The sequence below is a fragment of the Acomys minous genome, assembly GCF_964271855.1.
Source record: "Acomys minous genome assembly, chromosome: 1".
Classification (NCBI taxonomy): Eukaryota; Metazoa; Chordata; class Mammalia; order Rodentia; family Muridae; genus Acomys; species Acomys minous.
Window position 1 is genome coordinate 55312590 of NC_140483.1, and position 141421 is coordinate 55454010.

The 141421-nt window shown below is 46.6% G+C and overlaps 6 protein-coding genes across 10 annotated transcripts; 1 reads left to right on the top strand and 5 right to left on the bottom strand.

The window, feature by feature from the left end:
* Window positions 1–2580: 2580 nt before the first annotated feature.
* Window positions 2581–14560, bottom strand: RABIF (RAB interacting factor). Its single transcript, XM_084796393.1, has 2 exons — window positions 14335–14560; window positions 2581–5870 (listed from the first exon to the last, which is right to left on the bottom strand). Exons 1-2 carry the CDS (start codon window positions 14458–14460, stop codon window positions 5625–5627), a joined length of 372 nt encoding a protein of 123 aa, XP_084652519.1. The 5' UTR covers window positions 14461–14560; the 3' UTR covers window positions 2581–5624.
* Window positions 14561–17789: 3229 nt separating this feature from the next.
* On the bottom strand, window positions 17790–50263 carry KLHL12 (kelch like family member 12). 3 transcript variants are annotated; one of them, XM_084796268.1, is made up of 12 exons: window positions 50123–50263; window positions 46663–46863; window positions 41257–41410; window positions 37757–37974; window positions 32362–32511; window positions 29042–29156; window positions 24471–24577; window positions 23122–23317; window positions 21663–21821; window positions 21262–21360; window positions 19684–19870; window positions 17790–19406 (listed from the first exon to the last, which is right to left on the bottom strand). In XM_084796268.1, the coding sequence occupies exons 2-12, from the start codon at window positions 46855–46857 to the stop codon at window positions 19280–19282; spliced, it is 1707 nt and encodes a 568-aa protein (XP_084652394.1). In that variant the 5' UTR covers window positions 46858–46863; window positions 50123–50263; the 3' UTR covers window positions 17790–19279. The 3 variants fall into 3 exon arrangements, with proteins under 3 accessions (XP_084652394.1, XP_084652395.1, XP_084652396.1); XM_084796269.1 differs by lacking the exons at window positions 37757–37974; window positions 41257–41410; XM_084796270.1 differs by lacking the exons at window positions 41257–41410; window positions 50123–50263 and having other exon boundaries at window positions 46663–46801.
* A 23413-nt stretch (window positions 50264–73676) lies between these two features.
* Window positions 73677–93684, bottom strand: ADIPOR1 (adiponectin receptor 1). 3 transcript variants are annotated; one of them, XM_084796344.1, is made up of 8 exons: window positions 93521–93684; window positions 85885–86119; window positions 83124–83240; window positions 82110–82281; window positions 80864–81050; window positions 78887–79074; window positions 74797–74990; window positions 73677–74495 (listed from the first exon to the last, which is right to left on the bottom strand). In XM_084796344.1, exons 2-8 carry the CDS (start codon window positions 86023–86025, stop codon window positions 74367–74369), a joined length of 1128 nt encoding a protein of 375 aa, XP_084652470.1. In that variant the 5' UTR covers window positions 86026–86119; window positions 93521–93684; the 3' UTR covers window positions 73677–74366. The 3 variants fall into 3 exon arrangements, with proteins under 3 accessions (XP_084652470.1, XP_084652472.1, XP_084652471.1); XM_084796346.1 differs by lacking the exon at window positions 93521–93684 and adding an exon at window positions 93204–93375; XM_084796345.1 differs by lacking the exon at window positions 93521–93684 and adding an exon at window positions 93134–93375.
* Window positions 93685–98145: 4461 nt separating this feature from the next.
* On the bottom strand, window positions 98146–104626 carry CYB5R1 (cytochrome b5 reductase 1). The gene is made up of 9 exons (XM_084793504.1): window positions 104483–104626; window positions 104069–104218; window positions 103852–103924; window positions 103200–103306; window positions 102376–102505; window positions 101626–101709; window positions 100172–100257; window positions 99239–99338; window positions 98146–98909 (listed from the first exon to the last, which is right to left on the bottom strand). Exons 1-9 carry the CDS (start codon window positions 104495–104497, stop codon window positions 98737–98739), a joined length of 918 nt encoding a protein of 305 aa, XP_084649630.1. The 5' UTR covers window positions 104498–104626; the 3' UTR covers window positions 98146–98736.
* An 11769-nt stretch (window positions 104627–116395) lies between these two features.
* Window positions 116396–122482, bottom strand: LOC311599922 (alpha-1,3-mannosyl-glycoprotein 4-beta-N-acetylglucosaminyltransferase-like protein MGAT4E). Its single transcript, XM_084786045.1, has 4 exons — window positions 122192–122482; window positions 120507–120628; window positions 119587–119743; window positions 116396–118407 (listed from the first exon to the last, which is right to left on the bottom strand). Exons 2-4 carry the CDS (start codon window positions 120612–120614, stop codon window positions 117281–117283), a joined length of 1392 nt encoding a protein of 463 aa, XP_084642171.1. The 5' UTR covers window positions 120615–120628; window positions 122192–122482; the 3' UTR covers window positions 116396–117280.
* A 45-nt stretch (window positions 122483–122527) lies between these two features.
* LOC311596683 (uncharacterized protein) lies at window positions 122528–132029 on the top strand. Its single transcript, XM_084780383.1, has 2 exons — window positions 122528–123354; window positions 128453–132029. The coding sequence occupies exons 1-2, from the start codon at window positions 123187–123189 to the stop codon at window positions 131354–131356; spliced, it is 3072 nt and encodes a 1023-aa protein (XP_084636509.1). The 5' UTR covers window positions 122528–123186; the 3' UTR covers window positions 131357–132029.
* Window positions 132030–141421: the final 9392 nt, after the last annotated feature.

The following is a 141421-nucleotide window of genomic DNA, read 5'->3' on the forward strand; positions in this document are numbered from 1 at the left end:
ATTTAGGGGCATATGAATTTAGTTATGTTGCCTAAACTGCCTCCAATCTTAACTTTTATATCTCTCATGTTTTTGTTATTATTATTATTATTAATTATTATTATTATTATTATAAGACAAAGCCTTGCTATGTAGCTCTGGCTGGCCTATAAATCACCATATAGACAAGGCTGGACTCTAATTCACAGTGGTCTGCCTGTTTCTCCCTCCAGAGTGCTGTGGTTCAAGTCATGTGCCACCATACCCAGAGTTTCTCACCTCTTTAATAAATAAATATAATGCCAGGCATGGTGGCGCATGCCTGTAATCCCAGCACTCAGGGAGGTAGATGCAGGTGGGTTGCCATGAATTCGAGGCCAACCTGGTCTACAAAGTGAGTCCAGGATAGCCAAGGCTACACAGAGAAACCATGTCTCAAAAAAAACCCAAATAAGTAAATAAATAAAAATAAAAATTAAGGGCTGGAGAGATGGCTCAGTGGTTAAGAGCACTGACTGCTCTTCCAGAGGTCCTGAGTTCAATTCCCAGCAACCACATGGCCCAACCCAACAACCATCTATTATGTGATCTGATGCCCTCTCCTGGCCTGCAGAGATACAAGCAGGCAGAGCACTGTATACATAATAAATAAATACATCTTAAAACAAAAATAAATAAATAAATAAAAAATTAAAAAAATCTAATTGTATTATGTGTATGTGTGAAGTAGGGGGGAGGGCATGTGGAGTCAGGGGACAACTTTCAGGAACTGGCTCCCCTCTAGGTTCTCAGACTCAAGTGGTCAGACTTTTGGGGCAAGTACTTTTCTCCTTAGCCCCCCCCTCCTGCCCCTCCTCCCCCACAGCCATGCTGTCTCTGCTGTCATGACGGCTTTGTGCCTCCATCTGCATCCATTGATCTCAGCTCTTGTGCTGTTGCAAACATCTATTCCACACAACTCTTCAGGAATCTCAAATATTCCCAAATGTTTCCAACTCACCGGGGAACTGGAAAGCCAGGTCTAATGTAAGACATAACCTATGCAGGGTGTCCTTTAGCTATGTGCATTCTCCCTCCTCCTCCACCACTCGGCAATTAAAATGACACTATGAATCGAAGTGACGACCCACAGTTAGTTTGATCAAGGGAGGGATGTAGAAACAAGAATATCTTGTCCAGCGAGTAGCTGAGTGTCAAGTTAGGGTCACCAGGATGGCTCAGGGTAAAGGCATTTGCCACCAAGCCTGCTGACTCAAGTTTGATTCCCTAGACCCACGTGAAGGTGGTAAAGAACTCTTACAAATTGTCCTCAGTAGATCTATTCCCTGGGGGGGGAAAAAAAGAAAAAGAGTCAAGGTAAACAGTGAGCAGCAGGGCCATGCTTTACTGCCCGTGCTGAGCCGGGGCCAAATGCGCACAAGCTTCCCAAGAGTGAATTACAAGTGCAGGCACCTCAGCAGTTGAAGATGGTGCCTTCCATGAGGCCACTTCCATTCCCTATAGTCTTACTGGATAAGGAAGACCTGCTTTTACAGTCTTCCAGAGCACCTTTTTCATAGGATAAGCTTCCTAGGATAACTTTTTTGGTGTGTGTGTAGCCTTGGCTGTCCTGGACTCACTTTGCAGATCTACCAGTCTCAGCCTCCCAGAGTGCTGGGATTACAGGTGTGTGCCATCATGCCCAATTTTTCTTTTTCCTCTTTTTTTTTTTTTTAACCCTCCCAAAGACAGGGTCTTACCACTACATAGACCTGGTTAGCCGGGCGCTTGCTATGTGGACCAGGCTGGCCTCTTTCTCCTAAGTGCTAGTATTAAAGGCCATGTGCCACCATGCCCAACTGATTCTGTGTTTGTTTTTAATTTATGTGAACTGAGTTTGTTTTTCAAGACAAAGTTTCTCTGCTATGTATGCTTGGCTGTTCTGGACTCACTTTGTAGACCAGCTTGTCTTTGTGCTCACAGTGATCCGCCTGCCTCTGCTTCCCTGAGTGCTAGGGTTAAAGGGTGAGTGAGTTTTGTGTCTGCGTGTATGTTTGTGTATCACATTTGTGCCTGGTTACGGAAGATCCCTGGCACTGGTTTACAGACAGTTGTGAGCTGCCACATAGCTGCTGTGAACTGAACCTGGGTCCTCTGCAACAGCAGCAAGTGCTCCCCACCACGGAGCCGTCTCTCCCACCCATTTCTGTGTTTGAAATGAAAATTTTGTACAAGTAAGTAGGTTTTGGCAAAGTCAGTTGCTCTCCACAGTAGGAACTGAAGGGATTTTCCTGTTTGTTTGCTGGGATTACAGCCAGACTGGCACACTACACAGACACCCTCCCAAGGACCCAGCAATCCTACAATTGCAGGATGCTATATTCACAGCAGCAACCATCGGCGACCTCTATCCACCTAAGGCAAGGAGAAGTGGAACTGCAAGTAGTACTTGATGACCTGTAACAGGAGAGGAACAGAGAGGGACAGTTGTTTTATAGATGATCTTAAGTGATGAGTCAGCTGCTCGACAAGACCTCAGGCTTAACAACCTCCATTCAGGACTCAGCTCCCCTCTGTTTTTCCAAATTATGTTCTCTGCCCAAAGACAGACAGGACTCTGACTACACTGTTTAAATGACTTTATTTCTTTCACATCAAACTGAAAGGCAGGGGTTTTTTTGGTCACTGGGTCAACAGTGTTTGGCAGTTCTCAAGAAAGGAAATAAGTTGAGTTTGAAATGAGTTTGAAACCAGCTTGGTCTACACAGCAAGTTCCGGGTCAGTCAAGCCTGTACAGGGAAACCCCGTTTCAAACCAAGAACACACCCCATCCTCCCCCCAAAAGGCCAGCAGGAACAGAAGATTTTTTTTTACCAGAAATAAGTGCAAATAAAACAATAAGATACTTTTAAAAATAAAAAGTGGCAAATGATTTTACTGATAAAAAATTACCCAGTGTTCTTAGTGTGGGGGCAGAAAATGAGCGTTCTTTCACACTGCGGAGGGAGGGTACACTGGCAAGGCTGCTTTGAAGAAGAACGTGTCTGTACAGCAAAGCCTTGACATGCCCACCCTGCAATTCCGCTTCTGTAATGCAAGCCCAGGAAGTAAGGATGGAAATACACAGTCAGTTCCCTTGCACGTCGTGGTGTTGTTATGAGCAACCGTGGGGAACATGACAGTGGACCACTGAAATTACTGGCCGGCGGCACAATGGACCGTTATCAACCGAGTGCTCGGCAGGGTGGCTCCCCGCAAGGAACATGTTCCCTATTGTGTAGAACAGAAAATAACAAGTTATAGAGGAGTACAGTATGAGCTCTTATTTGTTTAGAAAACTACACTTGCGTATATACACAGGAAGACACTGAGGATACACACATCCACACTGGCAAGCTCTGGCCAAAGGAAGTGTGAGTTAACTAGAGAAAACTTTATACTGATTCTTAGGAGTACAGTGAGTGTGTGTTGTTTCTGTGACTTAAAAAGGGGGGCGGGAGCTAAAAACCGACTTTAGTTTAGGTTTTTTACTTGTGGAGTGGCTGTGTGTCCTTAGAGGCATCTGGTTGTTTTGTCCCTTCTGACCTGAGCGAGGCAGCCTCAGCTGGTTTTTTTTTTTTTTTTTTTTTTTTTTTTGCAAATGCCATACTCGGGTGTTTGCCTGTTTGTCTAGAAACCATGGTCTCTCTTTTGTCAGTGGAGCCCTTCAGCCTCCTGAGTGAGGAAGGAAGTGAGCAGGGTGCAGGTAAAACTGGGTCCAAGGCCTGTACTTTAAGAGGGAACCGTTAGGCCGGGCAGTGGTGCATCTCTGAGTTCGAGGCCAGCCTGGTCTACAGAGCTAGTTTCAGGACAGCCAGGACTACACAGAGAAACCCAGTTAAAAAGCTCCAGTTAGAGGCTGGGTGTGGTGGCGCATGCCTTTAATCTCAGCACTCGGGAGGCAGGGAGAGGCGCACCACTGTGAGTTCAAGGCCAGCCTAGTCTACAAAGGGAGTCCTGGACAACCAAGGCTACAAAGAGAGACCCTGTCTCGAAAAACCAAAGACAAAAAGCTTCAGTTAGGGAAGAATAGGCAGACAGCAGATGCCAAGGAAGGAACTTTTGCTTTTTTAATTTGTAAAATTTTTATTCACCTATTTTCATGTGTGCATGTTTGCCTGTCTGTATGTGAAGCACACATGTGCGGGCGACCGCAGAGAGCAGGAGTGACAAGCAGCTGTGGACCACCTATGTGGGTGCCAGGAACCGAACCCAGGTCCTCTGGAAGAGCAGCACACGCTTCTCTGCTGAGCCATCTTTCCAGTTCCTATTTGTTGTTTTGTTTGTTTGAGACAAAAGGTCCCGCAGTGCAGGCTGGCCTTGAATGCCACAATTACTCTGGGCTGACCTTGAGCTCTCGGTCTGCCTCCACTTCTGAGCCCTGGTATTAGGAGGAGGGATAACGTCTCTCCTTAGGCCACATGTCAGCCCTAGGCCTCCAGAGGAAGGGATGATGGCACAGTGTTTGAACCTGTTTATACAGAGTCCCTTTAAGCCACTGAACCACTCCAGAAGAGAAATGGTAAAGTAACTTGAGTTCATGTTGAAGATTTAAGTTGGCTAATAAGAAAAGGCAACATCTATTGCATAACAATAGAAATCTCTGTAGAAAGCGTTTGCACTCTGGGCCAGTATAGACAGTCCAAGTGAACCAAAATCCCAAGGACGTGCAACCTATATTTAGTGAACGGTGACAGCGCCCATTAAAGACGTCTTGCCTAATAACGCCTGGTGTGATTGGGCTCAGGCCTGTTCCTTGCATATCCTACACCCTCCACGCTCATCCCAAGAGAGCCTGGTAACAGCTAGGTCTAAGTTTCCTTAGCAGTGACAATGCAGCAGCAAGGAGCTAAAAGAGAGAGAAACCTAAATCATTCGTCTTCAGTATAAAATGCCACTATCAACCCAGAACAAAGGCCCTCAAACACAGTATTAAAACGTGTCTCAAGTATTGCATTTCTTATTAGTGGTTTACATACTGACACTTGTAAATGTTTTACTTTTAAAAAGAATAAATTACTGTAGACAAGTAAGTCACATACAACGAAGTTACTCTCAATTACTTGTATGCTTTATGCTTTTTGAGATGAAATAGCCCAGGCTGGCTTAGAATTCACTACGTAGCTGAGGTTGGCCTTGAACCCCACAGCTTTGTGCCTCCACCTCCCCAGAGCTGGGGTTACAGCTGTGCACCCTATTACACCCGACTTCTTGAAAGAGCACTTGTGGAGTTTCAACTACTAACAAGTGAGCATCTGTTTTCCTGTCATGGCTGAAAAGATGAGCGCTGCTCTTCCTAAGCAGGAAGAGGAGCCCTGGGTGAAGATGCAGAGGTGCAGCGCGAGGGACCACACTGTACTTATAGAGTACTGGCATGTTCTTCCAGGTCCCAACACAGGGGGAGGGGTTAGGACTGGCTGTGATGCAGAGAGGACCAAGTGGGAGGCATGCACTGAGCCTGGAGGAAGCAGGACCGGCCCTCTGCAAGGCCAAGGGCGGACGTCGGTGCTCACCACTCATATCAGTACCAAGAAGACTGCCAGCCCAGCTGACACCCCACGTCCAGGGTCGGTTCTTGTGGGAGGCAGCTTTAGAGCTGGGGTGGAGCCAAGTCCCCATCCCCTCAGTTACTCATGGGAAACTCGTTCCAAGGCCACATAGAAGCTGGTCTTGTCATCTAGGCAATGCCAGCCAATGGGTCCAATCTCACAGTCTGCACAGACCAGAAACTTGATGTTGCCCACGTCCTTGGTGAAGCCCACGTTCTCAAAGACGAACATGTCATTAACGAGCCAGTGTTCCTGGAGGAGGTCACCGTCAGGATCGCTGCTGTCGGCCAGGGCTGGCTTCTTTCTCATGGAGGGGAGGAAAAGCTGCAGTGGGAGAGAACACACGGGGAATAAAAGCCGAGCCGGCTCCAGTCACATCTTCCCTGCCCGGCAGCTTTCCCGAATGGGAGAAAAGAAAGAAGTCGGCAGCCATCACATCAGGCCACACGCTAGGATGCTGGTCACTCTTTCCGTGCCTGCCTAATTATTACTATCACTGTCCTTATTATTATTTAGAGACATGGTCTTCCATGCCCTGACTGGTCTTTAATTCACAGATAGCTCCCTGCCTCTGCCTCCAGAGTGCTGGGATTAACGCCGTGAGCCACCATGCCCGGCACCCTGGTTCTTTTTAAAAATTCTTACTTTCCACAGTGTTTATTGATCCAGTTACATTTGTCAACAGTTTCTGCTTTCAGAGCTGTCCTTTTGTCTGGCTGGTCCTGCCCTTCCCGTGATGCTTTTCCAACTGTAGGCCACATCATAAATGAGGGCCTCTTCCCTGGTTATGGATCTCTAAACCACGCCCCCAATGCCAAGGGGAGGGCTCCCCCGGTGCCCCTCCCCGCCCCCCCATCCTGCCCCTGTAGGCACACACACACAAACTGTTATTGGCCAGAACTTCACATTCATCTTTTTTAACTCTCAATATTGTCCCCAATGTACACAGAATATTCAGGCTTGTTTGAATCTGGCCTTTGCTGTGTGAGGCCAGCTTCAGCGTATTCTTCTTTTATGAGCACCACACTCAGCAGCAAGGTCTGCTGGGAAGGGGACTGGAGGGTTTGCTCTGAGGGCCTCCACTGTCCACGGCGGCCATGACCTAGCTTCCCCCTCGCTTCACCTCACTGGCTGACTTGCTTCTCACCAAGCAGTGGGACGGTTCTGGCTGCACACTTGGCATGGCTGCCCCTTGCTGGTTGCTAGTCAATGCAAACATAACCTCAGGAAATCTCTGACCCACAATCTCAAAGACCTCTGCGGGGCTCTCCAACAGTGGTCAGTCATGTGTGCTTGTCACCTGTTATCTTTCCCCATGCAAATAGCGCACCGCCAGCACTGTAGGCCAGCCAGTGACACGCATTCCTCCTCAAACCCCCTCCCACTGGCCGAGATTCGCAAGTCTCCCATTTCGCAAGCTCACAGTCTACTTCACTGAGATTTTCTGGGTCTGGCTATTCTGAGCTGTAGCAGCAGGGAAAGAAGGGGCCCCCTTCTCCCCAGGCTCGGTTTCTTCTTCCTATTCCTCCTTTTGTTGTATTTATTCATTTTATGTGTACGAGTGTTTTGACTGTATGCGTGTATATGCACCATGTGTGTGCTTAGTGCCTGGAGATTTGTTACAGGTGATTATGATGTGGGTGTTGGGAGTCAAGGTCAAGGTTCACAGTCTCAGTGTGGCAAAGAGACTCATATCAAAGGTGAGGAAAGCAGAGCGGGGTGATATAACCCAAGCACAAGTCCCAAATGAGCATCCCCATACCACCCAGCAGTCTGCACAGCTCCTGAATCCATCAAACGGCTAACCCTCTCATCAGAGCCCTCACTGGGTCGGGCGCACACCTTTAATCCCAGCACTCGGAAGGCAGAGGCAGGTGGATCTCTGTGAGTTTGAGGCCAGCCTGGTCTACAAAGCGAGTCCAGAACAGCCAAGGCTACACAGAGAAACCCTGCCTTGAAAAACAAAAAACAAACCACCCCCCCAAAAACAGAGCCCTCACTGGATGATGCTCCCACAACCGGGCGAGAGAGTCTTACCACTCAACCGCTTTAAAAGGTTGGTAGTTTTGTTATGTATGTGTACACCTGTGTGTATCTGTGTCAACCAATGCCACTTGTGCGCATGCCTGTGGGGGTCAGAAGGCCTCTGATCCCTTGGAGCTTTGGCTGGAGGGGGTTTGAGCTGCCCAGTGTGGGTGCTAAAACCAAACCCAGATCCTCTGCCAGTGCAGTAAGTGCTCCTAACTCTATGGGCAGAGCCTTTTCACCTTCCCAAACTAAGACTCTGGTTCCTCTGGTGTGTCTCCCTTTTCACCCGCGCTCCTTAGTCTCCCTTCACTGGCCTGGAGAATAACAAAGAAGCTGCTCCAACATTCCACTAAGTGGAAACACACCGTGTATGTCCTTTTATGGCTGGACTGTACACTAACCGTCCTGCTGACAAACTCATCTTTTTTTGTTGATTTTTTTTTTTTTTTGAGACAGGTTTCTCTGTGTAGCCTTGGCTGTCCTGGACTCACTTTTGTAGACCAGGCTGGCCTGGAACTCAAGTCATCTGCCTGCCTCTGCCTCCTCAGTGCTGGGATTAAAGGTGTGCATCACCATGCCTGGCCTGACAAGCTCACATTTTAAACATTTATTTCTTTTTAATTTATGCGTATTGGTGTTTTGCCTGCATGTCTGTGTGAGGATGTCAGATCCCCTGGAACTGGAGTTACAGGCCGTTGTGAACGTCCATGTGGGTGCTGGGAATTGAACCCAGGTCCTTTGGAAGAGCAGTCAGTATCCTTAACCACTGAGCCATCTCTCCAGCCCCATAATCTCACATTTAGTTTTAAGAAATAACTCAAAGGAGCTTGCTATAGTGGCACAGGCCTTTAGTCTCAGCAGAAGCAGATGGATAACCTGAGTTAGAGGTCAGCAGGGCTACACAGGGAGGCCCTGTCTCAAAAGCCAACAACAACAAAGCCCACAAAGAGCTAGAGAGCTAGCCTGGCAGCAGCCAAGAATTTCTGCTGTTCTTCTGAGGACTCAAGTTTGGCTCTCACGACCCACTTCAGTGACTTCAAACTCTCTGCAACTCCAGCTAAACAGAAGACTGTCTTATAAAATAAAATAAACAGGATGCTACACCAGTCAGCCGTGGGGAAGGAAGAGGTACCCTCTGCTCCCAGCTGTCCCCTCATTGCCTCAGGACTTTACCCCTGCAAGGTTTCTACCATTTGGCAACCCATCCTGGTCCCCTAAGGGAGCTCTGGCCACTCTGCCGCTGCCACAGAAGACGGGGTGGCCCCTGGCTCAGCCCTCCTTTCCATCCCATAGCCTTGCTTCACCATGAGCTTCATCTACATGGAGGATTCATCCCTGTGGCTCTGGAACCTTCCTTCTGGTTAAGGGAAATGTGACAGTTTCTAAAATACTGTTTTAAGTTAGGAAACATCACCTTGCCTGTGTTTACCTTAACCAACAACTTTAGTTAAGATTACAAGGAGGGGCTGGAGAGATGGCTCAGAGGTTAAGAGCACTGGCTGCTCTTCCAAAGTCTTGAGTTCAATTCCCAGCAACCACATGGTGGCTCACAACCATCTGTAATAAGATCTAGTGTCCTCTATACATGCAGATAGAACATTGTATACATAATAAATAAATAAATCTTTAAAAAAAAAAGATTACAAGGAATCTGGACTGGAGACGTGGTTCAGACAGCACCCAGTGTTCTTCCAGAGGACCCAGGTTTGGTTCCCAGACTCCACATGGTAGTGCACAACCTCCTGTAACTGCAGTTCCGGGGGTCTGAAGCCCTCTTCCACCATCCAAGGGCTTCTCCATATATATGGCGCATACACACGCACACGTATATACACACATAGTAAATTAAGAACATTTAAAATATCATGAGAATTCTAAGTTCTTCAATTCCCAAATCCAACTTGAAATGTTCCAATGTTTGAAGCTTTTAGAGCGCTGCCATGACAGGAGTGGAAAATTCCACACTCACCCAAAATACATCAAATTATCTTCAGCTTATGTGCAGTGGTGGATATGAAACAAACAAAATCCATGTTTAGACTTGTCTTTCAAACCTAAAATACTTCATTGTGTAATTGCAAAATTTTCCTCCATCCCACCCCCAAAAATTGCACCTCTGAAATCTGAAACCGTTGACATAAGCTAGAGTCATCTGGAAAGAGGGACTTTCAATTGAGAAAAATGTCTCAAGCAGATTGGCCTGCAGATGAGCCTGTGGAGCATTTTTTCTTGATTAATGATTTATGTGGGAAGGTAGAGCCCAATGTAGGTAGCATCACCCTCAGGCATATGGTCCTAGGCTGTATAAAAAGGCAAACCAAGGGCTGGAGAGATGGCTCAGAGGTTAAGAGCACTGTCTGTTCTTCCAAAGGTCCTGAGTTCAATTCTTGGCAAGCACATCTTGGGTCACAACTATCTATAATGAGATTTGGTGCCCTCTTCAGGGCTGCAAACATACATGCAGGCAAAACATTGTATAAATAATAAATCTAACAGAGCACACCACGGGGAAGAAGGCAGAGCAGCACTCCTCCGTGGCCTCTGCATCAGCTCTCATCTTCCAGTTCTTGCCTCTAGGTTCCTGCATGACTCCCCTGACCCCACCCCCATGAACTTGTAAGCTGTAAGATGAAATAAACTTGTCCCTCCCACACTGCTTTTGGCTGTTTATCACAGCCACAGAAATCAAACTAGGACAGAAGTTCAGTACCAGAGAGTGGGCTACTGCTGTGATAAACAAGTTGTTTTGGGGAGTTCTGTGGATGTGTCTGGAACACTGGAGCCTTGAGTGCTCCGGGCTTAGTGGGCTGTTCTGTGGGAGCTTGGAAGGGAAGGACGCTGAGAGCAAGGCAGCGAGCACCATCGCTCCGTGGTGTCTGCTTCAGCTCTGTTTGAGTTTCTGCCTTGGCTTTCCTCAATAATGGACTGTGATCAGGACGTGTGACCCAAACTGACCTTTCCTGTCCTAGTGCTTCTGCCCTGGCCTTTGTCACATCAGAGAAAATGAGGCAGGATAGAAACTGGTACTGAGAGTAAGGACTAGTTACCCCACACCAACTTCAAAGGTACGAACACTTCAGATAGGAAAGGAACTCTGTGACTAAAGAGAACAAATGGCATGCTTCAAACAGTGGAATAAAGGGGCCAATCAAAGCACTGAACTGGGGCTGGGGATGTGGCTCAAATTTTTGCCAAGCAGGCATAAAGTCTATCCTATGTGCTATCCCCAGGAAAACATATATTGGGACACTGGTACATGCCTGGAATCCAGAAGGACTGTAAATCCCAGGTCATCCTCAGTCACATAGGATGGTCAAGGCTAGCATGGTTATAAAAGACTTTCTTAAAAAACATAAAATATTGATCTAGTATATCAATAATAACCCATTATTTACACTAGATAATAGCTTTGTTGTTGTTGTTGTTTGTTTGTTTGTTTGTTTGAGACAGGATTTCTCTGTGTAGCCTTGGCTGTCCTGGACTCACTCTGTAGACCAGGCTGGCCTCGAATTTAGAGAGACCCGCCTGCCTCTGCCACCCAAGTGCTGGGGTTAAAGGCGTGCGCCACCAACGCCCAGTGATAATAGCTTTTTTATTAAGCCCAAATACTTCCTAAATTCTCACGTACACAGTCTAGGTATAGAAGATACGCACATGGACAGGACACAGGACCTCAGAGTCTAGTGGAGTAAGAAGTAGAAAGTGCCAAAGGGTGGTCATCTGAGGTGGCAGAGGTGCCAGAACCTTGCAACGTAGGGCTCAGGGTTTCTGGACCTTAGAACTTTTGAAATTTTGGGACAAAGAATTCTTTGCTGGGAGGGTTGGCCTGGGCCTCACAGGACACTAAGAAACAGTCCCAGCTCCCACCTACTGTACATCAGGAACACCCCTTCCCAGTTTTTACTATCAAAAATACATGACATATCTCCAGACTTGTCCCTTTAGGGACAACTCAATCCCAGTTGAAAAACAGACTGCCTGGCTGGGCGTGGTGGCACACACCTTTAATCCCAGCACTCGGGAGGCAGAGGCAGGGGGATCGTTGTGAGTTTGAGGCCATTCTGGTCTACAAAGTGAGTCCAGGACAGCCAAGGCTATACAGAGAAACACTGTCTCAAGAAAAAAAAAAAAAAAAAAACAACAGACTGTCTTAGATTATGAGATGGAAGGCAGAATCATGGGATGGAAGGGTGGTTGGGCCTTCCCAGTTTTCCCATGGGGAGACTACACTAGCTACCTTCCAGGCTCCCCTCGGAGCAGACCTCATATCCTGTGTCTCTCCAGGTTCACATGAGGGATCAAAGGACCTGTTTTTTCCCCTGTGACAGGGTTTCTCTGTGTGTAGTCTTGCCTGTCCTCAATTCACTTTGTAGACTAGGATGGCCTCGAACTCACAGAGCTCTTCCTGCCTCTGACTCCCGAGTGCTGGGATTAAAGGTGTATGCCATCACAGCCTGGCTGTTTTTTCATTTTAAATATTTATTTATTTTTACTTTGAGTGTTTTGCCTGCATGCGTATCACATGCATGCCTGGTGTCTGCAGAGGACAGAAAATGAAGTTGGATCCCCTGGAACTAACAAAGCAACAGAGAGTTGTGAGCTACCTGACACGGACTTCAGGAGCCAGTGCTCTTAACCACTGGGCCGTCTCTGCAGCCCTGGAAGGATACCCTTTATTTGTTTGTTGAGATCAAATTTGGTCCTGCAGAGACTCAGACTGCTCAGACATTTTCCTCCTGCCTCCTGGAGGGACATCCTTCAGAGAGATGAATGTCAGCCTTGCCAGACTAGACTGTTTCTCAACAGTGCAGGGTAATGACTAAAGAGCTATGCTGAAGCTTGACGGGCTTGCAGTTGAGAAATGCGTGTTGCAAATGGTTTGTTCTCTGTAAGGGTACTCTGTTGAAAAACGAAATATGACATGTAACATATAATTTAATTTGCTCACAGGTTCCCTCCCATAAAACAACAACTTAAAACATATGAAACAAAACTCAAAAAACTATAAATGAGGCTGGAGAGATGGCTCAGCCGTTAAAGGCTAGGCTCACAACCATAAATATAAGAGTTCGGTCCCCAGCACCCACGGCTCTCTCTCCAGGCACCAAAACAAAAAACAAAAACAAAACAATAAAAAAAAAAAACAACGAAACTATAAATGTTCTCTAAGGAACTTCTTCTTTCTTTTTAAGATTTATTCAATTTAGCGGGGCAGTGGTGGTGCATGCCTTTCATCCCAGCACCTGGGAGGCAGAGGCAGGTGGATTTATTACATTCGCAGACAGGGTCTCATTCATGTATCCCCGTTGGCTTTGAAGTCACTGTGCAGCCCTACCACATACCATTCAGGAACACTTACATTTCTATCAGTTTATAGAGCAGGCAAGCTGCTATAAAAGGTCACAGGAACTGTACCATACAGGAGACACAGTGCTTTCAGTTCCCACCAGAAGTCTCCCCTAGTTATCGGCTTCTCTTTGTCGGAATGAGCAAGCAGAGCTCACAGAGGCCCAATAACTCTCTTATGCTAATAAGTGGTCAGGCTGGGATTCCATTGGATAGCTCAGTCCCACCCCTTGTGCGGCCGCAAACTTTATAAAACAGATGGCGAGCTCTTATTTTCTGTCCTTGGGATTCTTGTTGAAACCGGGCCTTCCACCCACACTGTAGAGCGGCCATCACAACACGAGGAAGACACTAACACTTCTTTCCTTCTTCATGAAAAGGATCCCGCTCTTGGAACAGATACTGCCGTCCATGACACTTCACCCCCACGCACATGACACAACAGTGGCCGGCCATCTTCTTACAGACCATTTATAATGAGGGGCTGAACTATCCTACAGGCAGCTATGCTACACTTAAAAACGCTTAGGAAAAAAAAATTCAATTCTTTGGGGGTGATGATGGTAAGAAGATTATTTTAAAACCTTACTTTTAAAGTGGTGCATGCCTTTCATCACCAGCAGTGGGGAGTCAGAGCCAGATAGGGAAAGTTCAAGGCCAGCCTAGTCTATACAGCAAGTTCCAAGCAAACCAAGGCTGCATGGTGAGACCTTGTCTCAAATAAAAACAAAACCCTAAACACACCACACACACACACACACACACACACACACACACACACACACACACCCCAGTCCTATTTTAAAAGTCTTCATTGCAAGAAAAGAATTGTTAACCTTCGAAATCTATTCGAAATGTGTCATCCTGGGAACTGCGGGGCTTGGGAAACTGGGTACCAGCAGTCACTCTGTGGATTCGCTCCACCAAAATTGATTCTGGAGCTCCTCTGCAGCGCAGCAAATGAGACAGGAGGAAGTAGGGGCTGAAAGATGGGTAGATGAGTGAAGGCTACGGTGGGGCAGGAGCCAAGTGATTCTCAGGTGCCCTGGGGCGACCCCGAGTGGGGGCTGGAGGTACACCTGCAGGCTGCAGCAGGTGGGCCAGAGCTCCAGGAAGCAAAAGTCTGGGGTTCGTCCCTCCGTCGCCTCGCGCAGGGTACCCAAAGCCTGGCGGAGGAGGAGGCGCCCGGGGCAGGCACACCCGCTGAACGAAGGACAAGCGGGAGAGAACGGCCGACCCGGTGCGGCTGCCCGGCCACCAGCCACACCCGCGGGGCGGGGTCTCGCGCCTAGGGGCGGGGCTAAGACGCGCGAGGAAGGGCGCGGTCTCTGGAAACCTGGGAGCACGGACCACCCTCGAGTCGCTCGGTGGCTTAGGACAACGCGAGTCTAAGCAGCTCTATGTACTTCCTTACCTCTCGGCGCGAGAAAAGAGCAGTCCCTGGCTGCAGCACACGGGAGCCGCAACGCTGGCACAGCACCGCCTTCCGGTTCCGGCCTTCGGCTGACACTAGCTCGTTCTGCAGCTCACCGGGTTCCATGGCCGCGCAGCCACAGCATCGGCCGCAAACGGCGCACGCGCGGTCTGGGCTCGCTCACCCGGAACTACGCTGGCGCGGCTCTGGAGGGGCGGGACGCCCGATGCTCCTCGCTCTACCTCTGCGCAGGCGTCTGGACTCTATTGCGCAGGCGCCTTTATCTATTGCCAGACCTAACGGCCCGCGTGACTTGTTACAAATCCTTCTTCTCTATACCTAATACCTACCTGGTCATTAGCTTCCCTTCATATTGGCCTAGGCAAACCACTGTGGCTTGCCTTACCACTTAGTTCTTCCTATGTAGGAAGCAATGTAGCCTGTTGAGTACATTTTTGTGTTGGGAAAAGTTGCGCGAAAATCTTAAGCCTACTGTCTAATAATGGCAGTTTATTAGGCAGTATCTCTTTAGGGGTTTGCCCTGGGGCACAGTGCACGAAGGCAAAGATAAGATTTGCAAAGTCTGCAGATCCCAGGGCATTCCAAAGTCACGCCTCTTAACGTTCTAACTTTTTCTTTTCCTTTTTTTTTTGTTGTTGTTTTTGTTGTTGTTGTTGTTGTTGTTGTTGTTTTTCGAGACATGGTCTCTCTGGGTAGCCTGTCGTGGACTTGCTTTGTATACCAGGCTGGCCTCGAACTCAGAGACCCGCCTGCCTCTGTCTCCCAAGTGCTGGGATTAAAGGCGTGCGCCACCACGCCTGGCTTTAACGTTCTAGCTTTCTTAGCCAAGGACTGAACGACCAATTAAGCTAAATCCCTAACCCCATCTAACATTTGTACTTCCAGATTGTTAGTTCTGGTGCAAACGGGAGTTTGCCAAGACCAGAAAGACATCAGAACGAAAGGGAATTAAACCACCTTATTATTTGCCGGGCGTGGTGGCACACGCCTTTAATCCCAGCACTCGGGAGGCAGAGGCAGGTGGATCGATGTTGAGTTCGAGGCCAGCCTGGTCTACAAAGTGAGTCCAGGATAGCCAAGACTACACAGAGAAACCCTGTTTGGAAAAAACCAAACCAAACCAAAAAAACACCAAACCAGAACAAAAAAATAGTTGTTGCTCTTTATTAGTTGCACATCACGTGATATGTGAGCACATAGCCTGAGAGGGCCACAAACCCAAACCTAATATTACAGGACAACCTTAGGAACAAAGTACTGCCGATGAAGCATGGATTCTAAGGGGCAGTTGTCTAGGGACAACTCTGTCTAGGGTCTTTATCTCTGTGACTTCTTAAAAAATATATTTTTTGAGTCTTTTGCCTGGATTAAGTGCACTGCCTGAGTGCCCGGTGCCCGTAGAGACCAGAAGATGTCTGGAACTGGAGTTACCTGTTGGAAGCCCTGTATGTGAGTGCTGAGAACCGAGCTCAGATCCTCTCAAAGAACAGCCAGTACTTTTGTTTGTTTGTTTGTTTTCGAGACAGGGTCTCTCTGTGTAGCCTTGGCTGTCCTGGACTTGCCTTGTAGACCAGACTGGCCTTGAACTCATAGCGATCCACCTGCCTTTGCCTCCTGAGTGCTGGGATTAAAGGCGTGCGCCACCACGCCAGGCTTCAGGCAGTTCTCTTGCTCCATCTCTCCGGGCTCCTTTGGTGGCATCCTAATTAGGCATTAGGGTTCCGAGAAAAGCAGGATTTCAGACTCAGGTTACACAGTATGATAACTGAACTAGAATGGGACCAAATTTAGGAGTGGTTGGCAAACCAGTGACTGTGCGTGTCACACCTGAAGAGGCCACACTAGGGAGATCAGTACAGTATCACACACTTGTCAGCACCATGGATCCAATACATGTTGAGGAATTTGAACCTTATAGTACAGGAGATGGGAAACCATGGAACTTGAGGACAGAAACAACTTCAAAATTTACCAGTAATGGGGCTGTATATTAAGTACTGTGATGATCACATCTGAATTTCAGAAAGAACCAATGACAAAATAAACTGGGGGGGGGGGGGTAAGTGTAATGGTCAAAGACATCAGCCTATTTACCTCATAAGGGAATGGATTTGAACAATGACAAGATCATGTAGGACTCAGAATGAGTTGCAGGTCTGTATTGTGATGATGATACAAATAAGCCCTCCCAGACTAAGAAATTGATTCATTGTTATGTAAACAGAAAAACAAGAGGGCTAGGGCTAGGAATGCACAGTAAAGTGCTTTACAAACAGAAGACCTGAGTTTCCACAGAACTCATGTGAATATAGCATGCGCTCAAACCCAGGCATAACAGCACGTGCCTGGAATTCTAGAGCTGGGCCGTCAGAGACAGGTGGACTTGGGGGGACTTGATGCTTTACACAAGCCCGGAAAGTGCAGTTAGACCCCGGGAACCCATATAGGTAGGAGAGAATTGACTCAACAGAATTGTCCTAACCACACACACATCCATCCTCATAATAAGTTAAAACAAGAACAAAATCACAAGGTGGATGGTATCTGGGCAACTGTACTCAAGGCTATCCCCCTGCCCCACCACACAAAGTGGGTGCTGGAAAGGCAGCCCAGTAGCTGAGAGCACACACTGTTCCTCCAAAGGCACCCATTTTGGGTAGCTCACAAACTCTTAACTCCAGTCCCAGAGGCTCTGGAAGCCTTCTGCCTGCACAGGCCCTGCAACTGGGTGTACAACTCATACAGACTATATGCTAGTTTTCTGGAGACTGTTCAGTGGTGGCTTCGGCACGTGAATCAGCACTGCTGCTCGGGAGCCACCTAGCAGTCCTTCTCTTCATGACCTCTCCTCAGCACCACCTTTCCCCTGCTTCCTAAGACAAATCTAACCTCACAGGACAATCTAGGAACAAAGCACTGCCGATGGTGCATGGGATAGGAAAGGGGTCTGTCTAGGAGTTATCTTTGCAACTTTTATTTTTTAGTATATTTTATGAGGGTTTTGCCTGCACATAAGTACACTGTGTGTGTGCCTCGTACTCCTTTACTCCTTTTTGTTTGTTTTTCTTTGTTTTTTGAGACAGGGTTTCTCTGTGTAGCCCTGGCTGTCATGTAACTCACTCTGTAGACCAGGCTGGCCTCGAACTCACAGAGATCCACCTGCCGCCTCTGCCTCCTGAGTGCTGGGATTAAAGGCGTGTGCCACCACTGCCCAGCCCTTCGGATCTTCCTTCCTTCTCTTATGTAGATTCAAAGCATGAAAGGGGCCAATACATTGGACAGCTGTGGGCAAACATTTTGCTGATGTTTCACGCTGAGCAGAGAAGCGGCTGTGCTCCTTGGCAAGCATAAGGTAACCAGGGCTGAAGACAAGATCAGGAGCTTCGTGTTTTTTCACGCCCGCTGAAGGCAGGCCAGCCACACATCCTCTTAAAGCCATTTCAGTCAGTCCATTTTTAATGTTTTCTTAAAAAAATACAAAGGAAATCAACTCTGTCGCCAAACACAATTTGGGGGAAGGGGAAAAGCAGGATTCCAGAGCAAAAGAAAAGTGTAGCCCAATTCAGGCTCCCACATTCTCACATTTGCTATACTAATAATGCAGGAATTTCACCCTATGACACAGGTGCTAGGATGGCAGCTCAGAGATGTTGGCAGAGATGCAGAAACTAACAAAAGAGTCTCAATTGTCCTTGATTATTTGTTCCAGAATGAATAAAACGCACTCTAAAGACAGGTAGAGAAAACAGAGCAAGAGAACTGGCTGTACCACACACAGCAGTACTAAGCACTCCTTAGCAGAAGCGAGCCCTTAAAACAACAGGGCAGTAATCAAGTACCTGAACTACTAGGCTGCAGCCACCCCGCCCAGGCCCCAAATAAATAGTGTGGAAGGGTAGTAATGCAGTAGCACTTGATTCATCAGGAAGTTGGCCTTTCACCCATTTAAAGACGAATACTGCCATGGCATAGGAGCCCTGGCAGGAACTAAGACGATTGTAAAATCACAGATATTTCTATTTTACCACAGGTATATTGAACTCTGCCCATTTATACCATCTCTTATTGTAACCTTTTTTCCACTGTTAATCTCTCAGTTTCTTTTGCCAAGATGGTCAACATTGTTCATTAGAGAGACCCTGAGGTCTAATAATACGTCCTTTCCCGTCTTCCAACTTACACCGCAGTGCCCTCTGGGTCCACCCACATTCCATGGAGCTCATGCCACCTACTCAAATTTCTGCACCAACTATGTTTCCCTACGTGAGAAGAGCACACATCTCTCCTCTTGGCCTTTCAAATTTTAACAGTGATCTCTCGGTTTCCTACATAAAGGAACTGTGCTGCCCTGAGCCACCTTTGTATTTAGAAAAGATATTTTTCTTCTGAGGAGGAAAGACTTTGATTTTACCAAGCTCACATAAGCTGACACCCTTCCAATCACCTCAAATGGACACCGCTGGCATCCAGCAGGTCGTACTCACCTTAATTCTCCGCAACACATGAGGCACAACATACATACATACAAACATATATGCATTCTCCCAAGCACATGGTAAGTTAGAAACAGTAAGAAAGTGCTCCTCAGAAAGAGAGGGAGGGAGGGAGGGAGAGAGAGAGAGAGAAATAGAAGGAGGGAGGGAGGGAGGGAGGAGAGAGAGAGAGAGAGAGAGAGAGAGAGAGAGAGAGAGATGATCTGGGTTCTCACATGCACACTCTCCTCCCTTGAGTACCTGTCCCCACCCTTCTGAGCAGCGGTGCCAGTGTGAAGGACGGTGTCAAATAACTACAATCATCACGGCACGGGGTCTGTAATCACCCTGTGCACACAGTGCGAAATAGACATTCTGCAAAGGATCCTTGAATCTCCCACAAACTGTTCCCTCAGAGTAGTCCTTAGCTCCAGCTGGCATTTAGATAGCAGTTACTTTTCTCGGAGAACACACACACCAGCATCACAACGCTGGGTTCCCATGGAGGCCACTACTTCCCAGCTGTCGATGATAGGGTCGTAACACTCAATGCTGCTCAGCAGAGAATTCCCATCGTATCTAAGTGGGAAGAAACAAAAGAAGGAAATGAGGTTTTCATTCCTTTACACACAAGTCCTACCTGTAAAGTACCCCTGGAGCTGGCACTACAGCTCGGCAATGGGGCACGTGTCTGCCATGTACAAAGTTCAATTCCCAGCACCTGGGATGGGAGTGAAAACAGTCCCATCAGCTGCCCCCCAGACAACACACATTATGACTCCATCCAAAATGGTGAGGAAATCAAATGGATTCTTGCCTGGGATACATGCCTCTAGCCCACTTTCAAGACCCTCACCCTGCAATTGCATAGAGTCTCCCCCGAAGCACCGTGGCCCCGACGTAGCATCGTGGAGTGGTCATACTGGTGACGGTTGTCCAGGAGTCAGTGCGGATGTTGTATGCTTCAACAGAAGAAAGGTGGGCTGTGCCATCAAACCCCCCCACCACATAGATATGGTCATTCAGCAGGGCTACTCCAGCACCTGGGGGAAAGAGAGAATTAGCAGACGAGTGGTAGTGAGCCCAGCACCTGAACCCAGTAACGAAACATGGGCACTCGTGGCTGACGTGTGGAGCTGTGCTGCAGATGTGTCAGAACAGGCCTAGAACAGTGGAATGCAGCAAATGGTAGTCCATGTGTTGGTAAACCTTTTGCTTAGGACTTGAAATTATGACAGAAAGACATGGTTCTCTTCTTCACTTTCATTAACCGACAGTCCATCTCCCTTCAGTCGGCTGAACAAAAAGGGGGAAGAAAGGTGTTAGGAACGGTGAGAGGAAGCAAAGGAGCATGGCCGTGCTCTGCTGTGAGCTCTGTCCAGAGGCAGCCAGATAGGCCGTCACAGCCTAGTCCAGATTAAGAGTTCTCAGTTGCTGCTAGGATGCTTGTATCTCTATGGTACATGCAAGGCCCTGTACTCATGCAAGGTGAAGTACCTCAGAATTTAAAAAAAAGATCTTAATCTTAGGTATTAGAGAGTTTTCATAATAGTCATTGCCGTTTATTATCAGGTGTATGGCACACACCTGCAACCCTGGGATGACTTTGGAGGCCGAAGTCAGTGTGAGCTACATATCATACACAGTGAGATCTTAGCTAAAAATAAAAGAAAGAAAGAAGTCTGGTGGTGCAACTGGAAGCCAGAAGCAGGAGGGTTACCTCATAGCTAGTTGTGTACCAACCAGGACTGCACAGTAGGACCCTCAAAGAAAGTCCAGCAGGCTGTGGTGGTGTACACCTGAATCCCAGTACTCGGGAGGCAGAGGCAGGAGAATTTCTGAGTTCTAGGACAGCCTGGTCTACAAAGTGAGTTCCAGGGCAGCCAGGACTACACAGAGAAACCCTGACTTGGAAAAAACCGAAACAAAGTCCAAAGAGTAAATAAAGCAAAGATAAAACTCAACACAACAAAACATTTATTTAGCTTGTACCACATGCACAAAATCATGGTAGACAGTCGAGAATGCAAGAATAGAAAAAAACCACTAAAGAATGAGTAAGAAATTTCTGTCCTCAAATTTATAATCTAGTTCAAAGTTTAAACTACCTTCATCTGCTGGGCGGTGGTGGCGCACGCCTTTAATCCCAGCACTCAGGAGCAGAGGCAGGCGGATCCCTGTGAGCTCAAGGCCATCTTGGTCTACAATGCAAGGGCAGGACAGCCAAGGCTACACAGAGATACCCTGTCTCAAAAAACAGAAACAAAACCATCTTCATCCTGATATTTGGAGAAGACAGAGGTGAAGGAGACCGGAATGTGACTCAGTTTCGCAGTGAGTCTACTATCCTACTGACGCCTCACCCTGCCCCCACACCATCACCGTACATGTCAAGATTGACAGCACTGTCATTACATCTTAGAACTGGTCTTACCAGAACGCTTGGTGGCCATAGGTGTAACATTAGTCCAGTGTCCTGTATGAGGGTCATATTTCTCAACTGAATTTAATATATTCAAGCCATCATATCCTCCTGAAAGACAAAGCAGAGAATATTCCAAAAAGAAAGGTACATTCTCAGGCTCATTTTAGTTGATCTTCTGTAAGTCGCTGAGTCTTTCAGTTTTAGTTTTTCCAGCGGTCTAGGTCAGAGAATATGCCAACACCCTACATTCTGCTTACAAGAAAAACAGAATTCCGCTCATGGATAATAGATTAGGGATAGATCAGAGTTTTGGTTGACGCAAGTACATGCACTAAATTCTGGTAAAGCTGCTGCCGTCCGGAGCCTGCTAAGCACTGACCCCTCTCCAGTCCCACATCCCAGACTCATACCTAGACAGTAGATTATGCCGCTGGCCACTACTAGTCCTGCACCCTCTCGAGCTGTCTGCATATCTCCCAGCATGCTCCACTGATCAATGTTTGGGTCATACCGCTCCATACTTGTATGACGCCTGCTTCCATCAAAGCCTCCAGAGACGTAAATCATATCTGCTCAGAATGAATAAATTATACACTGTTAAATTAAAAACAAGAATTTTTAAAGAACTTTTTTCTCTAAAAATTATACATTGTTAAGATGGGGGAGGGGTGTAAACACAAATTTAGTTATACTTGGGAGGCTCAGACAGGAGGATCAGGAGTTCAAGGCTATTCTTGACTAAAGTCTATGTTCAGGGCTAGCTTGAGCTACATGAAATCTTATGCCAAGCAAAGAAATTTCTTATTTCTTTAAGTTGATTATTATTATTTCTTAAATTTCCCATTGTGTATATTAATTATATATGGTACTGTATGACATTACATAAAGACATTGTTGTAAAAGTACATTTTGTACTCTGAGAATTTTCCCTTTATGTGTTAAGTCTGAGAAGCAAGAAAGACAGTACAACCAAGACATTTAAAGTCTGGCACAGTGGCTTATGCCTGTGAATCCCAGCTCAAAAACAAACAAAAATTAAAAACAAAACAAAACAAACAAAAAGCTGGGTGGTAGCAGCAGTGGCACAGGCCTTTAATCCCAGCACTCAGGAGACAGCGGCAGGTAGGTCTCTTGAGTTGAAAGCCAGCCTGGTCTACAGATCGAGGCTAGCCAGAGCTACAGAAAAACCCTGTCTTGAAAAAACAAAAAACAAAAAACAAACAAAAACCCAAACAACAACAACAACAAAAGTAACACTTACTGCCCAAATGGAGTTCACTTTTTGTTTGTTTGTTTGTTTGTTTTTTCGAGACAGGGTCTCTCTGTGTACCTTGGCTGTCCGGGACTCACTTTGTAGACCAGGCTGGCCTCGAACTCACATCGATCCGCCTGCCTCTGCCTCCGCCTCCCAAGTGCTGGAATTAAAGGTGTGCGCCACCGCGCCCGGCTGAGTTTAGTTTGTTTTTGTTTTTTTTTTTTTTTTTAAAGATTTATTTACTTATTTATTACGTACACAGTGCTCTGCCTGCCTGTATATCTGCAGGTCAGAGGAGGGCATTAGATCTCATTATACATGGTTGTGAGCCACCATATGGTTGCTGGGAATTGAACTCATGAACTCTGGAAGAGCCATCACTGCTCTTAACCACTGAGCCATCTCTCTAGCCCCCCAAATGGAGTTTATAAAAATATAACCAGTGCCCATTATCAATAGGGCGCACTGGATCTTGAATCACCAATTTTGTAGTCAGTGTTGAAATGTCCACAAATAATGAGCAGTTTCTGTTAACAAAGGCATAGTCATGTTCCTGCCAGACAGTAACAATCCAGCTAAAGGAGGATGGAAACAGCATCTGTTCTCAAACCTACCTCCCAGTGTGGTGGCTCCAGCAAGGCCTCGCCGCACATTCATGGGGGCCACAGAGTACCAGACGCCATCCTCATCTGCTGTGTAGTCTAGACACTCCACTGAGCTGAGGCGGGAACGGCCATCGTAGCCACCAATGACATAGATCCGATCGTGTAAGGAAACTGAGGCCACATACCGTCTCTTCCGAGTGATGCTCTGCATTTGGGAGAGAGGGACAATGACATTCAGCTGGGCAGGTCCCAGCCCCACCTTTTCTTCTGCAGCCTTCCTATTTTTATTTATTTATTTATTTTGCTTCTTCTTTGCAACCAGAAACTCCCTTGTGGCTAAGGTTCATCCCAAAGGGGCTAGATGGTGCTTGCCTACAGAGTGAAGTGTTTCTGCCTCACTCCAAGGTTTACAAAAGATTTCCTGGCTTCCTATTGTCTTTCTTTTGAGGCACTGGACTAAGAGACTGACTATCCTTTTCTGACTGTGGCACACATTGTACAGCCTAAATGGGGGTGGCCAGCTAAATCTGATACATGGCTACTGATATATATATCAGTATATATATTTACATGATACTGATATAATGAAACCTTCCCCTCTCAACAGTCAAAGACTAAGCTGGGTGTGTGGTGGTGCATGCCTATAGTTGTCAGCCTGAAGCAGGAATGCCGTAAGTTTAAGGTCAGCCTGGGCTACACTCTGAGAATCAGGCCAGCCAGGGCTATACAGCAAGACCCTATCTCAAAAACCAAGCCAAGCATGGTGTCTCACATGTGTATCCTGGCATTCAGGAGGATGAGGAAGAAAACTTTTAACTTTGAGGCCATCCAGGCCTACAAAGCAAGACTTAGTCTTAAGGGGTGGGGATTAGCAAGACGGTTCCAGGAAGTTAAGGAAGGAAGGAAGCCTGTAAGCCTGAGGCCAGCCAGGGACACATATCGTAAGACACTGTTTCAAAAGACAGACAAACAAACAAACAGGACAGCAAAATGGTTTGGTGGGAAAAAGTGTTTGCTGGTAAGGCTAATGACCCAAGTTTGATCCTTGAAAAATTGTTGTCTGACTTCCACACACATGGTATGGCACAGACAGGCGCGCGCGCGCGCGCGCACACACACACACACACACACACACACACACACACACGTAAGAAATGGGGAAAACCCAAGAAACAATCACTACCACCCAAAGAAAAGAAGCCCAAACATTTACTGTATCCCTGACTATACACACAGCATGGTGGAACAGGCACTGCGCCATGCTGAAGCCTTTCTGCTCCCACAGTTGATCATTTATGAGCTAAGTCAGGAACCAGTGACATTGAAACTCTGCCGAGAGTGGTTCCACCATGACTTACTGGCAAAAAGCTCCACTCCTGAGTCTTGGGATCATATTTCTCGACCACATCAATAGGAGACTGCTGGCTTCCGAAGCCCCCAACCACCAGAAGCACTTCATTGGCTCCTAAGGACAAAGGCAGGAAAAGGCGGTTACTACATCCTGGCTAGGCCACTTCTTACAGGGACACGGAAGTGAGTGGAGAGGTTCAGAGAGGCTGAGGGTGCACCTAGGGCCTCAGTGTTCTAACCCTAACCACTCCTATACCACATTTAAAAATGTTTATTTCGGGGCTGGAGAGATTGTTCAACGGTTAAGAGCACTGACTGCTCTCCCAGAGGTCCTGAGTTCAGTTCCCAGCAACCACATGGTGGCTCACAACCATCTGTAATATGATCTGGTGTCCTCTTCTCGCCAGCAGGAGTTCATGCAGGCCAGGAGTACATTAAAAAAAATTTTTTTTCAGGCTGGGTGTGGTGGTGCATGCATACTCTGGAGGCAGAGGCAGGTAGATCTCTGTGGGTTCGAGGCCAGCCTGGTCTTCAAATCAAGTCCAGGACAGCCAGGGATCTGTAACACGGAAAAACTCCGTCTCAAAACAAGCAAAGGCCGGGCGTGGTGGCGCACGCCTTTAATCCCAGCACTCGGGAGGCAGAGGCGGGCGGATTGCTGTGAGTTCGAGGCCAGCCTGGTCTACAAAGTGAGTCCAGGACAGCCAAGGCTACACAAAGACCCTGTCTCGAAAAACCAAAAACAAACAAACAAACAAACCCCCCCCCCCCAAAAAAACCCCAACAACAACAACCAAAAAGACAAAAAAAATTTTTAAAGATTTTATTATTCTGGGGGGCTGGAGATATGGCTCAGAGGTTAAGAGCACTGCCTGCTCTTCCAGAGGTCCTGAGTTCAGTTCCCAGCAACCACAAGGTGGCTCACAACCATCTATAATGAGACCTGGTGCCCTCTTCTGGCCTGCAGGTGTACAGGCAGAGCAATATGTACATAATAATAAATAAATCTTTTTAAAAAAATTTTATTATTCTGTACACATTGCTCTGCCCGCATATTTACCTGCACTTCAGAAGAGGACATTAGATCATAGATGGTTGTGGGCCAGCTTGTGGTTGCTGGGAACTGAACTCAGGTCCTCTGGAAGAGGAGTCAGTGTTCTTAACCTCGGAGCCACCTCTCTAGCCCCCAAAAACAAAATTTTTATTTCAAGGCTAGGTCTCACTAAGTTGCTCAGGCTAGCCTTGACTCACTCTGTGTATAGCCAGGCAGGCCTTGAACTTGCAAGCTTTGTCTCAGTCTCCTACACAGCTACCTTCCAAGCTTGTGCCACCAGGCCCACCCTGGATGCCTTTGTATCTGCCTGAGAAATAATCTAATATAGAATCGTATAATAGGAAGGTACCTATTTTTTATTTTGTGTGACCATGTATTTGAGAGTGTGTGTGTGTGTGTGTGTGTGTGTGTGTGTGTGTGTGTGTGTAGGCCATGGCTCCCCTCAGTGTGTCTGGTCCTATATTGCTCTCTGCCTTATTTTCTGAGTGGGTGTCTTGCCACCACCCCTGCCTCAGGAAAGTGCTTCTTTCTGAGGCTGTAACTCTTCAGAATCTGAATCTCTGAAATGCACTCATCACTATGAAAAAAGTCCTGGGCCCCCAAGATGGCTCCATGGGTAAGAACGTTTGCTGCTAACCTTGATGACTTGAGTTCAATCCCAGAACCTACATGGGAGAAAGGGAGAACTGACTCCCACAAGTTGTTCACATGTGCACCCTCAACACACAAAATACATGCTAAAAAGAACAAAGAAAGCCCTGCCGGGCCTGGTGGCACACGCCTTTAATCCCAGCACTTGGGAGGCAGAGGCAGGTGAATCGCTGTGAGTTCGAGGCCAGCCTGGCCTACAAAGTGAGTCCAGGACAGCCAAGGCTACACAGAGAAACCCTGTCTTGAAAAAACAAAAAAAGGAAGAAAAAAAAGAAAGAACTTTGGGTTACAGAGCAAGACTCTATTTAAAATTAAAGGGGGAGGGAGGAAGAAAAAAGAAAAGGGGGGAAAAAGAAAAATGAAAAAGTTGGGGCCAATAAGCCTAGCCTGTGAACCTCAAGTCTGATTCCCCAGGACTCCTTTTGGAGAAAAGAGAACTGACTCTTGCAAGCTGACCTCTGACCTCTACAATAGATAATAAGGAAAGGGGGGAAAAACCAACCACCAAAGGCAGCTATGCATACATGACTCAATGTGCCACAACACCCCACTGAACAGCTGTACTATACAGCCCACCCAACCATTCGCTCTTCTACAGATGGAAATGGGTTTGCATTTAAAAAAAAATATTGACAATTTCTGATAAATGCACTCATTCTTACACACTGGATACACTGGTAACTATCCCCTTACCTCCATTCCACTTAGGCTACCCTAAGGTACTTAGGATAAAGGCAGTGTATGGTTTATGTATTTCCCTTGTCTCAGCAATATGAATATATTTAATACTATTTATATGATTAGAAAATGGTTACTATATATTATAATTTTTAAAAAATGGATGTGGTGACTTATGTCTGTAATCCTGGCGCTTAGAAGGCTAAGGCAAGAATACCTGAGTTCAAGGTCAGCCTGGTTTACACAGTGAGTTCCAGGCTAGCCTGGCTAAAGAATAAGAGCCTATCAGCCTTTAATCTCAGCACTGGGGAGGCAGAGGCAGGAGGATCTCTGTGGGTTCGAGGCCAGCCTGGTCTACAAAGCGAGTCCAGGACAGTCAAGGCTACACAGAGAAACCCTGTCTCGAAAAAACCAAAACAAAACAAAAAAACAAAAGCTTGATTATCAATATCCTAATATACATTAATTCTAAAACCAAACATAAGAAAAGGAAAAAATAAGACATTAGGACTGACAAGATGGCTCAGTGGTTAAGCGTGTTCCTAGAGCCCAATGGTGGCTCACAACAGTCTGTGGCTCTAGTTCCAGGTGACCTGATGCCCTCTTCTGGCCTCTGTGGGCACTGCATCCATGCAGTACACACTAGCAGGCAAAGACACAAATATGTAAAATAAAAATAAATCTTTAAAAAATAAAACTAAGGGCTGGAGAGATGGCTCAGCGGTTAAGAGCAGAGGCTGCTCTTCCAGAGGATCCAGGTTCAATTCCCAGCATCTGCATGGCGGCTTACAATTGTCTGTAACTCCTGATCCGGGGGAATCTGACTCCCTCACACATACATGCAGGAAGAACATCAATGTACATTAAAAAAACAAAAAACAAAAAAACAGTTATTAAAAAAGTAAGCGATGCACTACCGCATAGATATAGAATAAGTGATAATCTACAAAATACTTTTGCATAGTGGCAGGAAGGCTCTTTTTGTTTTGTTTTGTTTTTTGATACAGGGTCTCTCTGTGTAGTCTTGGCTGTACTGGCCTCACTTTGTAGACTAGGCTGGCCTTGAACTCACAGAGATCCACCTGCCTCTGCCTCCCGAGTGCTGGGATTAAAGGCATGCGCCACCATGCCAGCTTTTGGTTTGTTTGTTTTGTTTTGTTTTGAGGAAGGCTCTTTTAGCAGAGAAGTGAGGAGAATAGGGAACAAGATAAAAACAGCTGAGCATTTACTCTGCAGCCATGCTTGGTATCTTCCCAACAGCAGATAGAAAAGAAACCAAACCTCATTTCAGGGGTAAACACACAGGATCAAGTAAGTTTGCTTGAGACAGGGTCTACTATATAGTCCTGGATGCTCTGGAACTCACTATCAGAATTAGGCTGACCTTGAACTCAGAGGTCAGAGTGATCAGCCTCCTGAATATTGAGGTTAATGGTGTGTGCTGCCAATACTCAGTTAGGACCAGATAAATTGGTATCATCAGTTAGGCGCTGGTGGGGCTTATATTTGACTTATGTCTGTTTGCTAACATATAGCATTTATGTGACAGTAATTATCCTAGCCTTTACCTAAGTTTCTTCATTTAATTGTTCTGTTTCAGAGCTAGGTGCTATGTTGATTCCCAGTTCACAGATAAAGCTATTGAGGCAGACAGATTAAACTTCCTGTCTAGGGTAAATAGTAAACAAAAATCTGTACCACAACTCTGGTATCAAAGGTCAGGGTTTTGTTTTTTTGTTTGTTTGTTTGTTTTTGTTTTTTGCTTGTTCAGTCTCTCATGCTGGCTTTCAGCTTTCTATGCGTCCAAGAACAAACTTAATCCTTAGCCTGAGTCTACTTCCTGCCACAGTCTATGCTTATGTTGTGCTGGCGACTGAACCAGGTACTGGGAAAGCACTCTACCAACTGAGCTACACCCAGGTCTAAGCCCTTTTTAAATGCTGGAACAGAAATTTAATGATCATAGTATGTGATAGCTTATAAAATCTAACTTAATCGCCAATAGTTATGTGACATAAAGACGTGCTCAGATCAAAGGAAATCAAAGCTTAAAATGGCAAAGACATGTCTAAAGAGATTAAAAGCAGGTGTGAAACACGTCCACTGTATCCATTACAGATGGTATTTCTAATGATATCATACCATCTGAAAAAGTCACTGAAAGACTCCCTCGTTCTGCCAGGAATGCCAGCTTACCTAGACGGGCTCTTGTCCGGGGTCCTTGCATCTGACTCCGAAGTTCAGGCCTCAGGTGAAACTTCTTTGCTTCGTCAACTAGATCTCTGCACTGTAAACTACAGCGGATGAAAGGCTAAAATACAGAAGACAGGAGTGAACCAGCCATTTCTAATATTGTAAGAATATGAGGATGCATACAAAGAACCAATTTACTTATGCAGACACAAGAACAGAATGATTTGTACAATTTTAAAGAAGCTGAGCGTGCTGGCTTCATGTCTGCAATCCCAGCACTTGGCAGGCTGAGACAAACAGATTTCTGAGACTTCAGGACAACATAGGGCTACATGCTGACTTGTAGGCCAGGCTGATCTAGAGTGAGACACTGTCTCAAAAAGGCAAGACACATACTCCCTCTCTCTTCTGGAAAAATGTCTTCTCTGAAATAATTTCCCAAAGCTTTCTTGCCTTCCCTCCCACCTTCTCACTCTCCTCTCCTTCTTCCCCCGCTTTCATCCTTTCTTTCTGACAGGGTCTCCTGTAGCCCAGGTTGGTCTGAAACTTATAACATAGCACAGGATAACCTGATGCTTTATCTCCTTTATCTCCCGAGTGCTGAGTTACAGGCATGCATTCATCACTAGCCCAGCACCGTAGCCATATCCCATGGTGCTCTAGGTCGGTGGAGATGGCAAATTGTGGTAAATTTTTTGCCATGTAAGCATGATGACCATCACAAGAACCCACATGAGCCAGGTATGGTGGCGCACACTTTAATCCCAGCACTTGGGAGGCAGAGGCAGGCGGATCACTATGAGTTTGAGGCCAGCCTGGTCTATAGACTGAGTTCCAAGACAGCCAGAACTACACGGAGAAACCCTGTCTCCAACAACCAAACCAAACCAAATAAAACAAAAGCCAGACATGAGGGCTGGAGAGATGGCTCAGAGGTTAAGAGCATTGGCTGTTCTTCCAGAGTCCTGAGTTCAATTCACAGCAACTACATGGTAGCTCACAACCGTCTATAATGAGATCTGGTGCCCTCTTCTGGCCTGCAGTCATTCATGCAGTATAGAATACTATATAAATAAATAAATAAATCTTAAAAAAAGAAAAGCGTCAGACATTGTGCCCTATAGTTGGAATGCCCATACTAGTGGAGAGACAGATAGGTCCCTAGGCTTGTTGCCAGCCCAATCAGAAACTCTGATAAGAGTCCATATCTCAAAAACCAAGGTAGATGCTCTGAGGAACAGCACACAAGATTGACCTCTGGCCTATATATGCATGTATATGTGCACATATACACACATAGGAAATAGATCTCTGTATTAGCATCTGCCCCCACATTCCCCGTACCCTCCCTTACTTTGCTCTTTAGTACAGAAAAATGGTGCATACAGGAAGGTCTCCACACTGGCTGTTAGCTGGAAGGTCAGGCTCCTCTCAAGGCTGTGGCTCTACCCGCTCACTCCCTTCAGGTTCCAATAACCAATTCTCAGCCCAGGCTCTCGGACTGAGACAGAGCTGGTAACAGCTCGGCTCTTCTAGATCTACACCCTCCACTGTCGTACTGCTTCATGTAAGTAAGCCTCCCTTAGAAGTGTACCACTTGGAGCACACCATCCGCTTCCTGTTGGGATCGCTGACTCTATAAGATCTAGTTGATTAGCTTAGATGCCTTGGAGAATCTGTAACAGTAGTGAACACTGCTGTGCACGCCCTGACTCTCAACGCTCCTGCACATGCATACGGGCAACACTGTATGGGGTGCGGAAGGCAGGTGCTGCTTCACTGAGAAAAGGGCGGAGGTCGGCTCCCGAAGGGCCACACAGGAATGCTTGATTTAGGGTGTTAGCCTCCTGATTCTGGCTTCAGAATCTATGCACCAAACCACACAGTAAAGGCGTTCTCAGAAGCTGTGAAGGTTTTCACTATTAGTTGAGCTGGGCGTGGTGGTGCGTGTCTATGGACGCAGTGGGACCCATGGCTTCCTGCTTTCTCTGCCATGCCTTCCTCAGGATGAACTGCCACTTTAAACTGTGAGCCAATATAAGGCCTTGCTTCCCTCAGGTACTTGTGTCAGGAGCATGAAAACTAACAGAAGTTTTAAGAAAGAAGAGGAACATGAGTTTGATTTTATTTTGGTTTCTCGAGACAGGGCTTCTCTGTGTAGCCTTGACTGTCCTGGACTCGCTTTGTAGACCAGGCTGGCCTCAAACTCACAGAGATTCACCTGCCTCTGCCTCCTGAGTGCTGGGAATAAAGGCGTGTGCCACCATGCCCAGCCGGGAAGGTGAATTTGAGATGTGCCATTAACTAGCCAGAATTTCCTTTTTTTTTTTTTTGTGGGGGTGGAGCTCCCTAAACCTACTTTTTGTTTATTTGTTTGAGACAGAGTCTCATATGACCTAGGCTTGTCTTGAACCCTTGATCCTCCTGCTCCCAGGAACCTTCTCTGCCCCTGTCTACCAAGAGTTGTGATTACAGGCCTTCACCACAACAGGCCATGTGAATTTTATAAAGTGAGCAACTAAAAAACTGTTTTTATGGTAACTTTCAAAATGGTGAGATGCTGGTCAAGAGATAACTCAGTTACTGGGCTTCACTATATAAATCAGAGCTTGCCAAAGCAGAATTGTGTAATTTGAGAGAACCTCAACTGAGGAGCTGCCTAGTTGACCGGGTAAGGGTGAGGGCATCTCTGATTAGTGACTGATGTGGGAGGCACCCCTCCTGGACAGGTGCTGGTCCTGGGTTGTTCAGGAAGCAAGCAGTAAGCAGTGTTCCTTCACTGTCTCCGCTTCAGCACCTGCCTCCCGGCTCCTGCTCTGAACTTCTTCCTGCCACGGTTCCCTTAATGATGGACTGCCACGCAAAAGCCAAATAAACCCTGCGTGTCCGTCCCTGCCACAAGTTGCTTTGTGGTCATATTTATCACAGCAACAGAAAGAAAACTAGGACAGCAGCAGTCCGGATCACACATAATGAACATGTGAATTAGGAAACTATCATCAAAAGAGCTAAGTTAGAGCAGTATTTTTATAAACAGCAGAAAGCTCAGCTGCATCAAACCAAGTAAATCAGACTTACTAGGAGTAAAAACACCAGGACTTGCTGCACAAAGCAACTTTTGTCTCTTTTTATCAGAGCAGTTTATAACAATTTATGTTTAACGGAGAAAGAAACACAGTTTATAATAAAACATTCAGAGGCATAGAAAACAAACAGACAACACAGTACAAAATTATATTATGGGTTTTCATACGTGACAGAGGCCTGACTTGCGAGGCTGTGGAGTTGGTGGAGTCCCGGGATGCTGACTGTCTTTGACTTACCTCAGCGTCTATCACGTCTGTGATGTACCGGGGGGTCAGCAGGGGCATCCGGACATACTGCAGGAGCTCAGGCAAGGACTCTTCACGCTCCCTCTTGGCATGCTTCACCCAGTTGATGACAGCCTCAAAGACTGGCTCTTCAGAATCTACCTGTAAACGGATAATTGCACATCACGGATTTTTGTTTTCCCATAAACTAAAAAAAAACAAAAAACAAAAAAAACCAAACCCAAGCTTACTGTCTCCTTTCTGCTCCCTGTCCTCCATTACTGTTATTTCCCATCTTCCAGAAATGTGGAGGTTCTGGGGAAACAATCTTGTCAGATATAAGAAGAGAATTATGTGCAACTTAAAAAGAACTAATAAGCCACGGGTCACATGTTGGCCTTCCTGTCAGAATTGTATCTACTCTTGAATTTTTGTCTGGTCATTTCTGCAACTGTTAGTTAACATGGGAGAGGAAATCTGTTATCCTAATTAAAATTAAAATAATTTTTATCATTGTTGCCTCTGAAGCAGGAACTTTACTTTATCATCATAAATAATGCTGTAGCTTTCAAAGTACGGCCAGCCAGTATCTCACCCCCGTCCCCCCCAGGGTTTCTCTGTGTAGCCCTGGCTATCCTGGGCTCGCTTTGTAGACCAAGTGGGCCTCAAACTCTGCCTCTGCCTCCTCAGTCCTGGGATTAAAGGCCCATGCCTGGCTGGTCAGTCAGCATTTAAACAACGACTCCATATTAGATTCTATGCTGTTTGTGACATAAAGATTCAGGCATTTGGGAAACTTAGACTATACAAGACAAACAGATAAAGTAAGACACATCCTCTACAGTCTATATTATGCCACCAGAAAAGCGGCAGGCAGGAAACCTATGACTTTCCAAAGACAACACCTAGGAGTAGGCCCTATGTTCCCCTAGAAGCCTCTGCACATAGTTAATCTGAGGCTTCTTTCAAAGCATTGACTGTGACTAGATGAAAACAAAAAAATACACCTTTCCCCGAGAATTGTGGTACTTTGGAGAGCGGAAAGATTTTGGCATGTTCTTTCATTTGGTACTAAGTGCCAAATTCTGACTTCACTGGAGCTGATCACACAATAGTGAACAAGTCAAGTGCAGTCCCCGTCTTATCCTTCCAAGTGCTAGGATTGTGAGTGAGTCTCACCAATTATTAATTAGTATACTCTTACTGTGATTACAATTGTACAGGAAAGCAGCAGAGCTATGAGACAAAAATAACAGGAAATTTCTCCATTTAGACTGATAAGTCAGGAAATGTCTCCCTGAAGTATCCATCTGAAATCTGATAGACGAGTAGCAAATAGCCAGGAAGAATGAAAAAAAGAGTACTCAAAGGACCAGAAGTGATAGCACACATGGTAATTCTAGAATAGGGAAGGCTGAGGCAGGAGGACTCCCTACAAAGTGAGTTCAGGGCTAGCCAAGGACACAGAATATGATCTTATCTCAAAGTCCCTAAGACAGAAAAACAAAAAACAAAAACAAAAACAAAAAACAAGAGTGCAGCAAAGCTCTAGACAGAAGCTCCAGTGCTCTGCACAGTCACTGGAGTGGCACTTAAGAACAAGAAACAGAGCTCAGCCCCTCGCTATACTAGCCACACCAGACAGCAAAGCATCTAGTGGCTATCAGACTAGACAAGGGGACTTACTTCTGTCTTCTAAGAATTGTTTATGGGAAGCATTGACGTAGGGCAAAGAGAAGTGGCGCTTGGGGACATCTTAGCTCACTAGTCTGGGGGTGACAGGGTTGGAGGTAAGCACCAGCTGCTGAAGGCATTAGTAAGAGCAGCTGGACATCCTTGGAAGGCTTCAGGCAGGACAGTGATAGACACATGTTTGTAGACTGCTGTGGTGATCATGGGTGGAACACTGAGGAGGGCAAAGAGCTGCAAGATCAGTTCAGTGTTCTCTGGTACAACAGGCTACACTCCAGCTGCGGCAGTCCTGGAGAAATATGAGGTCAAGGCAATCCATCTTACTGACAGATGGTGGGGAGGACGCAGGATATTCATTATTGAGAACATTTTTCTAAGCTGGGCATGGTGGCGCACGCCTTTAATCCCAGCACTCTAGAGGCAAGCAGATCTCTGAGTTCAAGGCCAGCCTGGACTACAGAAAGGAACATTTTTTTAGCCTGGCAGTGGTGGTGCACTTGGGAGGCAGAGGCAGGTGGATCTCTGTGAGTTGGAGGCCAGCCTGGTCTACAAAGCATGTCCAAGACAGCCAGGCCTATACAGAGAAACCTTGTCTTGAAAAACCAAACAAAAAAACAAAAAGTAAATTATTTTCTTTTGGGGCTAGAGAGATGGTTCAGCGGTTAAGAGCACTGGCTGCTCTTCTAGAGGTCCTACGTTCAATTCCCAGCACCCACATAGTGGCTTACAATCACCTGTAATGCGATCTGGTATCCTCTTCTGGGATGCAGGCATATATGCAGGCAGAACACTGTATACATAATAAATAAGTCTTTAAAAAATTATTTTCTTTTTTTAAAAACAAGTAAATTAAAATTGCAGAGCAACTGCTAAATGTGCAGGAAGGTTAATGATTGATAATAGGAAAAAATAAATATTATTCTCAAAGATTTCTTTATGTGTTAGACAAGGCACTGCCACTGAATGCTTGAGCCAGTCCTGTGCACTATGAACTAGTATTATCTATGCTTTATAGAAGAGGAAAACAAAGGCTAGCCATTACCTAACACATCATGGATGCCGTATCTTTTATGAGGTTTAATCATGTGATGCACTGCTTCCCACTGGTTAAGAACTGTTGGCTTTGTGCATGGTGTTTGAGACAGTGTCTCACAGAACACAGACTGTCCTTAAACTAAAGCAACTTGAACCCTTGATCCTGATACCCACCTTTCCACTTCAGTTACAGAATTACAGACTAGCACCTTTTATTTAATAAGAGGAAGTGTTATTTAGCAACTAGAAGTTGAAACATTTGGTTCCAGTTTGGGACTGGTTTATAGAACAAGAAAAAAACCACAGGAAAGAATGCTCAAATTGTTTTCCATTTGGCCTCTGAATATGGCTAGCTATTTGCTCTCTCTGCTGCATCTCATTTTGTCCAGATCTACAGTGGGGCCCAAATGAGCGACAGTTGTGATAATTTCCTAGTGAGGATAACTAGACGTGAACGGGTGGCCGCCTGGTGGTGAGTTCATAACTTAGTGGTTGGGGGAAAAGGTCTTGGGAATACATGGCCTAATCTGAGTTTTGTTGTTGCTGCTGCTGTTTGGACAAAAGGTCTCATGTACCTCAGGCTAGCCCACTAGTCAATATGTAGCAGAGGAAGGTTTTAAACTGATCCTTCCATCTCCACTCCCAAGTGCTGGAAATACAGGCATAAGCTACTACACCCACCTTTGAAGTTTTTTCCCTGTTGTCGTCTTCTTGAGGCAAGGTTTTTTCTATAGTTCAGGGTGCCGCTGAGCTTCACAGCTCTGCCTCTAGAATGCTAGGGTTCTAGATGTATGGCACCACATCTAGCTGATTGCCTAGATTTGAGCCCTGACTCCTATCACTTACTTAACTATAGTGGTGTGATGGTTAACCTCTGAGCCAGTTCCTGATAACTGCAGACAGATGTAAGGACCAAATTAGGTGGACGCTCCAGGAATGACGACATAAGGACAGACGATCTAGAGCTGGGTCCAGCATGGCTCAGTGGTAGAGTACTTGCCTACCATACTCAAATCTACCAATTACAAACTCTAACACAGAAGCATGAAAGAAAAGAGCTGTGGTGGGGGGAGGGAAAGAGAGTGGATGCTCCAAGGGACAGTGCTTTTCACTGTGAGTACTCAGGGAACCTTTGAAAAGTAACCACAGTGAATGCTAAGTCCTATTTTATTATGACTGGTAGCACTTACTATCTTCACTGTATTGTCTAATACAGAGACAAATCAAGAAGAGCCATGATGGGCGTGGTGGCGCAATCTTTAATCCCAGTACTCGAGAGGTAGAGGCAGGTGGATTGCTGAGTTTGAGGCCAGCCTGGTCTACAAAGCAAGTCTAGGACAGCCAAGGCTACACACAGAGAAACTGTCTCGAAAAACCAAAAAGTAAAATAAAATAAAAATTTAAAAGGAGTAATATTTTTCTAACTACTGGTTCCTAAATATAAAGAGTGTACTTTGTGACCATGCCTCCCACATCCGTACAAGAATATAAGGTCCTGTACCATGACAGTGAGAACAGGGCAGTCAGCAGCATCTCTGATACAGCCTCGCTAGACTGCTATGGAAGTCAAGCTGGGGAATAATTTCCCTCTAGGTCCAAACAATTTACCAATTGTTCTCATAAGCTTCGCCTTACAACAGTTGCTTTAAAAAGGTATAGAGCAATCATTGGCTAAAATTCAATAAAAGTAAGTGTAACACCTTTCATTTTATATCATAAACATCTGTTTTCTACCCTATCAGAACAGAGACCATTTGTTTTACACAAAGTGTGTCACAGAAGCTGGGCGTGGTGGTTCGTGCCTGTAACTCCAGCACTCAGGAAGGCAGAGGCAGGCAGATGGATGTGGACTGGCTTTGCAGACCAGGCTGACCTCAAACCTAGAGAGCAGAGCCTCCCAAGTGCTGGGATTAAAGGCCTGCACCACCCACCTGACTGCCATAGAATTTCTTTAAATAGCAAACTTTACTACACTGTTAAAAGTAGTAAATCAGGGGCTGGAGAGATGGCTCAGTGGTTAAGAGCACTGCCTGCTCTTCCAAAGGACCCGGGTTCAATTCCCAGCACCCACATGGCAGCTCACAACTGTCTGTAACTCCAGTTCCAAGGGATCTGACACCTTCACACTAATGCACATAAAATAAAACTAAATAAATTATTTAAAAAAAAAAAAAGTAGTAAATCAATCCTGAAACTTTCTAATGCCCTTCTTATCTAAGCTGAGGAACAGATGCCTAGTAATGTATTTCAGTGGAGAAATAAAACAGCAAACATATGACCCAGGCCTTGGCTCTAGAGAATCCTTCGCCAAGCTAAAGAATAGTCCACTGGAGATTAAAGCTATGGGCTTCAAAGACCTCATTAGACCTCTGTTGGACTCCTCACCCCATTGCTACCTACTAACCTACCAACACCACCACGCAGCCAGTGGCTAACAGCATTGCATGGAAATTTACCTTACTTCCAGGTTCTGCTCATTTAATTGCTCACCACTGGAATGCATATATTTGATGTATGGGTAGGGTTTTCCCCATAAATATGCAAATAAATAAAAAATTTTGGCACCAATATGGGTATTTGGTTGTGAAGCCATAATATGGACACAGTCGCTCCATCCTGCTCTGTAATTCTTGGAATGGCCCAGTTTTAAAGCAACGGTAGCTGCACGGCAGATGTGTACCTGGATCTCATCGCACTTGATCAGCTTCTCCACCTCTCCTTGACTCAGAAGAATGAACTCTTCATGCTGTACCACTTCAGGAAAATGCTTCTGGCTAAAGACCTCAGCTGCTTGCATCAGGTCAACGCAATTGTGAGTTTCAGCAAAATCCCTGATACCCAGGCAATTAGACGGGTCCAACTGACTTTCTAAGAACTCACAGCAGGCTTGTTTCACACCTAGGACAAACACAGGCAGTGAGCACACTTCAGGGTACTTGGCCAGTGTGAAGTGTCTTTACATTCTTGGATCTTAGCATCTTCTCTAAACGGTTATCAGAGGAATCCTGGCTCCACACCTTAACACACAAATTAGAACCTTTATGGTCCAGGCACTCAAATATTATCTCTGTCTAAGTACTATGTCACCTTTAAAAGACCTTTACACTTGCTTCTGCCTCATCTTTAAAATGAGTGTAGCAAGTCCAAACTAGCTTCAGGGACACTCATCAGAAGCTACAAACTCTTAGCCACTGGAACCAATCTAAAAGCAGCCACAAATTTACTATGTTCTTATATTCTACAGAGTTAAGATTTACTTATTTTTATTTTGTGTGTAAATATTAGGTCTGTACATATATAAACGCAGTGTGGCGTGCAGCGCCCCCATGGAGGTCAGACTTGTCAGATCCCTTAGAACTGGAGCTGAAGGCAGTTGTGAGTCACCACGTGACTGCTGGGAGTCAGCCCCAGGGTCTCCGCAGGACAAGTGCGCCCAATCACCGAGCCTTCTCTCCAGCCCCTATATCAAACTTACGTTAAAACTCCACTGAAGGAAAACAATCCCGTAATTCTCTAACTAGGAAATTCAAAAGAGAAGTTTGATATGTAGAAAGGCAGCATTTTGCTAGTCTAGCACTCAGCATGCACAAGGTCCTGAGTTCAATCCCTAGCACTGGAAAAAAGAAAAGTCTAGCGCAGGAACTCAATTCTGAAAAAGCCCAGTGGGGGAAAAAAGTTAAAAAAACAAAAAAAAAGCTAGGTGGTAGTGGCGCACGCCTTTAATCCCAGCACTCGGGAGGCAGAGGCAGGCGGATCACTGTGAGTTCGAGGCCAGCCTGGACTACAAAGCAAGTATAAACCCTGTCTCAAAAACCAAAAAAAAAAGAAAAAAGAAAACAAAAACAAAAAAGTCCCAGTGCATGAACTCAGTTCCTTTTTGTTTTGGCTTGGCTTTTTGATGCAGTCTCTTACTATGTAGCCCTGACTGGCCTAGAGCTGACAATATAGACAGACTGGTCTCAACTCACGGATATCTGTCTATATCTCTCTCCCAAGTGCTAGGATTACAGATTCTTATTACAACACTGGGCAGAAGCTTAATTCCTCTTCATCTTCTAACTCTGCACGTAGTGCACTCACTCCCCATGACTTCAGTCTTCTATTATAAGTGGACATGCGGGTCATCCCTTTGATCCCAGCACCCAAGCAGCTAAAAGGACATAAACTCAAGGCCAGCTTGGACTACACAGTGAGACTCTTGCCTAAAACAAACAAATGGTAAGAATGTTTCAGTTATGTGGGTATATGGAAGTGGAGGTTAAAAGAGACAGGCCCCTGGTTATCATGGTAGACAGCTGTAATCCCAGTACTCAGGACGCTGAGGCCAGAGGATAGAATCAGGACCAACCTGGTTACAGTTCAGGGCCCGCCTTGTCTACCAATGTAGACCAAAACAAAGAAAAGGTACACAAGAAAACAGACTAGAAACCAGAAGGAGGACCATTTCTAATGAAGTGAAAAATTATATTTTAACTGTTACACATCAATTTAAATTTATTTTATTTACCTTTTTTTTTGAGACATGGCCTTCCTATGTAGCCCACGCTGTTTCTCCTTTTCACATGCTAGGCAAATTTACTTCGTTTTATTAATTTGATTGTTTTGTTTTCCTGAGACAGGGTTTCTTTGTGAAGCCTTGACTGTCCTGGAACTAGCTCTGTAGACCAGGCTGACCTCCAACTCACAGAGATCTGCTTGCCTCTGCCTCCTGAGTGCTGGGATTAAAAACATGTGCTACCATTGTCTAGCATAAATTTAACTTTCAAAAGATATTTTAAGGCAGCCATGGTGGTGCATGTCTTTAATTCCAGCACTTGGGAGGCAGAAGCAGGTAGATATCATTAAGTTCAAGGCCAGCCTGGCCATCAACTTATAGACAGACAGCCACAGTTACATAGTGAGACCCTGTCTCAAAAACCAAAACCAAAAACAAACTAGGGAACTGGAGAGATGGCTCAGCAGTTAAAAGCATTGTTAGTCTTAAAGAAAGATCTAGGTTCAATTCTCAGCACCCAGAACACAGTTCACAACTGCCTGTAACTCCAGTTCCTGGGGATCTGACACCCTCTTCTGACCTCTGGGGCCATTAGAGGTCATATGTTTGAGCATAACGCTTATATACAATTTTTCAAAAAATGATAAAAATAACCATAAATAAAATTTAAGAAAATATTTTACATGATTCAAAGGCTTAAAGATAGTTACAGGTTTATGAGAAAAGTCCTCTTAGGCTCTCCATGCACACAGCCATCTAGTGACAAGGTAAACAAACAGCATCGCCAGAGGCAACAGGCACTGTGAGTACTGTGTATGTGTAGTAAGGACGTGTCTAGAGCTTCCACTCTTCTTTGGCTTAGCTTACTTATCTTATGTGTATGGGTGCTGTACCTGCATGTGTATCTGTGTACTAGTTTATTGCCTGGTGCCCAAAAGAGGGCACCTGGAAGTGAAGTTATAACATAGTTGTGAGCCATCAAGTGGGTGCCGGACACAACCACTGAGACATCGCTTGGTTTGGTTTTGTGACATAGTCTCATTTTGTAGACTAAAATTAGCTTAAAACTAATACTCAGGCAGGCTGTAAGTTCAAGGGCAGCCTGGTCTAGGACAGTCAAGGCTACACAGAGAAACCGTGTCTCAAAAAAGCCAACCAACCAAGCAAGCAAAAAAAAAAAAAAAAAAAAAAAAAAAAAAAAAACCTAGTACTCAATCCTCGTGTCTCAGCTGCATATGTGATAGGGTTATTGGTGTTAGCCACCACACCTGGCTCTTCCTTTTTTTGTTTTTTTGTTTGTGTGTGTGTGTGTTGGGTTTGTTTTTGCTTTTGTTTTTCAAGACAGGGTTTCTCTGTGTAGCCTTGGCTGCCCTAGACTCACTTTGTAGAGTAGGCTGGCCTGGAACTCACAGAGATCCTCCTGCCTCTGCCTCCTGAGTGCTGGGATTATTGGTGTTAGCCACTATATCTGGCTCTTCCATATTTTTAAAAACAGACAGTTTAAATGTTTTCTTTTTCAAGAGCCAAATACTCTTATTTGGAGATATTCTTTTGTATTCTCTTGAATACATCTGATCTTTCATGCTTCTAGACTGGTCTCTGAACGTCTCTTAATTAATTTTATATCAATGGAAACACTCCAGGGCTAATGTGTCATGAACAAGGCCACCTTTTATTGTCTGTACCTTTGAGCTGAAGTAGACAGGCTGCAGGGAGCAGTTCTTGAACATTCTCCACCGTCACATGTACTGTCTCTGTGTACACAAAGTCCAACAGGATCTCCATGGTAGAAGCAGTTAACCCTTGAATGTCAACATAAGGCTTCCCCTTCTCTGAAAGCTGAGAAGTCATGAGGTAGGAGAGAATGGTACTTGTAATTCCACAAGACAGAACCTAAGTCTTAAGAGTTTAAAGGAATGTTGGTACTAATTAAATATGCATCGTTAAATATACAATCTGGGACTGGAGAGATGGCTCAGTAGTAAGAGCACTGGCTGCTCTTCCAGAGGACCTGAATTCAATTCCCGGCACCCACATGGCAGCTCCCAACCATCCATAACACCAGTTCCAGGGCGTCAATGCCATTTTCTGACCTTCACAGACATCAGGGACACATGTGAAACACAGTCATACATGCAGGCAAAACACTCAAAATAGTTTTATAAAAAATTTAAAATTATAATCTATTTGATTTGAATCGTATATAGCAAGTATGGCAAGTATTTGTAAATCTTCAATTAAAGTAGGCAGTTGGCTATATTCCTGGGTGTGAACAGTGGAATATCAAATTTTCTAGAGAATAATTAACCTGACTCCATATTAAAATTAACAGACGTTTTAGAGAACAGAATACAAAACTTTCATAAGCATACAGCTTGTGCCTTTATGACATACAACTCTTTCTGTCCTCTCCTACCCACCACCCATATACTATATAGCTGTGGCTGACTTGGTTTTCAGTTTGTAGCCCAAACTGTCCCTGAACTTGTAGCCTCCTCCCACCCCAGACTTCTGAGGGCTGGGATTACAGGCATTTGCCACCATGTATGGCTAAAATAGAAATATCCATGAAATTTCATGCTAATAGGACTCTCAGATTTATAGTTATGACCTCCTCCCAAATTACCACATTCCTCTCTCTCATCTGCCCTCAGACTACATCTAGAAAGAACAGACCTCGCAGACCATTTTAAGAGGCTCCTCTGTAAACACTATTTGAGCTTGGGAGGGGCAAGAGGACTGCGGTCATCAAGAGCTCCTGTAGGCTATGCATGACACCCCATATCAAAACAAGATCAAAAGCAAATGCTAAGCAAAACCTCAAGAGCCCTAGGGCAGAGACAGGCAGATCCCATGACTCACCAGTCAAACAGCAAGCTCAGGGTTCAAGTTCAGAGAGGAGAGGAGAGAGAGAAGAGAGTAGAGAGCAGAGAAAGGAGGAGAAGGAGGGGAGAGGAGGAGAAGGAGGGGAAGGAAAGAGAGGGGAGAGGAGGAGAGGGAGGGGAGAGGGGAGGGGAGGAGAGGGAGAAGAGGGAAAAGGCAGAGAGAGAGAGAGAGAGAGAGAGAGAGAGAGAGAGGAGAGGAGAGGAGAGAGAAGAGAGAGGATGGGGGGGGATGAGACCCTGTCTCATAAAGTAAGGTGGGATGGGGTTAAGGAGACATGAGATGTAACCCTGGCCTCACTATATACTCAAGTGAGCTCACATATACAAACTCTTATTACAACACTCTTATCTACTCCCATTATTAACTAAATGACATTGTCATATTTGATTTCTCTATCAGCCCAAAGTAACAAAAAGGCACTCTTTATTTTTATTTTTTTAAGATTTTTTAAATTTATTATTTATACAGTATTCTGCCTGCATGTGTGTCTATACGCCAGAAAAGGGCACCAGATCTCACTGTAGATGGCTGTGGTTGCTGGGAATTGAACTCAGGACCTTTGGAAAAACAGACAGTGCTCTTAACCTCTAAGCCATCTCTCCAGCCCCCCAAAAAGCATTCTTAAAAAACAAGAACAAAAACAAAACCCAAACCCTAGGCAGATGGTAGCATGCACCTTTAATGTTAGTACTCTGGAGGCAGAGGCAGGTGGATCTCTATGAGTTCAAGGCCCGCCTGGTTTACAGAGGGAGTTCTAGGATAGCCAGGGCTATACAGAGAAACCCTGTTTCAAACAAACAAACAAACAAACAAACAAACAAGAAAATCAATCCCTTATGTAAATAAATTAAAAAAGCATTAGTGGCACACACCTTTTTAAAAAATATATAGATTCATTTATTTATTATTTATATAGTATTCTGCCTGCATGAGAGCCAAAAGAGGGTACCAGATCGCATTATAAATGGTTATGAGCCACCATGTTGTTTCTGGGAATTGAATTCAGGACCTTTGGAAGAACAGTCAGTGCTCTTAACCTCTAAGCCATCTCTCCAGCCCCAAGTGGCACACACCTTTAATCCCAGCATTCTAAAGTCAGGTGGATCTCTGAGTTCAAAGCCAGCCTGGTCTACAGGAGTTCAAAGACAGGCTCCGAGAATCCCTTAAAAAAAAAAAAGGGTGGGGCTGGAGAGATGGCTCAGAGGTTAAGAGCACTGGCTGCTCTTCCAGAGGTCCTGAGTTCAATTCCCAGCAACCACATGGTGGCTCACAACCATCTATAATGTGATCTGATGCCCTCTTCTGGACTGCAGGTGTACATGCAGACAAAGTGCTATATACATAATAAATACATTAAAAAAAAAAAAAAAGAAAGAAAGAAAGAGAGAGAGAAAAAAAGAAAGAAGAATCACGTATTAGAGGAAATGAGGCTTTTTTTCCCCCACGAGACTCCAGAAATGTCTCAATGTTGAAAAAACAGTGCAGGCAGACTTTCTCCAGGGCAGTGGCAAACAGGACATAGAATACAATTAGCGGCTGGCAGTCTTAGCCCGTTTGTTTCATGCTCAGTATGAAACACTCCTTCCCAAGCTGAATGCCAATGTTTGGGGCAGAATCATAGAGACCAGTACAGGATAGAGATCTGTGCTGTATGCAAGATGGTTTGTAAATTAGCCCAGATCAGATGGGCGTGGTGGCGTGCACCTTTAATCCCAGTACTTGGGAGGCAGAGCCAGGAGGCCAGGAGGCCAGGAGGACCGTTGTGAGTTCAAGGCCAGCCTGATCTACAACATGAGTCTAGGACAGCCAAGGCTGTCTCAAAAAAACCAAAAATAAATAAATAAATAAAATAAAAATACAAAAGCCCAGATTAGCCAGAATGACCTGACAGCTTTTTATTTCTCCTACTAGCCTTATGACTGAGCACAGGAGTTAAGAACTAGGAGTTCTCAAGCTATGTGACCTTGGACAAGCATTTATTGAGATCTTCACTTATAAAATGAAATGGTAGTACGTACCCCTAGGGTAAATGATAAACATGGCACTGTAACTGGGCTCATAAGTATAGTTGTTATTATTATGATACTTCTTCATATTTGATTCTAGCAATTACTTCTTCATTATAGTGATGGGTATTTTTATTTTTTTGATTTTTATTTTATGTGCATTGGTGTTTTGTCTGCACGTTTGCCTGTGTCAATGTGTTGGATCCCCTTGAGCTGGAGTTGTGGACACTTGGGAGCTGGCATGTCAGTTCTGGGAATTGAAGTCATGTCCGCTGGAAGAGCAGCCAGTGCTGCTAACTGCTGAGCCATCTCTCCAGCCCCATGGTGATAAGTACTAACTAAAGAAAACACTGGTGGTTAGAGATACTTTTTAAAGAGCCTTATCAGAGCCGGGCATGGTGGCACGCCTATAATCTCCGTACTTAAGGAGACTGAGGCAGAAAGATGGAGTATTTCAGACCAACTTGGGTATAAGATTGTCTCAAAAATAGATGCACGCACACCCAAATCAGAGGGTTGGAGAGATTATTAAAAACACTTGCAGCACCCACAGCAGGTGGCTCACAGCCACGGTAACTCGAGCTCTAGGCAATCTGATGCCCACTGGACACCAAGGGCACCTGCTTGAACATGATGCACATACAAGTCATGCAGGCATATACACATACACATAACTTAATCTTAAAAACAAACAAGAAACTAAACAAAAAAACTAAAAGGTCAGCATAATGAAATAATTCAGATAGATGTCTAAATTTAAATACATAATTATTCATATAACTTAAACTTAAAATATTTATAAAGACTTGTTTAAATATTTTTATTTTTGCTTTTCAGAAACTTTTAAGCTAGGAGGTAGTTGCTCATGCCTTTAATCCCAGCACTTAATAGGCAGAGGCAGGTGATCTCCAGGCTCAAAGCTGGTTTGGTATACACAATGAGTTCCAGGACAGAAAGGACTACACAGAGAAACCCTATGTTAAGAGAAAAAAAAAGGGGGGGGGGGTAGATGGGGGCAGACAGAAGACAGACACACACGCGTGCGCGCCACAGCTGGTTTTCTCCTTCCACCATGTGGGTCCCAGGGATTAGAATCAGGTCCATCAGGTTTGGTAGAAAGTATCTTTACTTGCTGGCCCTACTTTTTAAAAACGTTAATTAATTTTGTTTCTGGAGAAAATGTCTCATATAGCCTAGAATGGCCTAAAACTTTGTATGTAGGCAGGGGTGGTCTTGAACTTGTGGCTTTGTGTATTAGACCAACTGAACTACATTCCCTGCCCTTGTCTTTGTGAGACACAGTCTCACCATGAGGCCAGCCTTGAACTCCTCCTGATCCTCCTGTCTCCACCTACTCCTTCCCACATTATAGACATGTGCTAAGTTAATATTGCACAGCCATTCACTAAATCCCCTTCTTCCTCTCATTCGAAGTCAGCCTGAAATCTATATCAGTGGAATAAATATTCATTTTCTACAATTATTGGTAACTTGAAAGAGAAAGCTATCATGCCTTATTCAGAGCTTACTATTTAACTAACACATCATACAAATTCACTGGTTTACCAAATTTTATTTTTTAAAGATTTTATTTATTTATTAAGAATACAGTACTCTGCCTGCATGTATGCCAACATGCCAGAAGAGGTCATCAGATCACACTATAGATGGTTGTAAGCCACCATGTGGTTGCTGGGAATTGAACTCAGGACCTCTGGAAGAGCAGACAGTGCTCTTAACCTCTGAGCCATCTCTTCAGACCTACCAAAATTTATTTATTTTTGCATTGCTGAGTGCTTTTAGATGGGTGTTATTCTGCAGTCCAGATGGCCTCAGCTTATAGTGATCCTCCTGCTGTCAGGATTTTAAGTGTGAGCCACTACATCTGGTTTCAAATTTATATTCTATTTATTGAGAGCTTGTTTGGGAGTTCTAACGGGGAAGAGCTCTTACACTCTCGACCAAAGAACAGTATGTGGGAAACATCGCTGACTAAGCAGCCCCTTCAGAAGACACACAGGAGCAGTAGAGAAAGAAAGGGACACTCACCTAGCTGGCCAGACAGATGAGCCAGATTGACCCTGGTGACCAATGGGCTGACATGGCCGGAGCACCAACACATGCTGCTTTGTTCTTGGAAGAGGAGGACTACAAGGTTACAAATGTGAACGTCTCTATGCAGCAGTGCCTTGCACTTACCTCACTGGTGAACATGGCGCAGAAATAATCACTGCAGGCAGCCAGCACAATCCGATGGGCAGGGAAGTCCTTCTGCTCCACTCTCAGCGTCACGTCACAGAGGGTATTGCTCTTCCGGAGGGAGTTCATAGAGTTGAGGATGGACTTGGCGTGAGTATTTGTCATTATGTCTTTGGGGGCCATAATGCCGCCCATCAAGCACTGTGGAGAACAAAGGAGCCCTTGGACAATGCAGCTACAGGTGGAAAGGTCATATTGAAGACATGGGAAATCAAACACACAATGCGCTTTACAAATGAAGGAGCTAAAAAGGGTTCCTTAAACGCAAACTTCCACAAATACAGAACACTCCTGACCCTAGTGCTACCACACTCTAGCTAGCTCCAACTCCAGGAAAAGCGATCTCTTCCTCCGAATTCCACATGTTCTACATCTTTGGATTCAATCAAGCAAGGATCAAAATATCCAAAAAAATAAAGTACTGATTTTAAACACGTACAGACTTTTATTATTTTCCCGAAATAATACTATCTTAGTCATAGTTACTAATGCTGTGATAAAACATCAACCAAAAAGCAACACGGGGAGAAAAGGGTATATTTGGCTTACATATCCTGAGTCACAGTCCACTGAGGGGAGCAGAGGTGGGAACTCAAACTGAGCAGGAAACAAAACTCCAGGTGGTGGAGCCAATGCAGAGGGCATGGAGATGGCTTACTGGCTTGCTCCTCAGGGCTGGCTCAATTTCCTTTCCTTTCTTTTCTTTTCTTTGTTTATTGAGACAGGTTTCTCTGTGTAGCCCTGGCTGTCCTGAAACTAACTCTGTAGACTAGGCTGTCCTCGAACTCACAGAGACCTGCCTGCTTCTGCCTCCCAACTGCCAGTATTAAAGGTGTGAGACACTATTCATCTACCTCAGGCCCACTAGCCCAGGGGTGGCACAGTGAGCCGAGCCCTCCCCGATCAATCAATAATTTAAAATATGCCCTACCAGCTTGTATGCTTGTAGCCTGATGTTCTGTAGGCATTTGCTTTTTCTTTTTTTTTTTAAGTTTGTTTATTTATTTAATGTATATGCATGCTTTATCTGCATACACCTGCAGGCCGGAAAAGGGCATCAGATCACAGTTTAGATGGATGTGAGCCACCATGTGGTTGCTGGGAACTGAACTCAGGACCTCTGGAACTGTAGGCGGTGCTCTTACCCACTGAGCCTAAGGCTCCCTCCTCTCAGCTGAGCATAGCTTATGTCATGCAGACATAAAACTAGCCGGCACAAATACAGTACAACAAACCTTTTATTTAAGATATGAGAAGTAATCCAGAACTGTCTTAATGTATATAGGATGTGCACGGAGGATATGCAAATACTATGCATGTGACTCTAAATGACTTCAGAGCCAGTTGTGGTGGTACAGCCTCTGCAATCCAAACTCAGGAGACTACAGTAGATTGCTGCAAGCTGGCGGCCACCCTGACCCATGTTCCAGGACAGCCAGGGCTCCAAAAGGAGACTCTATCTCAACAAAACAAAACAAAACAAAACCAAAGAAGATCAGCATACTCAGATTTTGGTATCTATTCCTAGAACCAATTCCCTATGGGTATCAGAGAATGACAAAAACTGCAGTTTCCAAGTCGGGTGTGGTGCTGCACACTTATAGTTCCAGCACTGAGGAAGCAGAGGCTGGCAGATTGCTCGGAGTTCAAGGCCAGCCTGGTCTACAAAGGCCACACAGAGAAACCCTGTCTCAAAAAAAAAAAGTTTTTTTGCAAAGTTCACTTGCATTGATCAGTTGAATGATTATGTATTTGAAAGGCAACGTGAGGAATACTTTCCTGAGCGGACAAACTTTAGTCATACTATTTACCTCCTTAGAACACATTCTGGGGAATGCAGTAGAGATGTTTATGAAAACAGTTTTTTTTTTATTGAGGATGCAAAACTTTCTGAAATAAACCAAGGGGGGAGGGGGAGAGGAAAGAAAAGAAAAAAGAAAAAGAAAGAAAGAAAGAAAGAAAAAGAAACTATTCTTCCCAAATCCACAATCCTAACTTCTGAAGATTAAAACTGCAGTTCTCAATTCTCATCTTCTGTTTAGTAGCAACCTCATACTCGCTCCAGCAATTCTGCAATGTCTATTTTACATAAAAGGAGATGATTCACTACAGTAGATGTTTTTTGTTTTAAAAGCTTTCCTTAAGTCAACCTAGGTTCAACTGTGGGATGCAAGAAACCCTTGGGGACTTGCTGAATTCTAGGCAAGTGTCTGAAGATTATGCAAATTTCCTGGTGTCTTAACTGCAGGGCTCAGCCTGTGACTGGACTGTGACATTTGTGTCAAGGGGCTAGAGAGGTGGCTCAGAGGTTCAGAGCACTGCCTGCTCTTCCAGAGGTCCTGAGTTCAATTCCCAGCAACCACATGGTGGCTCACAGCCATCTGTAATGTTATCTGATGCATTTTTCTGGCCTGCAGGTGTACATAATAATAAATACATAAATTTAAAAAAAAATTGTGTCAAAACTGACAGTGACCTCAGGGGAGCAACCTTCCTCCCAGTACAAAGCCTGAGCATATTCATCTTTCAGAACCTAAGCATTCTAGAACTTCTGCTAAAATCTGAATAAAGGAGTTCCATTTTGATTGGGGGAAGGGCATCAAACTCTAGAAGGCTAACATGAAGGGGGCGCGTAAAAAGGTAATTCTCCTCTGCTATCAAGTAGGTTGGCAAGGAGTTAGATACGCGGTAATCATGAAAAACCTGCATCGGTATCTTAGTAGCCGTGTCTCCTGGGTAAGTAGGAACTTAACACCTGCAAGAGGCAAGGAAACCAACCAAAGAGCACTTCGTCTCTCCAGGACCAGAATCTGTGTAGTTGTATTTGGGATGTTCACTGTATCAGAAACCACGGCACCGGGGTACTTTACAAATTGTCAATTTGCGCGTTAAAGAAGGGTCTGGGTCCTCAAAAGACTCTGGCTTCATTACAGCGTGTTGCGGTTTCGACACTGCCCACCCCCCAACCCTGCACCTTGTTTTTTTTTTTTCAAGATTACTGGGGGAGCTAATGCCCTACAAGGGGACATAAGGTCCACTATAATTTGAGAGGAAAAGGTGATCATCTTACCTCCATGCATAAATATACCACGCACCTCTTAAATGCTCAAGTAACTTCTTTAAAACCCCAAAACACAGACCCCCCCCCTCAGTGCACTACTCTAACCTACCATCTGAAAAGCCCACTCTAATCTTTGGAGTGTTCAGCGTTGCTTTGCTAAATAAATTTAATTGTTTCTCTGCTAAATGCTTTTCTTCCAGGTGAAACCTTCTCCGGTGGAAGCCTACTGCGCCCCACCGCGTCTCTGAGCGACCTGGGGGCACCAGGACTTGGGGAAGGGCCGCGTCCCAGGCTGAGGGCAGGAGGGAAAGGTGGGGTGTCACGGCAGCGCCCACTCACCTGGGCTCAGGGGCCGCCCGACCGGAGGGCGCGGGGCTCGCAGGCGGCAGAGCAGCTGGAGAGCCGCCGCCGCCCGGGCCAGCCGCTGTAGAGCAGTCTCCGTGGTGTTCCAGGTTCCAAGCTAGGCGACCGCGCGGCGTGATGACGTCACGCCGCGGGAGGGGCGGGCCTCTCTGGGTTACGTCACGTTGGGAAGCTCAACCTAGAGGTCCCGCTCGCTGTACCTTAGGAGGGCTCAGAAAAAGGAAAAGAAAAAAGTGGGTGAGTGGGTGGAGTGGGGAGTGCCACGAGGGAGAGTGGGCTGGAGGCGAGAAGATTCCGAGGCTGGCCGTCCGTACGCGGTTTGGCAGGCGGTAGCAACGCTCGGGAGACCCACAAGACTTCAAAGTTCTCCAGCTCGGTTGTGGGCAATCAGGCTCCCCTTCGCGGTGAGGAGGACCTTCCCGTCCCAAATAACCACAAGCCTCTGGGTCCTAAATGGACCTGTCACCATGAAGCTATTACTTCCTTCACTCCAGGCCAAGGGGAAGGAACGTGTGGATTGACTAAGCTATCAAAAAAAAATGGACACAGTGAGGGAAATTGCAAAGGACCGTCTCAAAGCAGACGCAGTTACGCCGGGCGTTGGTGGCACACGCCTATAATCCCAGCGCTCGGGAGACAGAAGCAGGCGGATCGCTGTAGATTTGAGGCCAGCCTGGTCTACAAAGAGTCCAGGACAGGCAAGGCTACACAGAGAAACCCTGTCTCGAAAATCCAAAAACCAAAACCAAAACCAAACCAAACCAAAACAAACACAAAAGAACAAAAACAAAAAAATAAAGCCTAGCTAAGACAGGTACCAACAGCTAACAGCACAAGTCAGAGATAGACTGACCACCCTAAGAGTAGGCAGCTAGTGAGTAGCATCATCTCTCTGGTTGTGTGTGTGGGCCCTCTACTGGCTTGGCCCATAACAGCCAGAGAATTAGCTAAGATTTATGTATAGATGTTTTGCTTGCGTATATGCCTGAACACAATGTGTACGTGCAGCCTGGTACCCAAGGAGGTCAGAAGAGGCTATCAGATCCCCTGGAACTGGAGTTAGGAATGGTTGTGAGCCACTGTATGCGTTATGAGAACTGGGCCTGGGTCCTGTGCTAAAACAAGACTTCTTAGCTGCTGAGCCATCTCTTCAGTCAGAATTAACTAATCTTGATAGAAATTTCCTCAGTTTTTGTGCAGTTTCTGCCATTGTCATAAAAACAACAACAGCAACAAACAACAACCCCGGCAACGGAGCTGAGCAGCTTCTCTCTCTCTTGGAAACCCCTCCCACACTTGGGAGTTTCTCTTCCTTTTGCTTAGTTTCTCATTTTTTTCCTCAAGTTTTTTCACTTTCATGCAATAGTTCTTAATAAAGTCTGGTTCTACTTTGCATATTTTCACATGAGTCTACACCATTAATCCTCACTGGCATAGGACAGCGAACTTAGAGCATTGTCCCAGGTTGACATCTGGTGACCGTAAATGTCCAGCTTCTTCTTCTTCTTCTTCTTTTTTTTGGTTTTTCGAGAAGGTTTCTCTGTGTAACCTTGGCTGTCTTGGACTCACTTTGTATATCAGGCTGGCCCTCCAACTCACAGTGATCCACCTGCCTCTGCCTCCTGAGTGCTGGGATTAAAGGCATGTGCCACCACGCCCGGCACGTCCAGCATATTATGTCACAGGGTCATGAAGTTGGTTAGTGAAAGACCCCATCAGTCTCAAAAACCTGCATCATCTCTGAACTTCTGTGTTTTTATCCTAACGGGAAATGAATGGGCTGTGGGCATAGCACTGAGCACACACAGGTTCCAGCCCTAAATCCCTCGCGTTAGGTAAACTGGACACTGTGCTGCATGCCCGAATTCCAGCAGTCGGGAGGTAGAAGCAGAGAGATGAGAAGTTCAAGGTCATCCTCAGCTATATGGTGAGTTCAAGGCTAGCCTAGACTATATGAGACTCTGCCCTAAAAAATAAAATGGCAAAAAAAAAAAAAAAAGTTAATTTGGGCGATGGTGGCGCACGCCTTTAATCCCAGCACTCGGGGAGGCAGAGGCAGGCGGATCGCTGTGAGTTTGAGGTCAGCCTGGTCTACAAAGTGAGTCCAGGACAGCCAGGGCTACACAGAGAAACCCTGTCTCAAAAAACCAAAAAGAAAAAAAAAATAGATAGAATGTTAGTTGCTTTTCCTTCTTCATTGCTTTGTCAAACCTCTTGACAAAAGCATTTATGAAAGGCTGTGTTTAAGCTCCCAGGTTTAGGGTGCTCAATCACAGCAAGGAAGGCACGGACAGAGGTAGGATATGAGGGAGCCTGTCATGCTGAGTCCCTTTAGGAAGCAGGGAGAAATGAGGGTGAGTTCTGTCTGCTTTCATATCGAAGCTGGGTCCTCACACATCAGTTAAGCCTCTAGAAACGTACAGACCAGACTACCTAGAGGTTTGTCTTCTAGGTGATTAAAAATCCCATGAAAATGACAATCAAGATTGTCACAAGTGACCTATAGAGTTTAAAGTATAGTTTCTTTTTTTAAATTTACTTATAGGAAAGAGATAGAATATGTTAATAGTATTTATTCTTGGACCTTAAAATGAGAATTCATGGGCTAGAGAGATGGCTCAGTGGTTAAGGGCATTGTCTGCTCTTCCAGAGGACCCAGGTTTGATTCCCAGCACCCACATAGCAGCTCACAACTGTCTTTAACTCCAGTTCCAAGGAGTCTGACATCCTCATACTACTGCACAAAATAAAACTAAACTACTTTTAAAAATGAGAATTCATATATATATATATAAATGCTTTTTTAAAATACTTTTTCCCCTCAAGACAAGGTTTCTCTGTGTAGCCTTGGCTGTCCTGGACTCATTTTTGAAGACCAATCTAGCCTTGTACTCACAGAGATCCTCCTGTCTCTGCCTCCCTGAGAGCCTGAGAGCTGGGATTACAGTCATGTGTCACTGTGTCTGGCTGGTAAGTCATGCTGTCATCAGTTATTTGCATAGTACCTTCCGTGTAACTTGAAGGAATTAGGGAGTAAGTGAAGGAGTAGGAGAGATATAGTTGGAGAAAGAAGGCCATAGTTTCTTGCTACCAATGTGAAATTCTTATAGAAAATAAAGGAAGATAATTGTGGAGGTTTGAAGACTCATATGTTTGAATGCTTGGACCACAGAGGGTGGCATTATTAAGAGGTGTGGCCTTGTTAGAGAAAATGTGTCACTGTGGAGGTGGGCCTTGAGATCATATATGTGCTCAAACTGCCCAGAATGGAGCCAGCCCTCTTCTTCTGCCTGTGGGTCAAGATGTAGCACTCTCAGCTCCTTCTCTGGCACCATGTCTGCCTGCATGCCGCCATGCTTCTGCCATGCTGATAATGGACTAAGCCAGTTCCAACTACATGTTTTTCTTTATAAGAGTTGCTGTGGTCATGGTGTCTCTTCATAGCAATAGAACCCCCAAGACAATACTATAATTAGAAAAGGAATTTTTAAGTGATCTAAGACTTTTTTTTTTTTTTGAGACAGGTTCTCACTATGAGGCATGGCTGGCTTGGAGCTCACTATGTAGAACGGACTAGCCTAGTTTTCATAGAGATCTGCCTGCCTCTGCCTTCCAAGTTTAGGGATTAAAGATTTGTGTCACCACACCCAGTGATGATCTGAGACTTTAGATAAAGTGTAAGTCAGAATGGCCTGGATTCAGAGCTCCAATCCTGGCTCTCATGTTCAGAAAAAAAGTTATTGTCCTTCTGAAGGCACCTGAGTTGGAAACCACCAGTGTAGGACCAGAGAGAAACTACGGAGACTCAGCAGGTGAGGGAGCTTGCCACCAAGCCTGAAGACTGGAGCCCCATCCCTGAGACCCAGATGATAGAGAAAACTGGCTCCTGCAAGTTACTCTCTGATCTCCACAAACTTGCTATGACATGTGTACATCCACACAGACAGACAGACAGACAGACAGACAGACAGACACACACACACACACACACACACACACACACACACACACACGCTTACACAGTAAGTCAAAATTAGGCCTGGTGAGATGGCTTACTATGTAAGGGCCCTTGCCAGCAAAGACAGACAGACAGACAGACAGACAGACAGACAGACAGACACACACACACACACACTTAAATAGTAAGTCAAAATTAGAGCCGGGCATGGTGGTGCATGCCTTTAATCCCAGCACTCAGGAGACAGAGGCAGGTGGATCATTGTGAGTTCGAGGCCAGCCTGGTCTACAAAGCAAGTCTAGGACAGCCAAGGCTACACAGAGAAACCTTGTCTTGAAAAACAAAAAACAAAAAACGAAACAAAACAACAACAACAACAAAAAAAGACAAAAGGCCTGGTGAGATGGCTTACTATGTAAGGGCCCTTGCCAGCAAGCCTGACAAGATCTGTTTGATCCCTGAAAGCCTCAGGGTGGACAGAGAGCACTGAGTGTTAGGTCTAAAGTGGCTTCCAAAAATAGCAGTGCTGGTGACAATGGCCTAAACAGAAGGACTGTGGCCCTGTAAACAAAAGAATTGTTATTAGGTAAACCAAGGCCTAAGGCTGGTTTCTGTTTACCAGAAACCTCCCCTAATCTGCCAGGAGTCTCCTTTAATCCTCCCTCAAAGGTCAACTACCTTGGGCAAGAGAATCTAGTTCTCAGACTAAACTCTAGCAGCTCAAAGACATCCATCCCGCTGACCATCGTAAAACCTCCTCACTTTCCTCCATTTTGTTCTTCTTTCTTCCCTCCCCGAACCTGGAGAGATAGCCTTGGCAGTTTGATCCCCAATAAGCCTTTCTTCCTACCCACTGAGTGGTCTAGTTTGGTGGTTTCACTGTATCCTCACTTCATTTTTGGTGCCAAAACAGAACAACAAGAAGCGCCCCCCCAAAGGGCCCTGCCCCTCATAACTGAACAAAACTGCAGCTTTGACCTCTCCTGGATGGGTATCATTTGCTTCTGCTGGCTCATGCATGGTTTCTGTCGCTGGGGCAGCTGCCACAGCAGAGATAGCGACCCACCTCAGTGGCCACCAAGGGAGGCAGCACCACTGCTACCCCAACTCAGTCCACCTCAGTGGCTGCCCACCCCTCAAGCCATCACCACAGCAACTGAAATGGCCTGCCACCCCAAAGTAGGGTAGTCCATTGGCCCTTTACCCCAAGATGTGTCAACTTACTGCCTAAAGCTTAAAGTGGCATGCTGAAGCTGGGCGAGGTAGCGCATGGCGTTAATCCCAGCACTTGGGAGGCAGAGGCAGGCGGATCGCTGTGAGTTCAAGGCCAGCCTGGTCTACAAAGTGAGTCTAGGACAGCCAAGGCTACACAGAAAAACCCTGTCTCAAAAAATCAAAATAAATAAATAAATAAAGTGGCATGCTGCCACTTTACAGCAGCATCCCTTACATCTCTGGGATGTTAACCCCTCCTTCCTGGGGCTGTGGAAATAGAGGATACCCCTGTCAGTGGCAGCTGTCTACGTTGACCTTTCCTGTCTCAGCCTACTGCCATGATGGGGGCTGATACCTTCCCTGCCTCAGAATGCCTTCTTCTGCCATGGGAGCTGTCCATGATAACGACAACCTTTCCTGCTTCAGCCTGCTGCCTTCAGGGAAGCTGCGTGCATTAGCAGCACCTCCTCTCCAGTCTCTGTGGCTATTCAGGCCGCAGGTTTCCTGCCATGGACTCTTTGTAAACTTTATATTACACAAGGGAAAAAAAAGTGGCCAGACCTCTGCCCGAGAAAGCTCCAGCAGCCCAGCTCCTCCCACAGGACCCCTGTAACTGTCATCTCCAACCCCTCAGTAGGACTCATCCCAGATTATACTAATTTGAGATGAAAAGTCTGGACAAAACCCCACCAATCCCTGAGCAGAACTGACCAGTCCCTGAACAGGAAAGCCAACCAATCCCTGAGCTCCCCAAGCTCAGATAAATTGCCCTTCTGATAAGTTTTATTAGAATTTTTTGTAATAGAAGTTTTGGTTTCTTTGTAAATTCAGTTGTGTTATGTAAATATGTTTTTGTTCTAATCCCAAGTGTGGGATTTTAGTTTGAGCTTTAGCTTGTCCACACCTGTTAATTATCTCGTGAGGGGCGTGGCTTCTGCCAGCTTGTGCAGCACGGAGAGGGGCGTGGTCTAGGGCTCTGAGGGTATAAATAAGAGCAAGAGACAGCACGGTGTGGTGTGCAGTGTTAGCCTGTGGCACACAGCAGTTTGAAGAGGCCAGAGAAGGACGGCGTCACAGTTTGGAGCAGACAGATGGAGAGAAACGCTTCAGGGCTCAGCGGCTTGGAGGAGATTGCTGACTGCGTCTGCTATTGTCAGAGATGGGTATAGCCCAAAAAACCCAATTGACCCTAACAGTCGGGAGAAGTAAGGGGGCCCCCTCTCCCCACTAACCTTTTCTCTCCTACTTAGGGTTGGGAGGGTGGAAGGGAGGTTGAGGCTTAAACACATCAAAATAGAGTTTAAAGGAAAAGAGCGCTACAAAATTTAATGTCATGGCCAAAGAAGACAGCAAGATTTCAGGAGAGTGGGGAGGGCAGGTTTGAGGGTCTAGAGAGAAAAGGGAAGCTGAAGGCAGGGTACCACTGAGTAAGTACAGGGAGGCTATGGGGATGTCTCTAGCTGAGCCACCTAGCAGCAGGGGCATAGAGACCGAGGAGGCCACCTTCCAGCCAGGCAGGACTATAGTGGCAGGAGGGGAACACCAATCCACCCACAGAACCTTCAAACCAACATTTACCCTGCCTTCAAGATGTGCAGAGATAAAGATACTGAGGGAGTGACCAACCAATGCCAGGCCCAACCTGAGACCCACCTCATGGCAAGAGCCAACCTCGGACACCATTAACGATACTCTGCTATGTATGCAGGAAGGAGCCTAACTTAACCATTCTCAGAGAGGCCCCACCCAGCAGCTAATCAAATCAGGTGCTGAGCCTCACAGCCAAGCACTAGGCAGAGCTCGGGGAGTCCTGGTGAAGAGTCAGAGGGGAGGATAGAAGGATAGATAGGGGACAAGAACGCTGCAAGAAGACCAGCAGAGTCAGCTCACCTAGACCCATGGGGGCTCACAGAGATGGAAGCCCCAACCAAAGAGCAAGCATGGGCTGGACCTAGGCCCCTACACATACGTAACCGATGGGCAGTTTGATCCTCACGTGGCTCCCCTAGTAAGTTGAGCGGGTGCTGTCTATGACATGGACTCTGTTGCCTGCTTTCAATCAGTTCTCCCTAACAGGGTTGCCTTGCCTGACCTCAGTGGATGAGCTTAGTCCTGATGCTACTTGGTGTGCTGGGTGGGCTGTTGTTGTTGGGGGACTCCACTTTTCTTAGGACAAGGGGAGAGGAGACAGGGGGAAGAGCGTGGGTGGGAGGGGCCAGGAGGGGGCACTGGGATAGAGATGTAAAATGAATATATATAAATTAAAAATAAATGTAAAAAAAAAAAAAAGAATTTTTAGTGTCATGGCCACTGGCAGCCATACTGAGGCCTTAAAAGAGAGCTTTGTTAGCAGGGACAGTCATCATGGGTATCATGCCTGGGGGCTTAAAGAGACATAGTCTTCTATTTCCTTCAGTTTGGGGATATTAGGAGAATTACGGTACCATGCTACAGATGGCACAATAAGGCCCTGAAGGGAGAGACCAACCCTTCAGTCCCAGGGTACAACGGGGTTTCTAGCTCTCAGAAGTTTACTGCAGTTAGCAGGGGTGCCTGGGGAGGAGGTTGATAGCAAGGTGCCCATCAGTCACAAAGCACGGATACAGTTGCAGTTCTCGGCTGTCTCGTCTTGGGTCTGCAGCGGCAGGGGTGGGAGCTGGAGGTGGGGGTGGGGAGGTTGGAATTGGCGAAAGCTGCAAGGAGCTCAGCTCTCTGGAGAGGGAGACACTAGGTTGGGAAGCGTGGCCTGATTTGGGAAGAGCAGTGACTATGTTCTGTCCTCCGGCCTCCACACATGCTCGATGGCTTCTCCACTAGCATGCCCTGCCTACTGTCCTGTGATCAAATAAGGGACTAAGCCTCTGCAAGCATAAGCAAGCCCCCAAGTACATGCTTTCTTTTCTAAGAGCTGTCTTGGCATGTGTCTCTTCACAGCAGTACAACAGTGAAGAAGACATACTGGACTAAATGAATTATTTTTAAAAATTACCCAACCATGGTGGTGCACACCTATATTCCCAGCCCCTGAGAAGCAGAGGCAGGCCGGTTTCTGAGTTCAAGGCTAGCTTGGTCTATGGAGCAAGTTCCAGGACAGCCAAGGCTACAGAGAGAAACTGTCTCGAAAAACCAAAAAAAAAAAAAAAAAAAAAAAAAAAAAAAAAAAAAAGTAATTATTAGAAGTAGTTTTGGCCTGGCAGTGGTGGCACACACCTTTAATCCCAGCACTTGGGAGGTAGAGGCAGGTGGATCTCTGTGAGTTCAAGGCCAGCCTGGTCTACAGTGTGAGTCCAGGACAGCCAAGGCTACACCGAGAAACTCTGTCTCAAAAAAAAAAAAAAAAAAAAAAAAAAAAAGTAGTAGTAGTAGTAGTTTTGAATTAAAGAGAAACCCTGAGGAGTCTGACATCTCTACTGGCATTTGTCCTTTGCTTTCAGTGTTACCATTCCTTTACTGTTTTCACTAGTAATTCACATAGAGAACAATTCTCTATCAGTGGGAAAGGTTCTTTTGGCCTTTTTGTTTTTCTTTTTCTTTCTTTTATTATTTATTTACTTATTTATTTATTTTGAGACAGGGTTTCTCTGTGTAACCTTGGTTGTCCTGGACTCACTTTGTAGACCAGGCTGGCTGGTTTGGTTTTTCAAGACAGGGGTTCTCTATGTATGTAACCCTGGCTATCCCAGACTAACATTGTAGACCAGGCTGGCCTCAAACTCACAGTGATTCACCTGCCTCTGCCTCTGGAGTGCTGGGATTAAGGCGTACACCACCAACGCCCAACTCTTTCTGTTTCTTTTAAGATACAGCCTAGAGTAATCTGAATAAAATATTACAACCAAAAAAAAAAAAAAAGATACAGCCTAGGGGGGAAATACTTTTGTTCTTACCTAAATTTCCTGGACAAAAACTGGGCTAAAATTTTGATTATGAGGTTTCCTGAGCCACATCAGAACTCTGGGGCTTTCTGATGATCATCCTATAACATCACATACCCTGGGGCTGGAGAGGCCTGGAGGTTAAGCACACTTACCACTCTTGCAGAAGACCTGATTTTGGGTCCCAGCACCTACACAGTACCTCACAACTGCCTGTAACTCCAGTCCCAAGAGATCTGATGCCCTCTTCTGACCTTTACAGGCTCCTGCACACATGTAGTGCATATATGTGTGTGTGTGTGTGTGTGTGTGTGTGTGTGTGCGCGCGCGCGCGCGCGCACACACACATGCAAGGAAAGGCATTCATACACAAAATAAACATAAAAACTTTTGCTAGGCTCTCCTGACTTTTATTAAAAACTTCCTTTTGTAGGAGCTGGAGAGATGTCTCAGAGGTTAAGAGCACTGCCTGCTCTTCCAAAGGTCCTGAGTTCAATTCCCAGTAACCACATGGCTGCTCACAACCATCTATAATGAGATATGGTGCTCTCTTCTGGCATGCAGGCATACACGCAGGCAAAACACTGTCTATGTAAGAAATAAATAAATCTTTAAAATAATTTTTTTCCTGTTGTAAGGTATCTCCTCTCATGGATGAAGTCTATTGACTTGGCTGCCTCACCGCTGCTGTGTGCCAGCAGGCACCCTGCGTCCCGGGGACGCATGTGAAGGTTAGAGGCAGGAGAGAGCTGACTTCCACACGTTGCCTTCTGACCTTCACAGGTGTGCCATGGCACACACCACCCCTAACAATAATAAATAATTTAAAAAAATAGAAGTTGGGGCTGGAGAGATGGCTCAGATGTTAAGAGCACTGGCTGCTCTTCCAAAGGTCCTGAGTTCAATTCCCAGCAACCATCTATGAGATCTGGTGCCCTTTGCTGGCCTGCAGGTGTACATGCAAGCAAGACACAGTATATATAATAAATATATAAATAAATAAATATTAAAAAAAATAGAAGTTGTCAAACTCGATAAACTTGGGAAACTCTAACCTCTCTTATCTGTGCTGCTCCCACCTTGTCCTTTAGCTTTATCATCTTTCCTTTGCTCTCTTCTCTGGTAGCCCACCCACGGAACTATAACCACAGCTGACTTCAAGTCAGTCTGTGCCACCTGCCTGGATCTTGGGATTGAACTCAGGTCACCAGGCCTGTGAGCAAGCACCGCCTCTCACCCGGTCAGTTGTTCCTGTGCTCTTAAAAGGGAGAGATAGTAGCCTGTTTACAAACCAAACACCAACTTTTCCTCTTTCACTAGGACCTTCATGTTTCAAAGAAATGCTTTTACTTTGTTTATACTGAGGGCGCGCTGATTTGATGTATCATGAGCTCCTTTACTGGTATTTAAAGAACTGGCGATTTTATGTCATCTGTGTTTGACTAAATGTGCAGACAATCTTAACGTGTTGCACTATTATAAATTCAGGTTCACTCCTTTTTAAATGGCTTTACTTCACTTTGAGTGTATAGGCCAGAAGTCGTTCCTCAGAGCCTTGTTTCCTGAGACAGGGTCTCACTGGGACCTAGGACTCCCCCCATTTGGACTAAAATAACTAGTTGGTGTCTCTACCTCCCCAGCGCTGGGATTAATCCTGTGCCTCTGTGCCCTGCTTTTATCTTATAAGTTTAAAAAAAAAAAAAAAAAGAAGTATTTATTATTTATGCAGTGTTCTGCCTGCATATACACCTGCAGGCCAGAAGAGGGCGCCAGATCTCATTGCAGATGGTTGTAAGCCACCATGTGGCTGTTGGGAATTGAACTCAGGACCTTTAGAAGAGTAGAAAGTGCTCTCAACCTTCGAGTCACCTCTCCAGCCCCCGGTTGCAACTCTTAACCTCTGAGCCATCTCTCCAGCCCAATATCTTGTAAGTTTTAACACAGAACTTCTCAAGGTGTGGGTCACAATCATTTGGGGGTCGAATGAGTCTTTCATAGAGGTAGGCTAAGGCTATCGGAAAACACACATATTTCCATTATGATTCATAAAATTAGCAACAAAATAATTTTATGGCTGTGGGTCACAACATGAGGAACTGTATTAAAGGCCACAGCATTAGGAAGGTTGATAATCACTGTTTTAACATAAAAGGTCTCCTTGGTCTGTTTCTGTATTTGTTATGTGGTATGTTCACATGATAACGTACCTTCACCTCAAAAAATGGTTTGGCTGAAGCTGGGCGTGGTGGCACTCTCCTTTAATCTCAGCACTCAGGGAGGCAGAGGCAGGTGGATGGATTAGAGTTTGAAGCCAGCCTAGTCTACAAAGTGAGTCCAGCCAGGGGTGGTGGTACACACCTTTAATCCCAGCACTCGGGAGGTAGAGGCAGGAGGATTGCTGTGAGTTCGAGGCCAGTCTGGTCTACAAAATGAGTCCAGGACAGCCAAGGCAACACAGAAAAACCCTGTCTTGAAAAAACAAAACAAAACGAGTCCAAGACATCCAAGGCTACACAGAGAAACCCTGACTCAAAAAAACCAAAACAAAATAAAACCAAAATAACAAAAAAATGAGTTGCCTCAAACTGGCTTATAATTAAGAAATTTGTGTAAACTTAGTCCAAATCTTTCTAGTGTGTAATGTGATTTGAATTTTAGGGCAAGCCCCCCAAGTGTGACAACCTTACTAGCCCTGGCCACCTGTTTCAATGTGCCAATTAAAGAGTTGGGTGATGTTGAGGATTGAAGAGGAAATTTCATCCACATAGCAATGTTGGGAGGGACAAATGGACTGGCCCAATGGTCCCAAGTCCATCTTTGGGGTATTGATGTTTTAAATTTGAGTAGAGAAAAAACATAGGGCAAGAGAGGGTTGGAGAGATGGCTCAGCAGTTAAGAACACTGCCTGCTCTTTCAGAGGTCCTGAGTTCAATTCCCAACAACTACATGGTGGCTCACAACCATCTGTAATGTGATCTGATGCCCTCTTCTGGCGTGTAGGTGTACATGCAGATAGAGCACTCCTACATAAAATAAATACATCTTTAAAAAAAATGGGACAAGAGTGGAGAGGTGTAGATAATGGAGGTCTTAGTGAAGGCATGGTCTCAATCATTCTGAATTCTGGCCCTAAGACGTCCTTCGTTTGAGGAGACAAACTGGCTCTTGGGAGATGTTCTGTCCCAGGGTGCAGGTCCATTTTCATAGATAACTGCCCTGATTGGAAAGCTGTCCCTGGAGTCCAGGGTGCCTGCAGGTCTAAAATAATCACTTACCTTCATGATTCATTAAAATTAGCCGCTCAGTGAGTTGGTGGACTTCCATACTAACTACATCACGTCTACTCAGGATTAGATTTTGTCGTTCAGCGTCTGGAGGTGGGCCTGGGTTCCACGTCCCGAGGGCCGGTCCAGGCACTGCTCGCTCCCGGGTAACAGACAGACCTCAAGATCATAGGTCTGTTCTCTCTCGTAGGACTCTTGGGTGCTCTACAGGTACATCACGATACCAAAGTGTTACAGCCTTTTGTGCTGTGCTCTGCACAGCAGAGCAAGCGGGCAGGAGCCTAAGACCAGCCAGTGGGTGCTTCATCGGTGGTCAGAACCCATCTTGTTGAGATGGAGCAGCTGCCGAGGCAGCTCCATCTACCATCCCTGCCTTGACGGTCAGCCAAGCCCTGGGCACCCAGCACCAATTCTCTCCCAGCATAAATTGGGATTGGTGGAGGTATGGCGTGAGTATGAGAGCGCATGCCAGCCAGCCTTATAAACCTTAGGCAGTGGGGAGGATCTGTGGGTGGGTGTATCCATTGCTGGGTCTAGAGATGCCAGCATACTTACTCCACATGCAGTGGTACAGTGCCTCACTGACATGCAGAAGCAAGGGGTCCTATCACAAAAAGGAAAACAAAATACTTAATTATCCTATGGGTGGGGGAAGATTTCCAGGTTCGATTAAAAGTCATTGGCTGAAGGCTAGGATCTCCTTAGCATAGGGTGGGGGTATTTCCAGGAATCCCCAGGTGCTTGCTCAATAGGTTTTATCAGGAAAGGGGCGGGCCTGTAATCTTCCCTGAGGGCTATGTGTCGCTCCTTACAAGATCTGGAGTTCCCCAGATCAGGCGGAGTGAGAACACAATGAGAAAGGGAATCCATCAGTTGGCTATCCTGACTTTGACCTTTCCAGATGAGCCCCACAAAATTTTATCCTAACATTCCTTCAGGAGGATAGAAACACATCTTCCTGCCAAGAAAACATCCCAAACGAAAAGAGAAAAATGCCGATGCCAGACTTTAATGTTGCTTTAGTTGTTTTGTTGTGTGAACGCAAATGAGAAGTCTGCTTTTTTGGCAAGGACAGTTTCTGAGTGCCTGTTGTCTAAGACTTAAATCTTCAACACATTAATCTACATTGTTGACTTCTAATCCACCTACAGCTGTGCACCCCTGAGTACTGGAATTACCGACATGCCTATAGCAAAATATGCCTAATTTATGTTGTGGTAGGGACTGAACATAGGGTTTCATCCATGCTAGGCAGGCACATCTCCCATCCATGTTAATGTCTTGTGCCTATGTTTCAGATACAGACTTTCAAGAAAATTTAATAACTTTGCTAAGAAAAAAAATGTTTTGTAAACTACTTTTGTCCTAAAGTTAAGGATTTTTTTTTCCAAAATGGAAAAAATGAGGGCAAAACTAGAAAGCCAAAGTATGAGATAAAAAACATTTGAGACAGGGCTGGAGAGATGGCTAAGAGGTTAAGAACACTGGCTGCTCTTACAAAGGTCCTGAGTTCAATTCCCAGCAACCACATGGTGGCTCACAACTATCTATAATGAGATCTGGTGCCCTCTTCTGGAGAGTAGACACACATGCAGACAGAACATTGTAAAATAGATAGATGATATGATAGACAGATAGACAGACAGACAGACAATCCTTTTAAAGAAATTTGTGACATGCTAGGCATGGTGGCACACACCTTTAATCCCAGCACTGGGGGGTTGGGGGTTGGGGGTAGAGGTGGGCAATCTCTGTGAGTTCAAGGGCACCCTGGTCTACAAAGTGAGTTTAGGACAGCCAGGGATAAACAAAGAAACCCTGTCTTCAAAACACAAAACAAAACAAACAAAAAAGTGACAAGTTAAAAAAGAAAGAAAACGATACGAAGTTAGTTGGGGTTTTTATTGCTATGAAGAGACAGCATGACCTTGGCAACTCGTATGAAGGAAAATTTAACTGGGGCTGGCTTACAGTTCAGGTTTAGTCCAATGCAGCATGGCAGTGCACAGGCGGCCTGGTGCTGGAGGAAGAGCCAAGAGTTCCACATCCAGACCCACAGGAAGCAGGGAGAGAGAGACTCTGGGACTGCCTTGAGCATTTGAGACCCCAAAGCTCACCCCTGTGACTTACTTCCTCCAGCAAGGCCATACCTCCTGACCCCCGTCAAAGCAGCACCACTCCCTAACGACCAAACATTCAAATCTATCAGCCCATGAGGTCATTTCTAGTCTGACCACCACAAAAGTAAAGCCCAACGTTCTACCTACACTATGTTTTTACATTTCCATTAAACAAAACAAAAACCAAGAATTCTGTTTTATGTCTTTCCTATATGGAACATTTGTTAACTGATGATTAGATTTTATTGAAATATTTCCTATTTAAGGATGAAAATAGATCCTGATGCTAAGTTTACAGGCTGACTGGATTGAAGTCTTTGTCAGAAAAGCCACCCTCACAGCAGCAGGAAAAATTCTCTTACAAAGGATATTTATGGTGCTGGAGACATGGCTTAGTGTTTAAGATTGCTTGTTGTGGCCAGGTGTGGTGGCACATGCTTCTAATCCCAGAAGAGGCAGGCAGATCACTGTGAGTTCGAGGCCAGCCTGGTCTACAAAGTGAGTTCAGGACAGCCAAGGCTACACAGAGAAACCCTGTCTTGAAAAGCCAAAAAAAATTAAAAAAATATTATCTCACTCAGTATAATCTGGAAGAAATCTACCTTTCTTGTTTGTTTGGTTTGCTTTGCTTGAGACAGGGTTTCTCTTGTAGTCCTGGCTGGCTTGAACTCACTTTGTAGACCAGGCTGGCCTCGAACTCAGAGATCTGCCTCCAAGTGCTGGGATTAAAGGAGTACACCACCATGCCAGCTTGAAATCTACATTGTAAGTGAACACAAACCTCTTTTAAATCTTCCAAAGGAAAGTTTTGAGAGGTACTTCTAGTTAAATTAAACTCCTAAAACCAAGTAAATATACATCTCCACCCTACTAATAAAAAGGGAAACATAACTGGGTCCAACCAAGTGGATTACAGTGATGTTACAGATACTGTTTGTTTGTTTGTTTTATCCAAACCATACAAAACCACCAATTTCCAATGGCAACATTGTGAGTTTTTTGTTGTGGTTTAAATTCAAATTGACCCAAGGCTAGAGCCAAAAGATACTTCTTTGGAGACAACACACTGTTTATTTATTTGTTTATTATGTATAGTGTTCTGCCTGCATGTACACCTGCTTGCCAGAAGAGGGCACCAGATCTCACTATAGATGGTTGTGAGCCACCATGTGGTTGCTGGGAATTGAACTCATAACCTTTGGAAGAGCAGACAGTGCTCTTAAGCCTCTGAGCCATCTCTCCAGCTCACAATACACTGTTTTAAAGCAAGCTATATTTGCTAAAAATAATAAAGGGCATATATTTTAAAACATTAAGTGTTGGAGAGATGGCTCAGTGGTTAAGAGCACTGTCTGCTCTGACAGAGGTCCTGAGTTCAATTCCCAGCAACCCCATGGTGGCTCACTGCCAGGGACCAAACGGCCCGTGGCCGACCCCCACCCATTCAGCATCTGCAGCAAACATCCTGTTTGGCCACTCACTAGGCACGCAAGGCATCCGGCTTAGCCCTGAGAAGAGAGCGATCCGATCCTGAGATAACCACAGAGACATCCTGCTTTGCCTCAACTAGGAAAACCCCTCCCCCTGCAGATGTTCCCGGGGCTCAACCCCAGAAGATTCTGTACTTTTCCATTTACCCTCCTCGCTTACCCCCGCCCTCCCTAAAGCAGGTTTTAAAAAGCCTGCCCTTACCTTCAATAAACGGCTCTTGACAAGCTACGGTTTCCTAGAGCCCTGTGTCTCTCTCGCCCATTTCTTTATCCACAGGTTGCGACCCCCCTCGGCCCCCCAATAACTGACCAGCTGGACTGGTTATGTGGCGCCCAACGTGGGGCTCGAGGTGTGGGTTTCTCCCTGAACGGATTAAGGGACCGGTCCACAGGATTTTTCATGACCAGCCGAGCTCGCCCGGCCGGCCTCGTCATTAGGTGAGTCATCCGTTCGCAAATCTCAAGAATGGGCCATTCGCTGTCCAAGGAAGCAAAGTTCATAAGAGGCTTAAAGGACATACCCAGAGAGAGGGGTATTAGGGTAAAAAAGAAACATTTGATTGAGTTTTTTGTTTTTATTGACCTGTCCCTGGTTCATGATTGATGGACCTACTATTCATTCTAAAAAGTGGCAGAAGGTGGGACGAGAGCTTAATGCGCTTATCCAAAAAGATGGTAATGCAGCGGTGGCGAACAGTATTTTTTCTTATTGGGACCTTATACGGACATAATTGAGTCCGGCGAAAACGAAAGCGGACAGAGGCAACTCCTCTCCGTGGCTGAACTCTGCCTGCGCGAATCTCTCCCTCCTTCTCGTGTTACTTCCTGTTCCTCTTTACAGGGTTCCTCTCTTACGCTCGTTGACATGTCCCCCGATTCTGTTCCTCCTACATCCTCGGGGCCCTTAAAAAATCTTTCCCCTGCGTCTGCGTCCAACCCTTCCCCTTCCCCCCGCCGTCTTTACCCTTCGCTTCCTCCCGCCTATGAGGATCCTATCTCAACCATGGATTCTTTTGCGCTCTCAGCCTTTTTTGTTGGCCATATTCGCGCTCACTCCACCCTGCCTGGGCCTCTGACTACACTTAATGCCCAGGTGGACTCAGCCACGCGCCCCCTGCTTTCAGGGCTGGCCATTCCATCCGCCAGCGACCCCGTTGCTATGGCCAGGGAGGCTCACGCCCTCCACCACCTTAATTCCCAAAGCCTTCGCCACATGTTCTCCATCACTCGGGAACAAGCCCGGGCTATTGTTAAAGAATGCCAGGCATGTGTCACCTTTCTTCCCGAGCCACATACGGGAGTCAACCCTCGTGGCCTCATGCCTGGACAGGTCTGGCAAATGGATGTTATTCATTTTTCTTCTTTTAAGAAACTTAAGTATATTCACGTATCTATAGATACTTTTAGTGGATTTATTTGCGCCTCTCCGCACGCTGGAGAGTCTACTAGAGATGTTATTGATCATGTTTTGTATTGCCTTACTTTTGCCCCCAAACCCTTTACCTTAAAGACTGATAATGGCCCTGGATATACAAGCTCTGCCTTCAAGTCCTTCTGTGCCCAACTGCAGATTAAACATGTTACGGGGATACCTTACAATCCCCAAGGACAAGGAATTGTTGAAAGGGCCCACCAAACACTTGTTTTTGTTTTTGTTTTTTTGGTTTTTTGAGACAGGGTTTCTCTGTGTAGCTTTGGCTGTCCTGGGCTAACTTTATAGACCAGGCTGGTCTCGAACTCACAGCGATCCGCCTGCCTCTGCCTCCCGAGTGCTGGGATTAAAGGCGTGCGCCACCACGCCTGGCTCGGGCCCACCAAACACTTAAAACAATGCTTAATAAGTTAGAGTTTTCCAAAGGAATCCTATATCCCTCTACAGCAGGGCCTCGCCTGCTTCTCAATCATGCATTGTTCGTCCTAAATTTTCTACAAAAGGATGATCTTGGCCATTCGGCGGCCGATCACCTTTGGCACTCTTCCACCTCCTCCACCTATGCCAAGGCTTTGTGGAAGGATCCACTAACCCATCAATGGCATGGACCTGACCCAGTCCTTATTTGGGGCAAAGGTCATGCCTGCATTTATGATCAGGAAGAACAAAATGCGCGCTGGTTAACTGAGCGTCTAATCAAATCTTTTAACCCCCCTCCCCCAGGGAACTCCCCTGAGGAAAAGATGTAATTGTGCTCTTTTTCAGGACCATGATCTTCGGTGTGCTAGTCGTTTTTTTACATTGCCTCTGCCTCTTCCCGCCTGCCTCCACCGTCCCTTCATATGACCACTGGCCTTATGCCGTTTATAATTTTACCTGGGAGATTGTTAACCAGGCCAGTGACATTGTTAATTCCTCCTCGACCCTGGGTGCCAAACCCCATTGGCCCGTCCTGCATGTGGATCTTTGTGCACTTGCCCTAGGAGCTAGTTCCTATTGGGGCATGGAGGATATTTTTTGGCCTACAACCCAGTCCAAGGCGCCCGAACTCACTTCCTCCCGTGACATCGGAGGCTTTGAACCAGGCTGTCGCAATGACATAGAGCAGGTTATGCTTCACAAAATTTTTTCTAAAGAGGGAAAGGTCTATGGTGGAAGCATCTATGTTTGCCCAGGTTTCTCTCATGCCCCGTCATGTTAACCATCACTGTGGTGGGGCCCAGGATTTTTACTGTGCCTCCTGGGGATGTGAGACCACTGGCAGTACGTATTGGAAGCCCTCCTCTTCTTGGGACTACATCACTGTCGATTCCTGGGTTCATCCTCAGCCCTATGGTGAGGCCGTTAAAGACCTTTGCAATGCGGCTCGTTCAGTTACCAATGGCTGGTGCAACCCCCTGACCATCCGCTTCACTGAGCCCGGTAAATGAGCCATTTGGACGGGTCGTGGATTTGAATGGGTCCTCCGTGTTTATAAATCAGAGTACGATTTTGGCCTTACGTTCAGGTTGCGCCTCCTAAAAGAGATACCCAATAAGGGCGCTGCAGTGGTTGGGCCTAATCATATTTTCCATCATCCTGTTCCCGTTCCTGCTCCTGGCCCCCCGCCTAAACCCGCCGCCCCCATGCCTCCCTCCCCGCCCACCCCCTCGGACGACCTCCTTCGGTCCATTTCGCCCCCTCCCTTCTGACCTACCCTCCCCGTGGGCCCCCCCAGTTTGGCTGATGTCATTCTCCAGTTGGCAAATGCCTCCATATGGGCCTTAAAAAATGACTCCTCCTTGTCATTTCCTGAATGTTGGATGTGTTTCTCCCCCTCCCCCGCCCCATTTTACGAGGGTATTGCTCTTCTTTCCACCTTGCTCTTTACCAATGTTACCCCCACCCTCACCGGCCCAGCTCCCGACAATCGCATTACCCTCCAGTCCGTTTCCGGCATAGGTACTTGCCTCCTGGGTCCCCATATGCTCCCTCCTCTTCCCCTCAGCGGCGTTTGCGCCCAGACCGTCATCCCTGACCTCTCCCTCCCCTACATTCTCGCACCAAATAACACCCGTTTTGCTTGTTCCTCTGGTTTAACCTCGATCGTCTATGCCCCTACCTTCCTTTCCTCCAAAGACTGGTGTGTCCTTGTTATTCTTCTTCCCCGTTTTACTGTTCATGACCCCGACTCATTTTTAAATTTTCTGGAGGGGGGAATTTCCCTAACCCTAACCCTGCCTCCCCCTGGTTTACTACTCTTCTCCCCACCCTGCTTGGGCCCCTCGTTGGTGTTCACCTTCTATTATCCTTTGGCCCATGGGCTTTTAACCGTCTTACAGGGTTCGTTAAAAGTCAGGTTGAAGCTGCCACCAAGATTATCCAGGTTCACTACCACCGCCTGGAGACTGAGGACCCAAATGAGACTTCTATTACCATCCAGGAGATATCACCTACGCCTCAGTCGGTTACCTATGGGCGGCCTTTACAGTTCCCGAGGATGCAGAATGCTGGATGGCGAGCCTGGTTGTGCCCTCGGCGCCTTTGGTAAACCTGTGCAAGCCTCCCCCATATCTTTTGGCCTGAGCCCACCTTGACCTGACCCGCGATAGTGCCTGGTAAGTCAGAGATGGAGCGATCGGATAAGTCTCGGTTATCAGACGTCGGTTGGTCCTTGGTGGGAGGACAGACCATAGGCGTGGTAAGATTGAGCATTGATCCTCTAGCAGGCTCAGGCCATCGCGAGGCCCCCTTTCCTTGGGAATATGGCCGGTCCAGAATAACTGTTGTCCTGAAACACTTGGACATTAGTGATTCTCAAATATACCGCCATCCTGTAACAATGACTGGTGACTTCCTAAAGGTCACTCGCTGGGCTGTAAGGTCTCCCTCAGGCCAAAGTAAACAAAAAAGGGTGAGATGCCAGGGACCAAATGGCCCATGGCCGACCCCCACCCATTCAGCATCTGCAGCAAACATCCTGTTTGGCCACTCACTAGGCACGCAAGGCATCCGGCTTAGCCCTGAGAAGAGAGCGATCCGATCCTGAGATAACCACAGAGACATCCTGCTTTGCCTCAACTAGGAAAACCCCTCCCCCTGCAGATGTTCCCGGGGCTCAACCCCAGAAGATTCTGTACTTTTCCATTTACCCTCCTCGCTTACCCCCGCCCTCCCTAAAGCAGGTTTTAAAAAGCCTGCCCTTACCTTCAATAAACGGCTCTTGACAAGCTATGGTTTCCTAGAGCCCTGTGTCTCTCTCGCCCATTTCTTTATCCACAGGTTGCGACCCCCCTCGGCCCCCCAATAACTGACCAGCTGGACTGGTTAGCTCACAACCCTCTATAATGTGATCTGATACCCTCTTCTGGCATACAGGTGTACATAGAGATAGTGGACTCATATGCATAAAGATAAATAAAGTCTTAAAAACAAACAAACAAAAAGAGCTGAGTGTGGTGGCGCACGCCTGTAATCCCAGCACTCAGGGAGGCAGAGGCAGGCGGATCTCTGTGAGTTTGAGGCCAGCCTGGTCTACAAAGAGAGTCCAGGACAGCCAAGGCTACACAAAAACACCGTGTCTCAAAAAAATTTTTTTAAATAAATAAAAATAAAAATAAATAAATAAAAATTGGGACTTGGGGCTGGAGAGATAGCTCAGTGGTTCAGAGCACTTCCAGTTCTTTCTTTCTTTTCTTTTTTTTTAAAAAGAATTAGTTTATTTTATGTATATGATTGCTCTATTTGCCAGAAGAGGGCATCATATCACATTATGGATGGTTGTGAGCCACCATGCGGTTGCTGGGAATTGAACCCAGGACCTCTGGAAAAGGAGACAGTGCTCTTAACCGCTGAGCCATCATCTCTCCAGCCCCCATTTCTAGTTCTTGGAGAGGACCCAAGTTGGGTTCCTGGTGTCACAGGCTAGTTCTCAACCATATGTAACTCCAGTTCTAGGGGATCAAACCCCCTCTTCCAGCCTCCCCAGTACTGCATGTACATGGTGCACACACATGTGCAGATGCTCATACAGGTCACAGAAAACTTACGACTGAAAGACTGTACCTTCAAGGCTCACGTTTCCTGATGAAATGAATCTTCAAGGTGTTCCATAGTGGTTAGCAAGAACTGAAAATACTAAACAATACTGTTATTATGGAAAGTAAATGAAGAAGTAGAGTAGAGCCCCAGTTTCTTTTTTGATTATAGGTTGTTATGTTCACACACTCTATAGAATCCATTCCTATCTGTACTCTGTGGCAATATATACATTTATTTTCAAGACAGGGTTTCTCTGTGTAGCCTTGGCTGTCCTGGACTTGCTCTGTAGACCTGGCTGTCCTGAAACTCACAGAGATCCACCTGCCTCTGCCTCCCGAGTGCTGTGATTAAAGGCGTGCCCCACTATACCCGACTTATATATTTAGTATATGAGATAATAACAATTTTATTGGGAAAAATTTAGAAATGCAACTATATTGTCTGATTTCTTCTTGAATGTTCGTTTTTCCCAACCAGAATCTAATGTTTATACAAGAATAATAGGACATATGAAATTATTAGTCATAATTATATTTCCTAAAATTAGAACTGGCTACTCCCCATTAGGCTCTAGTTATAGAATGTTAATTGGCCAGTATAAAACTAAAGCAATAATAGATTCTTTCAAATATTACAAATAGCAAATAAAGTATCTTACAGAATGTAAGCGATGGGTAAACAGAGCACATATAGTCTGGATACAGTATGATTTTTACAGGTGTGGTGCGTGCCTGTAACCCCAGGGTTAAGAAGGGGACCAAGAGTTCAAGAGCATCCATGGCTACACACCCATTGAGAGCCCACACTGGGCCACATGATTGTGCCTATCGGTTGGAGCAAAATGGTTTCTCCTTGTCTGTCTTCCTATTCATTTGAGACAGGATCATACTGTGTAGCTCTGGTTGACCTGGACATCACTTTGGAGACCAAGCTACTCTCATGTTCATTGCTGTCCACCTATTTCTGCCTCCTGGTTGTGGGGATGAAAGACATGCACCACTGTGCTCACCTCTGTCCTTTTGATTGTAATGTCTATCTCCTGGATACCACTCGGGGCTAAGAAGCGTTCTCTGTCTCTTGGCCTAGGTAAACTGTTTCTTATCTATTTTGTTTTGTTTTGGTATGTGTCATCTCGGCTGTCCTGGAACTCAGAGATCCTCCTGCCTGTGGCGTGCTGTGATTAGGGGCATGCACCACTATTGTTTCTTCACGTGCACACACACTGTAACTCATGGCTGTCCAGTGACTGCTCATTTGCTGAGAATCACTACCAGCTTAGACTAGGCAACGAACCCTCTTAACCAGGTTGGGTATAATGCACAAAGGCTTCGGAGAGCATCAACCACAGCAAATCAAGCAAGATGGGCTTTGTGGGTGCGGTGTGTGAGGGAGTAGACATGCAGGCCGACAACCGCCTCAGGAGCTGTTCTTCAAGCACTGTCTACTTTTTTTCTTTGACAAGTTCTCTACCCCAGAACAGGTCAGGTAGCCTAAGCTGGCTGGCTAGGGAGGCCCAGTGATCCACCTGTCTCCCCAGCTCTGGGTTACAAGCATATGTCTTTCTATGTTGAGCAGTGCACTAACTTGAGTGATTTTCAAGCAGCAACAAGGAAGTGTTAACAGAACAAAGCTCTAGGGTATATCTCAACACTTGTAATAAACAACACTACTATGGATCTCTATGAGTTTGAGGCCAGGACAGCCAAGGCTACAGAGAGACCTTGTCTTGAAAAAGCAAAAACACTACTAAGCAGGATGTATTTTGGTTTTTTGATGTACACTAGTCTCATGTATACAACCACCTCCTTGTACTGGTGTTATAGGCATGACCTCCCATGCATGACTTATGTGATAATGGACATCGGACCCAGGACTTTGTGGATCTAGGCAAACACTCTGCCATCTGAGAAACATCCCTAGTCTGCACAGTAATTTTCCTAATCAGGGTCTGTGTGGTGCTAAGTTGGGTTAGAGATAAGAGGCCAGGAACTGAATTATGCTCATTGGCTGACCACACATGACTATCAATATGATTCACATGTGTCTCAGTAGAAGCTGGAGTCATCACAAGCCTCAAGCTTTAGAGGTTGTGAGCAAACAGTTGAAACAACACATATTAACTCTTTGAATGCCAAGTGTTGTCTGTACTTTCTTTTATTATCACCATAGTCTTTGCATCAAGGTACATAGCAATGATAGCAAGTTTCTTTTTAAAGCTTAGTATTAAATATTAAATATCTTCCCCATTTTAATTTTACATTACTCTGCCAAGAAAAAAAAAAAGGATTTAAACTCAAGTTACTTGAAGCCTGGACATACTTCCATGATTAGCCGGGCTACATCAAGGCGGTGGCTTTGTCCTGCCACATAAGCAGATCTAGGCCCTAGAAAGATGGGACCAGGTTATAATTATTTTTGAAAAGTGTGCTACAAAAATGGATGGCCTGTTATCAGCCAGGTTACAAAGTAAGGACAGGGATAAGGGAGGGATATTTTCTTCAAGAAAAAACAAAACATAATTTCCGAAGAATCCCAGTTCATAATTTTTCCCCAAAAGTGGCTGGAGGAATGGGTGAAATCTCAACATGAGCTCCCAAGTCCTACCTGTGAAGGACCAGCACTGCCTAGCTGTGGTGACTGCCAGGAAATACACACCAAAGTGTGCCGCCCGGTGGCTGTGACAGCGAGCCGAAGCTTCGCTGTACTGACTTCTCTAAGAGGTTTCTTCTAGAAACAGACAACTCAGATGCTTCCTCTTGCTTCAGCAAAGAAGTTATTTTTAAAAGCACTTGGGAAGTTCCTCCTCCACCCCTCAGGTGGGAAGGCTCAGAGAAGGGAGTCGTCGGTACAGCCACCTTCTAGGCCATAACGGAATTCCTGAAGGTTGGAGACCCCATAGAAGTGGACGAAAGCTGCTGCCACCACCAGGACGTGGAAAATCTGATGAGACTGGAACTGCAGAAATAAAGAGACCCACCTTCAGAAGGATGGAGAGGAGTTGGAGGAAGCATTTGCTTCTTTCGGTTTCTCCTTAAAACTGCTTTACATCATAAAATGATGCTTACTACAGAACAAACATTAGTACTAAGAAACTCTGAGACATCAGTGCTGGTTTCATTCATCTTCTTCCTTCAGACAGTGTACACTCTACACTCAAATACTTCATGGTCCGCATCTCTTACCACCATCTACTCCCATCTTTCACCCTGGCCAATCACTCACCATCACAGGCCCTACACCAGGAGTCATTTCTTACCCATATGTCAAATTTTCCAGGAAAGAAGCGCTCAGGAATCCGAGCAGCATAAAGGCCAGCTCCCGTGATGTACATCACAGCCATGAGGAAGAACCAGCCCATCTGGCCCACTGTGGTGGCCTTGACAAAGCCCTCAGCGATTGTGAAATGCATGGTGGGGACAACACCACTCAAGCCAAGTCCCAGGAACACTCCTGAACAGAACAGACACGACTGTCAACAGGAGACAGCTACAGGGAAGGCACTGCTGTGAATCTGGAACTGACGGATTTACTTTGTTTTTCATTTTTTAAAGATTTATTTATTATTATGTATACAGTGCTCTATTTGCATGTGCACTGCAGGCCAGAAGAAGGCATCAGATCCCATTATAGATGGTTGTGAGCCACCATGTGGTTGCTGGAAATTGAACTCAGGACCCCGGGAAGAGCAGTCCATGCTCTTAACCTCTGAGCCATCTTTCCAGCCCCCAAGCTGACGGATTTACGAAAAGCAACTGTTTCCTTATGAATTGTACATGTTTAGAAAATTAGGCAAGGCCGGCAGTGGTGGCCCATGCCTTTAATTCTAGCACTTGGGAGGCAGAGGCAGGCAGGTCTCTGTGAGTTCGAGGCCAGCCTGGTCTACAAAGTGAGTCCAGGACAGTCAGGGCTACACAGAGAAATCTTGTCTCAAAAACCAACCAAACAACAACAAAACAAAATTAAGCAAAGATGGCTAACAGTCTGCAGATAGATGGGATCCTGTGCCCTCTTTGACCTCTCTGGGCACCTGCATACACATGCCAGACGCAGACTCACACATATATACAAATAAAATAAAAGTGTGGGGTAGTTACCATGGTGGTATACTCCTTTAATCCCAGAACTTGGGAGGCAGAGGAATGTGGATCCCTTTGAGTTCTAGTCCAGCCAGGGCTACCTTTCTCAAACAAAATTTGAAAAACCACACAAGTTAGAAACCATCTATGGGTGACTTGGTACAGATCCTAGATGGCTAAGACGAGTGGCCCAAAGCCAGAAGAACAGGCTTTCCATCAAGCTCACAGAATGGGATGAAGAGACGCCTCAGTGTAACGGTGGCGTTCCAGATGCTTCCTTGTTAGTTCCCGGCACCCAGGCTGGGAGACTCACAACTGCCTGGAACTCCAGCTTAGGAGATCTGACTCTGTGGCCTCCATGCACAGAGACACACTAAGACACACTCATAACCATAAATAAATAATACATTTTTAAAGGGACCATTAAAAAACCTGCACAGGATCAAGCCAGTCAAAATTCCAGCACTGACTGGGGAGAGGCTCACAAGGTCCCATCTCTGAGGAGCTAATGACAGCTGGTGGATACTGGGGAAGTGACCCATTCTTCTTTGAGGGAAGAGGCCACTGGAAAGTTGTCCATGTTTCAGTGATGGCCCAACAGCCACAGGCACATGGGCAGCACTAACTGGACTAGTGAGTGAAGTTGGGTGGGGACAGGGAAGGGGAGGTCTGGGAGGACACTGGAGGGTAGGATAGACAGAATCAAAATATACTGTATACAGGCACAAAATTCTCCCCGCCCCCCACAAGACAGGGTTTCTCTTGTAGTGCTGGTTGTCCTGGACTCGCTTTGTAGACCAGGCTGGCCTTGAACTCACAGAGATCCATCTGCCTCTGCCTCCCAAGTGCTGGGATTAAAGGCCTATGCCACCACACCTGGCTCTTTTTTTGCCCCCAAGACAGGGTCTCTCTGTGTAGCCCTGGCTGTCCTGGACTTGCTTTGTAGAGTAGGCTGGCCTCAAACTCACAGAGATTTCTGCTTCTGGAGTGCTGGGATTACAGGCATGTGCCACCTTATCTGGCTTAAGTACAGAAGACTGAGGTACCCAGAACTCTGCTCGTCTGGATAGATGGAAGTGTATACCCCATGAGCAGCTGCCTGAAGCTCAGGGACACGAGTAAGGAACAGAGGACTGAGGACTTGTTCCCATACTGTACAGAACTGGGGCAGCGGTTATCTCCTCTGTTTTGCAGATGCTTCTGTTTAAACAGTGCCTGGCTCTTTTAGCTGATGATTTAAAGAACAGCATACATGGGGGGCGGGGCTCTTGGCAGTGGCGTACACCTTTAATCCTAGCTCTTGGGAAGCAGAAGCAGATGATTCTGAGTTTGAGGCCAGCCTGGTCTACAGAGCAAGTTCCAGGACAGCCAGGATACAGAGAAACCCTGTGTCAGGAAGAGGAAAAAAGAAGGAGGAGGAAGGAGGAAGAGGAAGAAGGAAGAAAGAAGAGGAGGAGGAGGATGAAGAGGAGGAGGAGGAAGAAGGAGGACAGGAGGAGGAGGTGGTTAGCAGTTATGAGTACTGGCTACTCTTTGAGAATCTGGGCTCAAGTCCCAGTACACTCATGGCATCCATGTTCCAAGGTCTCAGGGGATCCAATATCCTTTTCTGGTCTCTGCAGGGACCAGGTATGCTATGCAAATGGTGCACAGACACACATGTGGGCAGAACACCCACACACATAAAATAAACTAGGAAAAAAAGACAAGGCTTCTGAAAACTAGTGGTAATTGGTAGCATTGCTCCAAGATCTAAAAACTTAAAAAAATCCAAATGACAGCCGGGCGTGGTGGTGCACACCTTTAATCCCAGCACTCGGGAGGCAGAGGCAGGCGGATCACTGTGAGTTCGAGGCCAGCCTGGTCTACAAAGTGAGTCCAGGACAGCCAAAGCTACACAGAGAAACCCTGTCTCAAAACCAAAAAAAAAAAAAAAAAAAAAAAAAAAAAAAAAATCCAGATGAGTCAACAGGAAGGAGGATGTCTTAATGCTTGCTATTATATTAGCTAATCTTTAGGTTCCAGGTATTTTATTCACAAAACCATATACTCCACTCCTAGTAAAATGCCCCAAGGAGTGTAAACAGTTTTTTTCATGTTTGTTTTGACACAGGGTCTTGATCTGTATATAGCCCACACTGCTATTTACCTTTATTTTATATGCATTGGTATTTTGCCTGAATGTTTGTCTATTTGAGAGTATAGGATCTTGGAATTATAGACAGCTGTGAGTGGTCATGTGGGTTCTGGGATTTGAACCCAGGTCCTCAGGAAGAGCAGTCAGGGACTTTAACTACTAAGCCATCTCTCCAGCCCTGGGCATGTTAGTTTTCATTTCCTTGTCTCAGTACTTAGGATTCAGTCATTAAAACGACTGCACTTGGGGCTGGAGAGATGGCTCAGAGGCTAAGAGCACTGACAGCTTTTCCAGAGGTCCTGAGTTCAATTCCCAACAACCACATGGTGGCTCACAACCACCTATAATGAGATCTGATGCCCTCTTCTGGCCTGCAGGTGTACATGGAGGCAGAGCACTGTATAGTTAATAATAAATAAATAAATAAATAAATAAATAAATAAATAAATAAGCCTTAAAAACAAAAACAACAATGACTGCGCTTGCTACATTTTTAAAGCATCAAAGCATAGATGTGCTAGAAGGTAGCTGACTATTTGTATTATGACCTGACCCATTAGCACTGAAATATCAAGGAAAGAGCTTTGAAAATTCATACCACTCTTTAAGCTAAATCAGTTTGTGTGGATTTCATGAATTAAAACACAGGGTTGGGCTGATTCATGGCCCAATACCTCTGAGCTTTACAACAGTCTTCCCACCTGCTCAGCCCCCTTCCTCTTTCTCTTCCCCACTCTCTGGTACTCAGGATTGAACCCCTGGGCAAATGCTCTTCCTTGGAACTACTATCTCCAGCTTTGAGACAGGGTCACCTGACTGGCTTTGAACTTGTGATCCAGCCAAATCGACCTCTTGAGTAATTGGGATTAAAGCAGTGGTTTTGAACCTGTGGGTTGAGACCTCTTTGAGGGTCAAAGGACCCTTTCACAGGGATAGCGTAAGACCATCGGAAAACAGGTTTTTATATTATAATTCATAACAGTAGCAAAATTACAGTTATGAAGTAGCAACAAAAATAATTTTTTGGTCAGGGTCAGCCTAACATGAGGAACTGTACGTATTAAAGGGCCGCAGCACTGGGGAGGCTGAGCCACTGCATTAGAGGCATGCAGCAGCAAGCCCTTTCTACTCACCTGCTCTAGTCTGCCGGTGCTTGGGAGTGGCAAACCGATCCCACTGTGCCACGATGATGGCAGAGATGCCCAGGACACAGACGATGGAGAGGTAGATGAGCCGTGGCTGTGGGGAGCAGTAGAAGGAGTAATAGAGCCAGGGGACAAAGCTCCCCATAATCAGTAGAGCAATCCCTGAATAGTCCAGTCTAAAAATAAGCCACAAAAACCAAACACGTGAATAGGAGAAGTGAAGAGCGCCAGTGGCTGTTAGCTGTTGTTCACCTGCACCCACGTCTTACCATTTCCTGTCTCAACATTCCTCACAGTACAATCTATCCTATACCCATAGGCCACAAGGCTGAGCACATTTTGCTTTCCGGTAAGACAGTCTCTAAGAAGGCCAGGCGTGAGGGGCATACCTGTGATTCTAGCACTTGGAAGGTGACAGCAAAGGATGAGGAGTTCAAGACTACAGCGTGGACTTAAGTCCAGCCTGGGCTGCATCAGCCACTTTTAGAACATGACACCCAGGAAAGCTCTGAATATGAGCTGGACGTGGTGTCGCATGTCTATAATCTCAGCACTCGGGAGAGGCAGGTAGATCCCTGTGAGTTCCAGGCCAGCCTGATCTACAAAGTGAGTCTAGGACAGCCAAGGCTACACATAGAAACCTTGTCTCAAAAAATCAAACCAAACCAAACCAAAACAAAAAACAAAACAAAACAAAACAAAACAAAAAACAAAGGTTCTGGATAATTTCTCCAATCTGACGGAGTTCTAAAGTAAAACCCTTGCTGGGTTTTGTTTGTCTGTTTGTTTTGAGACATGGTCCTGCTAAAGGGCCCTAACCTCATTAGGTAGCTACACTGGTGTCTCGTGCAGTTTACTCTCCTGCCTCTGCCTCCTGAGTGCTGGGATTACAGTTAAACGCCACAAAGCTCAGCATAAGAGGTTCTTTTGCTTGTCCTGTTCTTACTGACTTTTTCCTTTAAATTTCTGTGTGCATTCGCGATCACCCAAGTATGGAGGGCAGAGTTGGTTTATGCCTTCTACGTGTGGGTCCCAGGATTGAACTTGGACCATCAGGCAAGGTGGTAAGCGCTTTTAGCCACAAAGCCATCTGACCAACTCTCCTCTTTTTAGAGAGTCTTGCTCTCTCTAGCCTAGACTAACCTGGAACTCACTATGTAGCCTAAGCTTGCCTGAAACTCACAGCAATTTTCCTGCCTAAGCATCCTCCCAAGGCTGAGATTACAAATGCTAGCTACCAGGCTTATTTTTTGTTCAGACAGGGTCTTGCTATATTGTTCAGGCTTGCCTCAAAATTTTGGGCTCAAGTGGTCCTCCTGTTTCAGCCTATTGAGTAGCTTAGAATACAGGTAGGTACCTCCCACCCTGCTTGGAACTGACATGCTAAGTAAAAATGTACTTTAGTTACTGGAGTCACTGGGAGAAACAACACAATCTACCACTATCACTAAAACAGCAGGAACAACCACCGCCCAAGTAAACAGAACCCCATGCTGAGCTCGAGACACGGCAGTCCAACAGACAGCTGATGCTTCTAGTGACGCCTGGCCAACCAAGATAAGCTCCGCGTGGGGGAGAGCACTGGCAGCAGGAAGCACAGACTGCCTGCCAGACACCACGTGGCCTGAGCCAATAGGAAGATAAGCTCATATTAGGAACATGGTCTTGAAAGCAACCCACCGGTGGCACCTCAGCTTTCACAAAAGACAGTACTGTTCCAGGAGAAAATATATCCCAGGATTAGTGTTCATCTGTTGAGGAGGTTGTGGGAAGTTTATCATGAAGTTTTAGTTTTCACAAGAAAAACACCCCTACCCTTGCCAGAGCAGAAGAGAAATATGTCATTTCCCTGAGAACAACAGGGGTTCATTTAGAGTGACAGTGACTCCAAGCACCTGCTCAGCACTGGGAGAAGATGTGACAATAACTCACGTTGCCTTTGTTCCCGCTGGTCTTTCAACTTACTTGGAAAAAGTCCGAGAGACTTTCTCTGAATGACAATAGACGGTGTGGAAGAGCCAGGAGAAGCTGAGGCAGAGCACTGCACCCAGAAAGAACATCCCAAAGACCACCTTCTCCTGGAGGGGAGCCATGAAGTACATGTTTGGTCTGAGCATGGTCAAGATTCCCAAGAAGAGAAACAGCACAAAACCTGCACAAGGAAAAAAGAAGGCACAGCCCATGAGGAAGAGTGGACTATACGCACTGCGACAGTTGATGTGCCTATCAGTAAGTTAGAAGACTTAGCTTAAGAACTGCCATCAGCAAGGGAAACAAACCTAGACACCAGGCTGGCCTCGAACTCACAGCGACCCACCTGCCTCTGCCTCTTCACTGCTGGGATTAAAGGCGTGTGTCAACACCGCCAGACATTTTATTATTTTTTTAAATGATGCATTTATTTTTATTTTATGTGCATCGGTATCTTGCCTGCATGTATGTCTGTGTGAGAGTGTCAAAGCCACTGAAATTGGGGTTTTGGATAGTTGTGAGCTGCCACGTGTGGGCTGAACTAAGCCTACATCCCCTGGAAGAACAGCCAGTGCTTTTAACCATTTTTGAGACAGGGTCTAATGTATCCCTGGCTGGCCTCCAACTCCCTGTGTAGCTAAGGATTACCCTAAATTTCTTACCTTCCTGTCTCTGCCTCCTGAGTCCTGGGATTACAGGCATGTGCCTCCATGCCCAGTTTACTCTGTGTTAGAAATCAAACCCAGGGCTTCTTGAAGCTAGGCAAACACCATCAGTCAATATATATTCTCAGGCCACCCTGTGAAATGCTGGCGTTTTTATAGTGGCAAGTGAGGAAACAGGAGTTCCCACCACACGAATGTTCTACCAGGAATCCAAACAGAACATGCACTTCCTCCTGTCTTGGGCCTTCTACCCTGCCATAGATCAGCAATCAAACATTAAGTAAGGTCAATGGTAATTTAAAGGCAAGACTTCTGATATAAATTATTTGGAGAAGCTTTATTCTCTCCTTATAGACAAACGGTATAAATTGCTTGGTAAGTAAGACTGGAATTCCTTTCCTGGTTACTCCTATGTAACCCAGGTTGGCCTTGAACTCAGAGACCAAGTGCGGGAACTAAAGGCGTGCATCGCCGCCGCCGCCACCGACCTAAGACTAGAATTCTTGCTGGCAGTGGTACTCAGTGGTACAGCACTTGTCACTACACTGGCTTTCTCCCTCATCCAAACCACTCACCAAGCAGATGTGTCCAGATGTTGCCAGTTTCTGTGTGGATGCGGAAGATGCTCTTGAAGCAAGCCCGGAAGGAGGGCATAGGCGGCCTGTGGCCGTGCAGCAGGTAGTCATTGTCCTTCAGCCAGTCCGGAAGCACGTCGTACGGGATGACCCTCCAGCGCCCCTCCCAGACCTACAGCAGACACAATGCCATCAGGTGGGCCCAGAGAAAAGCATGTCTCCTGAGAACACTGCTCCAAAGAAGAACCTGTCTTAGGAGGCTACCACTCAGGGTCAGAGGGCTCCAAGTCACAGGAAACTAAGCCTGGACTCAGAGACACCAACAACAGGACAGTAGGACTAGCACAGTGTCGACTGATCATTTATTTGACCACTTTATGATGAACCTCCTTTAGGCTCCTTGAATTTTCCAATTAATATAATGAGAGAGAACAAAGAAATTTTAAACATGCTTTTCACAAACACAAGTCCTTTCTTTGTTGTTTTCCTAGAGCCTTTGTCTCCTGCTACTGTCCCCGTTTACACTCTAAGTTTTTACTGTGCTAATACTACATCTTCACAAAGCAGGAATCTTTTCTTATTTTAAAAAGTATATTTATTTATCTTATATGTACATGTGTGGGCATATAAGTGCAACAGTATGCACATGCAGCTCAGAGGACATCTTACAGAAAGTGTTCTTTTTTTTTTTTAATTTGTTTGGTTTTGGGTTTTTTGGTTTTTCGAGACAGGGTTTTTCTCTGTGTAGCCTTGACTATCCTGGACTCACATTATAGACCAGGCTGGTCTTGACCTCACAGGGATTTACCTGCCTCTGCCTTCTGGGTGCTGGGATTAAAGACATGTGCCACCACCAACCGGCAGGAAGTGGTTTTTTTTTTTTAAATAAATTAAACAAGGTTCAAGGGATTGAACTCAGGCCATCAAGCAAATGCTCTTGAACCTAGGTAGGCTTGCAGGTACAAACACCCCAGGCAAGCCCCGCCCCCACCCCTTCCTGGCTCCAGGCCACACCTTATACACGAATTCCTCCATCTTCTCCATGGCATGGTGGGCTTGAAGAGGAAGCGTCAGTACCCGCACCTCCTCCTCCTCTTCCTGGGGCACTGGGCATGCTTGTTCTTCTTCAGCCTAAGGAAGCAGCACACACAGTCTAGACTCACATCACCTCCTGATCTGCACATTCCTGGGGGGATCCCACCCGGCCGCTTCTTCATAAAGCTTATGCCTCCACTCCCAAACCATGATACACACGGAGTTCAACACTACTGTCTGAGAGTCACGCTTTGTCACTCGCTCGCTCACTCGCTTGCTCACTCATTCTAGTTGGGATAGAGGAGGCAGAGTGAGAAACTAGTGTTGGAAGAACACAGGCTTGGCGAGCCAGCCTATATATTTTTTTGTTAGTTTGTTTTTTGGGATGGAGTTTTTCTGTCTATCCTGAAACTCACTCTGTAGGCCAGGGTGGCCTCAAACTCACAGAGATCCACCTGCCTCTGCCTCCCAAGTGCTGGGATTAAAGGAGTGTACCACCATGCCCGGCTTCACTTTTTCTTTTTAAGGACAAATTTCCCAAATAGTCTTATCTTCCAGTCTGCTACTAATTATTTGTCTGTCTGTCTGTCTGTCCAGCCTTCCATCTTTCCTACCCACACAGCATCTCAGTATGTAGCCCTCACTGGCCCCTCAAACCGAGAGGATCCACCTGCCTCCGAGAGCTGAGTCTCAAAGTGCATGGCATCACATTCAGCTCTGGTCCACTAACTTTCAAAACAAAACAAAGAGACAGGCTTCTTAGTGGTGACTGTGACAGTCTTTTTTTTTTTTTTTTTTGGTTTTTTGAGACAAGGTTTCTCTGTGTAGCCTTGGCTATCCTGGACTCACTTTTGTAGACCAGGCTGACCTCGAACTCAACAGCGATCTGCCTGCCTCTGCCTCCCGAGTGCTGGGATTAAAGGCGTGCGCCACCACGCCCGGCTGGTTTGGTTTTTTTTTTGATTTTTTGAGACAGGGTTTTGTGACAGTCTTATTTGTCATGCTCCGGCCACTTTCTCTAGGGCAGCTATCATGACAACTGTGGCCAACCGCAATGGCCTTCTTGGCCATTTTTGAGGCCTTCTTGGTCTACATGGTAAGTTAGAAAGCTCCGGGCCAGTAAGAGCTACATGAAACAGCAACAACAATAAAATAAAAATAGGGAAAGATGGCTCAGTGGTTATGAGTGCTTAACTGCCCTTGCAGAAGATGCGGGTTCAGACCCATCAATGTCACAGTGGCTCACAACTGCCTGTAAGCTCTTCTGACCTCCACAGGTTCTTGTACGTATGTGGTATGTGTCCCCCGCCCCTTTCATGAAACACACCAGATCTCATTACAGATGGTTGTGAGCCACCATGTGGGTGCTGGGAACTGAACTCAGGACCTCTGGAAGAGCAGCCAGTGCTCTTAACCTCTGAGCCATCTCTCCAGCCCATATTTCTCTCTCTCTCTCTCTCTCTCTCTCTCTCTCTCTCTGGTTTTGAGACAGGGTTTCTCTGTGTAGCCCTGGCTGTCCTACACTCACTTTACAGACCAGGCTGGCCTGAACTCACAGAGATCCACCTGCTTCTGCCTCCCAAGTGCTGGGATTACAGGCGTGAGCCACCACGCCTGGCAAAACACATGCTTTCTTTCAAAAAAATCACAATGTCAATCACTTCCCACCCATAGCAGCCCCCAGGCATATGGGGTCTCGGAACTGGTACACTCAAAGCCATAGTACTGATTCCTGGGCCAACCAGACGCACCAGCACAGCAATCTTACTTATTTATTTGCAACATGCTCTTCCTATGTAGACCAGGTTACCCTGGAACTTACAGAGCACCGTTGCCTCTGTCTTCCAAATGCTGGGGTTAAAGATGTGTGCCACCACACCAAGCTAAGCATAGCAATTTTTGTTGCTGACATTGTTTTTCAGAAAAATTCTATATTGTCCAGGTTAGGCTCAAATTTGCAATTCTCCTGCCTTAGCGTTCCAAAATTTGAGATTACCAGCATATGTGGGGGAGGGTGTGTTTTCTCCTCATGAAGGCTCCAGAACATAGAGGAAGTCTGGTAGCTCATTGTCCCTGGGCCGTGTCCACTCGCTCCTGTGTGAAGACCCTAATGCCGCCCCAACAGTCATTCTTTCTCTCGTCTCCTTAGAAACTAAGCCCCGGGGTTAGTTCGGGGCAGCGATGTTAGTGCAGTTTTACACCCAGCTACCCCTACAGACATGTCCCAACTGCCCCATGAAGAGTGCAACTGAGCTCTGTTTGGAGTGCTAAAGCTCTCTCCCCTTACTCATGTAAAGGAGAAAGTAGAGGCCCCCTTCCTGCCTACACGCTGCAGGGACGTGGGTGTGACAGAGACACACTAAGAATTAGGAACACGAGGTGCGTGACGGGAGTGCCTCCATATCAGCTCTGCACTGCTTACTTCAGAATCACTTCACCTACGAGATCTCTGCTTGTCACAGCTGAAGGAGTTTTTGTCTGTTACATTAATTCGTGTCCATTTAGTGATTGCTGATGTTCCTGCAGCTCTTCTGCTGGACACTGAGTTTTCAAAGGTACTGGGTGCTCCCCAAAGCTCACAGAGGAAAATAAAGATACCAAAGTCAGTAGGATAAAGACTTGCACAGAGCTATTCTTGAGGTACTGTGGGTATTTTGGAAGTAAGATGCCGTCTTAAAAAACAGTCAGAAGATGCTCAGGAGGGCACTGGTCAAGGGAGCAGCCCTGGAGGACAGCTTACCTTGGCTGGGCTGGTGGCTGCCCGCTTGCCCTTCTCCTCCAGCAGGGGTCCCAGCTCAGCCAGTTCCACCGTGTCAGTTTCTCTGTTACTAGAAGGAGCCCCATTGCCCTGTGCCACCACAGATCCTTTGTGGGAAGACATCTGGCTGGTCCCTCAATACCTTGCAGCTTCAGCTTGAGGAAAGGTTGGGGTCTCTCAGCCCCAGAGGGCAGAGATCTTCCTGTGATGGTAGACACTGCAAACACAAACATAAGGGGTATTGACAACATGGAACTCATTCCTGTAAGTCTACATTGAATATGACACAGCTAATGAGGTTACCCTGCCTCTGAATGTAAAGGGTAGCTCACTGTTTAAACGAAACCTGCAGTCTTCTTCAGAAACTCTCTAATCTCACACATATCCATATATAAGGCTCATATATTTATATAACCTTATATACATATTTAATCTCATTATATACACATATGGCCTCATTTAGTATAAATAAATGTGGTGGGGGATTGAGACCAGCCTCACTGTGTAGCTCCAGATGGCCTGGAACTTGGTATGTAGACCAGCCTGGTTTCAAAGTCAGAGTTCTACCTGCCTCTGCCTCTGCCTCTGCCTCTGCCTTCATAGTGCTGAGATTACAGGCGTGCAGCACCAGGCCTAGCTTTTTTCTTTTTTATGTGAAACCCACATCTGGCTACAGGCTTAGTAATGGATTAAATGCCAACTCATTTGGCCGTTATTTGCATATATTTGGTTAAGCATGCCTTGCATGGAAAAAAGCTGGATATACTCAGTGGCTAATACTCTGCAAAATCTACTCATATTTTAGGATTACAATCTGGGTTCAAGTAGCCAAGTGTATGGTGTTGCACACCTTTATTTCCAGCATTTGGGAGACAGAGGCAGGTGGATTGCTGTGAGTTCAAGGCCCGCCTGGTCTACAAACTGAGTCCAGGACAGCCACGGCTACACAGAGAAACCCTGTCTCAAAAAACCAAAAGATGTAATTATTTTAGAAGCCCAGTGGTGGTGGCATACATCTTTAATACCACCACTTGGGAGGCAGAGGCAGTGGATCTCTGTGAATTCAAGGCCAACCTGGTCTACAGAGCAAGTTCCAGGATAGCCAGTGCTACACAGAGAAACCCTGTCTCAGGGGGAAAAAACTGGGTTCAGGGCTCTAATAAGCTTTCATCACAGTCTCTTACAGTAAGCAATGACTTACCTGGAAGCAGGAAGCTGAAGACAAGGAGGCACCCCAAGTCCGCCCTTTGCCACACACATGCCTAATCACAGGCTCCACAAGAAGCACGTCCCAAGCACCACAGCCCATAAACCTAAGCCCCATGCAAATCACCTTTTAATAAACCAGATACAGGCATACAAGGTCTTTTAGGAAAATCAGAATTCAGTCTTCTCAGAAAAGTCTCAGACATTCTAGGGTTTTCTACATTGCTTTTGATGTAACACTGCAGATTAGGCTTCAAGGAGGTGTTGATAATATAAAAGAAAAGGAAAGTTTCCAAAGACTTCTACTGTGGGGTAGATTGCCAAGTCTTTCTTCTTCCAATGACAGGGGCCTGTGTCACTCATAGCACCAGCCCGGGGCACTGAGAGGAACCACAGTGGGCTGCATGATGGAGAGAAGCTTAAACCTAAGAGCCTGACTCCTTCATGTTAAGTAAACATGACTATTCCCTAAAGACACACCGCTCCACCCACAGCAGCTCACTGTATACACAAACATCTCTGGCATCTGTGCTAGTTTTTACCCAAGAGTAATCTCAAGTCCCTCCCAGGGATTACAATTAGGCACATGCAGGTTAGAGTTGATCTTAGGTATCAATGACTGGATTAAGGGGCATCCAACTAGTTGGTAAAGCATTCTCTGGGCTGTGGACTTTCAGGAAGAGACTGGCATTTGAGTAAGTGACCTGCGTAAGGAAGACATGCTCTCACCCATGAGAATGAATACCATCTAATTTAGCTGGCCCACAGGTAGAACAAAACAGAAGGCCTGTGGGAATACACGCCTTTAATCCAGCACCCAGGAAGCAGAGGCAGGTGGATTCAAGCCCATCCTGGTCTACATACAGAGCTCTGACCTGCTGGGGCTACAGTGATAACCTGCCTCAAACAAACAAATAAATGAGTAAATGAATAAATAAACAGTGCTCTCCGGCAGGATGGACTCTTCCTGTAGACATTCAGAACTCTAGGTTTTCTTTGACCTTTGGGCCCCAGGAGAAACACCAACAGCCTCCAGGTCCTCAAGCATTCAGCCTTCAATTAGAGGCTTCCTTAGTTCTCTAGCCTGTAGATGGTCTATTTTGGGCATTAACCTCAACACGCATGTGGGCTAAATCCCTAAACAAATGCCTGTGCCTGCCTGCCTGCCTGCCTTCTATTGGCTCTGCAGATGCCTGACTAATATTTTAATCTGCCCTCAGGTGAAGGCAATCCTCATGGAGGTCATGCATCATCTTATGCCTAACACACACACACACACACACACACACACACACACCCTGAAAGAGTCAAATCTAGTCCCTGAGAGACACAAACAATAACTCATTATATAGTACACGTTTATGTCAACACAGCCAGTTCCTCCTCCTTTTAGTGTGCACAACTGTGACAAGACATTTGCCAACACCCACAGTCACATCAACACTTGAGAACAGGAAACTGGAGGCCCCTGGAAACTTCGGTGGATAAGCAACTCACATGAGAAGCAATATTGGGAAATCTTAACAGCTGGCCTTAAAGCATACTTCCTCAAAGGGAAGTGCTGCTGAATAAACAGTTCCCAGAGATTAATGCACAACATTGAGCAACAAATCAACAAACCAACAAAGAGCTCAAGTCTGAAAAGAAGGACACACTAAACTACCAGTTACAGCAGGCAACCAGGGAGAAACTAAGCAAAGCAAAGGCTCGCAGTATTACGTGGGTCCTAAAAGATGCAGATCATAGTTTTGGCAAATCTACATTTCAAAATGAATGAATGGGCACATTCCTGCCACAAACATGACTTATCATTATACCCCTGGTCCAGGTTTGTGCCTTCTTTTCCCTACTGTGGGGTTTCCTCTTATCTCTTCTCCCAGAGTAAGCCAACTCACTCACTGAATAGTTATTAAAAAGTGTATTTAGTTCTATAAGGTCCTGTGCAAAGTACGAGTTGAACAGGTTATGTCCCTGTCTTTGGTATAAGCAGATGGCATAAGTTAATATGTGACACGATCTCGCTGCTCCAGGAGGACAGTGCAGGAGAAGAGCTCTTTAAGCAGAATGGTCACACCCTTAATTCAGTTGAGTGCTGCTCAAATATTCCACTAGAGGCACAAGGATAATACAAACTTCAAGTTGTCCAAAGACCAGAAACAGAATCAAAGCTGGTATTTTTGCTAGTTTCTTTAACTGACCAGAAAGCTTTTGTGACTCCAAATCTCTTGGACATCCAAGTTTTATTCTCTTTTCATTCCAAATCACCCGATTCTACCAATTCTGTCCAGCTCCACTGTCACGAGCTCCCACCCCCTCCCGTCTTACACCTAGAGTCTCCAAACCCAGCAGCCACCAGCTAGTTCATCAAACAGAACACATCATGCACTGATGTACACGCAACGGATGCCAATGGAGAGGACGTCAGTGGAGGGAGAGAAGGCCGGTGTCCAACTGGGTCTTCTAAACGTAGCGACACAGAGAAAGGAAAGGAAGCAAGAGGCATCTGAGGTCTGGCAAGAAAACAGCAGTAACGCTAGGCCCTGAAAACAACACTGCTGTAGGGGACAGGAAATTACAAGTATTGCGGGCTGCTAATTTAAAAACCAACACAAAGCCCTAAGGTGAGACAGCGATTCCAGGAGGCCAGACGAAGGAAAGCCACCTTCTCTCTCTGCCTGCTTCTACATCCTAACTCGCTCTAGAGAAAACATCTTTCCTCTCAGATGGGCCGCACCCAGCACAGCAAATTATAATTGAGCCAAACTCAAGGGCGCATTTTTGTTGGGATTTCCTCAACTCACGCTAATAAATGTTTCCCACTAAGCTCCCCAACTGGACAAATGTAAGCCGTCACAGACTAAGGCTGTGGGGAAGGGGAGGCATTTGTGTTCCTACAAATAAGATAATCCTGCACCAACCTCTGAGAAAAGGTCCAGTTTTAACCAGCAGCCAATTAGCTGGAGAGTTTCCCTTAGAGATTTTGAAGATAATTTAGTCTCTGAAGCAGTTTCCAAGTTTTCCAAGCTATGACACATATTTTCCCCAGAGTCTATGGCTCAGGGCCTCCAGGAGATTTGAAAGGTCCTGGACTCCTCTGTACAGCGTATGTAGATGAGCTGGGCTCTGTCTACGCACCGTGGCTCAGTGTCTAAAGACCCACCGGGCAGTACAAAGACCCATTTCTCCTCTACCAGTCTTTGCTGGGGACGTTGATTTCGTAGCTCTGCTGGGGGAATATGAGTCAAGGCAAAGGTCTATATTGACATTACCAGACTACTATAATGGCGCCTTAGCTCTACTTGATGCCAAGTGACAATGGCCCAGGATCTGAAGGGGAAACAAGTCACAATCTCACTTCCTTTGTAACTCTCCTCTAGTTACAGCTATCCCAACAGAAAAGAGGTCTTGGTAATCTCAGAGAAAGGTAAACTCCCCCACAGCCACACCCACACAAAGGAGGAGGAGGGAAACAGGACAGATTTCCCATCTCACCATCCCAACTCTTCTTGAGATAGGGTCTTGCTATGCACACCTGGCTGCCTTGGGGTATTCTAAGTAAGCTAGATTCGTCTAGAAACTCTGGTGATCCTTCTGCCTCATCCTCCCGAATGCTGGAGAGGTGGTTCAGCAGTTAAGAGCACTGGCTGGTCTTCCAGAGGATCCGGGTTCAATTCCCAACACCCACATGGCAGCTCACAACTGTCTGTAACTCCAGTTCCAGAGGCCCTGACACTCTTGATACCCTCACACAGACATACACACAGGGAAAACACCTACACGCATTAAATAAAACACACATTAAAAATAAAACAAAACTGTATAACCCCAAACTCACTTTAAACTGTGCACCCCCAAAATCTCACTGAAGCACAAGGAACCTGGCAGGTACTTGCTTAAAAGCCAGGCACCAGGAACTGGTTTGGCTAGAGAGTATCTGCAGGATCTTTGCAATGCAACTTGCAAAGTTGTAAAAGTTCGCTACAAACTTTATAAACATTAGTCATACCCGCATTTCTAAGCAGCGAAATGGGACCAAGTTCAGCAGAGTGAGAATAGACTGATGGGCAGATAGCGGACAGAGGGACAATAAGGACAAAATGTAACAAGGTTGATGAATACCAACAAGTTTGATGAATACCAGCACCCCACAAGAAAAACCCCACGTTACTTAACAAAGCTCGTATAGATGAAGGAGATGCCACAGCGCCTCAGAGTGACAAGCAGATGAGCATGACGATGTAGCAGGGGTGTGTGAGAGTTTCGGCTTGGCTCTACACTAACTACTTCCTGCAAGAACAGGGAACGAACTTACCGCCCACAACCAAAGCTAAGTTCGATCTTTTAATCTGAGAATATCTAATGAGTACAACAAAATGTACAACTCTGGCTACAGGGAGAAGGCAGAGCAGAGTCAGAAGCCTGGAGTGGTTGCTGATGTCCTTTAAGAAGGGGTTACCGAGCCAGGCAGCAGTGGTGGTGGTGGCGGTGATGACGGTGACGGTGACAAAGGCTGGGGTGGCCCACACCTTTGATCCCAGCACTTGGGAGACAGAGGCAGGGAAATCTGAGTTCCAGGCCAGCTGGTCTACAGAATTCCAGAATAGCCAGGGCTACACAGAGAAACTCTGTCTCTAAAAAAATACAGCAACAACAACAACAACAAACCAGTTGCTGAGGGCTGGAGATTTGGCTTAATGGTTAAGAGCACTTGCTGTTTTTCCAGCGGACCCTGGTTTAATAGAGCACTCACACGTCGGCTTACATTTCCAAGGGAGCCAACACACCTTCAGCAGGCAATAGGCATGCACATGCGCACATGCACACACGCACACCAAATAGCAGCATGCCTAACATTTAAAATTAAAAAAAAAAAAAAAGGGTGTTTATTGGATAATTTGATAATTTCTTTTCTTTTCTTTCTTTTTTTGTTTTTGTTTTTCAAGACAGGGTTTCTCTGTGTAGCCCTGGCTGTCCTGGAACTCACTTTGTAGACCAGGCTGGCCTCCAACTCAAGAGATCCACCTGCCTCTGCCTCCCAAATGCTGAGATTAAAGGTGTGTACCACCAGCCCCTGGAGAAGAATCTGTTTTCTAATAGCATGACCATAAAGCTAAGAGCTAACGAGTGCTGGAGGCACTGAGAAGAAAAGCTTTCCTTTAGTCGAAAGGCTCAAGAACAATTTGCAGAAGTGTTTTAGGATTTGACAGGTACAGATAGTTAGGGCATTCCAGGAAAGGCACCACTGTAAACACGGGCCTGAGGAAGCATGACTCCCAGATTAGTGAATAATCCATTTCCCTCAGGGAGCCTTAGAGGTCACTCTGAAGAGAAAGAATTAACCCACCATGCTACCTGCGGTGATGTACTGTCCCTCGGCAGCGGGGGCCTATTACATTATGGGTGCTTCCTAGGATTCTCTTACGTGCAGGTAAGCAGTCACCTACATTTTCCTCAGAAAGCATGTCATTTCTGGGCTACTGAGGACACCACGACTTGAGATTCTCCTGTGCAAATAGGTACAGTTTGTGAAGGTCCACACCAAAGTCCAATGCTTCACAGACAATAAACAGCAGCTTCTTAAGACTGATTCCTCAAGGACCCGTCACAAAATAAAGTACTTGTGGAATAAAGAACTGCAGTATAAACTCCCGGGAGCAGAGGTTACACCATCACAGCGGGCCCCTCACTATCAAAGGAGAAAAGCAACGAACACACCCCAACATTACTTGGGTTCGGTAAAGAACCACCCATTACCACCTTCGTTTTATTTACCACACAACTGCAACTGCTGGATTTTCTGGCCCGTCTGCTAAATACTCGAGGGAAATAATCTGATTAATATAGTAGATCCCATTGCCTCTTAGTGCTCCGCTGCCATCTGAAACTGTGTAAGCCGAAGAAACTAAAACCAAGAGCTAGAAGACCCAAATTCTCAAACCAGCATCCATCACCCTTAGGTTTCTGAGCTGAAATCTGGGTCTTTTCCAACACATCAGCATCTGTTTACATTCTAGCCGAGTACTACCTTAGGGCCGTCGACTGTCCATCAGCCTCCCCTCCGACCCTAGGCAGGAGGGAGCCCCGTCACGTCTGACCTGCGGATCGCGGTGGGGCCTTAGGGTTCCCGGCCACCCAGGGCCGGTACTCCCAACACCCAACTCGACTCCGGGGGGTCGCCAGCAGGGTTGGAACGCGACCGTCCCCCGCGCGGCTGCCAGAGCAGCACTCCGGGACTACCGGGCCCCGACGGCGGCGAGCAGCCCCCCGACCGGAGGCGGTACGCGGTGGGAGGGGCCGGAAATGTTTACGGAGGACCTCTCCGAGGGCCCCGCGGAGAGCCGCAATCCAGGAGCGCGCCACTCCCGCAGTCCTCTTCCAGAGCCCGCGCCCCGCCCACCCCCGGGATACTTACGGCCTGGCTGGCTGCCTCTGCTGGGAGCCGCGGGCCCGGGCGCTACATCCCGGGGCGCTGGAGGCCGCCTGCGGCCGACGGGCGCCCGATCCTCAGCGCCCTGCCCGCGCCGGAAGGGCCGCGCGACCGCACGGCGTCACCTCCGCAGCCGCGTCACCTTCCCGGCGCTACCTCGCCCCCCCCCCAACCCCCCTCCGATCCAGGCATTCCTGCGCGTGCCAATCACCCGCGCGCTCTCGCGGTCGCCCCGCCTCGCTTCGGTTCTGACCAATCGCTCGCTCGGGCTGTCCCAGCTTGGGCGCACACTGGCTATTTGCAAACGCCTCTTCTCCCGGCACGCACTTGGGCGCGTGATGGAAAAGGGAGCCGGGAGCCGTAGCTCCGACCCTGGGAAGGAATGCTGAATCTCCTACCCCACCGACTAGCTGTTCAGCTCCGAAACATTTTTTTTTTCTTTTCTCGGTAGGGAGAATTGAACCATTAGGCAAGACCACTACCCCTGGACTACATCGTTAGCACTGAAACACTTCGTTTTCTTTTTAACAATTTTTAACCCTTTTTAAAAATGTTTTGCCTGCAAGTATGTCTATATGAGAGTGTCAGATCTTGGAGTTAGAGACAGTTGTGAGCTGCCATGTGTGTGCTGGCATTTGAGCCCGGGTCTTCTGTAAGAGCAGTCAGTGTCCTTCTTAACCGCTGAGTCATCTCTCCAGCCCCTCTTTTAGTGTTTTTTCGAGACAGGGTTCCTCTGTGTAGCCGTAGCTGTCCTGAAACTTATTCTGTGGACCAGGCTAGCTTCGGACTCATTGAGATCCTTCTGCCTCTGTCTCCCAAGTGCTGAGATAAAGGCGTGTGCCACCACTGCCTGGCCACACGCTTTTATTTTTGTTTGAGAAAAGGTTTAATTCTGCAACCCAGGCTAGCCTCTTACTCGCGGCGGTCCTGCTGCCTCCCGAATGCTGGGATTACAAAGGTGCGCCACCATACACAGATCCGAAGCTCTTTTATTTCTGTATGCGATCTCTTAATCCCTCCCTCTCTTCCTACTGTATGCTATTTGTGGAATGACTACCACAAATCTGGCACTCAACTGGATCGAAGTTCTGGTTCCTGTTACTTCTCAGAAAGGGAGAAGTTGTTGCTTCCTCCCTTCCTTCTTTCCTTTCTTTCTTTCTTTCATTTATTTATTTATTGTTTTGTTTTTTGTTTTTCGAGATAGGGTTTCTCTGTGTAGAAGTTGTTTCAAACAAGCCCTAGCTTGACAATTTTCTGCTCCAGCCCACGTTCCCATGTGACCTAAGAGAGCACGCCTTGGAAGACAGTATAGGGTGTAGGGTGTGCTTCTCTGCCAGAGCTGAACCCCACAATATAGGATTTGAAGATTGTGTCCATTTTCTTTTTTATTTCTTTTCTCTTTTTCCCAAGACAGGGTTTCTCTGTGTAGCCTTGGCTGTCCTGAACTCACTTTGTAGACCAGGCTGGCCTCAAACTCACAAAGATCTGCCTGCCTCTGCCTCCTCAAGTGCTGGGATTAAAGGCGTGCGCCACCACCTTCCAAAGAATGCTGCCCGACTGATTCCGTTCAAGAAGCTAGGAAAGGTGACCAGATGGCGGATGGATGCTCCAGGAGAGTGAAATCAATTGTGTTCTGGGCTAGGGGTTCATGTAGACCCAGTTCCCTTTCCTAACCAGCCTATGATCTTTAGCGCATTACCAAACCCTTCCAAATCATTACTTCATCTGGGAAGTGAGGGGAAATAGCGCTACGTCAGTCTATAGAGATGAAAGACGGGTCATGCCGGTGTTTGCAAATGATTTGCCTCATAACAGCTAGCTATTTATTATTAACATGTTACCTGCTGTATAAAATCCAAAACCTTCTGCCCAAGCTCAGCTTTCTTCAGCCTTGCCCTTTGCAAGCTGGCTTTAAGCTACTTTCTTGGGCCTCATCTTCGATCTTCCTTTGGCACTTTGGGCCTCAGTTAATTTCTCCTACTTCTCTTTCACTCAGCTGGCTTTTGCACCCTGATCCTTCTGTGGCCTGCCCTTCCCTCACCAGCTTCTAAAAAGATCCAAGAAGTTTACAATGCTCAGTTCTAGGCTTGCTTTTGGCTGCAGGTAATCCTACGCTCGGCTTCAGGCTCTGCCAGCGACTGACCGGCTGCCTGTATTTCCTTTAGCAAATCCTTAATCTTCAACTCACAGGATTAGCATAAGGATATTGTGCCGTGTAGGCAGAATTCTTTGAATGATACCTGGTACACGTCTGTTAACAGGATGTAAATTCTTCCTGACTCTCAATCCTTTCCTGTCAGGACCTCTGCAGTGCTGTTGATAGCTCTCTGATGTCATGGTTTGCCACTTGACTATTTAGACTTGGAGGCATTTGGGGGATAAAGTCTGTCAAGTCTATCACCAGCTATTTTTTTGTTGTTGTTGTTGTTTTGTGGGTTTTTTTGTGTGTGTTTTGTTTTTTGTTTTTGTTTGTTTTTGAGACAGGGTTCTCTTGTGTAGCCTTGGCCATCCTGGACTCAGTCTGTAGACCAAGCTGACCTCGAACTCACAGCGATCCACCTGCCTCCACCTCCCGAGTTCTCAGATTACAGGCGTGTGCCACCACTGCCTGGCTTTACCAGCTATTATTAGTCACAGCTGTAACCTCAGGATACATTGTGTAAGACCCCCGGCACGGTGGTCTTAACGTGGAGACCCCCACCAAGAACCAGCGAGACCAAGGTTTCGGTTGCAACACGCAAGAGGCTTTATTGTAGAGGGACGGGTACCCGGGCGTCTCAGTCTCCGGAGAGGCTAGCGCGCCGAGCGAGCCTTTCGGGGGCCTCTTATAGGGATTTTATCGAGAAGCGCAGGTACAGAAGCGAGAAGCATAGTTACAGGGCTCTGATTGGTAAATTTAAATGAGGCGAGGTTATGGCCCGGTCATTAGATGGGCTCTGGGAACAGGGGAGTTCACCCGTTCTCTGGGCCAGGTGGTCGTCCATAAATATCTTGTTTGACATGAAGCGAGGTTATGGCCCGGTCATCAGATGGGAACAGGGGAGTCTACCCATTCTCTGGGCCAGATGGCCGGCCATAAATATCTTGTTTGACAAGGACAAACTGTTTCTGTTATCTTAGCACGCTTTTATCTTTTTCCTCTGAGCCCCAGGCCTCATCTTATCCCGGGAACCTATTATTCTAGTCTTGCCTTGCAAGATAGCGTTACTGCTGCTATGCTTGCTATGTCGGGTGCACAGGGGAGGGGGTCTTACAATTGCTTGCTCACTTGATAGGTCCTTAATAAATTTTTGCACTCATTTCTTCACAAAACAAGATCTAGTAAGCTTCCATGCCGGACACTCTTTGCTGGGCTGCTGCAGTAAATTCAACAATCCTAAGCAAGGATTTCCTTTCCTAAGGTGAGGTGGCTCATGGAGCAGTGGCATATACATACTAGTTGATCAAAATACATTAGACAGAATTTATGAAGACTCTGTCATACTGCGCTCTCTCTCTGTGTCTCTCTGTCTCTGTGTTTATTCTGAGGGTCCCATAAACCTGTCAGTTCCATACAAAAAAAACAAACAAAACCAAAAGAACAACAAACCAATGTTGAGTGGCTGGAGAGATGGCTCAACATTAGATCACTGGCTGCACTTTCAGAGGACCAGCGTTCAATTCCCAGTGCCCACACAGTACAGAGCTCAAGTGTCTGTAACTCAGTCCCATGGGATCTGATGCCATCTTCTGGCATTCTTGGGTACTGTGTGCATGTGGTGCATAGACATGTATGTACCCAGGCAAAACACCCACACATATACAATAAGCCAGGGAGGGGGGAATGGGGGGGGGACCCAAAACTGACCTTCCTGGTGAACCCAAAGCACTGTTTCCTCCCGGTGTGACCAAAAGGCCACAGGGCTGTCTTAGTCCTAACCTGGGAGAACTGAGGAGACGGGATCATGAGTGCTCTAGCATCAACGGCTATTTAGGACTGATGTGCCTGGCAGAGGCCAACTCGGTCCGGTCAGTAAATCTGTTCAGAACTGGTGATGTCAGATTCCTTTTTTAAAGATTTATATATTTATGCCGCATGTGTGTAGGCACGCCAGAAGGTACCAGATCGCACCATAGATGGTTGTGAGCCACCATGTGGTTGCTGGGAATTGAACTCAGTACCCTTGGAAGAACAGTGCTCTTAACCTCTGAGCCATCTCTCCGGACCCATCAGGTTCCTTCTTAGAGGGGAAAATTCCCATTCCAAATGGAAAGGTGATACTTGGTTTTGTATGCCGGGTACTCTGAAAGATAAATACCATGAATATAGGCACACAGAAAGAGGGGAAGCCTGACCAAACTAAGGGGCCGTTGGGAGGGGTGTCCATGCTCTATAAGCCTCCCTCTAGCTGTGTTCTTCCTTCTGCCACTAAAGCCTCTAGGGAGGAGTTGGGCTCTGGCCCTGCAGAACAGCTGCAGGGATGAGCCCTGGGTCTGGTGGCAGCTCATGTTTCAGCGTATGACACAACTCCTCTGAAGCTCTTCAAGACACCCAGGAGGCCGTGCCAGGAGCCCCTCCCTTCCAATGTCCTTTAGGCATCAGGGGACAAGGACCTCAGACACAGTAACTCTTTGCGGGGAGAGCCTCAGCTCCATTTATTTGAACAGCCAAAGACTCTTTGTACAAGCAGTGATCTCAAGGTGTAGGTAACCATTTTGCTCTAGCCCGGGCAGGGGCTCAGAGAGACAGACACACAGCCTCCTTTCTCTGAGGTTTAGAATTACGGAAACGAATTCCTTTCCTACGGTTTCTGTAGGACTGTGTCTATAAGCCCACTCACCCTGGGCGCACGTAAGTAGTGGGTGAAGTGCTGAATATGGAGACTGTAGTGCCCGGTCCATTCCTTTCATTGCAGACACAAAGATGAGCCGATGATGCTCTCAGAAACTAGCCAACCATAGAAAGCTTCTGGCTCTAGGGAAAGAACTGCCCCCTGAGCCTCATCTGGACCTCTTATCACAAGGAGATTAGTCCAGGGAGTGACTCAGCCTTGACCTGCATCTACCATAGCTGGAGGACTGTTGTTTCTGCAAGCATCCACATTCCAGGATGAGACCCAAAAAGGCTGATGCTCTCTCAGCAAAGGCCCTTGGCCCTCTTGGTGTTCAAGAGCTGACTAAGGACAACTGCACACATGGGATCAGGAAGGCTTCGAAGATGCTCAGTAGGTGAACCGCATCTTTTGTGAATAGCCCAGCTTGTCCAAGTTAGGGTGGCAGGCCAGCTGGACCATAGGTGGTGGCCCACAGAGCAGCAGTAGCACATCCTCGGCTGGGGCGGGTAGGTGCTCCTGGATCATGTCTGCAGTAACAAAGCCCTTGCTGTAGGCCCAATCTGGAGGATGGGGAAGAGAGAGAAAACAGGTGCTTCAGGTCCGGAGCAGCAAGGGTGTGGGAGGTTTCCAGGACAGAGCCCCGGGAAGACCCAGAGGGGATCCTGAGAAAGCCCTATAGCCACAACTACAGCCACATCCCTGCCACCCACTCCAAAACAGGAGCCCGAAGGAAGGGGATCAGGAGATTGTTTTTTTGGTCTGTGCACATGGACTTGAGGTTTTGGCAGTGTCAGGAGGGTCTGTTTAACCGAAACCAGAACTCAGAGAGGGGCAAGCCTTGACTTTTGATAACGAGGGGCTATCCTGATGTTCAGAGACGGCGCGATACCTTCTGGAGGATGGTCCAGAGTGAACCAGAGCTTAAAGCGGTTAGGATATTGGGCTTGCAGTTCCTCTAGGTCCTCACGAAGGATTATGTCCTTCTCAGTCTGAAATGCAAACGAGCAAGCAGAGTCTCAGAAACCTCAGGCCCACACCAGGAAAATCCTTTGCTATGATGACCAAGAAGGAAAAGGAATGCTAAAGGCATGCTCAAGACTCGCAGTGCTTTTAGTGTGCTAAGGATCAGAGTGGGGCCTTCATTTACACATTACAAAGGAATATTTGACCAAGAAGGCGCAAGTGCCTATTCTCAGCATGAGACAACTCCCATCTCCTCTTGCTTCCCTGGGGGCCAGGGAAGAAATTTGGCTTAATACTAGGTCTTTTTTCTTTTCTTTTTTTTTTTACTTTATTATTTATTTTTCAATACAGGGTTTCTCTGTATAGCCTTGGCTATCCTGGATTCACTTTGTAGACCAGGCTGGCCTCGAACTCCCAATGATCTGCCTGTCTTCTCTGCCTCCTGAGTGCTGGGATTACAGACATGTGCTACCATGCCAGGCCCTTCTTTACTATTCGGGGTCAGAGGGAGGGGAGGAAGATTTATTTATTTATTTTTATGAGTGTTTTGCCTGCACATATATAAGTGCATTGCATGTGTGCCCATTGTCCCTGGGGCCTAAAAAAAACTGCCAGATCTCCTGAAACCGAAGTTAGAGAAAGTTGTAAGCTGCCGTGGGGGGGGGGGGAAGGGGTGTTGGAAACCAAAGCCTGGTCCTCTTTTTGCTGGTCCCCCTCTTCCCTTCTTATTGTGATAGAGGACCCTATATTCACAGTGGGCAGTCCCTAGACCAGGCACCGAGAGGCAGTTCTGTCTGTCCCAGCCCATCTAGTCACATAGGCAATTTGAAGTGCTGGCTTTTCAGAAAAGCAAACCAACCTGGTTGGCGAAAAGCAGAAAGCACTGGGTGGGATCTTCAGGGACTTTCAGGATGGCCCGGATCAGCTGCAGCATGGGGGTGATTCCTGCGCAAGGGTAGCCCATGGTGAGACGTGGTGGCTCCTTCACTGACCACCCCACCTCGAAGCTTCTCGTCCCCACCCCATGTGCTTTCCTGTCCTGTGTCGTCCTCTGCACCTCCACCTGCACAGTCACCAGGACCTACATTTCAGGACCTTAATATCCACCTAAGCACACAGTGTTTAAAACCCTAAGGAGTCCAAGACACTTGCTCTCAAGGTCCCTCGGAGGTAGGGACTCAAACACTACAGAGTAGGCCAGATGTGACAGTAGATGTCTTTAGCTCCAGCACTTGGGAAGCAAAGGCTGTCATATTTCTGTGAGGACAGAGTGGGTTCTGGGCCAACCTGCACTACCTAACAAGATCCTGCCTCCAAAAAAAAAAAAAAAGGCATAGATTACTAATGTCTCTTCTGACTCAGTCAGAAGAGTCTGGAACATCGCTTATAGAGGGTAAGTGGGTGTTCTTTAGAGTCAGGCAGAGTCAGAGCTGGATCCTCGCTGTGGCCATTACTAACTAACAACCAACCTTGTGGAAACCTAAGCGCTAGGAATCTCCAATTCTTCATTTGCAGAAGGAAAAGGACCGTAGACCCCTACAGTATTAGAGCGCTATAGTTCCCTTATTTAGTACCCTTATTTAGTACCCTTATTTTTCCCTTTGGTGATATAGAGGATTGAATCTAGAACGTTGTATGTAAGTGCCCTACCACTTGATAGGACCTTCTCAAAGTGGAGATATGAGCTAATTCAAGACAAGTTAAAGTATGTAAATGCAGGTTTATTAGAAGCAGCTCTTTGTTGCCATGCTGGGGGGGGGGGGACCACTGTGTCTGGGTTTATAGTGAAGGGGGATGGAAAGCCCCTGCCCCCGGGCTGGAAAGTTCAGGGTACAAGGCGGGATATGCTAGCCACACCCCACAGCGGGTAGAGGCCAAGACATGCTGGGAGAACCGGGGAGGCCAGGTCCAGTTTAGTATGGTCCGAAACCCAACAGCACTGTGTTCACTAAAATGTCCGGGTTTGGCTAGGACTCTGTGTTTATTGTATGTAGGCTAGGCTGACTCTGATCCTCTTGCTTCGAACTCCCATGCCTGGAACTACAGGCCTGCACCACCAGGGCTGCCTTTTTTCCTTCTCAACTACTCACAGTTAGCTGCTTGTGGCGGCCCCTCCTGACTTACTGCTCGAGTGCCATCTGTGAATTTTTGTTGTTGGTATTTTGTTTGTACTTCCTTAAGACTTCAGCTACTGGGGAAGTCTGAGCAGTGATTGTCCCTAGACTAACGACCTGTCCTCTACAGTCAAACCTGAGAAGGCAAAACATGGCAAAACCCAGCAATGCTCAGCAGTGTCCCTCGAACAGTACAGACCTGTCCCGCCGGCGATCATTCCCAATTTCTTCGCCACTCGAGGTTCGGGTGGAGATTTTTTGTTGGGTTGAATGTTAAAATTCCCTGGGAAGTAGTGAGACATTAGAATCAATTCAAAACAGGAAGTAAACAAACAAATGCGGGGTGGGGGGCAGAAAGCGTGTTCCTAGGCTGTTTTAGAGGCGCCTATGAAATCTGATCCTGGGACGTGGGCGGAGCTTTGGGGTAAACCAGCCGAAACAATGACTCGGGAAGGACAGTGGGGATCTGGGCCGTCTGCCAATCAGTCAATTCACACAGTGGGGCGGGGGGGGGGGGCGGGGGGCACAGAAGCCACACCCAAAATGCCAGAATCCCACACGGAGCCTGTGAGGGCGAGTCAAGGCCAGGGAAAGTGTGTGGAGCAAGGAACTCTGACAGAGGACTGCTCTCTGGTAAAAGTGGTAGGCTTGGGACCAGGATGAATTTAGTTTCCCTAGCGGTCTAGAGCTTCAACAGGGGCATGGTACAAGTTGTTCTCTTGGGAAGGGCTAAAAAGCTTTCTCGTTTGGTTCTTAGGCAGAGGGAAGAATCTTTGCGGGGAAGGAGAGGCATAGGTTTACTCTGGTAACCCCCACACCTGTCCTCCATGGCTGGCGGACAAGGTGCTCTTACACAGGTATACACATGCGCACATGCAGACTGTAGGGGGCGGGCTGTGTGCACAGGAGCAGCGAGGCTGTAGAATGGGAAAGACAGACAGACAGTCACCTTTCCCAGCGTAGCTGAGCAACCCACTTGGCCCCCGGAATTCCACCACATCCCCAATCTTCAGGCTATCCAGGTACTGAGACATCTTCCCCCCGTCAGGAAATTTGGGGTGCACACCTTTCAGATAAACCTGATGAGGCAGAGAGGAAGAAAACGCCCCATTTGGGATGTAAGGGAGACAGCATCAGAGCTTACACTCACACTCTTTTCCCCCTTCCCCACACACTTCCCTCATAGCCACAAAGGACTCATTACTTCCTGCTGTCAAGGAATCCAGGAAGTTCCTTCAAATCCCACAGTCTCTGGATTCCTTTTCTTTTGGTGTGTGTGTGTGTGCTCGTGCATATATGCATGCATGTGCATGAGTGCATGTATGTAATGTGTGTGTGAGAGAGAGAGGTCAGAGAGCAACCTCGAATGTTGCTCTGTGTCTTTCATCTTGAGACAGGATCTTTCTCGTTTCTTGAAAGGCTAGCTTCCCAGCACTCAGGAGGCAGAGGCAAGCGGATTGTTGTGAGTTCGAGGCCAGCCTGGTCTACAAAGTGAGTCCAGGACAGCCAAGGCTAACACAGAGAGACCCTGTCTCAAAAAACAAACAAACAAAGAAACAAGCAAACAAAAACTAGCTGGCCCCCAAACCCTGGAGTCTCTGATCCTCAGGTATCCGTCTCCCAGTAGAGCCGTGCTGGGACTTCAGACGCAAGGGCTACTGTGTCCAGTTTTGGCATGGGTGCTGGGGAATCCACACTCAGGCAGACAACAAGTGCTCTGCCCAATGACCCAGCCATCTTCCCGGCCCCTAGATTTCCTTTCTGTACTCTTACCTTGATGACGAGATCCACATAGCCTTGGTCTTCATCACTGGTGACAGGAGTGTAAGGCCTGATGACCAGACTGCCATCAATTCGGGCAGAGAGGTAGACATGTTTGCCTGGGGCCAGGGGTGGGGTGGGAGGGTAGGGGGGGGTAGGAGAGGGGGATGGCAGGGGGAGGGGGAGGGGAGGGGGGGAGTCACGTAAGCTCATGTGGATGTGCTGTGGCCCTGTCACCTTTCAAAAATACTCAGATTTGAGAGAAAAGGATGTTCTGTCCCACAGGGAGGATCCCTCGGCAGGCTCTCTTGCCTCCTCCCGCCTGAGAAACTCCCTCATCTACTGCCAGGACCTTAGCAGCAATAGCTGAACAGGGTTTGCACAATAGGAAGGGAATTAGTGTTTGCTGGGGTATGAAGTGTGTGTGTGTGTGTGTGTGTGTGTGTGTGTGTGTGTGTTAATGACAAGTCCTACAGGAAGGAGGGAAGACTACTGGAGGTTAGCGGTTTCTAGGGTCAGAAAGGCACACCCTAAAGAGTGGTCCCTCACAGACTGAAGGATTCAAAGCCAAGCGAGAGAAGGAAACAGTGTGAACAGGGAACACAGCTAAACAGTGCCTCCCCCTCCTAGGATGCCAAGGAGAGATGCCCACTCTTTTCCTTACCCACAGGCAGCCCCAGAATGTGGTGGGCGGTGGGCAGGGCAAAGCGGAACCTCCTGGTGTTGTGGCTCACAGTCTGGAGGATGGATGACAGGATGTTTCATCAGGCAGGTCTGGCCTGCCAAGTCCCTCGGAGCAATCCAACCACCTTGGATGCTATCCCTCAAACTAGGAGAGTTTCGGTCCCCTCTCTGCCCTAGTCCCCCTCTTCACAACTTACCGTCTTGTCTAGCAATCGCAGCAGGTACTTCTCATCCGGGTCCTGGAGAGTGACCTGCGGCCGGCGGGATCTTCGAACCAGGTAAGTACCCAGAGCCAGGCCAAGCAGAGTGAGCAGCCCCACCCCCAGAGAGGTTAGCAGAACCGGGCTCTGTGGGCAGAAAAGGAAGCGTAATCGCCACGCAGAGGAAGAGCCAGGGTGTGGGTGCGGGACCAGGGGTGGCGCTCCAAAGACAGCTCCAGCGAGAAAGCATGCCAAAGCCGCAATAGTGAGCTGGGCAGCGTCTCCAGCCCGCAGCTCGCGCATCGAGACCCCGGCATCCAGTGCGAGCACAGCACAGCCCCGCAGGGCTGACTGCCCAGAAGCAGCTGAGGCGGGGACCCGAGGGTGGGGGGCACCGAACGAGGGTCTTACCGGCTGGATCCCCATGACCTAGAACCGTGTCCCGCTCCGGTGGGGCTGACAGATCCCACAATGCGCCGCAGGGCGGGCTCGGGGGAGGAGCTCTCTGGGGCGTGGTCTATTGAGGCGGGCCTGACGGAGGCGGTACTGGCCAGGACTACGTACTGGGTGGTCCAAGGGCGTTGATAGCGTAGCAGTTCTAGCTCCTCTTTCCAAGCTTTCTGGTCTCCATCACTGACACCTACCGTAAAGGAAGGGATGACAGTTCTGTCTCTAACAAGGAGCCAGGCTAATTCGCGTGATGAGAAATCTAGCCAGTTTGAGAGTCTCACGGAAAGTGGAGCGTTGAGCCAGACACAGCCTTAAAGTAGAACAGGAAGTCATCAGATGGCAATTCTTGTTTTTTTTTTTTTTTTTTTTCCCCAACAGGCTACTTTATCAGACTGTTCAACTGCCTAGCGAGGTCTCTTTCAGAAGAGTGGTGTGGCAGCTTCATTTCCTAGTCCTTCAAACAAAACAACTGATTTTGCTCATGATACCAGTTCATCAGAATCAGTCAGAAGAACCTGAAGAGACGGTTTTGTAGTTAAGAGTTAACCACTCTTGTGGCGAACCCTGGCGGGGTTCCCAGCACCAACACAGAAGCTTGAGATTTTCTGTCATTTTAGTTCTAGGGATTTTGGTACCCTCTTCTGGCATCCTCAGGCAAGACACACACAATGCACAGACAGACAAGACAGACAGACAGACAGACAGGAAGGCAGGCAGGCAGGCAGACAGGCAGGCAGGCAGGCAGACATGCAGGTGAAACACACATAAAATAAAAAATATATAAAGTAATCCCAGTACTCGGCAGGCAGAGGCAGGTGGATCTCTGTGAGTTCGAGGCCAGCCTAGTCTACAAAGTGAGTTCAGGACAGCCAGGATTATAAGAGAAACCCTGTCTAGACAAACAAACAAACAAACAAACAAACAAAAAAACAAACAAAAAAACCCAACCAAACAAAAAAGACTGATGCCTCTAGCACTTGGACAACTTACTCTATTCCTCTGCATCTCTTCATTATCTTTGTGCTTTGGTTCATAGGGGTTTGTTTTGTTTTGTCTTTCGGTTTTGAAAAAATTTTTGAGACAGGGTTTCTCTGTGTAGTCTTGGCTGTCCTGGACTCACTTTGTAGACCAGGCTGGCCTTGAACTCACAGTAATCCGCTTGCCTCTGCCTCCCAGTACTGGGTGGGATTACAGGCGCATGCCACCACACATGGCGTCTAGCCAGGATTTTCAGAGCAGCTTAAAAGTAAGAACAGCTCTTTTTTTTTTTTTTTTTTTGGTTTTTTTGAGACAAGGTTTCTCTATGTAGCCTTGGCTGTCCTGGACTAACTTTGTAGATTAGACTGGCCTGGAACTCACAAAGATCCGCCTGCCTCTGCCTCATGAGTGCTGGGATTAAAGGCGTGTACCACCACTGCCGGCTAAGAACAGCTCTTTAAAAGAAGTCAGAATGTGGTAGGCGTGATGAAGTGCCCATCAATGTAGAGAAGGTGGAAAGGGGGAGGGCATAGATCCCTTTCTTGTTAACTTTTAAATAATAATTCTTTATTTTATCTTTTATATGTGAATGTTTTGCCTGCATGTATGTATGTATGTATGCATGCATATGCCTTGTTCCCAAAGAGGCCAGAAGAACTGGACTTGCAGATGATTGTAAGCCCCAGGCGTGGTGGTGCACGCCTTTAATCCCAGCACTCGGGAGGCAGAGGCAGGCGGAACGCTGTGAGTTCGAGGCCAGCCTGGTCTACAAAGCGAGTCTAGGACAGCCAAGGCTAACACAGAGAAACCCTGTCTCAAAAAACAAAAATTTAAAAAAAGAAAGAAAGAAAGAAGAAAAAGCCACCTGGCTTTTAATTTGTGATCCTCCTACCTCTGCCTCTTCAGCATACATATTGGTGTGTGACACCACAACCAGCCCTTTCTTTTCTATTTTGAGAGAGCCATGGGAGTATGTTCTGGAGCTCCTGGCCCCCTACCTTGATGAAGCTAAGAAGTCACAACCATTGACTTTTCCTGGGTCTATCTGGAGAGGTTCCAGGTCCTCCTCCTGCACGAGGTGAGACGTGGCAGAAGACGGAGAGGCGCAGAACACGAGGAGAGCATGTTCACAGTTCAAATGGCACACAAATGTAGTGCATCCCTGGGAACCGCTGGACCAGCTGTGTGACATGGGCTTGTCTTGGATACTGTGTGGCCTCAACTGTCATGTCACATAGGCAGGAGAACAGGCTTCTCAGGCTATAGCCACAGAGGGCTGACAAGTAGATAACCCGACTAGCATGCCTTTCAGGAATAGCAGCCTAATGTCACATGTTAACAGCCATGTATACCACATAGGTCATATATTAACCAGGCTCACTGCTCTGGTGCTGCGGCATGCTCTTCTTCTCTACCTCCTCTGAAGGAGCCTTAAAAAGACAACTTCTCTTGTATGGGAGAGGAAACTGAAGGTCTACTTCAATACTGCCCCTCCCTCCTATTGGCCTAAAGAGCGATTTGACTTAGCGCCTCATGAGCCCCTCCCCCTAAAATATCAACAACACTGTGCTGTTTAGTTCTGAAAATGGGGACCATGAAGCATGGTAGAAGGAGGCTGCTGTGTGAGTTGAAGGCCTTTCTGGGCTGAGAGTCTGTAGTCCCATGATACTCTCCTAGAAGATAAATTCCACCTTTCTGGGACTGAGTCATTTGCTGTTTACTCCTTTGAAGGAAAAGACGTATTTCTGGATTTTAACATTTTTATTTATTTATTTTTATTATTTTTATTTTTTGGTTTTTTGAGACAGGGTTTCTCCGTGTTAGCCTTGGCTGTCCTGGACTCACTTTGTAGTCCAGGCTGGCCTCGAACTCACAGCGATCCGCCTGCCTCTGCCTCCCAAGTGCTGGGATTAAAGGTCCGTGCCCGGAATATTTCTGGATTTTTATCTAACTTAATCTCCTCCAACCTGTGTCTGTGTGTGGCTATCTGTCTTTGTGGTCTCATTGGCCCAGATACCCCTGATTAGACCAGACAGACTGGCCAAAGAGCCCTGCAACCTACCTACCTTAGCTTTCCCAAGTCTGAGATTGTAAGATTGCTACCACACATAACTTTAAACTTATTTATTTATCTATCTATTTATTTAGGTTTTTTTTTGAAACCGGCCTCTGTCTGTGTAACAGCCTCGACTATCCTGGAGCTCGCTTTGTAGACAAGGCTGGCCTCAGACTCACTGAGATCCACTTGACTCTGCCCCCCAAGTGCTGGGATTAAAGGTGTGTGCCACTACCCAGCTAAATTGAAAATTAGTTGTTTCATCTGGACAAAGGTGAGTGATGCATGCCTTTAATCACAGCACTCGGGAGGCAAAGCCAGGTGGATCGCTGTAAGTTTGAGGCCAGCCTGGTCTACAAAGCGAGTCTAGGACAGCCAAGGCTAACACAGAGAAACCCTGTCTCAAAAAACCAAAAATAATAAATAAATAAATAAATAAATAATTTTTTCTGTGTACGCATATGAACATAAGGCAGGTATATATAGGTTCCCACAGAATCCAGAAGAGGGCATTTAATCCCTTGTAGCTAGAGTCGTAGGCAATTGTGAGGCACACGATATGGGTGTTGGGAAATGAACTCAGGTCCTAAGCAAAAATGGCAAGTGTTCTTAACCCCTGAATCATCTCTCCAGCCTCCCACGCGTTTAAACTTTTCCTCACATAAAGGAGAAAAAATAGAGCATACAGTGAGGTATGAGGAAGAAATAAACTGCTATAGATGTGTTTCTTGATCTTCTATAGGGCATTAAGTACACAATTGCTGCATGACATTTGTTACACTATCCTGTCTATTTTGGAATATTTTGGTTAAGTTACACAAGTCCCGCTGGAGCATCATAGGGTACCAAAAAAGAAATCCCGGTTTTGTTAAGACGTGGCCTAGAGGAGCCAGACTGGGAAAAGTAACAATGACAAAGCAGTTGGCACCTACCAAGCAGGCATCACTGCCTGAGAACCTGTTTTTCACATCTTCTGAGAACAAAAGCCGCAAGATGCAAACTACCCAATATATTCTCTCCTCTGGTGTGTGTGTGTGTGTGCGTTTATTTATTTATTCATTTATGTTTGAGATAGGGTCTCTTTAAGTAGTCCTGGCTGTCTTGGAACTCTCTTTGTAGACCAGGCTGTACACATTTTTTTTTTTTTTGACACAAGCTCAGTCACTGAACCTGGAGCTCATTGATTGCAGGTACCTACCGGCTGGCCAGTGAGCTCCAGAACCCTCCCCTCACCCCTTCCTGGAGGGGGTTCTAGGCACACGCTGCACTTCTGTTTTTCCCGTTGGCACTGGTGATATGAACACAGGTCTTCATGCTTGCACAGCAAGCGCTTTACTCACTGAGCTACCCAAGTGCCACAGCCCTTCCAATATTAATTTTTAAGCAGAACTCATGTTTCATATCATTTTGCCCTTAGATATTTTAGTGTATACACTGAAAAGATAAAGCCTTAAAGGTAGCTATAATGCCAATATTACACATAAAATTGCCAGTAATTGGACATTTTATTTTGTAAATTGTTATGTATTAAAGTACACTTTTAATGTATAGTTGTGTGAATTTTAGAGCATGTATAGATTGTATAATCACGATATAGGATTAATCTAAAAAATTTATTTAACCCTTTTTAAAAATTTTTTGGTTTTTCGAGACAGGGTTTCTCTGTGTAGACTTGGCTGTCCTGGACTCACTATGTAGACCAGGCTGGCCTCAAACTCACAGAGATCCATCTGCCTCTGCCTCCCGGAGTGCTGGGATTACAGGCATGTGCTACCACTGACCACCTATGTGTTTATCTTATACAATGTAGCATATATATGTGTGTATATACATATATATATTGCTGAATAGCTATCTTTCCTAATAAGTAAAACTCATTTTGCTGGCCTCATAAACTACTGTTATAGTAATAGTTTATCTTTAAATTTTTTATTATTTATTGTTATGTGTATGGGTGTTTTGGCTGCATATATGTCTGTGCACCACATGCATGCAATGCCCAAAGTGGTCAGAAGAAGGCATCAGATCCCCTGGAGCTGGAGTTACAAACAGTTGTAAACTGACACATGGGGGCTGGGAATCAAACCCCAGGTTCTTGGACGAGGAACAAGTGTCCTTAATCACGGAGCCATCCATCTAGCTCCAATAATTTATCTTTTAAGCAGATTTCTTTTTGTTTCATTTGTATTGGTGTTTTGCAAAGTCTAGTAAAGGGCATCAGATCCCCTGCGACTGGAGTTCAAAATGGTTATGAGCCACCGTGTGGGTGCTGTGTTGGCTCAGTTTCTTAACAATTAGACTTTATTGTACAACCCAGCTATCCTATACAGGAGGAAAAAGGGTTAAAGGGAAACAAGAATAAACCTTCTGGGTATCAGCTCTGCAGGACTGCTCCCTTGGTGGGTGTCTCCGGGGCTGCACGCTGATCCTCTCCCTCATCCTGATCAGCACTCTCCTGGACTGAACCTGCAGCCTTCTCTTCTCTCCTCTCTCTCCCTCAGGGCGCAATTGCAGGTCTTCCTCCCATTGATGCCGATTAGAAACACTGGAGCCCCTTTCTGCTCCCTGAACTCCGGACCCAGGATGGTTCCTCCCAGTCTATTACAGGGTCCATCTCAGTCGGGTACCCGTGGTATTTCCAAGGGGCAAAGCCTGCCAAGATTGCTTTCACCTGGGACAAAGCCTGCACTCCTTCCACAGTGCTGGGACCCAAACCCATGTCTGCTGAAAGAGAGATAAGTGCTCTTAGCTACGGAGGCATCCCTCTGGTCTCTTCTAGTAAAATTAATATATCAATATCAAAGATAATATGAGGTACTGAGGAATGAATTTTAAAAATATTTTTAATAATTTTTATATGCATTGGTGTTTTGCCTGTATGTATATCTGTGTGAAGGTGTTGGATTCTCTGGAACTGGAGTTACAGACAGGTGTGAGCTGGCATTTATGTGCTGGGATTGGAACCTGGGTCCTCTGGAAGAGTAGCCAGTGCTCTTAACTGCTGAGCCATCTCTCCAGTCCCTAAGAATAAATTTAAGACAATGTAATTACAAGTCCTTTGCACGCACGCACGCACGCACACATGCACAGACATAACTGCAGCCTTTTCCATGCTGGTAGGCAGCAGCTCATCTCTCTAGTAGTACATCTTGCCCCTTTCTCTAACCCTGCAACAATCTTCACTAATTTTGGTTCGATCTTAAATATGTTCAACATCTAACCAATTCTCACCTCCTCCATCCAACCAATTCTCACCTCCTCCATCCAACCAATTCTCACCTCCTCCATCCAACCAATTCTCACCTCTTCCATCTAACCAATTCTCACCTCCTCCATCTAATCTATTCTCACCTCCTCCATCCAACCAATTCTCACCTCCTCCATCCAACCAATTCTCACCTCCTCCATCCAACCAATTCTCACCTCCTCCATCCAACCAATTCTCACCTCCTCCATCCAACCAATTCTCACCTCCTCCATCCAACCAATTCTCACCTCCTCCATCCAACCAATTCTCACCTCCTCCATCCAACCAATTCTCACCTCCTCCATCTAACCAATTCTCACCTCCTCCATCTAACCAATTCTCACCTCCTCGCCCTCTGTTGTTTCTGCTCTGGATCCCTGCAGCTGCCTCCTAACTGGATTTTACCCTCTTCCCTCCTTCAGTTACTTTATTTGTAAATACTTTTTAAAAAAGATTTATTTATTGCTGGGCAGTGGTGGCGCACACCTTTAGTCCCAGCACTCAGGAGGCAGAGGCAGGTGGATCGCTCTGAGTTCGAGGCCAGCCTGGTCTACAAGCGAGTCCAGGACAGCCAAGGCTACACAGAGAAACCCTGTCTCGAAAAACAAAAAACAAACAACAACAACAACAAAAGATTTATTTATTTATTTATTATGTATACAATATTCTCCTGTATGTAACAACTGCAGGCCAGAAGGGGGCACTAGATCCCATTGTAGATGGTTGTGAGCCACCATGTGGTTTCTGGGACCTGAACTCAGAACCTTTAGAAAGAATAGCAAGTGCTCTTAACCTCTGAGCCATCTCTCCAGCCCTGTAATTAATTAATTTAGTTCACATTATTATTATTATTATTATTATTATTATTATTATTATTATTATTATTATTATTATTATTATTATTTTGAGACAGGGTCTCTCTGTGTAGTCTTGGCTGTCCTGGACTCACTTTGTAGACCAGGCTGTCCTGGAATTCACAGCAATCTGGCTGCCTCTGCCTCCTGAGTGCTGAGATTAAAGGCATGGGCCACCACACCCAGCTTTTTTATTTTTATTTTTTAAAGAGAGAGGGTCTCGGGGCAGGGCGTGGTGGCGCACGCCTTTAATCCCAGCACTCGGGAGGCAGAGGCAGAGGCAGGCGATCGTTGTGAGTTCGAGGCCAGCCTGGTCTACAAAGTGAGTCCAGGACAGTCAAGGCTACACAGAGAAACCCTGTCTCGAAAAACCAAAAAAAAAAAAAAAAAAAAAAAAAAGAGAGAGAGAGAGAGAGAGAGAGAGAGAGAGAGAGAGAGAGAGAGAGGGTGTCTCTCTGTGTAGCTCTGGCTGTCCTGGAACTCATTATGTAGGCCAGGCTGGCCTTGAACTCACAGAGATCTTCCTGCTTCTTCCTAGAGCACTGGGGTTGGCTTGTTTCTATTACTTTAGCATATTGCCCCACTCCCTGATAGAAAACCTCTACACTTCCTCGGCAACCTTCACCTGTGTCTAACATATCTGATTCCTCTTCAGTGCACAAGCTTCAGGAGTAACAATCTCTTGTCTGTTTTCTGATGCATCCTGAGTGCCATGAACAATACAAATAATGAAAGAGTAAGGGCTCTGGGAAATTATAAATAAATAAGAAAGGGCTCTGGGAAACATACAGAAGAGAAAGTAATCACTGGCATCATTAAGTGAAGAAGTCATGTACCCCCTGAACACCAGGGAGCTAGGTGTTTGGCGGATGTGCTTCTGTGGGCACTGTGGGCTTCATGTAGCAACAATTCCCCTTGTCTTTGTAGTCGGAGGTGGGGGGTGGAGGTGGGGGCTGAGCAGAGGGTGGGGAGGGCGGAGGTAGGGGAAGGGATTTGGGAGCATGCTGCGCACACAGGGGGCCTGCATCATGGCTGAGACATGCTACCCTAAGGAAAGCTCTGATTTTCTAAGGGGGTCACTATCAAACCTGTCCAACCTCTGCCCCAAGGGGAGGCATTATCTTTATTGTTCTGGTTAGGGAACAAACAGATCTTCTCTAGGGAGGAAAGAGAGCTCTCTGTGAGCTGTAACATCCCTGGAGGGGCAGCCTCTATCTAAATCTCTGCAGTAAACAAACCTGCCCTGTGCCCCACAGAAGACGTTGGCTTCTAGGGCTGTTGGCAGCCTGCAGAGGGAAGGGGTGGTGGTACAAAGGCTCAGCAGTTAAGAGTGTGGACCGCTCTCTAAAAGGACCCAAGCTCAAGATCTGTTTCCCAGCACCCATGTCAGGTGGCTTACAAATAAATGCCTATAACTCAGCTCCAGGGGGATCTGATGGTTATGACCTCTGCAGGAACAGGCATTCATGTGAACACATGACACCAATACACAGACACATAATACAGACACACGATTAAAAAATTTGGGCCGGGGCGGGGGGTGGGGGCGGCTGGAGAGATGGCTCAGAGGTTAAGGGCATAAGGGCACCGACTGCTCTGCTCTTTCAGAGGTCCTGAGTTCAATTCCTAGCAACTACATGGTGGTGGCTCCCAACCATCTATAATGTGAATCAATGTGCACTGTATACATAATAAATCCTTTTTTTTTTTTTTTTTTTTTTGGTTTTTCGAGACAGGATTTCTCTGTGTAGCCTTGGCTGTCCTGGACTCACTTTGTAGACCAGGCTGGCTTCGAACTCACAGCGATCTGCCTGCCTCTGCCTCCCAAGTGCTGGGATTAAAGGCATGCGCCACCACTGCCTCGCACATAGTACATCTTTAAAAAAAATTTTTTTTTTCTCAGCTGGGCATGGTGGCACACACCTTTAGTCCCAGCACTTGGGAGGCAGAGGCAGGTGGATCACTGTGAGTTCAAGGCCATCCTGGTCTACAAGGCGAGTTCAGGACAGCCAAGTCTATACAGAGAAACCCTGTCTCAAAAAAAAAAAAAAAAACCAACCAATTTTTTTTCTTTTTGCCAGGGGTAGTGTTGCATGTCTGTAATCCCAGCACTCAGGGAGGCAGAGGCAGGTGGATCTCTGTGAATTCAAGGCCAGTCTGGTCTGCAGAGTGAGTTCAGGACAGCCAGGTCTACACAGAGAAACCCTGTCTCGAAAACCAAAGCCAAGAACTAAATCTAAATTTTAAAAAAGTAAAATGAAAAAGCTAGAGGGTTAGCAAGATGGCTGCTCTTCCAAGGGACATAAGTTCAATTCCCGGTGGCTAATAACCACCTGTAACCTCAGTCCCTGGGGAGGGATGCTTTCTTCCAGCCCTGTGGGCTCCATGTATGTGTGTAGTGCACAGACATACATGTAGATAACACACCTCACACATAAAATAATAATAGGCCAGTAAGGTGGTGCATACTTTTATTTAATCTTACCACTAGAGGTCTAGGGTGGCGAACAGAGGCAGGTGGATCTCTGTGAGCCCAAGGTAAGGCTGGTTTACATAACCATCCTGAGTTATACAGACACTGTGTCAAAAAAAAAAAAAGATAATATAAGTTAATGTAAGTATAGTATTTATTATTTATTTTTGAGATATGTAATCATGGCTGGCCTAGAACTTTGCAACTCATTCTGTAGACCAGATTAGCCTTGAATTTTCAGAGATTCTCCTGCCTCTGCCTTCCAAGTGCTGGGATAAAAGCCTGGCAACAACATTCTTTTTCTAACGCAAAGGAGAATCAATATTCCAGTGAAAGCCGGGCGTGGAGGCACATGCCTGTGGGAAGCCGCGCTCACATTCGCCATTACAAGATGGCGCTGACATCCTGTGTCCCATGCTGACAAACAACTAATCTGCACATGTGCGAAGGGATTTTCCACTTGTTGTGCTCTGCCTCTCCCGTGGCGTCATCTCGCCCGATGAGCAACAGCCAATCAGGGACTGACACATCCTAAGCGGAGGACAGTTTCCTATATAAGGGATGGGTTTCTGCTGTTTGCTCTCTCTGTCTCCATTTTACTCGCTGTAAGCTTATGCTCTCCCTCTCAAGATGCATTAAAGCTTTACTGCAGAAGGATCCTGTTTGTGTGTGCAGCGTCGTTCTTGCTGGAGACGGTAACGAGGCGGATCTCTATGAGTTCAAGGCCAGCCTGGTCTACAAAGTCAGTCTAGGACAGCTAGGGCTACACAGAGAAACCCTGTCAAAAAAAAAAAACCAAAAAAATATTCCAGTGAAAAGCAATTGGCTACAGGCAGTGGTTATCTCTCTAGCTTTAGGAAAAGTTTGAAAAACAGTAGGCAGGAGGAAAGATTGTAAAAGTAGTCAGAGGTCTTGGATGGCACCAAGGAAACAGACTTACAGACACAGCAGGGCTGAGGCACATGTGAAGTCTTGGAGACTGATACCAAGCCCAGGATCTATACAAGTTTAAGACAGACAGGGTCCCCTTGCTGAGAGGGGAAGCAGACGGGAGCTTCATTTTCTAGCCAACAAACTACCTCCATTTGAAAACTACTCAAGGAGGAATAATTAGTCTTCTCTATGCAGCCTCACTGAGTATACACACCACATCTAAGAGAGGCCCCATGGTCAGCCGCAGGTTGGCCAACAGAAAACACACTTAGTAGTACCTTTGAAGGTGTTTTGTCTCCTAATGGCTTTGTCTGGGCATTTTTAAAAACCTTACTTGTCTTTTGCTTACCTATTATGATCCCTGATTCTGTGTTTTTGTGAGGTGTGTGTGTGTGTGTGTGTGTGTGTGTGTGTGTGTGTATACGTGTTTCTTGTACTTTTTCTTTTTGTCTGTTTTATTCAGGGTTGGTTGTTTATTTAGTTCCTTGTTTCCTAAAGACAGAGAAAAAGAAGGAATGGAGTTGGATGACTGGGGTAGTGGGGAAAGATCTGGGAGAAGATGAGGGAAGAGAAACGGTGATCAGAATATACTGCATAAAAATATTTTAAATAGGGCTGGAGAGATGGCTCAGTGGTTAAGAGCACTGACTGCTCTTCCAAAGGACCCGGGTTCAATTCCCAGTGCTCACATGGCAGCTCACAACTGTCTGTCACTTCAAGATCTGACACCTTCCCACAGACATACATGCAAACAAAACACCAATGTACATTAAATAAAAATAAATTATTTTAATTTTTTTAAAGATTAAAAAAATTAATAAAAAAGTAGACAATGGGGCTGGAAAGATGGCTCAGAGGTTAAGAGCACTGACTGCTCCTCCAAAGGTCCTGAGTTCAATTCCCAGGAACCACATGGTGGCTCACAGCCATCTGCAATATAATCTGACTCCCTCTTCTGGCCTGCAGGTGTACATGCAGGCAGAGCGCTGTATATATAATAAATAAATAAATCTAAAAAAAAAAAAAGTAGACAACGGCCCAGGGGTGATGGAGGACGTCTGTAATCCCAGCACTCAGGAGGCAGAGGCAGGTGGATCGCTGTGAGTTTGAGGCCAGCCTGGTCTACAAAGTGAATCCAGGACAGCCAAGGACACTCAGAAAAACCCTGTTTTGAAAAACCAAAAACAAAACCAAACCAAAAATCAAAAACAATAAATAAATAAATAAATAAATAAATAAATAAATAACTTTTTACAATTTCAGCATGGATTGGGTAGGAAAAAAAGTAGACACTCTCATTTACACTCTCATTTACATTTTTTATTGAGGCTCATCTGTTTTATTGATTAAGGAATTGACATCTATGTTATCTTTTCTTGTTTCCTTTTCCCCTCTCTCTGTCTCTCTCCCCCTTTCTTTCTTTCTGAGAAAGTTTTTCTTTCTATGTAGCCCTGGATAGCTTGGAACTACCTATGTAGATGAGGCTGGCCTTGAACTCACAGAGATCCTTCTGCCTTTGCCTCCCCAGTGCTGGGATTAAAGGTGTGCATCGCCACATCTAGACCCTTTTTTTTTTTTAAAGACAGAGTTCTATGTTATAGCCATTGCTGTGTATTGAGGGTGACTGAGAATTTTTTGAGCCTTCATCCCTAAATGCTGAGATTACAGACATGGGCCATGACACCTAGCTTCCTAGTATAGTATGCGTGTGTGTTTGAATATTTGTGTGTGTGTGATGTATGTGTGTGTATATGTATGTTTGTGTGTGTGATGTATGTGTGTGTATATGTATATTTGTGTGTGTGATGTGTGTGTATATGTATGTTTTGTGTGTGATGTATGTGTGTATATGTATGTTTGTGGTGTGTGTGTGTGTGTGTGTGTGCATGTAGTAAACCAGAACATGACTTTCTGTGAAGCTTTTTTTAGGAGCTCTTCATTTTTGTTTGTTGTTTAAGGTATCAATCACTAATTCAGAATATGTTCCACAACCTTGCCTACAGGCCAATGTTATGGAGGCATTTTCTTGGTTGAAGTTCTCGCCTCTTAGATATGTCTAGGTTTGCATCAAGTTGACAAGAACCAATCAGCATCGGGTCCCACTTTGAAGAATAAATTACACGATCACTGTATTCACAAGGAGGAGAAATTCTTGGTCAATTGATGGATTTATTTCTCCCTTCCTAGACCCAGTCTGGTGCAAATCTCACAGCGTCCTCTAGCTCTCCTCTTCCTCCACTTCTGTCCAGACTCTGATCTGCACGATCTTGATGGGGTAGTCATGAGATGCTGTCACCAGCAGTTTTATACAACTGATCTCCTTCACAGAATCTTCTTCATAAAATACCATCTGGTCCAACTGACCTCTCACCAATGGTCCTACCAAGGTATAGTGAGCACAATGCTTGGGGTAGTCCATGAGGCTGTAGCCCACCAACAGTTGCCCGTGTTGTAAGAAGTTAAGCATAGTCTCTTTGGAGCCTGTCACCACTGCTACCCGGATGACTTTCTGTGGCTTATCCAGAACCACCAGCAGGTAGTTGCCTTCTATAGGGTTCAAGGCCCAGAAACAGTCATCATTGAGAATGTAGGCAGACCGTGGAACTGAAAGCCAGATGCCGAACATGTCCGTGAAGACGGTAGCAACAGGGTTATCTGGTTCGCCCAAGTCCTCGTTTTGCTCCCCAGGAAAGCATGTGTCTTCTAACTCAGAGTAGCTGCCCATGTGGTAGAAGATGGAAGGGCTGAAGTGAATGGGAACATTTTGAGACAGGAGAAGACTGAATTCAGAGAGAAGCAGGTGAGTGGGGATGTCCTTGGGGCAGAGGAGCAAGTAGGAAATCAGGCGGGGGAGGTCCCTGGTATGGAAAACTTTCCCAGAGGTCTTCATGTTAGAGAAGTCCAGGGTCACCCAAGGGAGCTGTTTCCAGCCTAGCACTGCCCAGTAGATGTCAGACAGAAACCTGGGGGCACACTTCACATTATCTCCTAGCATGAGGAAGTAGTCAGAGAAGTTGCGGGCAAAATTCATGAGGAGGACGGAGCTTGTTTTCTGCCTAGAATAAAGTTTCCCACAGGGGGAAGTATGCTTCCTTCTTGCTAGGGAGCTGCCAAGCAGCCCATGGACCACCAACAGCCTACCGGACTCAATGTATGGCGTGAAGGAAAGTAAAATGCTGGCAACTGTTTGGTGGAGCCATTTGGGATCAGTGTCTGACAGGAGAACCAATACCAACATATATTCCAGGTCCCGTTCTGAGGAAGCTAGAAATAAGGACTTCAGGGTGTCAAGGAGGTGAGTCTCATTGGTATGCCGCTCTGAGGAGATCCCCACTGTCAGCAGCCCTGAGGAACACAGGGACACTCTCAGTACTTCAGCAAGGCAGATGGAACCCAGGACATTCTTCCCAGCCCCTCACTTAATGCCTGTCCCCAAGACAGGCTCACATAGTCTTCTGGATTGTGTGTTGGCATATAAGCTGCCTCTAGGTTGCTTAGCAACCTATAAAGTCATGGCCTGCCGCCACCAGGTGCGCCAGACTATAAAGGGGCTGACCTGCCATATCTTCTCTCTCTCTCTCTCTCTCTCTCTCTCTCTCTCTCTCTCTCTCTCTCTCTCTCTCTCTCTGGGGCATCTCTCCCTCTTCTTCTCCCCCCTCACACTTCTATAATAAATCTCTCCATATCCGTTCTGTTGCATCACATTCTATTTATTTTTAAACCCTAACATTGTGGGAGGCGAATACCTTCTCAAAGCTATAAACTCTCCCCTGCTCAGTACTTTGAAAGGCTCATGGGAGAAGCCTCACAAAGGATAAGGCTCTCTTTAGAGTGGAACTGTGTGGCTACCGCCCTATCAGCAAATTAGCCTGGCCTGGCCCTTAAGAGTTACCACAGCTACTGTGCACTACCCAGGTCTGCACTAGAAGATCGCCAAGTCCTTTTAAAGCCTCATAGCTGGCAAAGTCCAGTTCACTGGGCTGTGCAGTAAATTCAGTGGCCCATAAGTTCACACTACCTTCTTTTAAGACAACCCACTTCTTCCCCTACCCCTGTGCCAGGTCTGCCTCCCTGGAAGCTGGCGTGGATGATTACCCCCACAGGCTCTCACAGAGTTACTCTGGCCTTTTGGTTCTGCTGGGCATTCAAGGGTGATCAGGCTGGATCAGGTGGAAACCTGTACCTGCTGGTCCTCACTCAAAGTACTTGTATCCCACTAGCTGCCAGCTCAGTCCTTTAGACCCCATTCTCCTTTTCTAGATGAAAGACCTCAGCCTGGCAATGGTAGTGCGTGCCTTTACTCCAAACACTCAAGAGGCAGAGGCAGGCTGGTCTCTGAGTTCAAGTGAGTTCCATGACAGCCAGGGCTCCTCAGAGAAACTCTTGTCACCTCAAACAAAACAAAACAAAACAACAAAAACTAACCGAACAAAACAAGCAAACAAACAAAAAGAAAGGAAGACCTTGACTGCCAAGTCTAATGCCATAGACTGCCAAGCCTAATGGCTCCTCCTACATACTCACTCTTTGCCTGAAAAGAGTCTCCAGCCAGAAGTGTGTAGTTGGCGTGCAGCAGTGCAGGGGGATCTTTCTGCATTTCTGTGAAGTATTTCAAGTGATCGTTCATCTCAGAGCTGATTTTCTCATGCACTATCTGCTGTATTATTTTCATCTTTTCATCCTGAGTACAAGATGATACATTATCAGCCCTAAGGGTGCTTCTTAGACCTTCTGGAAACAACTGGTGTGTGTGTGGGGGGGGGGCAAGCCCTCTTTCCAGTGGATCCATTCCATATAATTTGTCAGGGCACAGCTTTCTGCTCTCTCACCCGGTCATGAGCCCCCATAGAACTTTCCAGCCCTGGAATCCTTCAGAGTGAGGACGTGCCTGCCAAGCCACTGCCCCACTGCCCACAGTCAAGCTGGCAGATGTGGTCCAACTTGGCTCAGGCCTCTGCTGAGTTCTGAAAGTCAGAACCCAGCCCTGTCTTGAAGGCCTTGCTCACACTGCCTGGGCTTGAAAGTCCTTTTTGCTGGCTTTAGTCTCACTACTCGGAGCTCGGCCACCCAAAGCTGCAGCTGCCCTGTGTGTGTGCTGAGGGGAGCTACTTCTAATTTCTCGCGTGAGAAAGGGTGAAGAAAACCATCTGCGCGGCAGGTGCGGCGAGGAGGTGGCCGCAGACAGGTGTTTCTCATCACCTGTGTCCTGCTGGTCAGCACCTGCCCTACAGGTGGTTCGGATTCACAGTCTATGCTGGAATGCCCTGCTCCTCTTCCTGTCCTCCCCAAATCCCCAGCCGGGTCAGAGGTCACGTCCTCTCTGACAGTGTCTGGATTTCTCAGCTGCTTGCCTTTAGTGTTCCCATGATGAACCTAGAGGCTTTAACCTAAGCGGGAAGATCCCATTCCTGGGAAGAGGGAGAAGCCTCTATCCCGGTCCTCACCAGCGATGTCTTATGTTCCACATACGTTGCTTCCTTCTCCTGAAGAAAGAACCCCAGGATGACAAAGGATGCTGCGACTCCGATGCATCTCCACAGGCAACCTTGCATGGTGCCAGGAGCAGCTGTGGAAGGGACGTGAGAAGCAGTAGGTTCCCTAGGGCATCCTACTCAGAGACCGTGGGTGCCATCCCTGGCTTGCTCGCCACGTCCTGAGTCCATCCTTCCGGGACTAAGCTTTCCCGATACCTAACCCTTCCCTCCCACATTTTCCCCTGCTCTTGCTTTTAGACATCTTAGGAAAGACAGCAAACAAGGGCTTGACTCTGGAGTGCCTGCTTTCTCTATGCTCCCAGGCGAACTGGAGGGAACGTGCTGCCAAGAAGAAGAAATGGGGCTGTAAAGATGGCTCAGGAGGTAAAAGAATGTGCTTACTACCAAGCCTGGTGACCAAGTCCTGTTCCTGGGGTCGATACGGCAGAAGGAGAAACCCAACTCCTAGAGATTGTCCTGACTTCCACATGTGTACCATGATGTGCATATGCCACATGTGTGTACACAGACTTAAATACATAAGTGTAACGTGAAGCCTGCATACAATAGGTTTTCCTACCCACATCCTGCTATGTGAACTCTGTTCCTGTATAACTCTGTTTACTCACCTGGGAGGAATGCCGTATGTGACACATCTCCTCCTCTTCTGCAGTGCAACTTTTAAAAAAATAATTTATTTATTTTTATTGTATGTGCATTGGTGTTTTGCCTGCATGTATGTCTGTATGAGAGTGTCAGATCTAGGAGTTACAGACAGTTGTAAGCTGCCATGTGGGTGCTGGGAATTGAACCCAGGTCCTTTAGGAAGAGCAGTCAGTGCTCTTAACTGCGGAGCCATCTCTCCAGCCCCTCTGCAGGGCAACTTAATGTGCTCCAGGCATTACATAACCAGCCCCATTTTGCCATGAGACCTTCCTTATCCTGAGCACATCTGTGATAGTGAAGACAAATACTCGGTATGTTTGGCATTGTTTCTCAGTGAGCTGTCTGGAATGAGAGCTTCACAGAACGCCAGGAAAGGCACCAGCTTAGGCTCCTCTGCTTCTGTTGAATCTCAAGATTCAACTTCGATTCCTCGGCAATGGTGGCAGGTTGTGATAGTCATTTTATCATTTATCATTTTTAAAAAATGTATATAAGTATTTTACCTGCGTATAAGTCTGTGTGCCACATGTGTGTCTGGTGCATGTAGAGGCCAGAAGAGGGTGTTGAGTCTCTTGGAACTGGAGGTATAGGTGGTTGTGAGCCATGGTGTGGGTACTGGGACTTGAACCTGGGTCCTCTGGAAGAGCAGCCAGTGATATTAACTGCTGATCTCCCCCATAATAATTTTTATTTTCTTTGTTTTTTGAGTCAGGGTTTCTCTGTGTAGTCCTGGCTGTCCTGGACTCGCTTTGTAGACCAGGCTAGCCTTGAACTCCCAGAGATCTGCCTGCCTCTGCCTCCTGAGTGCTGGGATTAAAGGCGTGCGCCACCACTGCCCAGCCCCCCATAATAGTTTTTTAAGTGAAGAGAAAATTTAAGGTTAAAGTGTTAGTCATATTATTCCCCCAAGTGGTCAAATACAAACCAATATCTCCTGGTGGGGATTACTGATAAATAAATTAGATGTCATCTCTCAACTCCATGCTTACTTTTGGGCCTGGTCCTTTCCAGAGTTATGTTAGGCAGACAGACAAGGTTTTGGGTGAAGTCAGAAGGATTTGGTATATCTCCTTCACGGTAGGCTGCCAGGATCCATAGAAACCTGGAAGAAACCAGAAACTTCTAACCAGGACCGCATCTTCACTATGTTTTGGGTGCAATGTCCATCGAAGTCTTTCTGGCTAGCAGAAAAATCTCTTTGAAGCTTAACTGGAACAGGATTTTCTCTGAAAACAAGAAGAAAAGAAAAATCTTAATGTTGAAGGATGTAGTCTCAGAATGTTTTCTCCGAGGCTTCTGAGACTAGTCACCCTTCCTAGGCAGCACCCCCGACGACCATTGTGCAGTCTGAATGGCTATTATTATGTGTCAACCTGGCCTTACATCAAGCACTGCTTCTAGGTGAGGTCAGAACACAGGTTCAAGACCAGTCTTTCAGTCTTGCGACTTGAAGTCTGACTATTACCTGCTAGCTTGAGTCAATAGGTATAGATTCTGAGGTGCCTCTTCCTTGTCAGAAGACCCCCACGGGCCAGTCACTGCTACCTGTGCTACCTGGAACTGTACCACGAAATCGTACTCAAATATCCAGTGTCTGGTGGCCTTCTGACAGTTTCCTTCCTTCCTTCCTCCCTCCCTCCCTCCCTTCCTCCCTTTCCTCCTTCCTTCCTCCCTCCCTTTCCTCCTTCCTTTCTCCTTCCCTCCCTCTCTTCCTCCCTTTCCTCTTTCCTTCCTTCCTTTGTTTTCTTTTCCTTTTTTTTTTTTCTGAGAAATTGTTTCTCTGTATAACCTTGGCTATTTGTCCTGGACTCACACTGTAGACCAGGCTGGCCTCAAACTCACAGAGATCTGCCTGCCTCTGTCTCCAGAGTGTGTGGAAGGAACGTGACCTTGCCTTAGACTGGGCCCAAGGTGGAAGCCGTCTTGGGTGGGTTTAGCCCACTGAGACCCAAGTAAACATCTGCGATAGCCTGAGAGGAACCATATGGGCCCAGGGTTGAAGCCAGGGGCCGGGGACTCTGGCCAGGCTAGTATATTCAAAAACGGCCATCGAGGGGAGCAGGGAACCAGAGAGAGACGTCAGTGGTTCCAGCCCGGTCGTGGAGCAGGGGATTGGAGGATTCACAAGCGAGCTGCGAGCACGACGGAGAAGGTATGTTCAGGCCACGAATGGTACAGCTTCTTCTGTCAGGTAGAGGATCTGCGAGACTCCTGGAGAATTACGCCAAGGGATTCGCCCCGCGGAACTGACACCCAGACGGTTTCATTCTTGTTCTCCTTAATCTCCTTTCCTCCCTGTTTAGGATAGTCAGGTTGTAAGGGAGACATATTTGTTTAATAAATTCATAATAAAGTTAAATTGTTAAGGGACCAGAGCCAACACCAGAGTGCTGGGATTAAAGGTGGCACCACCACCTTGAAACCTATAGTTTTCATTTTTACCTTTAGGCTTATGATTCATCTCAAAATAATAGCTGTGTGTGGAATGAGATAGGTGCTGAAATTCCTTTATTTTTTTTTTAAACTAATACCCCATTCTTCCAGCACCACTGTGGAAAGACTCTAAATTCTTGTCACACCTGTTAACTGAGTATGTTTGTGTCTATTTTAGTTTCACTGAACTACTTGATTGTCTTTACTGTCACACACATGATGTCTGCACCCCCTGTCACACACACGATGTCTGCACCCTCCTCAAGGTTGTAATGGTGGGTAGTTTCTGTGCATTCTTCTTACAGATGTGTAGAATGAATTTTTATATAGAAGGCACCATAATGTTCTAATCCTCTTCATTTTCCCCATAGATTCTTAATAATAATTATTATAATTAATTGTTAATTATCTTACATGCTGCTGGAGCAAACATAGTTAACAAAAGACATTTAAGGAAGTAATAGCTGATTTTGGCTCGAAGTTCAAGGGTTAATCATGGCGGCAGAAGCTTGAAGTGGCCTATCACCACGAGGTTGGATTCTTGGCACCCACATGGTGGCTCACAACTACCTACAACCCCTGTTCCAGGAGATATAATGCCTTTCCTGACCTCTGTAGGCACCTCACATGCTACATGTGGTGTATAGACATACACGCAGGCAAAACAGCCAAATGTAAATAAATACTAAGTAAGTAGGCACACAGACAGATGGACAGACAGACAGACAGACGGACAGACAGACGGACAGACAGACAATAGAGTGTGATTGTGGGAATGGCCTCACAAAGAAGCGTGTGATAGAGGAAGATACCTAAAATTGACCTCCGGCTTCCATATGCATTCACACACATGTGCTCGTGCACCTGCATGCACAGGTGCACAAATACTTGAACAAGGACACATACTACATACCCCCCCACACACAGAGACAGACAGACAGACACACACACATACACACACTAAAAAGAAAAAAGAAAAAAAAGAAAAAACCTCTGCTCTGATTGTGTACATTAGTAGAGACCTGAGTTTGGAGCTCAGATTTCTGGTAAGAAGGATTTCAGGGCAACCCATCTTTGAGAGATAGGATCTCTGGCTGCTTAAGGTCCCACCTATAATAAACCTATAATAAACTCCTTTCTAAAACTTAAGCAGTCTGGGCAGTGGTGGCACAAACCTTTGACCCCAGAACTCTGGGAAGCAGAGGTCAGTGGATCTCTATGAGTTCGAGGCCAGCCTGGTCTACAAAATGAGTCCAGGACAGCCAAGGCTATACAGAGAAACCCTGTCTCAATAAACCAAAACAACTACAAAACAACAACAACAACAAAACAAAATAAAAAACACAAAAAAATCCCCACAAAACCAAAAAAACCAAATCAAAGCAAAACAAAAACTTAAAAACGTTTCATGGCTAAACTGTGATATTGGTAAAACATCCAAAGTTGCTCCTATCTGAAACACTCAATTTCTGATAATCCTAAACATGAGGCTGTGGCACAGGCAGGAGCTACCAGAAACCAAATAGGAGGGTCACGAATTCCAGACCAGTCTGGATAACTTAGTGAGCCCTTGTCTAAAACTAAACGTAAAACAAAACGAGGTGGGAGTCCTGGGGTCCCCCCAGGGGAGTCAGCATGCATAACCAGCAGGTGCAGGAGGCCCTGCGTTCAATCCCTGGCAGTGAATCTTAGAAAACGAAAACACAAAACAACCAAACAGGACATGACGGTTCATGCCTATAATCCCAGCACCTGGAAGTCAGAGACATAAAGACTAAGAGTTTAAAGTTAGGGAGGCTAGAGACATGGCTCAGCAGATTAGAGCACTGGCTGCTCTTCCAAAGGTCCTGAGTTCAATTCCCAGCAACCACATGGTGGCTCACAACCATCTATAATGGGACCTGATGCCCTCTTCTGGCCTGCACCATATATGGACACAGAACACTCATAAATTAAAAAATAAAAAAGTACAAAGTCAGCCAGGTGTGGTGGCAACATGCCTATAGTCCTAGCATTCATGAGACTAAAGAGGCAGGAGAATCTCTGAGTTCGAGGCCACCTTGGTCTACAAAACAAGTTCCAGCACAGTCAGGGCCACACAGCGAAACCCTGTCACAAAACAACAACAACAGAAAGTTCAAAGTCATCCTTGGCTACATAGTAAGTTCCAGGCCAGCCTGGGCTACATGAGGCTATGAGACATACCCCACCTGTCTCTCTGTCTCTGTCTGTCTGTCTGTCTGTTTCTCTCTCTTCTCTCTCTCTCTCTCTCTCTCTCTCTCTCTCTCTCTCTCTCTCTCACACACACACACACACACACACACACACACCCCAAGTTTAAAAAAAAATAGCACAGAGTAATACCAAAGAAGAAAAATCTTACAACAGTAATAGATGGCAAAAAATGGAGAACAGGGCTGGAGAGATGGCTCAGAGGTTAAGAGCACTGCCTGTTCTTCCAGAGGTCCTGAGTTCAAATCCCAGCAACCACATGGTGGCTCACAGCCATCTATAATGAGATCTGGTGCCTCTTCTGGCATGCAGGTGTACATGCAGGCAGAGCATTGTATACATAATAATAAATAAATAAATCTTTAAAAAAAATGGAGAGCAACGGGCATTTGGCGGACATCTGGGGAGCAGCTTGAGACAGGGTCTTGGTGTGCAGCCCCAGGTTGGCTTTGAACTCATGATCTTCCTGATGTTATGATGAAAACAAATGTGTGAGTTCAAATGAATGTTAGGATTGAACTGGTGAGGTGAGGGAAAGTAGGCACGAGACGAAAGGGTTTCAGCTAGGTATGAGATAGCTGAGCTGGCCAGAGAAAAAAAGAGAAAAAGAGTCAGAGCTTTTGAACAAACACCAAACTGCAAAGTGGTCTTGCCAGGCTCCAGGCTGGCTCCCACAAAGCCCCATCCCTCTGGAAAATATTTATCTAATTGCAATAGACTAAGTTGTGAGTGACAATAGTTTCTTTCTTTCTTTCTTTCTTTCTTTTTTTTTTCTGAGACAGAGTTTCTCTGTATAGTGTTGGCTGTCTTAGACTTGCTTTGTAGACCAGGCTGGCCTCGAACTCATAATGATTGGCCTGCCTCTGCCTCCCGAGTGCTGGGATTAAAGGGGTGCGCCACTACTGCCTAGCTTGACAATAGTTTCTTTGTTGTTGTTATCTGGAGACAGGTTCTCTGTGTAGCCTTGGCTATCCTGGACTTCCTTTTTAGACCATGCTGGTCTGAAACTTAGAGAGATTCACCTGCCTCTGCCTCCAGATGAAAGGCTAGCGCCACCACAAGGAGCTTGAGAATAGCCTCTGAGACCTCCGGGCTACAGAGATGGCGCAGGAGTTAACAGCCCTTTCCAATCTTGCAAAACAGGTTTTGAGGCCTGGCACCCAAGTGGTGGCTCACAACCATCTGTAACTCCAGTTCAAAGGGATCCGATGCCCTATTCTGACCTTTTTGAGTACCAAGAATGCACTTGGTGCACAGACATACATGCAGGGGAAACTCTTACATGTAGTATAAAATGAACAAGGCTTCTTAAAATGTTTTACTTTTTAAAATTATTATTATTATTATTATTATTATTATTATTATTATTATTTTGGTTTTTGAGACAGGGTTTCTCTGTGTAGCCTTGGCTGAACTGGACTGACTCTGTAGACCAGGCTGGCCTCAAACTCACAGAGATCCACCTGCATCTGCCTCCCTAGCACTGGGATTAAAGGCATGTGCCACCACGCCTGGCCTTATAATTTTTAAAATATATTTTTAAGAACCACGGCCTGTATCCTGTTCCAGAAAGGATACCATCAGACTATCACAAGAGTTAGGTGTGAGGCATCCGGGGGAAACTACGTGGTTTGGTTGGTAGCGGTCTCCTGATGGCCAAGGTGCACCTTTGTGGTTAAGCATTCTCCAAGCTGCAAGTAGGTTATTGATATCATTCTGCGTTGGAATGACCTAATTTAAGACAAGTTAAGGTATATAAATGCAGGTTTATTGGAAGCAGTTCTTGACAGGTTCACCTGGTCCCAAGGAACCAGGCCAGGGAAACCGCCATACAGGGGAGACAGAAAAGCTGAAGAGAAAGCACACAGAGTGAGGAGAGAGGAAAGAAAGAGGGGGCGGGGGAGAGGAAATACCGGAAGAGAGAGGGGAAGAAACCAAAAAAGTTTGGACTAAAGCCTCTAGGGGAGGGGATGCCCCCATCTCCCCACTCCCTGCCCTTGGGCTGGAGACTTCAGAAGGGTAGGTAAACAGGAGGGTGTGCCAGCTATGCCGTACAGCAGGTAGAGAGCGAGGGATGCTGGGAGAACCTGGAGGTCAGCTGTTTGTCTCTGTTCCGAAACCCAACAGTTGTGCCTCTGTATCGGCCCATGCAAGTATGCTAGCTAACACAGGGCTTGATCCTCAAGGACCTGATCTCATTATAATATCACTATATTGTGATTTTTCTCCTCCTCCTCCTCTTCCTCCTCCTCCTCCTCTTCCTCCTCCTCCTCCTCCTTCTTCTCTCCCCTTCCCCTCTTGTGGGGATCACAGGAGGGAATACTCAAAAAGGGAAACCTAGTCCACCTTGATTTAAGATAGTAAAAGGGTAATCATGCCACCATATCATAAATATTCATAAACACTTTAAAATTCACAACACAGAAGTCACCCTGCTGCTCCCCACTGTGGGCTACCCACTTCCACCTGCCCTGGAGTGGTTGCTCTGCTTTAGACTTTTGTCTGTAACTTTAGTAAATAAAGTCTGTTCAAACTGAGGAAGTCACTTGACAAAAACTTGACTGTTAATGTCTGCATTTCTTAAGGAATGCATCATCCAGGAGACCCCTGCGACAGCCGGGAGACTCCAGCATCAGCCAGGAGACCCCTGTGACATCCAGAAGACCCCTGTGATAGCCAGGGGACCCCTGGGACACCCAGTAGACATGTGCATCAGTCAGGAGACCCCTACATCAGCCACAAGACCCCGGCAAAAGCCAGGAGACCTCAGCATCAGCCAGGAGAGCCTGGCAAAAGCCAAGAGACACCAACTGCATCAGCCAGAAGATGCCTGCATTAGCCAGGAGATGCCTACATCAGTCGGGAGACCCCTGGATCACACAGGAGACGATAGCAATAGTCAGGAGACTCCTGTATCAACCAGGAGACCCCTGCATCAGTCAGAAGCCCATTGCATCAGCCAGGAGACTCCTGAATCATCCAGGACCCCCCTGGATCAACCAGGAGCCCCCTGCAACAGCCAGAAGACCCCTGTGACACCCAGGAGACCCCTGCGACACCCAGGACACACGTGGACCAGCCATGAGATCATTGCAACACAACGGAGACCTGGGCGAAAGCCAGGAGACTCCTGCATCAACCAAGAGGCCGCTGCATCAGCTAGGAGACACCTGCAGCAGCCAGAAAACCAATGCATCAGCCAGGAGTCCCCTGCATCATCCAGAAGACGCCTGCATCAGCCAGGAGATGTCTACATAAGCCAGGAGACGCCTTCATCAGCAAGGAGACCCCTACGACAGCCAGGAGACTCCTGGATCATACAGGAGATCATTGCAACAGCCAGGAGACCCCTGCAACAGCCAGGAGAACCCTGCATCAGTGATAAACCCACTGCATCAGTTAGAAGACCCACGTATCAGTCAGGAGACCCCTCCATCAGCCAAGAGACTGCTGCATCAGCCAGGAGACCACTACGACAGCCAAGAGAACCCTGGGTCAGCCAGAAGACCTCTGCAATATCCAGGAGACTCGTGCATCAGGCACGAGACTCCTGCATCATCCAGGAGACCCCTGAGACAGCCAGGAAACTCCTGCAGCAGATAGGAGACCACTGCATCAGCCAGAAGCGCACTCCATCAGCCAGAAGACCCCTGAGACAGCCAGGAGATGTCTCCATTAAGCAGAAGACCCCTGCAACAATCAGGAGACATGTGCATCAGCCACGAGACCCCTGCATCAGCCAGGAGTCCCCAGAGATAGCCAGAAGACCCCAGCAACAGAAAGGATACTCCTGGGACAGCCATGACACCCCTGAATCAGCCAGGAGATGCCTGAGACAGCCAGGAGATCACTGCATTAGACCAGAGACCCTTGCATCAGTAAGGAGACCATTGCGACACCCAGGAGACCCCTGTATCAGCCAAAAGACCACTGTAACACTCAGGAGATATGTGCATCAGCCACGAGACCCTTGCATCAGCCAGGAGACTCCTGAGACAACCTGGAGACCACAGCAACATACAGGAGACTCCTGGGACAGCCATGAGGCCCCTACATCAGCCAGGAGACCCCTGCAAAAGCCAGGAGGCACATGCATTACCCAAGAAACCCCTATGACACGCAGGAGAAACGAGTATCAACCACAAGAACCCTGCATCATCCAGGACACCCCTGCATCATCCAAAAGATCCTTGCAACATCCAGGAGACCCATGCAACAACCAGAATTCCACTGTATCAGCCAGAAGCCCACTGCATCATTCAGGAGACCCCTGCATCAGCCAAGAGACCACTGCAACACCCAGGAGAAATGTGCATCAGCCACAAGACCCCCACATTGGCCAGAAGACAGCTGAGACAGCCAGGAGACCCCTGAGACATCCAGGAGACCCTTCCATCAACCAGAAGACCCCTACACCACTCAGGAGACAAGTGTATCAGCTACGAGACCCTTGCATCAACCAGGAGACTCCTGAGACATCCAGGAGACCCCTACAGCAGACAGGAGACCCCTGCATCAGCCAGAAGCCCACTGCATCAGCTAGGAAATCACTGAGACATCAGGAGACCCCTTCATCAACCAGAAGACCCCTGCACCACTCAGGAGACATGTGTATTAGCTACGAGACCCCTGTATTATCCATGAGACCCCTGCGACAGCCAGGAGACCCCTGTAGCCACCGGGAGACCCCTGCATCATCCATAAGCCCACTGCATCAGCCAGGAGACCCCTTGATCAGGCAGGAGACTCCTCCATCAGCCAGGAGATCCCTGCAACACTCAGGAGACATGTGCATCAGCCATGAGACCCCTGCATCAGCCAGAAGCCCACTGCATCTGCCAGAAAACCCCTTCGACATCCAAGGGACCCCTCCATCAACCAGAAGAGCCCTGCACCATTCAGGAAACATGTGCATCAGCCACAAGACCCCTGCATCAGCCAGGAGATCCCTGAGACAGCCAGAAACCCACTGCATCAGGCCGGAGACCCCTGAGACATCCAGGAGACCCCTGCAGCAGACAGGAGACCCCTGCAGTTGCCAGAAGCCCACTGCATCAGCCAGGAGACCCCTGAGACATCCAGGAGACCCCTCCATCAACCAGAAGACCCCTGCACCACGAAGGAGACAGGTGCATCATCCACAAGACCCTGCATCAGGCAGGAGACCCCTGAGACATCCAGGAGACCCCTGCAGCAGACAGGAGACCCCTGAGACATCCAGGAGACCCCTGCAGCAGACAGGAGACCCCTTAGACATCCAGGGGACCCATCCATCAACCAGAAGAGCCCTGCACCATTCAGGAAACATGTGCATCAGCCACAAGACCCCAGCATCAGCCAGGAGACCCCTTAGACAGCCAGAAGCCCACTACATCAGCCAGAAGACCCCTGAGATATCCAGGAGACTCCATCAACCAGAAGACCCATGCACCACTCAGGAGACATGTGCATCAGCCATGAGACCCCTGCATCAGGCAGGAGACCCCTGAGACATTCAGGAGACCCCTGTATCAGTCAGAAGCCCACAGCATCAGTCAGGAGACCCATGGATCAGGCAGAAGACCACTCCATCAGCCAGGAGATCCCTGTAACACTCAGGAGACACATGCATCATCCACGAGACCCCTGCATCAGCCAGGAGACCCCTGAAACAGCCAGAGACACCTGCAGCAGAAAGGAGACCCCTGCATCAGCCAGAAGCCCACTGCATCAGCCAAGAGATCCATGAGATGTCCAGGAGAGACCCCTCCATCAATCAGAAGACCCCTGAAACACTCAGGAAACATGTGCATCATCCACGAGACCCCTGCATCAGCCAGGAGACCCCTGAGACAGCCAAGGGACCCCTGCAGCTGCTAGAAGACCCCTGCAGCTGCCAGAAGTCCACTGCATCAGCCAGGAGACCCCTTCAACATCCAGGAGACCCCTCCACTAACCAAAGACCCCTGCACCATGCAGGATACACGTGCATCAGCCACGAGACCCCTGCATCAGCCAGAAGCCCACTGCATCAGCCAGGAGACCTTTGTGACATCCACAGCATTGTCTCATAGGTGTGTGACTGCAGGTCCAGTGGGACCTTAGCTCCTAATTATGGGAATAGAAAGTGGTAAAATAATTTTAGGGAAAACGAGAACAAATAAAACTTTGTGTTTGTTTTTGAAAGGCTCCTGTAGTCTGGGATAACTTGTTATGCCAAAGTTGCAAGACCCCTGTAGACCACCTGAGACCAGCCAGATGCAATTCACAACACAGGGTCTTTTTATTGTGCCAACTCTGGAGCAAGGAATGTTAGTTCCCCCCAGAAACTGAGGAAGGTGGCGGCTTTGACCCCTTAGGACACAAGGTTTATAAAGGCAGTAGCTGCAAAGGGGACTTTCCAAGCCTTGGTGTGACACGATTGGGTAACAAGGTTATAGGGGAGTTGGCCTTAACGCTGATAGGGTAAGACAGGGTAGGGGGTTTGGGCCAAGCCGCAAGGGGAATCTTATCCAGTTTTTTAAATCTACTCTAACATTGTGGGGTTTTCACGTTATGAGCTGGCCCATAGGTGTTAACTCCAGGTGTTACTAGGCATACTTTCGTGGGCTTTCCGAGAACTTGGGGACCATGAGGGAAAGGGGGGGGGGGAGTTCACTCTGGGGGCAAGACAGAGGCTTGGTGCAAGATGCCTTTTGTTTGGTCACCACAAACCCTGAACTTAATATGGAGCTGAGGATGACCTTGACTTCCTCCTGATCCTTGGGCCCCCACCTCTTATGTGCTAAGACTGAAGGTGTGTGTGTGTGACCATGCTTAGATTGAGTTTGCCCCACACACACACACTTTTTTTTTTTTTTTTTTTGGTAAGCCCATTTTGGGGAAGAATTTATCAAAATTCCCAAAAGCTGTGGGAACTGGACCAGGAGGGAGAGAGACAGATTCCCCAGCCCAGGACACAGACTCGGGACACAGCATCGAGGGGCAAATCTATTTTTTTTCCTTGGTATTTTGAGACAGGATTTCTCTGGGTAGCCTTGGCTGTCCTAGACTCACTTTATAGACCAGGCTGGTCTTGAACTCAAAGTGATCACCTGCCTCTGCCTCTCAAGTGCTGGGATTAAAGGCGTGGGCTATCTGTTCATGTTCTGACCACTCCTTACTTTCTCTCTTCCTTTTTGTTTTGTCCTTTCTGTTGGTTCACTGAAAAAAAAAAAAATCCTGGCTAGGAGACTCTTCTTCAAGGATGGGTATGAGTGGGAGGAACCCTGTCTTTCCAGCAGGAGGCTTTGGATGACCCAGGGCTTAGGACCAGGAAGGAAGGAAGATGAAATGTCAACCACAGCAGGTGACAATCACCCCTTTCCTGGGGCTGGGGCCCTCCTGGAGACTTGCCTTGGCTATAGAGGAGCTCAGCCCCACCCTCACCCCTACCCTCACTTCAGGGTTCAGAGCGCTCCCCTAGGACAGGAAGAAAATGCGGTGCTTGGGAAGCCTGGGGGCAGGCCGGAATCTGCACCCTTGAGGCAAGGCCAAGTGTCCACCACACTCAGGTCTTACCCTGAAGACTACAGTTCACCCTGAACGGAGGTGGTTCAGCAGCCCCGGCCCACTCCAGCCCCAAGGGAAAGGAGATAGGCATAGACGGGAAAGTGGATTCTGTATCAGGGAAGGGGGCTGAAGTTGGCCACATTTATTTGTTTTCTCCAAATAAAGATAGATTTTTTGTTTTGTTTTGTTTTTAAAATATTTTTCTCAAGAACACTTTCTGAGACAGAGCCTCCCCAGGGAGCCCAGACTATCCTGGCCTGGAACTTTGTGTCATCTTCCCGCCATGTCCTCCTAAGTGCTGTGATTGAGGGTATACACTGTCATGCTCAATCTTTTTCTTTTACTATTTCTAAGTATGTGTGTGAGAAGGCTGGAGGGCACTGTGTGTGGACATGTGTTCGTGAGTTTGGTCACCTTGGGAGGCATAGGACCCCCACAGAACTGGAGTTACATGTGGTTGCTGACGTAGAACCAAGTAGAAAAGACCAATGATTAGACACTGATTTATTCAGTGATTCACTTAAAGCACGCCTCACACTATTTGCCAAACACACTTTCACCTGCTACTACCCGGAACAGGATGACCTGAGAGACAGCTAAAACAATGGGTCGTTGCCCTTAACCACCCACAGATTGCCACTTTTGCTTCTGTGAAATCTTGTTTGCTTGCTCATCCCACCAACAAAAAACCACAACACACGAGGCTGGAATAAGTCAAACTATGTGGAGTCTTTACTCACCATTGGTGGGGCTGTCCCAGGCAGAGTAGGCGGAAGCAGTGTCCACTTCCAATTTGTTCAAGTCTTTGAAGGGCACATCCACAGTTAGGAGGTATACAGAAAGGCAACTATGGACGTCCATCTGCAGCAAGCAAGCATTGTTTACAGAAGTGGAGAGATAGCAGTTAAGTGATCAGGTGTTCTCATAACCACTAAGTCAGGGACACATTGTATAGGAATTTATGGCTGGTCCAGTTAACTCCAGGAATTTACCACTGATCTACTTGACCAGAGATCAGTTTACTCGAGATAGTTTCAGCACTCAAATTATTCCTAGGTTTTTCTTTTTTCTTTTTCCCCTAGGAGGATAGCAGGCTACCAAGAAGAGACTTGGTATACGAGCATATACATGGGGAGGAGGTCCCCCTCAGTCACAGTCATAGGGGAGGGGAGTAAGGGGAAAATGGGAGGGAGGGAGGAATGGGAGGATACAAGGGAGGGGATAACCATTGAGATGTAATATGAATAAATTAATAAAATTTAAAAAAATTATCCCTAGGAACACTTCGATGAGACTGTGTGACTATAGTCCCGTAGCCCTCTGTAGTTGTTTTAGTATAAAATAATACGAGCTGGCCCCAGATGGAAGCCTTCAGGAGCTGTACTGGCTTGGTCCACCAGTGACATCACCTCTCCTCCACTCTCACTGGTTTTGGGGTGCTTATTCTAGAAAGATTCCCATAACAGTTGTGAACTGTTTTAAGTGGGTGCTAGGATTGGAACTACAGTCCCCCGAGAGAGCCGTACAAGCTCTTAACCTCTGAGTCATGTCTCTTAGCACTGTTTCTCATTTGTAAAAATTTTTAACTTTTAAAATGTTTTAAGTATTTGGTTTTTCAAGACAGGGTTTCTCTGTGTAGCCTTGGCTGCCCTGGACTCAATTCGTAGACCAGGCTGGCCTTGAACTCACAGAGCTCTGCCTGCCTCTGCTTCCCTGTGTGCTGTGATTATAAGTGTGCTCCACCACGCCCAGCTTCTTTCTTAATTTTTAATATTGGACACTCTCAGTGTAAAACTTTGAAACAAATGAAAAAGAACAGCAAAAGTGACTCAAAATCCAAATAGTCAGAGATAACATCTTGCTAATATCTGGCTGAACATATTAAGTCACCATGAAAGGGACAGATTGAAATCTGGGTTTATGGTAAGAGAGGTCAAGTCCCTAAAAGGCTCTCTGTCATATGAGGAACAGAATTCATGAAGTATGACACTTCTCAGGGAGTAAAGGAGAAGTAAGCCTGTTTCCACAAATAGGTCATTTTCAGTTTCCTAGGGACACTTGTTTTTATGTTTAATAATAAAATATAAGATATAAGGCAATAATATAAGATAAGAGAGACCAGACAGCAGATCTTACGTTATAGAAGAGTTTATAAAATGAGCATGGGGGAGAAGAACAGGGGGTGGGGGCACCCCAGAGAGAGACAGACAGAAGAAGAATGAAAAGAAGAGAGAGTAGAGAGAGGGGAGGGGCATGAGGCAGGTTTGTCCTTTTATATGGTCCCGGGCAGGGCCACGCCCCCATGGCAGGTAAGCAATGACATCACAAGCAGGCAGACAGAAACAATGCTAACATTCTTACCTTTTCCTATAATTAAAAAATGACCCGACCCAGATCTAGCCAATGGACAGGACATTCTCCACAGTTGAGTGGAGAGTGAGGACTGACTTTCACACGAACTCTGGTGCCCCATATTTGACCACGTCCCCTGGATCGGGAGGCCTGGTGGCACTCAAAGGAAGGATAGCAGACTACCAAAAAGAGACTTGATACCCTATGAGCATATACAGGGGGAGGAGGCCCCCCTTAGTCACAGTCATAGGGGAGGGGAGTAAGGGAAAATGGGAGGGAGGGAGGAATGGGAGGATACAAGGGATGGGATAACTATTGAGATGTAAAATGAATGAATTAATAAAAATAATTAAAAAGAAAGAAAAAAGCTAAAAAAAAGAACATTGGATTGTTTTTATATAAGGTAAGTTAAAGTATATAAATGTAGATAAGGGAGAAAAGAGAGAGAGAGAGAGGAGAGAGAGAGAGAAATAGCAACAAAATGTTCAGAGTATATGGTGAAGAGGAAGGAAAGGTTCTGCCCTGAAAGTTCAAGGTAGAGAGTTGGGCATGTCAGCCATGTCCTGCAGCAGAGAGGGAGTGAGGAGTGCTGGGTGAACCTGGAGCTGCTCGTCCCCAGGTCTGGAGCACAGCGTTTCAGCCTTTTATAAATGGATAAGGGGTGGATTAATCATCTTAACTACTTCCCGTAGACAGTAGGGCAGTGATAGGTGGTTAAAAGGCTGAAATTTTGGCTAGGTTCTGGAAGAACAGGCTGTTGATTTGCTGTCCAGGGTCTGAGAACATCTGCAGCTAGGAGGGGCAATGCAGGTCCAGCTAGCAAGATCCATGAGGTTGGGCTGGAGCAATTATGGGTAGCTTCTTTGATGATGTTCCAGATGTAGTCTGGAAGTCTGGCAGGATACTGCAACATATATGTGGGCAGAAGACAAAGTTAGTAGGTTAGGGAGAAAATTCCCTTTAGGTATATATTTGAAACTCTTGGGAGAGCAAAGAGAAAAGGCAAGAGACAATGCTGACAATGCTTGAAAATTTTGGGAGAGCAAAGAAAAAGGTTTGAACATAGGGAACTTCCATTTTACTGATTGCTGGCCATAGTTAAAACAGCTTAGTTTTGGATCTGCCCAAGTTTGATTGCAGAGGTGTGTAAGCTTAGCAGCCCTTTATGTGGGCATAAGGATTTGAGATTCTCTAAAAGACATCCCAAAGGCATGCTAGGAGGAACAGGCGTCTGGACGGTTTCCATAGGGAGGGGAGGTCAGTAACCCGTTACGGTGTCCCCCAAAACAGATAGTGACCCAAGGAACAGGTACAGACTGCTCAGTAGCTCATCAGCACTGACCAGCAACCAAGAGCTGGTCTGGAGACGTAGTTACCCAGTGCACCTGATTTGGACAGTGGCTGTGGATGGTGAGGACAGCTGAGGGAAGGAAGCTACATCTGAAAACTCACCAGATGGAAACGGTCCTAGTTGTAGGGCAGCGAAGAGGACCAGCCACAGTTATGCAGACCAGGGTTGGGTGCTTCCACTCCCAGTGAATCAGAGAGGTGGTGACAGTCTCTTGGACAAAGGGAAGTGTTTACATAACTAGGAAGGGAGAATTTAGCTGGTGTTGGGTGCAGAAAGGTGGCAATCAGGTGGTTAGGGAGAGGGGAGTCCCAAAACCAGTAAAAAAGAGAAGGGACCCCCCCCCCTCTAAGAGGCAATTGGTGAGAAACTGTTGATTGGCACTACTTATCTGGATTCCATTTGACCTGAGAGATGAATTTCCTGTATCTTACAAGGAGCCTTTTAAGTTCATAAAGGGAGATAAATTTTAGACATGTTAGCATCATCATTGTTAAAATCTGCAATGAAATATACACTGTTAGACATAAACACATTGTAGGAAAAGCCAGTAGACATATAACATGGTAGAGGCTTGGGAAAAGAACTTTGTGTTAAAAGCACACATACTCTGAGGTGAGCTCAGGGAAGGCAGAAGCCTTTTAGCCTCTGTGGAACAGTAACATGGGGAGGGCAGAAATCTCCTGTAGAGCCGAAGGCAAAAGCTCAGTTTAGCATCAGTATACATCATGAACGATGTCTGTCCAGCGAAGACTGGAAGTATATCCTTTTAGTACAATGAGAAACATTTTAAGAAAAGACAATACGAAGGAAATTTAAAATCTTGGAACTATGATAGGATCGTATAGTGGAATGTTTTGACATAGACTAATAAACTAGAGCTCCACTGTTCAGTGTCAACACTGTAAACAGTTATTCCAACCAGAGCATAGCAACCAGAGCATAGCAACAGGAAAAGATAAAGCGTCCTTTTAGACATGTTGGCCTTCATAACTCACATTTACCAACTTAAAACACATTCTTACACCTTCTAATATTCATAACTTACATGGATCAGTCTTTTTTTAAAAAAAGATTTGTTTATTTATTTATTGTGTATACAGTGTTCTGCCTGCATGTACACCTGCAGGCCAGAAGAGGGCATCAGATCACATTACAGATGGTTGTGAGCCACCATGTCGTTGCTGGGAATTGAACTCAGGACCTTTGGAAGAACAGGCAGCACACTTAACCACTGAGCCATCTCTCCAACCCACAGGGATCAATCTTAAAGCATCTTCTTAGGGCCTTTTTTAACATTCATGGAACACCTTCTTGGTAGCTTTAATACATAAGTGAAATTGCTGTAAGTAGTCACTACCCTTAGCTAAAAGAGTGGTAATAAGGTAGACTGTATCTAGACCTGACAGTTAAAGTTTGGTCTCCTGCATATGAAGAGGGCTGGGAAGGTATCTGAAGCCTCCCATGATAGAAGTTGGCTATGTGACCATGTAGCCCGAGTATGAGTTTAAAACAGACCTGTAGCGTTACCCTGGGTGTGGTGAGGCTGCTGAATCTGAGCCGTCTGTGCTCCACCAGGTCAAGGGACTTGAAGGCTGGAAGTGCCTACAGCTCTTGTGCTGGTTGAACCTCCAGTGACTAGGCACAGAGGACAAGCCTGCGTGTGAGCTTTCTGACATCCGTAGGCCAGTTTCGCCAACAGGCGAGGCTGTGGGATTAGTGTCCCGTTCTGGCTGTAGCAGCTGTGAGACCATGTCTTCTTTTGGCTGCATCTGAAACAGGTCCCTGGCAGAGCTGCCTCAGGCTGGACCCTGGGAGGAGGGGCTTTGCGGACCTCTATTTTTTTCCCTGAGCGGTAGTGGCTAAGGCCTAGAGAATAGTTTTTGCTGTAGCTGAGCCTGTCGGGAAGGTTCCTCTCAGGTTTTAATGATTGTACCGGTTCCTATATAGGGGTTCAGGAAACATCCTCAGCCTTTTAAGTAAGATGGCAGTGAGACTACAGTCTTGTCTATCTTGAGAATATTTAAATAGACAATTTTGTTTATAGTTTATCTTAATATTTAAAGACAAAGACTTTAGGTTTTATCTCTGTCAAGTTGGGACGTTAAAAACATAAGTACAGGGCTGGAGAGATGGCTCAGAGGTTAAGAGCATTGACTGTACCTCCAGAGGTCCTTAGTTCAATTCCCAGTAACCACATGGTGGCTCACACTCATTTATAATGTGATCTGATGCCCTCTTCTGGCCTGCAGGTGTACATGCAGGCAAAGCACTGTACACATAATAATAAATAAATCTTAGAAAAAAAAAAAGAATAAAAAAACCCACACAAAAACATAAGTACAATCCAAAAAGAGCAGAACAGTTTTGTATGATTAATAACATCTTTAGAAAATAAAGTTAAAAGTGGGGTATGGTGGTGCACACCTTTAATTCCAGCACTTGGAAGGCAGAGGCAGGTGGATTGCTGTGAGTTTGAGGCCAGCCTGGTCTACAAAGCAAGTCCAGGACAGTCAAGGCTACACAGAGAGACCCTGTCTCAAAAAACAAACAAACAAACAAACAAAGAAGATAAAGTTAAACATGTTTTAAGGCAGTGATTTTAGACTTTGAGAATGAGGGTAGAACATAACAACCAAGTTTTAGCATTGTAAACAAATGAACGTTACTACAGCAGAACATTACACAAGATCAGTTGACCAGGAAGCTTGCAGGAGCCCCTGCGGGAAAAACAGCATTATTTGGTTAGACCTTTATAACTCTGAAATAAGAAACATTTAGAACCAGGGTACAATAAAATGTTTTTGTTTGTTTGTTTTATTTAAAGGGGAATAAACATACATTAAGTTTTATATATGAGCCCACAATTGTCACAGCTGTGAGTCACGGGTTGCCGCCTGGAGGTAGACTCCGCCCCTGGCCTTCTCTGGCCCGCCTTTGGGCAGTCAGGGTTGGGGGGGAGTAGGAGCTGCACATGCGCATATCCACTCAATCTCCGGCAGACCTGCAGTGGGAAGGGGGAGGGGCCAGGGCAGCTTTGGGAAACTAGCCGACATGTGGCCAGGCCATGTGTAAGAGTTTTTTAAATGGAAGAGAGCAGGCAGTCCTCTAGCACCCCAAAATTGGTCTGGATCATTTTGGAATAGCGCGGATGCACAAGCTGGCCTTGAAGCAGGGCGTGGGGGTAACAGGCACCATTTGGCCGCCCTAGCGCGCACCCCATGGGGTATAATCTCTGCTCTCACCTGCCTCTAATGAACCCTGCTATGTAGCAGTACAACAGTGTCTTTTTCGCCTGGCTAGGTTTAGTTCCCAGACCATTCCTGTGGGCAGGCAGTAGGGACAGGAAGCCCAGTGCCTGAGTGCTCTAGGGGCCAATGTTAGGCTCCTGAGGGCTGGGGAACCGAGACAGAGCATCCATTTACCTCAGTGTGAAAGCTAGTGTGGAAGGCTTCCTTCCTCACAGGTGGCTCTGGGCAAGCGCAGGAAGTGGGAGAGCAGGGCCGTATTTAGAGAAAGGAATTTAGCCAACGGAACGGTCGTCTGGGTTTCGTATACGAGTCACGGGCACCAATTTTGTGTTTATTAATAAAATATAAGATATAAGGCAATAAGAGGTTCCAGACAGTAGATATTATATTACGGAAGAGTTTATTAAATGAGCATGGGGGGGAGAGTAGGGGTACCCCAGAGAGAGAGGCAGAGACAGAGGAAGAGTGAGAAGAGAGAGAGAGAGAGAGAGAGAGAGAGAGAGAGAGAGAGAGAGAGAGAGAGAGAGAGTAGCGAGGAGAGAGAGAGGGAGGGGAAGTTTGTCCTTTCACATAGCCCTCGGCAGGGCCACCCCCCATGGCAGGTAAGCAATGACATCACAGGAATCTGACTGAAGCAGAATTCTAACAACTCCATCTGTATCCCAGATGTGCTGTCCTTTTCCCCTAAAAATGTCTGTCATCCCTTTTAACTTGTTTCTTCCATGCAATCTCAAATAATTAGTATTCCACCGCCTCCTAGTGACACACACTGGTCGTGGACCACTCTGGATATATTCCTTAGATAGTTACTATCCAAAGAACAGATTGGCTGAGGCCTTTAATCCCAGTTCTGGGGGGGGGGGGGCAGATGCAGGTAGGTCTCTGTGAGTTTGAGACCAACTTGGTTTATATGGTGAGTTCCAGGCCAGCCAGTGCTCAAAAACAAACAAATAAACAAGGGGAAAAAAGAAACTGGTGGTGCTAATCTCCTGCCACTTTAATGACTCTAGGAGTGTAGTCCACTGTAGCGATCTCTCCTGAAGAACTAATTCTGCAGTGAGTCAACTTTCAAT

Excerpts from the sequence above, each read along its gene's own strand:
- RABIF (XM_084796393.1), bottom strand. The coding sequence starts at position 14,460 with ATGGAACCCGGTGAGCTGCAGAACGAGCTAGTGTCAGCCGAAGGCCGG. Across the intron at positions 5,871-14,334 it reads CTCTTTTCTCGCGCCGAGAG|CTTTTCCTCCCCTCCATGAG; the intron begins GTAAGGAAGTAC and ends CTCCCACTGCAG.
- KLHL12 (XM_084796268.1), bottom strand. The coding sequence starts at position 46,857 with ATGGGCGGCATTATGGCCCCCAAAGACATAATGACAAATACTCACGCC. Across the intron at positions 29,157-32,361 it reads CAGACGTGATAGACGCTGAG|CCTTTCATCCGCTGTAGTTT; the intron begins GTAAGTCAAAGA and ends TCTGTATTTTAG. Across the intron at positions 23,318-24,470 it reads AGGAGTGGAGCTTTTTGCCA|AGCATCACTCGGAAGAGACG; the intron begins GTAAGTCATGGT and ends TCCCAAATGCAG.
- ADIPOR1 (XM_084796344.1), bottom strand. The coding sequence starts at position 86,025 with ATGTCTTCCCACAAAGGATCTGTGGTGGCACAGGGCAATGGGGCTCCT. Across the intron at positions 82,282-83,123 it reads TGGAGGAATTCGTGTATAAG|GTCTGGGAGGGGCGCTGGAG; the intron begins GTGTGGCCTGGA and ends TGTCTGCTGTAG. Across the intron at positions 74,991-78,886 it reads GCACCGGCAGACTAGAGCAG|GAGTGTTCCTGGGACTTGGC; the intron begins GTGAGTAGAAAG and ends TGTTCTGTTCAG.
- CYB5R1 (XM_084793504.1), bottom strand. Across the intron at positions 103,307-103,851 it reads CATTCTGGGGCTGCCTGTGG|GCAAACATGTCTACCTCTCT; the intron begins GTAAGGAAAAGA and ends CCCTGGCCCCAG. Across the intron at positions 100,258-101,625 it reads AATGATCGCCGGCGGGACAG|GAATCACCCCCATGCTGCAG; the intron begins GTCTGTACTGTT and ends ACCCTTGCGCAG.
- LOC311599922 (XM_084786045.1), bottom strand. The coding sequence starts at position 120,614 with ATGCAAGGTTGCCTGTGGAGATGCATCGGAGTCGCAGCATCCTTTGTC. Across the intron at positions 119,744-120,506 it reads TGGAACATAAGACATCGCTG|GATGAAAAGATGAAAATAAT; the intron begins GTGAGGACCGGG and ends TCTTGTACTCAG. Across the intron at positions 118,408-119,586 it reads AGACTCTTTTCAGGCAAAGA|GGCTGCTGACAGTGGGGATC; the intron begins GTGAGTATGTAG and ends TGTGTTCCTCAG.
- LOC311596683 (XM_084780383.1), top strand. The coding sequence starts at position 123,187 with ATGGGCCCAGGGTTGAAGCCAGGGGCCGGGGACTCTGGCCAGGCTAGT. Across the intron at positions 123,355-128,452 it reads CTGCGAGCACGACGGAGAAG|GAATGCATCATCCAGGAGAC; the intron begins GTATGTTCAGGC and ends GCATTTCTTAAG.